Below are 144,179 nucleotides of genomic sequence, written 5' to 3' on the forward strand. Positions count from 1 at the left end.
TTTTAGAGTTTAGCTCTTTAGTTATGGGTGAGCTTGTCCAATGAGTCATTATGGTCTTATTTATGAGAAGCGTCAACTTCTCGTTAACCTCATTATAGAAACCTATCAGGGATTTCGATCCCTGTCTCAGGACACTCATCTCCTGTTCGATTATATGACTTGGCCTTTTGTCAGTAAAGGCAAAGTCCAGACGACTTAAAATTGCGTCGAAATTCAAAACTGTTCCCTGATTGGTCAGTATATCATTGGCCTCACGGGTAATTTTATTCCTTAAAATTGTTAACGCCGCGAGATATTTCCTACTTCCCCTTGTGTACAAGGACATGGAATTATTGGCTTCTTCGCGCCAACTTACATAATTATTTATCTTACCCCCAAACTCAGGCAAAGATTTGATAACGTCTAAAGGTTCGTCACAATTTATATTTGAATCTATTTGTTCGGGTACAAACTCGGTCACAGCATCACTGGTGTTGATGGCCTGTATCTGTCGCCTCATTTGCTCTACTTCCGTTCGTAATGATGCCGTACTGGCGGCAATCAATCTAGATATTACATCCATATCAGTGGTACTATTATTACTATTTAGTAACATTTTTGTCAAATCTTCTATCAAAGAATCCAGATCTATATATCCTTTTCAAATCTTCTTTCACAATCTTTAAGCACTTCATATAACTTTTATTTTTTAATTTTGCTTTATCTCTCCTTGTTTTGCTTTCACTTTTATAATCTTCTAATTTATATGTACATACATATAATTATTTATACATACTATGTATTAACATATACCTTAACTATTTTATTCATTAACTTATGCTTCTTCGCCTTCGGATTCTCGTCCTTCTATTAGATCCTTGTTCGCTTTGTGGATGAATGCTGCTGTGCATATGTTGGTGGTCCTTTCACTTTCTGGAGTTACGTACTTCGCGTTTTTAGGTTTCTTGTAAGCTGACAAATTTTTTGTTTGCTTTAATTTTAGAGTGTTTTTTTTTCCTTTTCTCTCTTTTTTAGAGATACTTGTTTTATTTTAATTTTCACAGTGTTTTTTTTTTCTTTTCTCTCCTTTTTAGAGATACTTGTTTTCTTTTATTTTTACAGTGTTTTTTTCCTTTTCTCTCCTTTTTAGAGATACTTGTTTTATTTTAATTTTTACAGTGTTTTTTTCACTCCGGAGGACACGCAACCTTTTTACAGGCTATCACTGCGTGGCTCCTGGCAGGATCGCCAATTAAAGTTTATGTTTTTAAAAAACTCTTGCATTTTATTTCAATGCTGCTCAAAAACTGACTAAGCTTTACATTTTACTCTTATTTATAACTTACAAATAGTTTACAATAGGAATATTGAATAGGATGTTTATCTTAATACGATACCTTAGTAATTTTACTCCTGGCATTGCATCAGCTGGCTAACGCAATGTCAGTATGTGGGAATGGAATGTTACAACAGATTCCGTAAATAAATCAAATAGCAATGTTTAAACAATTTGTTTATATTTTCCACCTGATTTGAGTGGAATCATGTTCCTTAACTTACACGCAGCGGGGAAATACACATAAACACATTAATCGTCGTTTACCCACATGCATCATACATCAACAGTCAAAGTATTACTCACATATATACACGCATATGCCTATGTGAGAGTCTATAAACTACAAATAGGTATACATATATGTAGCTCAATTACTAGGGTAAACAAGTAGAACATTCTACAAGGAGAAACATCTGGAATATCCCAACCATGCAGAAAAGAGTATAAAAGCGGCAAAACCGGAGTACTCTGACTTGAGTTTGATTTAAAACACGATAACAGTTGTGAAGTATAAGTGTTATTCAAAGTAGTCTAATAAGGCCGTTTTGCATAATTAAATATTTGATTTATTTATTCCACAATTTAGCGATACGAACGTAAGAAGCAAGTTGAAAATAATCGGCGTTACAGTAAAATCGTTACAATATATATCCCATACAACCGACTGTTCCGGTAAGAGGATTTTCATCATTTTTGTCGAAATCGATTTTCAGTCCGATTAAGACGATTTTTTCAGACAACCGTCTATGCCGAATACGTAAGCTTGTGGTAGATGTTAAAATTTGCTAGCTGTTAAAATGAGGCAGAAATAGCGCAGAAATGGCAAAAGCCCTCTTATTGAACAATCGGTTGTATGGGAGGTATATGCTATAGTGCTCCGATCCGGTCAATTCCGACAAATGTCAAATTCCCCATCAAAATATGCCTGCTTACCAAATTTCATCAATATATCTCAAAAATTGAGGGACTTGTTTGCGTTCAAACAAACAGACATACGGACAGACGGACATGGCTAAATCAACTCAGCTCGCTCCCTGATCATTTTGGTATACTTATTGGTGGGTCTAACGGAAACATATATATAAAAAATGATATGGAGCACTGAAAATGAAAAAAATCGATTTCGACCAAAACAAGTCCCAAAAACCCAAAAAAAAAAAAAAATATATATATTTTTTAAAACTGTTAATGCCAACGTTTTTATCGCATAATTTTAAGTGGGATAGGAACTATGAGACAAATTCGTTTTCATCAGCAACACTTTTGCACGTTTCTGAAGAAACTCTTAAAAAAAAAAAACAGGCAAAAAAAATAAATTTTTTCACCAAAACATTCCTCAAAACCAAAAAAAATATTTTTTTTTTTCAAAAATCTGTTATCGCCAAAGTTTTTAGCGGACAATTTTGAGTCGGACAGGGTATACATGAAAATTTTTTAGTAGGTCATGAAAAAAACCTTAAAAATCAAAGAAAAAAAGTCAAATAAATAATAGTTTAAAAAAGTAAAAAAACACGCTTTTATAGTAAACCGAACTAAACAATAGAAAATAGTTTTCAATTAAAAAGAGTTTATATAACAGTAGTAGAAGGTCAAACAATCGTTTATAGTTAATCACCTCAAAATAAAGTTATAATAAAATTTATGTTATTAACAGAATAATTTAATTCAGAGTAAAAAGCGTGGGGTGCATTTGACTACATTTCATATCTTTCCTCTCAGATAGTTGCCAATAGAATGATTGTAACATTCAATATCAAGCACCCCACGCTTTTTACTGTGAATTTAATTATTCTGTTATTAAATTAAATTTTATTATAATTTTATTTTGAGGTGGTTAACTATAAACGATTGTTTGACCTTTTACTACTGTTATATAAACTCTTTTTAATTGAAAACTATTTTCTATTTTTTAGTTCGGTTTACTATAAAAGCGTGTTTTTTTAGTTTTTTTAAACTATTATTTATTTTTAATTTTTTAGTTCAAGTAATTTTAAAAGTTTTAGTCGAGAGTGATGAAACCTCGAAACGCCAGCGGTCCATGGATAAATCCAACCCCACGGCACCGAAAAGGGCCAAGACGCAGGGAGGCTGGACGCGGTATTTCGCCGAAATTGCCAAGGGTCGGCAGATCATTGGCATTATAGACGAGAGCAGCGAAGATGGCAAGATCCCGAAACAACAGTGGAAGTGGATCGAGGCCGCGCTCGCTACGGTGGCCGTTAAGGTTAAGAAAGACAACCCTGGCCCACCGCCATCTTACACTGATGCAGGGTGGTTCCAAGGCAATGTCAAGCTAATTGCCTGTGACGACGCCAGGTCGGTAAACCTCTATAGGGCCGCCGTCACACTGATAGGGGTGGTATATCCGGGCGCGCGCCTGGGTTCCAGTGACGCCAGCGGATCCAGCTGACATCCTGGAGCTGCTCCAGGAGTACAACCCGCCACAGTTTTGGAAGTCAACCGGGATAAAACCGAGCTTGTTTTCTTCACGAAGAGGTACAAAGTACCAAATCTTACACCGCCAAGAATTGGGGGTACGTTCTTAGCGTTTAGCGATCAAGTCAAGTATTTGGGAGTCATTCTGGATAGGAAGCTATTATGGAGTGACCATATAGTGGAGCGATCCAAGAAGGCAGCAGCAGAGCTGTTCACCTGCAAAATGGCAATTGGCACGTCCTGGGTATTCTCCCCTAAGGCGATCTACTGGATTTACACAGCCATTGTGTGCCCGATTCTTCCTTATGGTGCCTTGGTCTAGTGGCCTGCACTAGCTAAAAGTACCTATCTTAAAATGCTTCAAAAGTTGCAACGGAGTTTAGAGCTCTGCATTACCGGGGCTCTCGGCTCCACTACAGAGTCCGTTACATACATACATGGATACATAGATACATAGATAGATACAGGCCAAGCTAATAAAAGCGTGTTAAAAAGGGCTCCAGTATGCTCTTTCGTAGATGTGCCATGCATCCACTTCTATCATTAATAAAGGAATGCGTTTTTCGCATTATGCACAAGGTTTCAAATCTATGGCCATTTGGGGTGGTCATAAGTTCAATTGACCTTATGTCCGTTAACCTTATGTGACCCCACCATCACATTATTGCATTGTCATCGAGCCTTGATACGTGTGCAAAGTTTCAATCAAACTTATGGCCATTCAAAGTGGTAATAAGGCCAATTGATCTTATGGCCGTTGACTTTATGTCACCACACCATCACATTAATGCATTGTCATCGAGCCTTGATACGTGTGCAAAGTTTCAATCAAATTCATGGCCATTCAAAGTGGTAATAAGGCCAATTGACCTTCTGGCCGTTGACCTTATGTCACCACACCATCACATTAATGCATTGTCATCGGTCCTTGTTACGTACGCAAAGTTTCAAATTAATCAGACTTCTATAAACCGGTGAAAATTAAGCTCAAAGATTCCGTTACATAGATACAGGCCAAGCTAATAAAAGCGTGTTAAAAACGCAAATTTTGCGACTCGAAAATTATTTGTTTGCATATATGTAATACTCCTATATTTATACAAAAGGCTAGGTACATTCCCAAACATCAGAGTGCCGATATATTGCTGTTTAAACGTTTTTGTTTTTGTATTCAATAATCGAATGTACCTAAATTTGAATTTTGTCTTGTCACACTTACGCTCCTACAATCACAAAAATTTTATAGGCTGTCTTGTTTTGATTTCGAATTCAAAACACATTGTGAGCATTTTCTATTAGCAACATAGGAGTATTACATATATGTTTTTTTGGGTATGCGTAGTAGAACTTTTTTTCCTGAGCTCAAAACCTATCGAAAAATCGATGGCGCGATATAGGTTAACAAATCGACCCAGCTTACTATATAACATTTCGGAAAACACAAAAACCTGATTATTTAGTAAATAATACACTTAAGCCCCCATTACTGATACTTAGTATAGACTTGACTTGACTTGGCGTAAACTTGGCAACTTAGCCAAGATTATTCTCCACTTGGCGCATAAAATCTGGCATCATAATCAGCGCTGAAATTTATTTTTAAATAAATGTCAATTTGTATGACAAAATGTCAAAATGAAATGGAATCAAACAAATGACATCTCAAAATGTAAACGTCACTTAGAACTTACATAGAAAATCAAAATTCAACAGACTTCTAAGTCAAGTTAAGTTTTGAGTAATCAGTAACATGCAATGTTCATTTAACAGAACTGTAAGTGACAGTTCGCAAGCCAAGTCAAGTCTATGCTAAGTATCAGTAATGGAGCCTTAAGAATGTTGAAATTTGACGTGTGGACTGATATTGAGACTCTTGATAAAAATTTGAAAAATTTTTTTAAAATATGATAGAATCAATTTTACAAATATTATTAATCATAAATCAAAAATCGTTAAACCTATCGTAACAAAATTCGGCAAAGAGGCTGGCGTTACTATAAGGAATGCTTTAAAGAAAAATTTACGAAATCGTTTAAGGACCACGCCCACTTTTATGTAAGAGATCGTGGACGAATAATATAAGCTATATCTTTGTAGAAAAGAGCTTTATATCAATGGTATTTCATTTCCGAAGAGGTTTTATAACAATAAATAGGAAAAACTTCAAATTTAAAGAATGGGCGTGGCACCGCGCCTTTTATGACTAAGCAATTTGCTATGTTTCGGGAGCCATAACTCGAAGAAAAATTAGTTTAGAATAGAACTATAGTATATGTATTATTTTGCAGCCTTGTAACACTATTAAGCACACAAAACAAACAACAACAGCATTTCAAGTGTACAGCTGGGTATGTAATGTTCGGTTTCACCCGAACTTAGACTTTCTTACTTGTTTAAACTGATTTTATTGAAGAATTTTATTTTGATTTGAAACACAAATTTTTAAAGTTTTAATCATGGCGATTCCATAAAAGGTGATGGCAAAGCGAATTCAAACAATCAGAACGTCAAAACAAAATTTTCATTGATTTCGATTAACTAACATATTGTTGCATGGCAAATAATCATGAAGAAGCAACCAGCTGTTGAGATAACAACATCTGGTACTGAATTCGCCTTGGTTTTAATTGATAGGTATTTCCAATGATTCACAACAATTTTTCAAATTTTAAATAAATAAAACAACTTTTTAGAATGAGATGAAATGAAATGTCAGACTGTTGCTTAAAAAGAGTCGCCGTGCGTAAATATGATAAGCATCTCTAAAAGAGAATTTGCCGATAATCAGCAAGTTATGTAATTATCGCTTTTGACGTTGTATGACAAGTCGTTTTTATTGATTTGACCAAAATTGTCCAAGCGAAAACCAAGCTATAGATTGTTATAACGTGGATTTAGTCATTTGCAAAGGATTTGATGTTGGGAATAGATGAGAATTTCTGCAGGTTAAATGCCACTTTATTTATTTTTCAAGAAATACTTCTTTGTTTACTTTTGAACAGGTGAAAAATATCTTAAAAACAATTTTTTTTTTTGTTCAAATAAATAGGTGATTAATTGTCAAACATCATAATTGAAACCTTAATTAATGTGCTTTGTTTGCTTTGTATAAACAAATGGCAAAAACTAGAAAAATAATAATAATTGTTTCCCAATGAACCCATAGCAAAAAATCGTTCTGCGGTCAGTGACTAAAGTTGAAAGGGTTTTGGAACATTCTTTAATTTGTTTGTATCCTTGCACTGATCCCTTTCATGTTTAAATGTAAGCCCTAGATACTAAGACATTGAGAGCCGGGAATTCCCATCCCTTCACAGTCTTCTTTAGATGTTACACAACTCAATGATAGATACCCAAATAGATCTTTAAACTTCACTTCACTCATAAGGAACTGCATTATATTTTTTTTTATTGCACCTTCGCTGACAACGCACATTCGTATGTGTAACCCGCAAACTTTCATTATTTCGTCGCTGATCCACAAATGGGATTTGCGTCTTGTCATTGCAATAGTGCCTATGCATTAGACTGGGTCGATTTATTAACCGATATCGCGCCATCGATTTTTCGATAGGACTTGGGCTAATGAAAAAAAGTTCCACCACGCCTGCGAAATTACATTTTTGGTTCGGAAAGGTTATACATATGAAATTTTTTTTAGTAGGTCATGAAAAAAACCTTAAAAATCAAAGTCGAAAAAAGTCAAAAAATGAAATTTCGCAGGGTATGTGTAGTGGAACTTTTTTTCCTGAACACAAATCCTATCGAAAGATCGATGGCGCGATATCGGTTAACTTTCGTCCATACAAATCGACCCAACCTAATTAAATAAAATAAGAAAAGTATTATTTTTTATCAAATAAAAATGTTTTCCGTGTTAAATTCGCTGAAAATTTCCTGAAAATTGAAATGAAAACAAAACAAAAACAATAAAAAGCATTGAAAAACAAATCAAAACAAACATATCTAATGCTTGTTTTTATTAGGTCAAAATGACTGACATCAAAACTGCAGCTTGACTGACCCTGACTGACCCTGTGGTCAGTTGGGGTCAAAGCCGTTTAATTCTGAACATTACTAACTCAAAGTCGATAAAGAACTTCATGGTCAAAATCCATGCTAAAATTTTGTGTTCATTTATTTCACAATCTATTTCGTTATTTTCCGTTGTTTTATACGCTGTGTCATTATATGATGATGGGACGCCAGTCGGCAAACGAAAATAAAATGCCAACATGTTAGCAAATGAAATTTTAATGGTAAATGGGCAATTGTTGTTTTCATTTATTGGTCAACTTAGTTGTCACTTTGTAGTGAAAATCGACGGCACACCATTTGACATTGTATATAAACCGTTTTTGTTGACATGGTCAAGCATTACAGTATTTGCCAAATTCAGTTGCATAGTGGAAAAGCGAACTGACTTAAACTTGACACTGCCTTCACTTCATTGATTTCGTCATGGCTTGACTTTCAGAAAATTCACTTTACATATGGGATAGCCCAAATACGTAGTTTCTTTTTCATTTTATTAGTTAGCGTGCACTTACTTTAACAGAACGTAGGGTTGTTGATTTACGAATCACACAATCATACTTCTAGTCACTAAGTGCTGTAGTGCGTTCGTTTGCAGCAATGTTGTACGTAGTGTAAAAAATTGTAAGGCTCATTTTTCTTTTATGTAGCTATTTCATAGAGCTACATTTAAGATTTTTTTAAAGCAAGTTACAATCCAATACGTTTAGTATTGTATCAGATTACATCTCTCCGACTTTAATTTATGATATATCTATATCCATATATAAATCTTTTAAAATAAAGTCGCTAATGTCATTGTAGGCCCATCACTTCACACAGAGTGCTCCGATTTTAAAACGGTTTTCTGCATTTCAAAGCTAAGCTACATGAGATTGACATTTTCGATATAATTTGAAGGTATATATTATAGTGGTGGGGAAATTTGCAAAATGTTCGGTTCCCGCAACATAAATGGTTAGAGGTTAAATATACTTATAAAGAAGGATGTATGTTTGCATACAACTTATGTACTCCGAAATCATTCCCCGATTTTGATCAAATTTGCAGGGTCGCTTCATCGCAAACTCAAGAGGATTCCTATCAAATCCCTTCCTGGAAAGGGGACCCGGGAACGATCCATTCCAACTAATTCTATTCACGGTTCGATTTGCCTGAAATTAGGTATTTAAGCAGCCCTTTGTCTGGATTAGTATTTACGAGACTTTTTCCGGGGAGCGGACCAGGGACTGACTGGGACTAAGACAGGGACTCCGGCGGGGATTTGGGCTTTGACTGGGGCTGGGACTGTAACTGGAACTGGGGCTGGGAATAAGGGATGGTGAAGAATAAGAACTATAGAGAGAAAAGAATGACGGAGAAAGAAACTGAGAAAGATATGGAGTTCGACGAAGATAGAGAAGAAAATACGGAGAAGGAGAAAGGGACGTATAGAAAGAGAAAAACAGAGGGACGAGTGAATAAAAGGACAAGGAAAATGGGGAGGAAGATTTTGAGATAAAAGCTTATGTAGATAGATCAAAGTTAAGACAGAACAACGTATGCCAGGTCTGCTTATATTTATAGATAAAAGAGATGAAAATTGATTTTTTTACTTTTTAGAACTTTTTATGTTCTGCTTGCTTGGCTCATTATCAATATATGCAAAAACGTGTACGAATGGGATAAATTAAACAACACGTGTCTCTTAAAGGTAAATAATTTTATTTTGTAGCTTATAATTGCGTTTTCAAAGCACTTTACGGAAACTAAAGTAGTATTGTGTGTTACTGAATTATAAAAATCAATAAGAACAAAAATGAATACCCAGCAGAAAAAACGAACGGTGCTGAACGGGTACAAATCGGATGGCAAGTTCAGTGTAGACACTTTTAAAGCATTCATAATTGGTTCAGTCTCCCGATATTCATCCGATTAGCACCAGTTCGGAGGTAGTCATTAAGGGCCTTTTTACCATCTCCAGCTAAGGTAGATCTTATCTGGAGGATAGCTACCTATCAGATAGATTCATTTGACACTTATGTTTTCACCAACACAGGGTGACCTACCAAGGGTTAAATCGATAAGTAGAACAAAACATCTTTTGTGAATACACGAAAATTGGCCAAACAGTTAACTTTTTTTACACTATGTTAGGAAATGCACATAACAGAGACGCGAGTATGTAGAAAATAGAAATTTGTATATGTAAACAAAATAAATGTAAGGCGCGATAACCTCCGAAGAGATCTAAGGCCGAGCTTCTCTTCTAATATGCGTCGTGCTCCTCTTGATTTTCTCTACAAATTGGCCGGACGGGACCTACTTGTTTTATGCCGACTCTGAACGGCATCTGCAGGCAGATGAGTTTTCACTGAGAGCTTTTCATGGCAGAAATATACTCGGAGCGCTTCCCAAACACTGCCGAGGGGCGACCCCGCTTAGAAAAATTGTCTTCTAATTGAAAAACCTAATTTCTAAAATTTTGATGTTGCTTTGCCAGGGATGGGAACCCAGGGCATAAGGTGTGGTAGGCGGAGCACGCTACCATCACGCCACGATGGCCGCCAATTTGTATATGTATCTTAGAAAAAAGGGACGGACCTAAATCTATTGCGAAACTGTCGCTTTGCGTGATTGTCTCTAATTTTTTCTGTAGGGTATATACAATGTTACCCGAACTTAGGCTACTTTCTGTTTTTGTTTTGTTATTTGGAATGGTATAATGTGTTTTGTGTGTGTGTGGAAATTTCGCTGAAAAAATCGGCATAGATTGCAAGTATAAAAGGTGTGAAAAATTTTAATATCACATTGTCAGTTTCAGTGTTGAAGACGTAAGTGATATTTTGTTGTAATTTCTTCAAGCTAATACTTTACGAAATGCTGAAACATCTGATTGCTAAGTAAGTAACTAAATTATATTATCCTTTCAGAAAAAAATAGTATCGTAAATTAAAAGATATTTTAAGAGTCAAATCGATATATTAGTACAGCACATACTGCTATATGTCCTTTGGTTTAAATTTAGTGGAATATATATGTACATCCTGTTTTTTGAATTTTTCCTTTATTTAAATCAGATATAGTACAGTTAGTGGCATAGGTCCTAGAAAGCTTTATCAAAAGGACGAACTTATTTTATAAGATAGGTCCTGCTTTTAAATATTATTTCTCAGTTTGGTCGTTAAACAAACACAATGGACGCATATAGTATATTTGGGGTCCTCACAGACCAGCTAGTTAACACAACCAGCTAACATAACTTTATTGAGCGCGCTGAATCTGATTTCTGATAGGCTATTGGCTACATTCAATGCGTTCACACGCAAACTAAATTTTAAAATACCGAGGGGATCGATTCGGCCACGTTATCAAATTGGTGATTTATTTCTGCAGTCGGTTGAAAAACATATCTATGTATGCCTTTGCAAAGTTTTCCTTCCAGATATTTTTAGATAATTTTATCGTCTATCACCAGAAAGTAACTAATTCGATACGTTTTGCAGTTACTACGGCGATATAAACTCATTTCATAAATAATTTGACAGAATTTTGGCCTCTAAGCAGATATTTAGGCGATCGTTAACTGTAGCGTTTTGAATTTTTCTTTGTTTCGATAATTTATATGGCGAATGGTCCAAACAGAGATTTTTTGCAAATAATTGCAAAACTTAAAATTTTTCTCTAGTCTATGCTTTCGCAGGAACACACTCTTGCACTTTCATTTGTATAAAAAACATAGAAAACATATAGTTTTTTTAATTATTGTGAAAAACTTTTTAAACACAACAGCAAAGTAAGTCGGTAAAACATTTTCTAGGATTTCTGAATTTCTGTACCCAAGTTCTTTATATTTGTGTTCGGGTGCAAGCGAACATTACATACTCAGATGAGAGCTATGGAGACAAAATAAGGGAAAATCACCATGTAGGAAAATGAACCTAGAGTAACCCTGGAATGTGTTTGTATGAAATGTGTATCAAATGGAAGGTATTAATGAGTATTTTAAAAGGGAGTGGGCCTTAGTTCTCTAGGTGGACGCCTTTTCGAGATATATCCATAAAGGTGGACCAGGCCTGACTCGAGAATTTGTTTGTACGATATGGGTATCAAATGAAATGTATTAATGTGTATTTTAAAAGGGCGTGGGCCTTAGTTCTATAGGTGGACGCCTTTTCAAGATATCGCCATAAAGGTGGACCTGGGGTGACTCTAGAATTTGTTTGTACGATATGGGTATCAAATGAAATGTGTTAATGTGTATTTTAAAAGGGCGTGGACCTTAGTTGTATAGGTGGACGCCTTTTCAAAATATCGCCTAACGGTGGATCAGGGGTGACTCTAGAATTTGTTTGTATGATATGGGTATCAAATGAAATGTGTTAATGTGTATTTTAAAAGGGCGTGGGCCTTAGTTGTATAGGTGGACGCCTTTTCAAAATATCGCCTAACGGTGGATCAGGGGTGACTCTAGAATTTGTTTGTATGATATGGGTAGTAGCAAATGAAAGGTGTTAATGAGTATTTTAAAAAGGAGTGGGCCTTTGTTCTATAGGTGGACGCCTTTTCAAGATATCGCCATAAAGGTGGACCAGGGCTGACTCTAGAATTTGTTTGTACGATATGGGTATCAAATGAAATGTGTTAATGTGTATTTTAAAAGGGCGTGGGCCTTAGTTCTATAGGTGGACGCCTTTTCAAAATATCGCCATAACGGTGGACCAGGGGTGACTCTAGAATTTGTTTGTATGATATGGGTAGTAGCAAATAAAAGGTGTTAATGAGTATTTTAAAAGGGAGTGGTGGTAGTTGTATATGTGAAGGTGTTTTCGAGATATTGACCAAAATGTGGACCAGGGTGACCCAGAACATTATCTGTCGGGTACCGCTAATTTATTTATATATGTAATACCACGAACAGTATTCCTGCCAAGATTCTAAGGGCTTTTGATTTCGCCCTGCAGAACTTTTTCATTTTCTTCTACATTAAGTAGATGTCACACCCATTTACAAAGCTTTTTTCTAAAGTTATATTTTGCGCCAATAAACCAATCCAATTACCATGTTTCATCCCTTTTTTCGTATTTGGTATAGAATTATGGAATTTTTTCATTTTTCGTAACTTTCGATATCGAAAAAGTGGGCGTGTCATAACCGGATTTCGGCCATATTTTACACCAATACAAAGTGAGTTCAGATAATTTTTTTTAAGTGGGCGTGGCCGTTCTTCGTTCTTCAACGACTGCCAAATTACAGCTTACAAAATATTAAAATTACCTTCTTTTAAAAGTGGGCGGTGCCACGCCTATTGTCCAAAATTTTATTAATTTTCTAATCTGCGTCATAAGTTCAACTCACCTACCAAGTTTCATCCCTTTTTTCGTATTTGGTATAGAATTATGGAATTTTTTCATTTTTCGTAACTTTCGATATCGAAAAAGTGGGCGTGTCATAACCGGATTTCGGCCATATTTTACACCAATACAAAGTGAGTTCAGATAATTTTTTTTAAGTGGGCGTGGCCGTTCTTCGTTCTTCAACGACTGCCAAATTACAGCTTACAAAATATTAAAATTACCTTCTTTTAAAAGTGGGCGGTGCCACGCCTATTGTCCAAAATTTTACTAATTTTCTAATCTGCGTCATAAGTTCAACTCACCTACCAAGTTTCATCGCTTTATCCGTCTTTGGTAATGAATTATCGCACTTTTTCGGGTTTTCGAAATTTTCGATATCGAAAAAGTGGGCGTGGTTATAGTTCGATATCGTTCATTTTAAATATCGATCTGAGATGAGTGCCCAGGAACCTACATATCAGATGAGATACCTCAAAACGGACAGACGGACGTATGGCTCAATCAAATTTTTTTCGATACTGATGATTTTGATATATGGAAGTCTATATCTATCTCGATTCCTTTATACCTGTAAAACCAACAGTTATCCAATCAAAGTTAATATACTCTGTGAGCTCTGCTCAACTGAGTATAAAAACAACAATGTTACACGTGTGGCACTTTATATTTTGTTAAGTTTCTCTAAACTTTTTGACTCTAATTTAAATATATTTTTCTTTCCGTATGTTTCCGCATTCTTGGAGGCTGCAAGTCTTCTATTATTTATATTTCCGTAGGAATATATGCAACTGTTTCATCTACTACAAAGTTTTATTTAACTATCAAATGCAACTCAGCTTAAAGTACTCTTACGTACCAAAAAAATGCAACTCTAGACCTGAGATTTACGAGCGAGGCTGTTTGTATTTTGACATTTATCCCTTAGTTGACACACTTTGTATTGTACACAATGATTGTGAAAGTACTATATTTTCTCTGTTTTAAATATGAGTCCACACATATCAAAAGTGCCTAACTCCACAAATGGCATTCTTACTAGTGTTTCGTGTATTATACATTAGACGATCAAATCAAAAGTTTTTAATAAAACAAGCAAGGTTAAGACAAAATAAGGGAAAATCAACATTTAGCAAAATGAACCTAGGGTAACCCTGGAATGTGTTTGTATGGCATGGGTATCAAATGAGAGGTGGTAATGATTATTTTAAAAGGGAGAGGGCCTTATTTCGCAATAAGGTGAACCAGGGGTGACTCAAGAATGTGTTTGTACGTTATGGGTATCAAATTAAAGGTATAAATGGGGGTTTTCAAGGGAAGTGGCCTTTAGTTTTATATGTTAAGGCGTTTTCAAGATATCGACCAAAATGTGGACCAGGGAGACCAAGAACATCATTTGTCGGGTACCGCTAATTTATTTATATATGTACGAACAGTATTCTTGTCATGACAACAGAGCATACAGACCTTGCTGCCAACGACCCAAGGCTCGTGGGCTAGAACGACGTCCTCATATGTTGTGCTGTGGCGTAATATTAGCGCAGCCGAAGCTGCCTTAGAGTGGTGCAGGTTTATTTGCAGTACCTGCGCGCTCGTTAACGGTCGGTTTCAGCATCGACGTCCATCCTCCGCTGATCCGCATCGTCGTATCCTCCTCCACGATAGTATCGTCGAATTCAGCATCCGACGGATCTAATTTCAACAGAAGTTGCTCGTCCATGCTAGTAAAGAACTGGCCCGCAATCTCAGATACCGAGAATGTATCGCTCTCGCTGAGTGCTAGTTTTATATCGGCCCCATGCCCACTCAAAGTGTTGCACGGGTCCTCGCGATTTGTTGTGGCGGTTGCGGGTTCGCTCGAGGCGGTGCCCCCAATCACCAGATTTTCAGTCGGCTAAGAAGTTCTTAAAAAACAATAAAGAACTATTAGTCCTGAACGCTGACAAGGGCAACGTAACAGTTCTGATGGAAAAATCTGATTACGATAAAAAATTACAGGAAATGGTAAACGATATTTCCTCATATCGGGGTTTGAAACGCGACCAACAAACAAGTTACAGGACAAGAATAATGAAATTGTAGAAAAACTTTTTAAAAAAATGTGATAAATATAAAAGAAAAATATAGTCTCCTCAGTACACTGCCAATACGCCTAGGTTGTATGGTTTGACGAAAATCCATAAAGAGGGAGTTCCACTTAGACCCATTTGCTCGTCCGTTAATTCTCCGTCGTATAATTTATGTAAATATTGTAACGAATTTAGTGAAACTCCGTTTGTTTTACACCTTCTGCTAAAGTTCGAACAGCTAAATTGTCGAAAAAATACCTCCAATATTTGGCAATGCAAAATGGTCTTTATTAGATTACTTTGGGAGTAGTACAATTATACTTCACAATTATACTTCACTTCGCAACTGATAGCGTGTTTAAATCAAACTGCTTACTGACTAATCAGCTTTCGCTGCTTTTATACTCTCTGTTGCTCGTTCACCCATTTCTACTGAGGCCTAGTAACTTCGAGAACTTCACGCCTGGTTATCAAACATATATGTAAATGTATATTTGTAGTTTATAGTCTCTCGCATAGCCACATGCATGTGTATATGTGAGTACTACTTCAGCTGATGGTGAGTATCCCTCTGCTGCCTTTTGTCCATGATGATTGATTTGTTTACGTACATACTGCTTATTATCGGCTTAGTGATGGTAGTATCGCTTACGAATACTAATATTCGTCACACTGCCCTCCACCTAAGTCTAATCGTCCCGATCAGATAAATCTCTCGATCTAACCGCTGCTAGCCTCTCCAAGTGAATCACCATTCTATTTCGTGGTTTCCCAATTGTTTGTATGCGGTAGACGACATCACTGATCCTCTTCACAACTCTGTACGGGCCTCCTAAATTGCACCAAAATTTGGACGGAACACCTTTCCGCCGGTGAGGGTTGTATAGCAGTACCAAATCTCCCTCCAGGAAACCTTCCGGATTATTGTTCTTGTCGTACCTGTGTTTCATCCTACTACTCATTATCCTGAACCGTTCCGTCACACTGTGTTGTTTGGCGAATGAACTACTTCGCAGAGCTTTATCTTGACGAAATGACTTTGCATCCTCAGTATAGTCTTGACAGTTCACAACAGTAGTGCATCCTGGCTTGAAATTACCCTTGTATTCTTTCTGGGAAATTCTTTCCTTCGTTTTAGTGCGTCCATTTGGTTTTGTCAATGCCAGTGTTTCTCTCGCAGATACCTTTGATTTTGCTTTATTTGGCCCATTCGTTCCACCAACTTTTACCTTTGACTTTTGTGGTCTTTGTCGAGTCTCCTCCACCAGCACTCGCTTACTGCTGCACCCTTTCTCCAAACTGAAGTTAAGTGGCACATCCTGGTTCGCATAGCGCATATTCCTTCTCTGCATATCGATCCTGATGTCATGGTCAACTAAGAAGTCCACTTCCACTCCTACTGAAACACGTATTTTCCTTATAGCAGAAAATATTCCTAGTAAAAAATGGACGGGATCGGTTAAATACCACGGCAAATTAGATATAAAACAAGTTTAAAAGGGTCGTAGACTAGAATAATAAGCTATAACTTAGCAAAAAATAGTTTTGAATCAATGATATTTTACTTATCAAGTTTTATTGTAAGAGGAAATGGGGAGCCATTTTTTTTTTAAACGTGCGGTGACACGTGTTATGTAGAAAAGTAATTTATCTGAAATGAAATATACAATTAAAGTTCACCCTGAGTATATAATGTTCGGTTACACCCGAACTTACACACCTTTACTTGTTATATTTTATATTTACCTTAAAAATCGCTTGGATATGTACATCTGTTCACTATATATTTCTTATCTTATAAAGCCAATTATTTGGAGATTACGAATGGGATAAGATTACTGTTCAACCCCATTCATGAAAGGTATGAAGTCTTCGGCACAGCCGAAGACAGTCCCGTACATACTTGTTTTTTTGCGATTTTGCGAAGTGGAATTCCGGTTACAGTTAAGATAATTATTGTGCTTTTGTAGGGTCCTCTCCTTCATTGCCAGGAAGGAGGCGTATCAGTTTGACGAGGGCTCTCGTCACTTGGCCTCGAGCGGTCATGATTGCGACCACTTGAATTCGGTCGTAGGAGCCAAGGTGGACTTTGGCCATCCTGCCCAGTCTCCATTCATTCGGGGGAGGTTGTCTTCCTTTATGCTCATCAAATCCCCGATTTTCATATATGTTTTCGGGTGCCTCCATTTGTTAAGTTTTTGGAGTTCGATTAGGTTGATGACCGATGGTGGGTTTTCGCTGGCATCGGGTTGGGGAGGAGCAAGTAGTGCCTTTCAATTAGGAAATGTCCAGGCGTTAGTGGTTCCATATCGACTTTATAATTTGAGGATGGGGTTAAGGGTCGAAAATTGAGACAATACTTCATTCTGCGCAATAACGTGGCAAAGTCCTCGAATGTTTATTTAGAGTTTTGAGATATTTTCGTGAAATGTGTTGTGAAACTTTTGATTCCTCCTTCCCACAGCCCCCCCCCCCCATGTGAGCAGCTTCAGCAGAGATAAAAAGCCAAGCTATTTCTTGGGTGGGAGTAAAGAGCTAGGATCTTGAGGCGGTCATCGGTTAATTTAAGGCAAATTCTGCTCTAAGCACCCGAGCTGGCCCGACGAAGTTAGTTCCGTTCCACATGGATGGCCTTCGTAGAGAAGCAGATCCAACCAAATACGGTCTCTTGAGCGATGAGAGTCCCTAGATTATCTTTTTTGATACCCCCTAACATGATTTGGACGTAAATGTCACCGTCTAAAATAAGGTCGACTGATTCGTTAATAAAGAACCGTTTGTCCGCTAATATGATATTAGGGAAAGCTTGTAATGCGGCTGGATTTGCCTGACAGGTTGGGAGGTTTCACTTTCGCGGATACCTGATTAGTGATACTAGTGACAGCCTAGTAGGCGGCAAGTTGATACGGCCTTTGAGCCTTTCTGTAATAAAGGTGCATTCGGGCCCAGAATCATTTAAGGCACGCGCCGAAAAATTTGTATTATTGCAAAATACGTTGACGTGTGCTGTACCTAGTAAGGCTTCCGTATTTTATATTGGAAGCTGAGAAACATGATGTGACATTATTGACATTGTTGTTGTGCTTATTTGCCGCATCACGCCTCTGCATTGCTTCGGCCGAAGTGCTTGGGATGTTGTCATTGGGGTATGATCCTTTTGGCCTACCCGCAGGTGTAGATGCAATTGCCTGAATATGTTGGAGCGTGTGATGTCGTAGGTGGCAAGTGCTGTAGTTATATTAGCTAGTACACTTAGACACAGTATGTCCCGACGAGAGGCACTTGATACAACTGTTGTTACTTTTAATAAAGTGTAATCTGTTATGGGCATTTTTTTACGGAACCTTGGACAGCTTATGAGTTTGGGCTCGTTGGACTTGCACATACTGCACGCGCGCTTGGCCACGCTTCTTTGAAAGGCGCCAAGCTTTCGGCGCGAAGAATCGGTAGACTGTCTACCATTCTGCTGTTTCGGGGGGCTTTACTAGTATCGCTACCGGTAATTCCTGAAACAGTTTCCTGTGCCTGGAATCTATGGGAAGAATTTGTCCATTTCTTTCCACTTGGAGACCTTTGTCTTATTGGCGACTGTCTGTTCCCAGAGAGCTAAGGTGCTTTCTGGCAGCTTGGTCGAGCATAGGTAAGTAATGATGGCATCCCAGTTTGAGATGTCGATCTGAGCGTTTTAAGGTACGCGATATAATTATTGATCTCGCGTTGCGTCGAGTTACCACACTCACTCAAAATTTGTTTAAACTAAATAAAATCTTTAGTTGGGTGTTGATCAGGATACTTTAGTTTGCGTACCTGTCAGTTAAATTCATCCATGCTGTGGTGAAAACGTCGTTTGTGAGTTGGTACTTTAGAACAATTTCCTTTGCTTCCCCCTCAGTCTTTTGAATGAGGTAATACAACCTCTCGGCATTAAGCGGACTCTTGTTGTTGATGTATATGGCCGTGAACATGTCCTGGAAAGTTGGTCAAGATAGGTAATCGCCCTTAAATACTTTGGTGTCGCAAGGAGGCAAGCGGATATTGCGTTCACGCTCGCTCTCTCCTTTGGGTCGAACCTCACTATCTTTTTATACCTTTCATGAAAATGAAATAGTATATTAATTTTGGCACGAATCCTAAAATTGTAAGTTCTTAAAAGAAAATAGATAGACCCACCTCTAGGTATACCGAAACAATTAAGATGAAGAGCTGAGTTGTTTTAGCCATGTCCGTCTGTTCGCCTGTCCCTCTGTCTGTTTGTGTGCAAACTAGTCCCTCAATTTTTGAGATATCTTAATAAAATTTGGTGAGCGGGTGTATTTAGGTGTCCGATTAGACATTTGTTGGAACCGACCTGATCGGACCACTATAGCATATATCCTCCATAAAACCAATTTTTAAGAAAAAGAGGATTTTTGTCATATGTTCCTCAATTTATCAGATTGAAGCTTCAAAATTCACCATATGCTTTCGTATATTGCACATATTGTTGTCTGAAAAAATGGATGAGATCGGTCGTATATATAGCACATATATCCCACAACCGATTGTTCAGATAGGAAACTTTTCGTAATTACTGCCCCATTTTAAGAGCTAGAGGCTTCAAATTTCAACAAATGCTGCTGTGTGAATAAATGATAGAGATCTGTTGTATATTTAGTATATATCTCATACAACCGATTTTTCAGATAAGAAACTTTTCGCAATTTCAGCCCCATTTTAAGCTTCAAATTTCACCAAATGCTCACATATATAGCATATATTGTTGTCTGAAAAAATCACGGAGATCGGTGGAATATATCTAATATCTAATCTAATCTAATATCTAATCTAATCTAGTCTAATCTAATACATATTATAAATATGAAAGTTTGGATATTTGTCCAGACGTTTGTCTTTGTGACTCAATAACGCTCGAACAGACAGAATTGGATAAAATTTCCACACATGTAGCCAATAGTCTAGAAGGATCTACTAGCTATATTTTTTTGAAAAGGGGGGGGGGGGGGAGGCGGGAACTTTACGGAATCCCGTCGGGGTCATTTCGTGATGGCTCAATCAAATTTTTTTTCGATACTGATGATTTTGATATATGGAAGTCTATATCTTTCTCGATGTGCAAAGCTCGCTGAGTATAAAAATAAGTAGGTACTTTGTGTGAAGATGCCCAAATGGCCCCGAAAAAGTCCCGTAATTACGCTGACGGGGTCCCGAAAACCATACACTAATGATCCCGAAAAAGTTCCGAAATTACCCTGACGGTTCCCCAAAACCATACAGTAATGATATCGGAATGGTCCCGAAAAGATCCCGAAAGTCCCGAAGAAGTTCCGAAATGACCCTGGCGGGATCCTGGACAGATCTCGAAAACCATCCATGCCAGAAGGGTCTTCAAATGATCCCGAAATAGTCTAAAAAATTCCCGAAATTACTCTAACGGGATCCCAGACGGAGCCCGAAAGCCATTAAGAAATGATACAGGAAGCATCCCTAAATGATCCCGGAATAGTGCTAAAAATTTTCCGAAATGACCTTTATGGTATCCCGGACAGATCCTGAAATGATCTCAGAAGGGTGCTTAAATGATCTTGATATAGTCCAGAAAAAGTCACGAAATTACCCCGTCGGAATCCCAGACGGATTCCGAAAACCATACAGAAATGATCCCGAAAGGATCCGCAAATTATCCCGAAATAATTTCGGACGGATCCCAGAAACCATCCAGATATGATCCTTAAAGAGTCCCTAATTGATCCCGAAATGACCTTGACGGGATCCCAGATTGATCCCGAAAGCCATGCAGAACTGATGCTGGCAAACTCTCCGTCCGTCCGTCCATCCGTTAGCACGATAACTTGAGTAAATATTGAGATATCTTCACCAAATTTGACGCACTAGTTTATCTGGACCCAGAATAGGTATTGAAAATGAGCGAAATCGAATGATAACCACGCCCACTTTTTATATACATATATAAAATTTTGGAAAACACAAAAAACCTGATAATTTAGTAAATAATACACCTAGAATGTTGAAATTTGAAATGGGACTGATATTGAGACTCTTGATAAAAATTTGGAAAAATTTTTTCAATTGGGCGTGGCAGCGTCCACTTGTGATAAAATAAATTTTACAAATATTATTAATCCTAAATCAAAAATCATTAAACCTGTCGTAACAAAATTCGGCAGGGAGGTTGCTTTACTATAAGGAATGCTTTGAAGAAAAATTAACGAAATCTTTTAAAGACCACGCCCACTTTCACATAAAATATTTTTAAAAGGGTCGTGGACGAATAAAATAAGTTATATCTTTGTGCAAAAGAACTTTATATAATGATATTTCTTTTCCCAAGTAGATTTATAACAATCAATAGGAAAAACTTCAAATTTAAAAAAATGGGCGTGGTAGCGCCCCTTTTATGACCAAGCCATTTTCTGTTTCGGGAGCCATAACTTGAAGAAAAATTAACATATCGTAACAAAATTGTGTACACGTATTTTCCTTATAGCAGAAAATATGTCTAGTAAAAATGGACGGGATCAGTTAAAGACTACGGCAGCTTAGATATAAAATAAGCTTAAAAGGGTCGTAGACTAGAATAATAAGCTATAACTTACCAAAAAATAGTTTTGAATCAATGATATTTCACTTATCAAGTTTTATTATACGAGGAAATGGAGAGATATTTTTTTTTTAACGGGCGGTGCCACGTGTTATGTAGAAAAGTAATTTATCTGAAATGAAATGTACAATTGAAGCTCACGCTGAGTATATAATGTTTGGTTACACCCGAACTTAGACACCTTTACTTGTTATACTCAAATGAGCAGAGCTCACAGATTATATTAATTTTGTTCGCATAACGGTACCCCGTACCGCCATAAACTAATCTAGATATAGACTTCTATATATCAAAATGATCTGGCCGAAAAAAGAAATCCATTTAGACATGTCCGTCCGCCCGTCCGTCCGTCCGTATGTCTCTCCGTGAACACGATAACTTGAGTAAATTTTGAGGTATCTTGATGAAATTTGGTATGTGGGTTCCTGGGCACTCATCTCAGATCGCTATTTAAAATGAATGAAATCGGACTATAACCACGCCCACTTTTTCGATATCAAAAATTTCGAAAAACCGAAAAACTGCGATAATTCGTTATCAAAGGCGGATAGAGCGATGAAACTTGGTGGGTGGATTGACCTTATGACAGCAGAATAGAAAATTAGTAAAATTTTGTACATTGGGCGTGGCACCGGCAACTTTTAAAAGAAGGTTATTTAAATATTTTGCAAGCTGTAATTTGGCAGTCGTTAAAGATATAATGATGAAATTTAGCAGGAACGCTACCCCTATTACTATATGTTTGCCAAATAAAAATTAACAAAATCGGATGACGAACACGCCCACTATAAAAAAAATGTTTAAAAGTCAAATTATAGTAAAAAATTTAATATCTTTAGTGTATATACGTAAATTATGTCAACATTCAACTCCAGTAATGATATGGTGCAACAAAATACAAAACTAAAAGAAAATTTCAAAACGGGCGTGGCTCCGCCCTTTTTCATTTAATTTGTCTAGAATACTTTTAATGCCATAAGTCGAACAAAAATTTACCAATCATTTTGAAATTTGGTATTGGCATGGATTCCATGACGATAACTGTTTTCTATGAAAATGGGCGAAATCGGTTGAAGACACGCCCTGTTTTTATACATAGTCGACCGTCCTTCCCTTCCGCTCGGCCGTTAACACGATAACTTGACCAAAAATCGATATATCTTTACTAAACTTAGTCCACGCACTTATCTGAACTCACTTTATCTTGGTATAGAAATGGCCGAAATACGACTATGACCACGCCCACTTTTTCGATATCGAAAATTACGAAAAATTCCATAATTCCATACCAAAATATGAATAAAGAGATGAAACATGGTAATTGGATTGGTTTATTATCGCAAAATATAACTTTAGAAAAAAACTTTGTAAAATGGGTGTGACACCTACAATATTAAGTAGAAGAAAATAAAAAAGTTCTGCAGGGCGAAATCAAAAGCCTTTGCAATCAGGGCAGGAATACTGTTCGTGGTATTACATATATAAATAAATTAGCGGCACCCGACAAATGATGTTCTGGGTTACCCTAGTCCACCTTTATGGCGATATCTCGAAAAGGCGTCCACCTATAGAACTAAGGCCCACTACGCTTTAAATAATCATGAACACCTTTCATTTGATACCCATGTCATACAAGCATTCCAGGGTTACCCTAGGTTCATTTTCCTACATGGTGATTTTACTTTATTTTGTCTCCAAAGCTCTCAGCTGAGTATGTAATATTCGGTTACACCCGAACTTAGCCTTCCTTACTTGTTTTTTAATTAATTTCATTTTTTTTTTTCAGTTCCCCTTTGTTAGTTTTAATTTTTTTGACATCATCATATTTGGTGGCCGGACAAGGTCGAAAGCCAGGTTCGTGTCGAACAGATATACAACAATTGCAAAGCGTCGACATAGATGATGTGAGTATGAAGTTTTATATACTTAAATAAATTAAGTGTCAGCTCTATGTATATAGCTAGGCCAATTTTATAGTACTATGCATAGACTATAAAGCCATTTTAAAAGCTTATCGTCGCTGCGTTAACGAAAACAGTTATGTGTTTTTCTTAAAATTTTTTTTATTGCATATTTTATTATCACTATATAGAGCCAACATTTCTGCATATGCAGTTTTTTTATATCTTTTTTGGTTTAGAAGTGAATGAAAACAACTATGTGCTCACAGTACTAGAAGTACTCTGAAAAACGGTTATGTACTTACTCACTAGCTTATAATTTTTTTGAATCGCTGGCGAAAGTGCTTTGATTTCAATGTAAAAAATAATTACAAACCATCTCGCTCCCCAAGGCAGCAGGTTCTATGAACCGGAGCGACTCCGGATTTTTCCCGACCAATTCAGTGTAACACCATTTAATTTGTTGCGTCCCTCCCTCAAATTGTCATCCTCCCAGCAGATCCTTGCAGCGTGACTGCGCAATATTCTCCTGCTCCGGGAGGGTATCGAACGCAATCCAGGACCTGTACCTGACCCCGGTGCAGAGAAATGGTTTTGCTGCGTTTGCCGGAAAATAATCTTTTTAGGACGGGCACACTCTTGTCAATGTGTCACGTGCAAGAGATGGTTGCATCGGACAGGATGTTCTGGGCTAGAGCCCAAAACCCGAAGCCCTCATAACTTTTATAAATTTGTCTCCTTGCTGATTACGCCCAAGGGAGTCCCGTAGTCTGCGTTCACTTCCTTCTAGCTGCCCCGCTTCTCAGCAAGCCATAACAAGTAACCACTGTTGCTCCGGCCCCACCAGCTCATACGATCGCTCCTCCCCCGATGGGTAAGGGGGTCAGAATATACCCGCGGTAGGTATGCCTGTCGTAAGAGGCGACTAAAATACCAGATTCAAGGGGTGTGTAGCGCAACCCTTCAGGTTCCCATCGCAATATATAGCTTCTCCAAACCCAATTGTTAACCTCACCTATCCGCGGCGAATCCTGTTTCACTAACAGGCGAGGCTCTGGCGACCCCAAGCTCCTCATGGAACTTGGGGGTGGGGAGGGAGGAGATGGTCTGAAGGTTTAATGTGGCGACATAAATCATTCCCGAGATGATCGGGCTAGCACCTTAATGGTGCTGTGGTACCGGAGCGTACCGGATCTGTATCCGGCAAAGGACCATCACATCGATAACTCTCCCCAAAGCCTTCGGGGAGCAACCCTATCGCTACAACAACAACAACATCGCTCCTCCTCATAACTACAATCTCCGTAATAGAGTCGGTAGCAATGCCGAGCATCAGCCCCCGCCCCCGTCTTCTTCTCCCCCTCTTTCCGGCACTAGTACTGGAGTAGGTCAGAGAAACAAATTCTTAGGTCCCTACCACCTTTTGCACCGTTTGCCAGCACAGAATATATATGGTTGCAACATTTGTCCAATGCAGCTCCTGCCTTGGACGATGCCACTTTCTTAGATGTTCTGGTCTCAGCGACGGCAATCCCCCGACGGGTTTTATCGCGCCATACTGCTAGGCCGCAAACCCAACTACATCGGGTACCCAAATGCTTACCCAGGGAAGTCTAGTCCCAAGGCCACAACAGCAATTGCGCCCTGGCCTCCCTCAACTCAGACGTACCCCCAGAGTGACGACGTTAACCCCGTTGCACTTCAAAATTCTGCAGTTAAACTGTTATGGGTTAACTGGGAAGATCACGGAGATATGTAGTTGATTTCATGAAGCGGCATAACATGCGCATTGCAGCGATCCAAGAGACCAAACATACAGCAAGATCTGCTGAGGACCTGCTCTGGACATAGCGTCCACAGAAGAGATCGCGAGAGCGAAAATGCAGGCGGTCTCGCGTTTATCACTCACCACACAGTGCAATATAATCTATTTAATCCCGACATCGGCATTACGCTACCGACTGTCTTACACCCTAAAATCTTGGGTGTGACGTTCGATCAGGATCTACATTTTGGATTGTACCGAAAATCCAGAGCCGTAATAAAATCGCCAAACCTCTTTCCGGCAGCACTTGGGGTAAAGACAAAGAAACACTCATTACTACTTACAAAGCAATTGGCCGGCCGGTTGCATGCTTCGCGCCCCGATATGGTCGCCAAGCCTAAAGGTTACTCACTGGAAGAAAATACAGGCCTGCCAAAATACTGCTCTCAGAACCGCTACGGCCTGTTTTCTTACGTCCCCAGAACACCACGTACACAATGAGGCGAGAGTACTCCCAAACAGTTCTGTTTCTGTTGAATACCCAGAAACCTGGGCAGCCCAACAGACATCTGATTGATGAAGCTACACCTCCCATGGGCTTAAGGGGTAATCTCCGTAATCATAATGAGGAATAACGGCAAAAATTGCATGTATTTCCCTACCGCCGAAAGCAAATTTGAATCATGTTTGAAAGCAGCTATGTGCTATAAAACGGCGCAAATATTTATCACGTCGTAATTGGTTAAAAATAATGATTTTTTCCTTCACACATCAATAACGTACTTTCCATAAAATATTTCAAAATACGACATTTGCAAAATTTTGCAAATGGACACCAGAAATAAGTGTTTTTGATCTCCTGAAAAGTTACTGAAAAACACATAGCTGTTTTTGGGAGCGCAGCGACGTTATGCTTTAATTATTTACAGTTCAAAGGTATCTGGTATATGCACCATGGAATGACCCTCGACGATCCTAGGGCTTTCCGCTGCCGAAGAATGAATTTCACGTATTTATATATAAACGCAGACGAAACGGGGTATAGAGCAGAAGCATTCAGAATACGTAATAGAGAGTAAGTATTTTTAATTGCAGGCAAAGCTTTTGGTTTTAGTTGAAAGTTATGTTGTCTTTTATGTTGTTGATTTTTCGATAGGGTGCAAAAGTGAAGACTTGTGTCAAAAGAAACTTTTCTCAAATACCAAGTGCATAGGTAAAATATTAGTTTCCCTTTTCGTTCTCAAAAAATAGCACTGAAGATGGCACAACACCGAACCCGGTTCGTTTTCAAATCAAATTTGACAAGGAATGATGGAAAATTGTTCCAATATACAGCAATTACTTGAATTGGAACCATTTCCCGCCATTCCGCGTCAAGTTTGGTACGGAGACAAACCGGTTTCGGCGTTGCGCCATCTTTAGTGCAATTTATCGAGAACGAAACAAGAAAAACAATTTGACTATAAAATTTGATTTTGAAAAAAATTTCTTTCAACCCAAATAACTACACTTTTCTTTATATTGGAACGAATTTCGGGGAAATTCCGCTTATTTCAAACTTTCTGCTAACGTTCGAATCGCTAAACTGTCGAAAAATTCACTGCAATTTTCAGTATTTCAAGCTGGTCTTTCTTTAGATTTTGGGAGTAGTACAATTATACTTCAATATCAAGTACTTAACAAAAGCGTGTTTAACTCAAACTGATTACTCGTTCGTCAGCTCGCGCTGCTTTTATTCTATCTATTGTCTCTTCCGCATATTTCTCCAAAGGTCTAGACGTTTCACCTTCTGCAACTGTTGTATCTCCTGCTTGGTTACCAGCTATATATGTACATGTATATTTGCAGTCAATGCTTTTCTACTGGTCATATGCGTGTGTATGTATGAGTAACTACTTCGGCGATGACTACATCTGTGTGTGTGGAATATCTCTTCGTCGCCTTTATGTACGCGTGTAAATGGATTAAATTGATGTGTTCGTGTACACAAGAGTGGCAGCTTGCTTTATTGTAGTTGTGCCTTTATTTACTAACAGTCTAGTTATGCTAACATTCGCCACACTGCCCTCCACCTAAGTCGGCTCGTCCCGATCTAAACACTGCCATCCTGTCCAAATGAACCACTTTCATTTTCTTTCGTGGTTAGTATGATGCAAACTACATCGTTGATTCGTTTTACAATTTTTATGGGCCTTCCTACTTACACTGTAATTTCGGAGACAAACCATTTTTTCGTTGTGGGTTGTATAACAGCACCAAATCTCCTTCCCGAAAGCCTTCTGAATTAATTGCTTTATCATATCTGGCTTTCATCTTGTCACTCATAATCTTGGTTCGTTGTCTTACAAGATCGTGTATTTCCTTCATCTCTTCCTCCAAGATGCCAGGGGATTTCTTGGTATTTCTCTCCGAATCGGCATTTATCCCAAACATCAAATCAGTTGACAGTCGAAGGTCATTGCCAGAAATTACCTTTGCGGGAGTTTGGCCCGTTGTTTCATGCACTGCCGATAGGTAAGCCATCAAGAATAATAATATGTATGTATCCCACTCTTTATGGAACTTGTCCACTACTTTCCTCAAGCGCTCCTCCAAGGTTCTATTGTATCGTTCCACCATACCGACGGGTTGAGGATGCAATACAACTGTATCCGTGTTTTTCGAATGCCCAATGTCTTACACATTTCTTGGAACACAGCTGCTTCAAAATTCCTGCCTTGGTCACAATATAAATCCATTGGTACACCTCCACCCCAATTATTTGCAAACACTTCTGATACTGTTTCAGCTTCTTGATTTGGGATTGAGTATACCTCTGGCCATTTGCTAAAGTAATCCATAACCACCAGTACATATTTGTTTCCGCTATTGCTAGTAGGAAATGGAACTGCGATATCCATAGCGATCCTTTCAAATGGTGCACCTGAGTTATATTGCTTCATCTGGCCACGACTTGGGGATTCGGGCCCCTTCGCTCTGCTGCAAACCTCGCAGTTGGCAATCCACTCCATGACCGACTGACGGCAAAGAACCCAATAGAATCTCTGCTTAATTTTCTCAAGCGTCTTCGTGATCCCCAGATGACCTCCACTTGGACCATTATGTAGCTCGTTGAGAACGTCAGGAATCCTTTTCCTGGGAACAACTACTAGTTTCCTCTTACATTGACCATCCTGTATCCAAACTGTTCCAATATGACTTCGCAATAGGACTCTCTGCTGACATCTCTTTATTTGGTTTTCGTTTCTTTCGAGCCCTCGCATAACATGTGACAGATCTGTATCTTCTTGCTGATACTTCCTTAGTTGTTCCATGGCCCATTCATCCGAACACATTATAGTCATAAGCCGGACATCTATGATGTTTTCCTTAGCCTCAGCTTTCGAACAGTGTTTGCATTCCAAATTACATGGTCTTCGTGACATTGCATCGCCATTCCCATGGGTACTACCTTTCCGATGCTCAATGTAAAAGTCATAGCTTTGTAGTCGCCCGATCCACCGTGCCAATTGACCTTGTGAATTACGGAACTGCAGGAGCCATTTCAACGCCATCTGTCCTGATTCGGAATCGCTTCCCGTAGAGGTACTTGTGAAAATGTTTAATGCACTCTACCAATGCCAGCAACTCTCTGCGTGTAACGCAATAGTTCTTCTCTGGTTTTCCAGTTCGTAGGCTGAAATCTCCTGTCCGTCGACTAGTTGTGATAAAACGCCTGCTATAGCATATTCACTGGCATCTGTATCTAGAATAAATGTTGCTCCTGCAATCGGATATGCCAACATTGGGGCAGTGCACAAACGCTCTTTCAATGTTTGGAGGGCCACATCTTGCTCCTTCTTCCATTCAGAAACTTTATTTTTATACTCAGTTGAGCAGAGCTCACAAAGTATATTAAGTTTGATTGGATAACGGTTGGTTGTACAGGTATAAAGGAATCGAGATAGATATAGACTTCCATATATCAAAATAATCAGGATCGAAAAAAAAATTTGATTGAGCCATGTCCGTCCGTCCGTCCGTTAACACGATAACTTGAGTAAATTTTGAGGTAAATTGATGAAATTTGGTATGTAGGTTCCTGAGCACTCATCTCAGATCGCTATTTAAAATGAACGAAATCGCACTATAACCACGCCCACTTTTTCGATATCAAAAATTTCGAAAAACCGAAAAAGTGCGATAATGCATTACCACAGAAAGCTAAAACGATGAAACTTATGACACAGAATAGAAAACTAGTAAAATTTTGGACAATGGGCGTGGCACCGCCCACTTTTAAAAGAAGGTAATTTAAAACTTTTGCAAGCTGTAATTTGGCAGTCGTTGAAGATATCATGATGAAATTTGGCAGGAACGTTACTCCTATTACTATATATACGCTTAATAAAAATTAGCAAAATCGGAGAAGGACCACGCCCACTTTTAAAAAAAAAATTTTTTTAAAGTAAAATTTTAACAAAAAATTTAATATCTTTACAGTATATAAGTAAATTATGTCAACATTCAACTCCAGTAATGATATGGTGCAACAAAATACAAAAATAAAAGAAAATTTCAAAATGGGCGTGGCTCCGCCCTTTTTCATTTAATTTGTCTATTTACCAATCCTTTTGAAATTTGGTAGGGGCATAGATAGTATGACGTTAACTGTTTTCTGTGAAAATCGGCGAAATCGGTTGAAGCCACGCCCAGTTTTTATACACAGTCGTCCGTATGTCCCTCCGCGTGGCCGTTAACATGATAACTTGATCACAAATCGACATATCTTTACTGAACTTAGTTCACGAACTTATCTGAACTCACTTTATCTTGGGAAAAAAAATGAACGAAATCCGACTATGACCACGGCCACTTTTTCGATATCGAAAATTACGAAAAATGAAAAAAATGCCATAATTCTATACCAAATACGAAAAGAGGGATGAAACATGGTAATTGGATTGGTTTATTGACGCGAAATATAACTTTAGAAAAAACTTTGTAAAATGGTTGTGACACCTACCATATTAAGTAGAAGAAAATGAAAAAGTTCTGCAGGGCGAAATAAAGAACCCTTGAAATCTTGGCAGGTATTACATATATAAATAAATTAGCGGTATCCAACAGATGATGTTCTGGGTCACCCTGGTCCACATTTTGGTCGATATCTGGAAAACGCCTTCACATATACAACTACCACCACTCCCTTTTAAAGCTCTCATTAATACCTTTCATTTGATACCCATATCGTTCAAACATATTCTAGAGTCACCCCTGGTCCACCTTTATGGCGATATTTCGAGACGGCGTCCACCTACAGAACTAAGGCCCACTCCCTTTTAAAATACTCATTAACACCTTTCGTTTGATACCCATATTGTACAAACAAATTCTAGGGTCACCCCTGGTCCACCTTTATGGAGATATCTCGAAACGGCGTCCACCTATGGAACTAAGGATTACTCCCTTTTAAAATACTCTTTAATGCTTTTCATTTGATACACATGTCATACAAACACATCCCAGGGTTTCCCTCGGTTCATTTTCCTACATGGTTATTTTCCCTTATGTTTTCACCATAGCTCTCAGCTGAGTATGTAATGTTCGGGTACACCCGAACTTAACCTTCCTTACTTGTTTCTTGTAAGCTCATGGAGGCTATGGGCTACGCTGGCAAATTTTGGTACAAATTGGCGGTAATATGTGCACAGCCAAAGGAAACTTCTCAATTCATGCAGGTTCTGTTGTCTTGGCCAATCCTTTACAGCCTCTATCTTTTCATTCGCAGTGTAGATGTATATGTCGTTACCACGTGACCCAAATAACTTACTTCCTTTTTAAACAGCGAACACTTTTTGGCACTTAGTTTCAGACCAGCGCCAGGTATTGTCTGGAAAACTTCCTCTAAGTTCTTAAGATGTTCTTTAAAGTTCTTTCCCAATTCGATATTGTCGTCTAAGTACACTAAACATGTTTTCTAATGGAGTCCTTTCAGTACCTGTGTAAAATATATTAAATTATTTATTTGAGTGGAGACACCATACATACCCCTAAATATTTAAACAAGATTATTTAAGGAGGTGGCACCCTTGAGTGCCGAATACCGAATCTTCTTTATTAATAAAAACTTCAGCGTATTTATACATAATTCTTATGCGCTACTTAGTTACTACATAAACATATACATATTTACTCTTAATTCTTACATTCTTACTAAGTCTAACAAAATAACAAAAGTCATGTAGCCAAGCGTATGCATACACATTCGTACACACATTCATAAGTTGCTTCAATGTACTTGCTGAAAGCGTGTGAAAATGTTGGAGTAGAGGAATACGCGGTGTCAGCAAATTCTTAGTTACAGACTAAACAACTTAGACACCGTGTGTGTTATGTGTGTAGATATGTATGCAGTCACTTTGGATACATTACACCTGATCCATAAATCTTTAAAAAGTAGCTGGTGCATTACATAGTCCAAAAGACTGTAAATTTCCAAAGACCAGCACCGACACTGAAGGCTGTTTTCTCCTTGTCTTCCTCCTTCACTTCCACTTGCCAGTAGCCGCTTTTAAAGTCCAGTGTGGAAAACCGTTTCGTACCAGAGAGCGACACCAGAGTGTCGTCAATTCTTGGCAATGGGTAGCTATACTTTTTCGTAACGTCATTCAACTTCCGGTAGTCCACGCAAAACCTCATTTTTCCATCCTTCTTCTTCACAAGTACCACCGGTGAGCTCAATCGACTAGCTGTCGCTTATTTCTTGTATGATTTGACTCACAACTTTCCCCTTCGCCAGTGAAAGACTACGAGGAGCTTGACGGCTCGGCCTCGCATCTCCAGTCCCAATTTGATGTTTCACAACATTGGTGCGGCCTGGATTGGAGCCATCTTGGTCAAATATATTTGCGTACTTTAGGAGCAGTTGATTTGCCTTATTCTGATAGTCTTCCTCTATACCCTCCGTCCATGCCGTGATGTCATTTGAAAGATCAATGTTGCTTGTTGAAACGTTTTGCTGGATCTATTCACAGTTAATAATTACATCAGCCTCTTGGCATCTTCCCAATATAGTATCAGTTTGAATGGTGACTTGAACTTATTGAGTACTCGTACCGGAATACGTCCATCTTGTTTAGTTGTACCCAGGGTTTTTCCTACAAGTATTTTCGTTGTTGATTTGTTTGCTGCCTCGACAGCCCACAATTTGTTTTTTCCACAATCTCCATCAATCTTTGCCCAAATGACCGCCTCCGATTTTGGTGGTATTTGCTGATTCTCCTCCACCAGCACTTGTTTACTGCTGTAGCCTTTTTCGTAGCTAAAATTAAGTGGCACATCCATGTTCTTATATCGCATCTTCTTGCTTTGCATGTCGATCTTGATGCCTTGGTCGATTAAGAATTCCACTCCAATTATGATTGCATCAACAATCTCTGCCACTAAAAAATTCTGTAGTACCGTGACGTTCCCAATTGCGACTTCACATGCTACTTCTCCTAGAACCTGGGTGTCTACTCCAGTGGCTGTAACCAATATTGCTCATTCAATGGTCTTATCTTCTCGTTGACTAAATCCGATCGAAAGATGGAATGAGATGCACTCGTTTCTACAGTCAGTAAACGTTCCTTTCCAACCACACGTCTCCCGATGGTGAGATTGCTGGACCTTCTTCCAATTTGCGAGATAGAGATTATGGGGCGTTCAATTGCCGCTGACTCGCTTTAGTTTAACGACTGAGTAAACTTGGAGATTTGCTCATCTCCTTCAGCTCTGCGTTTGCGGCCACCCACATTGTTGGAACTATTAGGACCGGTGCTGCGATGACGTAGAATGTGAGCTGGGTTGCCGCACTTGAAACATTTCATAACTCCGGCATTTTTTTGTTGTGATCTCTTCAGTGCTTCCAAAATTATGTCTATCCAATCTGGCTTTTCTACTTCCACGCGATGAGCTTTGTATGCGGGCTTACTCAAAAGTGACGCTGTTTCATGAGTCAGTGCATGGGATACAGTTTCAGCAAATGTTGGCTTTGGATTTGCGTATGTAGCTCGCTTCGTTTCCACGTCCCGTATGCCATTTATAAAGCTTTGGATTTTTACCCTCTCGATGTATTCCACGGTTGCGTCCACATTTGCTAAATGGGCCAGCCTTTCGACATCCGACGCAACTCCTGCAAAGTCTCATTCGTTTTTGGTAGCGGTTTTGCAACTCAATTTGGTATATCTGTTTCCTGTGCTAGCCTTCGTAACGTCTCACAATAGCGGCCATTAATGCTTCATAAGTCTGGTGTGAGATGTCAGCGTGCGACAACATCGCGAGCCTGCGATGGCTGGAAGAGGTGGTTCCAAACCTCCAAAGGCAAGGCACGATCGCGCGGTTTGAGGTGGTGGATAAAGCTCAAATCACAACGGTACCAAAAGTTAAGGTGTGGATACCATGCGTGGTGACGTCGGAGGATACACTTCGACTTCTGCAGAATCAGAATCCGAACATACCGACAAAGGATGGGGAGGTACTTACTGTATCTCGGCCTACGGGGGAAGATCAGTTCTACATCTTCCAAATAAACAAGCAGGCGGAGGATCACAAAATTTTATTTTAATTAAAAAATGCCTGCAGATATGGTTTTTGGATGCGCAGACGCAAGAAGACGTGCTATTGTGCGTGCGAATCGTAAAAATGCGATGGATCGGAGTTCAGAACAGGTCGACTTCATTTCGATCAGAATCGATTTGTTTGCCTAATAGATTTCTTGATAGAAGTTTTTAAAGAAAGATTTATTATGCCAATTTAACTCAAATTTAAACAAAACAAGTAAGGAAGGCTAAGTTCGGGTGTAACCGAACATTACATACTCAGTTGAGAGCTATGGAGACAAAATAAGGAAAATCACCATGTAGGAAAATGAACCTAGGGTAACCCTGGAATGTGGTTGTATGACATGTGTATCAAATGGAAGGTATTAAAGAGTATTTTAAGAGAGAGTAGGCCATAGTTCTATGGATGGACGCCATTTAAGGATATCGCCATAAAGGTGGACCAAGGCTGACTCTAGAATTTGTTTGTACGATATGGGTATCAAATGAAAGGTGTTACTGAGCATTTTAAGAGGGAGCAGGCCTTAGGTCTATCGGTGAACCCTTTTCGAGATATCGCCATTAAGGTGGGCCAGGGGTGACTCTAGAATGTGTTTGTACGATATGGGTATCAAATGAAAGGTGGTAATGAGTATTTTAAAAGGGAATGGGCTTTAGTTCTATAGGTGAACGCCTTTTCGAGAAATCGCCATAAAGGTGGACCAGGGGTGAGTCTAGAATATGTTTGTACGATATGGGTATCAAATGAAAGGTGTTAATAAGTATTTTCAAAGGGAGTAATCCTTAGTTCCATAGGTGGACGCCGTTTCGAGATATCGCCATAAAGGTGGACCAGGGGTGACTCCAGAATGTGTTTGTACGATATGGGAATCAAATGAAAGGTGTTACTGAGAATTTTAAGAGGGAGTGGGCATTAGGTCTATAAGTGGACGCCTTTTCGAGATGGCGCCATTAGGGTGGGCCAGGGGTGACTCTAGAATGTTTGTACGATATGGGTATCAAACGAAAGGTGTTACTGAGCATTTTAAGAGGGAGTGGGCATTAGGTCTATGGGTGGACGCCTTTTCGAGATATCGCCATTAGGGTGGGCCAGGGGTGACTCTAGAATGTGTTTGTACGATATGGGTATCAAACGAAAGGTGTTACTGAGCATTTTAAGAGGGAGTGGGCATTAGGTCTATAGGTGGACGCCTTTTCGAGATATCGCCATTAGGGTGGGCCAGGGGTGACTCTAGAATGTTTGTACGATATGGGTATCAAACGAAAGGTGTTACTGAGCATTTTAAAAGGGAGTGGGCATTAGGTCTATAGGTGGACGCCTTTTCGAGATATCGCCATTAGGGTGGGCCAGGGGTGACTCTAGAATGTGTTTGTACGATATGGGTATCAAACGAAAGGTGTTACTGAGCATTTTAAGAGGGAGTGGGCATTAGGTCTATAGGTGGACGCCTTTTCGAGATATCGCCATTAGGGTGGGCCAGGGGTGACTCTAGAATGTTTGTACGATATGGGTATCAAACGAAAGGTGTTACTGAGCATTTTAAAAGGGAGTGGGCATTAGGTCTATAGGTGGACGCCTTTTCGAAATATCGCCATTAGGGTGGGCCAGGGGTGACTCTAGAATGTGTTTTTACGATATGGGTGTCAAATGAAAGGTGGTAATGAGTATTTTAAAAGGGAGTAATCCTTAGTTCTATAGGTGGAAGCCTTTTCAAGATATCGCCATAAAGGTGGACCAGGGGTGACACTAGAATGTTTGTACGATATGGGTATCAAACGAAAGGTGTTACTGAGCATTTTAAGAGGGAGTGGGCATTAGGTCTATGGGTGGACGCCTTTTCGAGATATCGCCATTAGGGTGGGCCAGGGGTGACTCTAGAATGTGTTTGTACGATATGGGTATCAAACGAAAGGTGTTACTGAGCATTTTAAGAGGGAGTGGGCATTAGGTCTATAGGTGGACGCCTTTTCGAGATATCGCCATTAGGGTGGGCCAGGGGTGACTCTAGAATGTTTGTACGATATGGGTATCAAACGAAAGGTGTTACTGAGCATTTTAAAAGGGAGTGGGCATTAGGTCTATAGGTGGACGCCTTTTCGAGATATCGCCATTAGGGTGGGCCAGGGGTGACTCTAGAATGTTTGTACGATATGGGTATCAAACGAAAGGTGTTGCTGAGCATTTTAAGTGGGAGTAGGCATTAGGCCCATAGGTGGACACCTTTTCGAGATATCGCCATTAGGGTGGGCCAGGGGTGACTCTAGAATGTTTGTACGATATGGGTATCAAACGAAAGGTGTTACTGAGCATTTTAGGAGGGAGTGGGCATTAGGTCTATAGGTGGACGCCTTTTCGAGATATCGCAATTAGGGTGGACCAGGGGTGACTCTAGAATGTTTGTACGATATGGGTATCAAACGAAAGGTGTTACTGAGTATTTTAAGAGGGAGTGGGCATTAGGTCTATAGGTGGACGCCTTTTTGAGATATCGCCATTAGGGTGGGCCAAGGGTGACTCTAGAATGTTTGTACGATATGGGTAAATAACGAAAGGTGTTACTGAGCATTTTAAGAGGGAGTGGGCATTAGGTCAATAGGTTGACGCCTTTTCGAGATATCGCCATTAGCGTAGGCCAGTGGTGACTCTAGAATGTGTTTGTACGATATGGATATCAAATTAAAGGTATTAATGAGGGTTTTAAAAGCGAGTGGCCCTTAGATGTATATGTGAAGGAGTTTTCGCGATATCGACCAAAATGTGGACCAGGTGATCCAGAAAATCATCTGTCGGGTACTGCTAATTTATTTATATATGCAATACCACTAACAGTATTCCTGCCAAGATTACAAACGCTGTTGATTTCGCCTTGTAGAACTTTTTCATTTTCTTCTACTTAATATGGTAGGTGTCACACCCATTTTACAAAGTTTTTCGAAAGTTATATTTTGCGTCAATAAACCAATCCAATTACCATGTTTCATCCCATTTTTCGTATTTGGTATAGAATTATGGCATTTTTTTCATTTTTCGTAATTTTCGATATCGATAAAGTGGGCGTGGTTATGGTCGGATTTCGGCCATTTTTTATACCAAGATAAAGTGAGTTTAGATAAGTACGTGGACTAAGTTTAGTAAAGATATATCGGTTTTTGCTCAAGTTATTGTGTTAACGGCCGAGAGGAAGGCCAGACGGTGGACTATGTATAAAAACTGGGCGTGGCTTCCACCGATTTCGTCCATTTTCACAGAAAACAGTTACCGTTATAGAATCTATGCCCGCACAAAATTTAAGAAGGATTGGTAAATTTTTGTTCGACTTATGGCATTAAAAGTATTCTAGACAAACTAAATGAAAATGGGCGGAGCCACGCCCATCTTGAAATTTTCTTTTATTTTTGTATTTTGTTGCATCATATCATTACTGGAATTGAATTATGACTTAATTTACTTATATACAGTAAAGATATTAAATTTTTTGTTAAAATTTGAATTTAAAAAAAAATTTTTAAAAAAGTGGGCGTGTTCGTCATCCAATTTTGCTAATTTTTATTTAGCACATATACAGTAACAGTAGTAACGTTCCTGCCAAATTTCATCATGATATCTTCAACGACTGCCAAATTACAGCTTGCAAAACTTTTAAATTACCTTCTTGTAAAAGTGGGCGGTGCCACGCCCATTGTCCAAAATCTTACTAATTTTCTATTCTGCGTCATAACGTCAACCCATCTACCAAGTTTCATCACTTTATCTGCCTTTGGGAATGAATTATCGCATTTTTTCTGTTTTTCGAAATTTTCGATATCGAAAAAATGGGCGTGGTTATAGTCCGATATCGTTCCTTTTAAATAGCGATCTGATATGAGTGCCCAGGAATCTACATACCAAATTTCATCAAGATACCTCAAAATTTACTCAAGTTATCGTGTTAACGGACAGACGGACGGACGGACATGGCTCAATCAAATTTTTTTTCGATACTGATGATTTTGATATATGGAAGTCTATATCTATCTCGATTCCTTTATACCTGTACAACCAACCGTTATCCAATCAAAGTTAATATACTCTGTGAGCTCTGCTCAACTGAGTATAAAAATACACACAACTCTTCCAAATAAAATGAAGAATTAAAAAAAAATTATTTGAAAGACAAATCTCGCAACATTTGTGTATAATCTGTCAATTAATTTTCATTCCGACTGCTCAGAGGCAATACTTTTCAAACCGATAATTTTTGGTCGGAATCGAAATTGAGAACACCAATCCATTTCGATCCCGAAAAAATTGATCGGAATCGGAATTCAGAACGCCTGATAAACAAAAACTGCTGATTAAACTGGTTACCGAATCGGAATGAAAACGATTCGAAATCGACTTCGAATCGATTTTTTACAATCGGAATTGAGAACACCAAATAGAAACCGAGTCGAAATCAATGTCGTTTTACTATTCAGAACAGGCCTGAATGTAATAATAGCAATGTAAATAAATGTTATGTTTAAAGACACAGCCCCACCACCCCCCCTCCTCCGTAGATCCGCGCCAGCCAAGGGGACGCAGTTATTTTATAATATAGGTAATGGTTTTTGATATGGGTTTTCAGTTTGGTCGTTAAAACAAACGTCTGGTAACACTACGGACTCATTCAGTCTATGTTATTTTAGAGATGCCATATATGTCTTCTGTTCTTCCAATTGTGCTTCAATCTTCGATGTTATGGATGTCTCCTACGAGATGCCATTGTCGACGTTTGTGCAGATATTGCAGCCAATATCGTCGATCCAGTGCCAAATTCACGAATGTGGATATTTGATGTTTTGTGAAAAAAGCGTTTCAAACCTTGAAGACATTGTTAAAAATAGAGATTTAATTAATACAGATTTAATTTTGTATATTTCAACCACCTTTGGGAGGTTTACTTTTGTAAACTACTAAGCAATTCTAATTGAAAAATGTTTATATTTTATTTTTTCAAAAAATGCACATTCGTTTTGGCTTTGCAAAATTTAACATATATAATATTTCGTTTGAACAAAAATGGCACATTCGTGACTTTGGCATTGTAACGACGATATATGATGACGCACTTATTTTTAGCACTGCTTCGTGTTCGACATCAATTTCAACTTCGTCATCGAATTTGGCATCAACCAGAGAGGATAGATAGAATAAGTGACGTCATTTCATACTTTTTGCGAAATTTATTTGTAATGTCCCATTTGAGGGGTAATTTCATGAGGTATTTTTGATTGTTTTAAAGAATTGTATTAATTAAGCAATTCATCCTCTTTCCAACAATCACAATATATATTAATATACACTTCTTAAAAATGTGTAGAAGCCAATTTTCTAATACCCGCCAATCAGTTACATCTACTATATATTTGTGAAAGTATGTCTGTATGTATGTTTGGACTTGCAGCCTAAACCGCAGAATGGAATCGAACGAAATTTTGCCATGACATACCCTGAGTGCGTCAATCTATGGTAGGCTATATAAAAATAGTTTTCGACAAGGGGGCGTGACACCTCCCATACAACTGGAATTTTTCGTAGTCAATATATCTGAAAGTATTAAGACTAGACGACTGAAATTAGGTGAGTGGTTATATGAGACCAATCCCTACCCCTCCAGAAAAGCTGGGTATAACGAAAAATAAAAATGTGTAGAAGCCAATTTTCTAATACCCGCCAATCAGGTACATTACAAATAAAAATTGAAATGACGTCTCTTATTCTATCTATCCTCTCTGACGATATCTTTGTCATTGTTGAAACTTGGCTGACTCCAGTTTTTTTTGATGGCTAATTCTTCGATCCCAATTTGTTAGTCGTTTTCCGTAAAGACAGGGATGCAGGAAAAACTGGGCGTTCGCGAGGTGGAGGTGTACTTATTGCAGTTCAACGCAAGTATAATACTTCCCGAATTCAGCTGGATAATAACGATTCGCTACTTGACCAGCTCTGTGTTAATGTTAGTGGCTCTACGTACTGCGGCTCTCTATTCGTAATGGCATCTTATATTCCGCCGAATAGTTCTGAAGATCTTTATAAAGCTCATGCTGACAATATTTCGTCTGTAGTTCTTAATAAGCCTTTGAGGCTTATTTTTTAGATAACATGCTAAGCTTAAACTTACTGCAAATCAATAACTTCACTAAAAGGCTTGACAGAATATTAGATCTTATATTCCTCAGTGATAATATTAATTTTAACATATCCGAATGCCATGCACCATTTGCTCCGTCGGATATGCATCATACTACTATTGTTCTTAAACTTGAGTTTTATGAGTTTTGTGTACCCTCTATAAATGATGATATCGCTTTTAATTTTGCACGGTGCGATATGTCTATCATTAACCATGTTTTCTCGGAAATTAACTGGGCTGATCTTTTTTCCTCCTCAGATGTTAGCATTTCCTATGAAATATTTATATCATAGCTTTTTGACCTATGTTTAAGGCATGTTCCAGTCTTTAACAAAGGGTTTAAAAAAATTGAGGAATTTGCGAAACAAATACTACAAAAAGTTTAGTCAGACCAAGAGTCTGTCCTTTTACGAGAAGTATCAGCAGTATATAAAGGAGTTTAATTGTTTGGATAAGTTTCTTTACAAAAAATATATTCTTAGCTTTCAGATAAACATTAAGTCCAATCCTAAAACATTTTGGAATTTTATTAAATCTAAAAGGACCTGCTCCTCGGTTCCTGCTTTTGTCTTTTACCAAGATAATGTAGCTAAAAATCCTAGTGCGGTATTGAACCTGTTTGCGGACTTTTTTAGTGCTAATTTTGCATGCTATAATGATGCCCCTTCTTTCTGATTTAAATTCTTCTCTGGATTTCGGTTCAATGTCCATCTCATGTGACGATATCTCAAGTGTTATTACTAAATTAAAGCAATCGGTCAAGACAGATTCTGATGGTCTCTTAAGTGCCTTGATTAAAGGTTGTCCGGCCTTAGTTTTGCCTCTTGAGATCCTGTTGACTTTAGTGCGGGGAGTTTGTTGATGCTTGGAAACTTGCATCGAAAACTCCTATCTACAAATCTGGAAATAAGAGTGATGTCTGTAACTACAGACCTATATCAAAGCTCACTACTGTTTCGAAGTTATTTGAATGTGTTTTAAAAGACAAGTTATACTTTTCAGTGAAGAGCCTAATTTGTGCCAAGTAGCATGGTTTTGGTGCGGGACGTTCGACGGTCACCAATCTAGTGGAGTTTAGTGAGTATTGTATATCTGCTTTTGCATCTGGATACCAGGTAGATTGTGCTTATTCTGACTTCTCCAAAGCTTTAGATAAGGTATCACTTATTCATAAACTTTCCTGTCTTGGTTTTCACTCAATTTTTCTGTAGTGGCTATAATCATATTTAATTAACTGATGGTGTATTGACTGTACTGATGGTGTATCATTCGATCCTTACGTTGCGACTTCCGGCGTTCCGCAAGTCAGTATTCTTGGACCCTTGGTCTTTGTCCTGTTCGTCAAGGACATCAGCGCTTGCTTTTCGTATGCTAGGTTTCTCTTGTATGGTGATGATCTTAAAGTTTTCTCCTATATAAAGTCTTCGCGTGATATTTTCGAACTTCAGTATGAAATTAATAGTCTCCATTCCTGGTGCGTTAGATTGCACCTCTATTTAAATATTAGTAAATGCTTTCACGTAACCTACTCTAAATTGACCTTTAAGTTTAATAGTTCATATACCATTGATAACAATCCAGTGCAGACTGTTGATAAAATCAAGGACCATGGTGTGGTTTATAATACCAAACTTTCTTTCAACAGCCATGTAAACTTTATCATAGCCAAATCGTATGCAATGCTTGGTTTTATTCGGCGCAATAGTTCCGAGTTCTCTGACCCGTATACACTTAAATTGCTCTACAATTCATTTGTACGATCTCATCTCGAGTACGCCACTATCATTTGGCGACCGTTCCAACAGTTTGCAATTAACAGGATTGAGCGAGTTCAAAAAGTTTTTCTTAAATACTGTCTGCGGTCGCTTAGATATACTAGCCCGCTTCCCGCATATAATGCTCGTTTACTTCTTTTAAATTTTTCAAACCTTTAGAAGCGAGAAGGTCTATTCTTTCTTTGACCTTTTATATTGCATCATCCTTGGGGATACAGATTGTGCTGCTCTTCTTAAGAAAATTTATTTTAATGTTCCCAGAAGAGAACTTAGAAGCTTTTACCCTTTTTATGGCATTAATAGTAAACGAATTATGAGTGAAATGCCCCAATTAATTACCCGCGCTGTGAGTGAAATTAATAAGATCGCATATTTTATCGAGCTTGATTTCTCTTTGTCGAAGAATGTTTTTATTAATTTATTAAAGTGTGTTTTTTAGTTATCAATACTTTTATATTAGTCTGTAAGTGCTAGTTTTTCATTGACTTGTTAAATTTTTGTATTTCTTAATTGTAGTCTGTTTTTTAATTGTATGAAAATTGTTAGTAGCCAGTAAGAATTTTGCTAATAGTATGCTGTATAATTTTTGAATTGGTAGTCTGCAAGAACTTGTGTTCGTTAACTTAATAAACAAATAAATCAATTCCACTTCTGACACCAATTCTATCGAATTTCGGTGAAATTCCGCTTATTCCAAACCTTCTGCTAACGTTCGAATGAGTAAACTGTTTAATAGTTCACTCCAATTTTTAGTATTGCAAACTGGTCTTTATTTTGATTACTTTGGGTGTAGTATAATTGTACTTCAATATGACTTACTTCACAAAAGCGTGTTTAAATCAAACTGAGTAAACATTCCTCAGCTTGCGCTGCTTTTATACTCTCTGTTGGCTCGTCCGTATATTTCTCCAAAGGTCTTGACGTTTAACCTTCTAGAAATGTTGGATCTCCTGGATAGTTACCACATATATAGACGTATATTTGTAGTTAATGCCTTTCTACTGGCCATATGCGTGTGTATGTGCGAGTAACTACTTCGGCGATGACTACATCTGTGTGTGTGAGATATCTCTTCGTCGCCTTTTATGTACGTGTGTAAATGGATTAAATAGATGTGTTCGGGTACATAAGAGTGGCAGCTTGCATTACTGTTGTTGAGCCTTTATTTACTAACAGCTTAGTGATGCTAAAAATCGCCACAATATTATGATGTGATTATGATATAGATATGGCCCGATTTTCATTGCGTAGCGGAGAGGGATGAGAGCTGAGTTCAGTATGCTCTACACTGCAACTTTAAAAACAATTGCTGCCAAGTGTTTGCCTGCATAGATGATCTAGACATGCTGGTTAGGGGTAAATTGCGTGTAAAATAAAAAATTGAGCCAAAAATCAGCCAAACAAACATTGGACTGAAGAACTGGTCTACCAAAATGATTGCTCTCAACAAGGCTCAAGCAGCCCTGGTGATTAGGTTTCCGATAATATTCATTAGGGATCTGACGAACACTCAAAACCTCTTCGTGTTGAGGCTGCATTGAGGACGATGATATTAAATCATGCTGTCGATACATTCTTTAAGGGTTCGCCGCTAGGTTATGGTATTTTGTTCTAATTTAGTCAGATCTCCGGAGGATATATCGATGATCTAATTTAGGGGTATTTGAAAACACATCCTCGCCACGAATAAGTTCTACAAGTGGAAAGTGGGGGGCAGGCAAGGGGAGCATTTGCACCGGGCGCTACACACAGGGGCGCCAAATGGTTCGCAAAGCAGAACTTCCTGGATAATTTGTATTTTTATTATAACTGATTTCTGGAAAATACTGATTTCTGGAAAAAATTTTCTATACAAAAAAATGCATGCATATATCCGGAATACTTGCGACAGGTTCTGGAATAATTGAAAGCATATATGATTTTTCTCACGTTCAACGTTACGATGTCAAACGTGAATATGATACACGATGCAGCGCCAGAATACAAGCGCTTAGCGTTATCCTCGATGGGCTAGAGAATGTAGTAGAACACATAGAACAGTTTGCAGATTAGCACATAACAAGTGACACCAGATGCGAAGCTACAATCCTTTCCAAAATAAACTAAATTTTAGTTTCATAACATTAGTTTGTTTCTGGTATGAAATCTTAAGGAGGATTGATCGTGTGCAGCTCAGATTACAAGATCCGGGGATGAATTTTAGAGAAGGAAGCGTACATTATCTTAATCATTAGCGACTGAACTATCCGAAATTCGAGACACTTTCTGTGAAGAAGTAATAGAAAAAGCGAAGTCTCTTTTTGAAAAATGCGATATTGATATAGTAAAACGTGTAAGAAGGCGCCGCAAAATGCCTGGAGAATCGGCTAGAGATGTTGGTCTTTCCGCAGAATGTGAAATTTCTCGCATAATTAAAAGTGTTCTCGATCGTCTCCAAAAAGAAATACGTACAAGATTTACACGGCTTAGTTTGCTTAATTAATTGGCGCTTAACCGTTAAAACGTTTATGGCCGTCCAACAAGGTGCGCCAGTCGCTTTTCCTCTCTGCCAACCGTCGCCAATTGGTCAAACCAAGGAAGTATAATTGTTTTCCACCCGATCCTTAAAGCGGAATGGGGCCACCCTCTACCTCTGCTTCCATAGGCTGGTTCCGATAGAAACACTTTCTTGGCCGGAGCGTAATCTTTCATTCGCATAACGTGGCCTAACCAGCGCAGCCGCTGCCTTTTAATTCGCTGGACTATGTTGATGTCTGCGCAGAGCTCGTACAGCTCATCGTTAAATCTTCTTCGGTACTCGCCATCGCAAAGGCGTAGAGGTCCATAAATCTTTCGCAGAACTTTTCTCTCGAACACTCCCAGAGCCGCTTCATCTCCATATAGCAGGACGGGTACGATAAGTGACTTCTATAGTTTGATTTTCCTTTGCCGAGAGAGGACTTTACTTTTCAATTGCCTATCTAGTTAAAAGTAGCATTTATTGGCAAGAGTGATTCTTCGCCTGATTTCAGAGCTGATGTTGTTGCTAGTGTTGATTCTGGTTCCCAAATAAACGAAGTCTTTTACTCTTTCGAAATTATGACTGGCAACAGTAGCGTGGTTGCCAAGGTGCATATGCGCTGACTCTTTGCTCGATGACAGAAGGTACTTCGTTTTGTTCTCTTCACCATCAAACCCGTCTTTACCGCTTCTTTTTCAAGTTTGGAGTCAGCAGAACTAACGGCGCGGGTATTTAGGCCGATGATATCAATGTCATCAGCATATGCCAATAATTGCACGTTTTTATAGAATATAGCCTTTACCCGCGGCCCCCTCCGCAAGGAGAAAATGAAATATATGGGCTATTCACGTTAGCCTGCTTATCAAGTTATCGGTTTAAACAATTTTTTCTGTCTAATGCATTTTATTTTTGTAATGGAGTAAAAAAAAATATCTAAATGTGCTAATAACGTGATAGGATCCCCAAAGAATCCCGAAATTATCCAGAAAAAGCCACGAAATGACCCGACGATATCGCGGACGGATCCCGAAAGCCGTCCAGAAATGCCCCGGAAGGGTTCCAAAAGTTCCCGGAATATTCCCAAAAAACCCGAAATGACGACACGATTCTAGACTTATCCAGAGAACCACACAGAAATGATCCCTGAAGGGTACCAAAATTACCCCGAAATAGTCCCGGAAAAGTTCCGAAATGACCCTGACGGGCTCACGGACGGATCTCAAAAACCATTCAGAAAATATCCAGGAAGGGTTCCTAAATTATCCTGACATAGTCCAGAAAAAGTTCCGAAATGACCCCGAGGGGATCCACGACGGATCGCGAAAACCATCCAGAAATGATGCCGAAATGGTCCCCAAATGATCCGAAATAGTCCGGAAATGACCCCGACGGGATCCCGAAAACTATCCAGAAATGATCCCGGAAGGGTCGTAAAACTATCCCGAAAAAGTAACAAATATATCTCGAAATGACTCCTACCGCATCACGGTCGGATCCAGAAATGACCTCGGAAGGGTCCCCAAATGATCCCAAAATGGTCCCGAAATGACACTGATGGACCCGGCAAACCATCATGAAATGATGCCGGAGGGGCCCCCAAATGATCTCGAAATAATACAGAAAAGGTCATGAAATGACCCCTAAGGGGTTCCCAAATGATCCCGAAGAAGTTCCGAAATTACCCCGATGGGTTCCCGTACAGATCCCGAAAACTATCCAGAAATGATGCCGGACAGGTCCTCAAATAATCCCCCTAACAATCCCGAGATGACCCTGACGGGATCCCGGACGGATCCCGAAAACCATCCAGAAATGATGCCGGTAGGTACCACAAATGATCCTGAATAGTCCCGAAATGGCTCCGTCCGGATCCCAACTATCCAGAAATGATGCCGGAAAGGTCCGCAAATGATCCCCTAATAGTCCCGAAATGACCCTGATGGGATCCCGGACGGATCCCGAAAACCATCCAGAAATGATACCGAAAGGGTCCCCTAATGATCCCGTATTAGTCGCGAAAAAGTCCCGAAATGACCCCGACGAGATCCTGGTCGAATCCCGAAAACCATCCAGACATGATGGCGGAAGGGACCAAAAATGATCCCGAAAAGTTCCTCAAAAGACCCCGACGGGATCCCGGACGGATCCCGAAAACTATCCAGAAATGATGTCGGAAAGGTCCTTAAATGATCCCCTAATAATCCCGAATTCCCCGACGGATCCCGGAAACCATTCAGAAATGATGCCGGAAAGGTTCCCAAATGATCCCTAAATAGTCCCTTAATGACCCTGACGGAATCCCGAAAACCATCTAGAAATGATGCCCGAAATTACCCCAAATGATCCCGAAAAAGTCCTGAAATTATCCCGACGGTATCCCGGACGGATCCCGAAAACCATCCAGAAATGGTACCGAAAGGGTCCCCTAATGATCCCGTATTAGTCGAGAAAAAGTCCCGAAATGAACCCGACGGGATACCGCTCGAATCCCAAAAACGATCCAGAAATGATGCCGGAAGGGACCCCAAATGATCCCGAAATGACCCCGACGGGATCCCGGACGGATACCGTAAACCATCCAGAAATGATGCCGGTAGGTACCACAAATGATCCTGAATAGTCCCGAAATGGCTCCGTCCGGATCCCAACTATCCAGAAATGATGCCGGAAAGGTCCGCAAATGATCCCCTAATAGTCCCGAAATGACCCTGACGGGACCCCGGACGGATCCCGAAAACCATCCAGAAATGATGCCGGTAGGTATCCCAAATGTTCCCGAAATAGTCCCGAAATGACCCCGTCGGGATCCCGGTCGGATCCCGAAAACTATCCAGAAATGATGCCCGAAGGTACTCCAAATGATCCCGAAAAAGTCCTGAAATGACTCCGACTGGATCCCGGAAACCCTACAGAAATGATGCCGGAAGGGACCCTAAATGATTCCGAAAAAGTTCCGAAATGACCCCGACGGGATCCCGGACGGATCCCGAAAACCATCCAGAAATGATGCCGAAGAGGACCTCAAATGATCCCGAAAAAGTCCCGAAATGACCCCGACGGGATCCCGGACGGATACCGAAAACCATCCAGAAATGATGCCGGTAGGTACCCCAAATGATCCCGAAATAGTCCTGAAATTACCCCGACTGGATCCCGAAAACCCTACAGAAATGATGCCGGAAGGGACCCTAAATGATTCCGAATAAGTCCCGAAATGACCCCGAAAACCATCCAGAAATGATGCCGCAAGGGTACGCAAACGATCCCGAAAATACCCCGACGGGATGCCGGACGGATCCCGAAACCCATATAGAAATGATGCCGGAAGGGTCCCCTAATGATCGCAACATGATCCTGAGTCCCGAAAATAACCCCGACGGGATCCAGGACGGATCCCGAAAACTATACAGAAATTATCGCAGAAGGGTCCCGAAAACCATCCAGAAATGATCCCGGAAGGGTCTCGATATGACCCTAACGGGATTACAAATAAGGTGAAGCTAATTATAAAACCATGTTAAAAGGGCAGCAGGCGCGTTGGAGCGAATGAAAAGTTACAAAGGAACAAACAGGTAAAGCTAATAAAAGCGTGCTAATAAAAACAATTGATGGAGGGCGGATGGCGGAAGGAGACGGAGAGCACCACCGATCGTTTTTCCAAATTGTTTAGATCTCGATTTGTATGAGCCAGATACCAAAATTATACATTTAGGGGAACATTTATATTGAGTTATAACAATTTATAAATTTTACACCATAAGGGGGAGAAGGAGGGTGGGGGGGGGGGGGGGGGGGCGGAGGGTGTCACTGCTCATTTTCTAAGCCCTCGACTTATTTGACGTATTGAGTTTGTAATATTGGTGAAGGTCAGTAAAGGTAAAGTTATATGTAAAAATTATTAAAAAGTAATTTTTCGAAGGGGTCGGGGGACCCCCACCCCCCTTTCCATCTTCGAAAAAAATTTCGCTAGTAGACTATTGTCTGTGTCCCAAATTTCATCAAAATATAATAATTTAATTATAACTGTTCCTAGGGGGCGGAGACCTCCCCCATTTGAAAAAATATATAGCTTATAGATCCTTCTAGACTATTGGCTGTATGTGTGCAAAATTTCATCCAAATCCGTCCAGCCGTTCTTGCGTGATTGAGGCACAAAGACAAACATCTGGACATCCAAACATCAAAACTTTCCCATTTATAATATACTAGCCTTTACCCGCGGCCCCGTCCGCAAGGAGAAAATGAAATATATGGGCTATTCACGTTAGCCTGCTTATCAAGTTATCTGTTTAAACAAAATTTTCTGTCTAATGCATTTTATTTTTGTAATTGAGTAAAAAAAAAAGAACTAAATGAGCTGATATCCTTATAGGATCCCCAAATGATCCCGAAGTTATCCAGAAAAAGCCACGAAATGATCCCGACGCTATCGCGGACGGTTTCTGAAAACCATCCAGAAATACCCCGGAAGGGTCTCCAAAAGTTCCCGAAATGACAACAACACGATTCTAGATTTATCCAGCGAACCACACAGAAACTATCCCGAAAAAGTAACAAAAAAATTACGAAATGACTCCCACGGCATCCCGGACAGATCCAGAAATGATCTCAGAAGGGACCCCAAATGATCCCAAAATATTGCCGAAATGACCCTGACGGATCCGCCAAACCATCAAGAAATGATGCCGGAAGGGTCCCCAAATGATCCCGAAATAATACAGAAAACGTCACAAAATTACCCCTGAAGGGTCCCAAACTGATCGCGAAATGGTCCCGAAGAAGTCCCGAAATTACCCTGATGGGATCGCCGACGGGCCCCCAATTGATCCCGTATTAGTCGAGGTAAAGTTCCGAAATGACCCCGACGATCCATCTAGACCATCTAGAAATGATGCCGGAAGGTACCCCAAATGATCCCGAAAAAGCCCTGAAATGACCCCTACGGGATCCCGGATGAATCCCGGAAACCATCGAGAAATGATGCCGGAGGGGACCCCAAATGATCCCGAAAAGTTTCAAAATTACCCCGACGTGATCCCGAAGGGATACCGAAAACCATCGAGAAATGATGTCGAAAAGGTACTCAAATGATCACTTAATAGTACCGAAATGATCCGGAAGGGATCCCGGACGGATCCCGAAAACCTTCCAGAAATGATGGCGAAAGGGTCCCCAAATGATCCCGTATTAGCCGCGAAAAAGTCCCGAAATGACCCGACGGGATGCCGGACGGATCTCGAAAACCCTCTAGAAATGATGCCGGAAGGTACCCCAAATGATCCCGGAAAAGTACCGAAATTACCCCAACGGAATCCCGAACGGATACCGAAAACCATCCAGAAATAATGCCGGAAAGGTTTTCAAATGATCCCGTATTAGTCGCGAAAAAGTCCCGAAATGATACCGATGGGATGCCGGACGGATCCCGAAAACCCTCTAGAAATGAAGCCGGAAGGTACCCCAAATGATCCCGGAAAAGTCCCGGAATTACTCCGACGGGATCCCGAACGGATACCGAAAACCATCCAGAAATGATGCCGGTAAGGTTCTCAAATGGTCACCTAAAAGTCCCGAAATGATCCTGAGGGGATCCCGGACGGATACCGAAAACCATCTAGAAATGATGCCGGAAGGTACCCAAATGATCCCGAAATAGTCCCGAAATGACCCCGACGGGATCGCGGACGGATCCCGAAAACTATCCAGAAACGATGCCGGAAAGGTCCCCAAATGATCCCCTAATATTCCAGAAATTACCCTGTTGAGGCCGGAAGGTCCTCAAATGATCCCGTATTAGTCGAGAAAAGACCCGAAATGACCCCGAGGGGATCCCGGACAGATCCCGGAAACCATCCAGAAATGATGCCCAAAGATACTCCAAATTATCCCGAAATAGCCCCGATGGGATCCCGGACGGATCCCGAAACCCATATAGAAATGATGCCGGAAGGGTCCCCTAATGATCGCAACATGATCCTGAGTCCCGAAAATAACCCCGACGGGATCCAGGACGGATCCCGAAAACTATACAGAAATTATCGCAGAAGGGTCCCGAAAACCATCCAGAAATGATCCCGGAAGGGTCTCGATATGACCCTAACGGGATTACAAATAAGGTGAAGCTAATTATAAAACCATGTTAAAAGGGCAGCAGGCGCGTTGGAGCGAATGAAAAGTTACAAAGGAACAAACAGGTAAAGCTAATAAAAGCGTGCTAATAAAAACAATTGATGGAGGGCGGATGGCGGAAGGAGACGGAGAGCACCACCGATCGTTTTTCCAAATTGTTTAGATCTCGATTTGTATGAGCCAGATACCAAAATTATACATTTAGGGGAACATTTATATTGAGTTATAACAATTTATAAATTTTACACCATAAGGGGGAGAAGGAGGGTGGGGGGGGGGGGGGCGGAGGGTGTCACTGCTCATTTTCTAAGCCCTCGACTTATTTGACGTATTGAGTTTGTAATATTGGTGAAGGTCAGTAAAGGTAAAGTTATATGTAAAAATTATTAAAAAGTAATTTTTCGAAGGGGTCGGGGGACCCCCACCCCCCTTTCCATCTTCGAAAAAAATTTCGCTAGTAGACTATTGTCTGTGTCCCAAATTTCATCAAAATATAATAATTTAATTATAACTGTTCCTAGGGGGCGGAGACCTCCCCCATTTGAAAAAATATATAGCTTATAGATCCTTCTAGACTATTGGCTGTATGTGTGCAAAATTTCATCCAAATCCGTCCAGCCGTTCTTGCGTGATTGAGGCACAAAGACAAACATCTGGACATCCAAACATCAAAACTTTCCCATTTATAATATACTAGCCCTTACCCGCGGCCCCGTCCGCAAGGAGAAAATGAAATATATGGGCTATTCACGTTAGCCTGCTTATCAAGTTATCTGTTTAAACAAAATTTTCTGTCTACTGCATTTTATTTTTGTAATTGAGTAAAAAAAAAGAACTAAATGAGCTGATATCCTTATAGGATCCCCAAATGATCCCGAAGTTATCCAGAAAAAGCCACGAAATGATCCCGACGCTATCGCGGACGGTTTCCGAAAACCATCCAGAAATACCCCGGAAGGGTCTCCAAAAGTTCCCGAAATGACAACAACACGATTCTAGATTTATCCAGCGAACCACACAGAAACTATCCCGAAAAAGTAACAAAAAAATTACGAAATGACTCCCACGGCATCCCGGACAGATCCAGAAATGATCTCAGAAGGGACCCCAAATGATCCCAAAATATTGCCGAAATGACCCTGACGGATCCGCCAAACCATCAAGAAATGATGCCGGAAGGGTCCCCAAATGATCCCGAAATAATACAGAAAACGTCACAAAATTACCCCTGAAGGGTCCCAAACTGATCGCGAAATGGTCCCGAAGAAGTCCCGAAATTACCCTGATGGGATCGCCGACGGGCCCCCAATTGATCCCGTATTAGTCGAGGTAAAGTTCCGAAATGACCCCGACGATCCATCTAGACCATCTAGAAATGATGCCGGAAGGTACCCCAAATGATCCCGAAAAAGCCCTGAAATTACCCCTACGGGATCCCGGATGAATCCCGAAAACCATCTAGAAATGATGCCGGAAGGTACCCCAAATGATGCCGTAATAGTCCCGAAATGACATCGACGGGATCCCGGACGGATCCCGAAAACCATCCAGAAATGATGCCGGAAGAGACCCCAAATGATCCCGCAAAAGTCCCAAAATGACCCCGACAGGATCCCGGACGGATCCCGAAAACCATCCAGAAATGATGCCGGAATGGACCCCAAATGGTCCCGAAATGACACCGACGGGATCCCGCACGGATCTCGAAAACCATGCAGAAATGATGCCGGAAGATACCCCTAATGATCCCGCAAAAGTCCCAAAATGACCCCGACAGGATCCCGGACGGATCCCGAAAACCATCCAGAAATGATGCCGGAATGGACCCCAAATGGTCCCGAAATGACACCGACGGGATCCCGCACGGATCTCGAAAACGATGCAGAAATGATGCCGGAAGATACCCCTAATGACCCCAAAATAGCCCCGAAATGGTTCCGACGGGATCCCGGACGGATCCCTAAACCATCCAGGAATGATTACGGAAAGGACCCAAACTGACCCCGAAAAAGTCCCGTAATGATCCCGGAAACCATCAAGAATTTATCTCTCGAAGGTACGCAAATGATCCCGAAAGTACCCCGACGGGATCCCGGATGGATCCTGAAAACCATCCAGAAATGATGCCGGAAGGGTCCCCAAATGATCGCGAAAGAGTCCCGAAATGATTCCGGAATAGTCCCGAAAATGTCCCAAAATAACCCCGACGGGATCCCGGACGGATCCCGAAAACTATACAGAAATGATCCCGGAAGGGTCCCAAAATGATCCCGAAATAGTCCCGAAAAAGTCCCGAAATTACCCCGGCGTAATCCCGGACCGATCCCGAAAACCATCCAGAAATGATCCCGGAGGGTCTCGATATGACCCTTACGGGATTACAAATAAGGTGAAGCTAATTATAAAACCATGTTAATAAGGCAGCAAGCGCATTGGAGCGAATAAAAAGTTACATAGAAACATACAGGTAAAGCTAATAAAAGCGTGCTAATAAAAACAATTGATGGAGGGCGGATGGCGGGAGTAAAGGAGAGGACCACTGATCGTTCCTCCAAAATTGTCTAGATCTCGTTCTGTATGTACCAGATACCAAAAACTATTGATTTAGGAGAAAATTTATATTGAGTTATAACAATTTATAGATTTTACACCAGAGGGGGAGATAAAGGGGGGGGGCGGGCGGAAGGTATCACTGCTTACTTTGTAAGCCCTCGACTTATTTGACCCCTTGAGTCTGTGATAATGGTGAAGGCCAGTATACGTAAAGTTATAATGTGTAAAAATTATTGAAAAATAATTTCTCGAAGGGGTCGTGGGACCCCCACCCCTCTTTCCATGTTCGAAAAAAATTTCGCTAGCAGACTACTGTCTGTGTCCCAAATTTCATCAAAATCCGTGTAGCCATTCTGGCGTGATTCAGTCGCAAAGACGAAAAAATATAATAATTAAATTATAACTGTTCCTAGGGGGCGGGGACCACGCCCCTTTTCAAAAATATATAGTTAGTAGATCCTTCTAGACTATTGGCTATATGTGTGCAAAATTTCATCCAAATCGGTCCAGCCGTTCTTGCGTGATTGAGTCACAAAGACAAACGTCTGGACAAACATCCAAACATCCAAACATCTTCACATCCAAACTTTGCCATTTATAATATATATATTAGATTAGATATTAGATATTAGATATTAGATTAGATATTAGATTAGATAGATTAGAATTAGATTTTTCCAGAGCAATTAAATTCTGCAGCTAGTATAATTTTCTCCAGCAACGAATTAAAGAAATCGCACGATAGAGGGTCACCCTCTCTGAAACCTCGTTTAGTTTCGAACTACTCGAAGAGGGTTTTCCCAATTCTGACTGAGCTGATGGTGTTGCTCAACGTCAGTTTTGCGGGCAAACCAAAAAAATATTTTTCCCGGGCGCAAGAAAACCTCACTACGTCACTGATCGTCCGAGGTCTTGTTGTTTTTTAATCTGGTTATTGATATTCTGATTTCGTCATAGTCGGGTGGAGGAACATAAGTTCATCGATTGCGGGCTCAAAGTTGGGCGATAGGTACATCGCTGTCTACATTTGGAAGGTCAGAGAAGTGTTCCCTGCACAATCTAAGTGCTCTCTGAACATCGGTTAAAAGGTAACCGTTTTCATTCTGACAGTATTTTACCCCGGACTAAGAATTTTTCGTCTGTCGTCGAATTTGTTTGCTAAAATTTGCAGGCGTCATTCTGGTGACTAACAGCTCATGCTCCTCACACTCATGCCTTTCTGCCTATGCTTTTTTCCTCCTGCAAAGGCGTCTCACTTCCTCTTTAAACTCGCAGTAGCGTTCACATACTCTTCTTGTTGTTTACTTTGAAAATATACACAGCAGCTTAACACATTTTTTTCACAATTACTAGGGAGACCCCAATTGTTAGCGTCGGCTCACTTAAATTCCCTTCGAATTGTGGAGCACAATTTCGAATTACATATTGGCCAAGAGGTATGTTATTATAATCATATCTTTCTAAGAAATGTAAACTATAAATTTTATTTATATTTTGCAGCTAATCCCGGAACTGGAGAGATTGATTGGCTTAATCTTAGGTACAAAGTTCTATTTAATGATGCAGAGTTACTTATCATCTATGCCTGCCAGAATTTTGAATCGTCTTCCGAGCACGCTGGTTAGTAAGTTTTGATTTGACTAAGCATTTCGATTTTTGTGTGTGTCCGAACGCCGCCAGACCAGGTCCCTATTAAGCATGTTCGTCACCGAAAGCGAATGGTCTGCAAGATCATTTGAGCGATATAAATATAAATAGAAGCGGTTTTCTTATTGGTGGAAAATCAGTTGTACAATTCTTATTTTATACTTATATTTAAGAATTCATGAGCTTAACACCGGCTTATAATAATTGAATTTCAATTATTATGTTTTTTTCTAAGAGAAACTGAAAAGAAAGAAACATTTACTGGCATATTGCGATGGACCATTTCGAAAACCGCCAACGTAATCATCATCAGGCAATTTTGTAATGTTATCAAAGGTTTCACCGAGATTCGAACCGTGAATCACATGGTGAAACTGCAGTAGCCTTTCTCTTAGAAAAAAACATAATAATTGAAATTCAATTATTATAAGCCGGTGTTAAGCTCATGAATTCTTAAATATAAATATAAACTGAACACACCATTAAACAAACATACATAAATTCTTATTTTACTAAAAATTATTTCCGCCAACTTATTCTCATTCCCTATGCCATAAAGGCAGTAAAGAAGATATAGGAGCACACGCTAATACGACTCTCTCACATACAGGATATGTATTTTAAAATGTATTGCAATGTATAGTTGATCTGACCGATCCGTGAGGACGTCAAATAGGATGAATGAGCCCGCCGTTTTTTACTAATTATTTTTATTTTTATAAGTTTTTTTTCTAAATTTACATATTTCTTTCTTCTTTTAAATACATTTTTTTTACCAATATTCTTTACTAATTTTAATGAAATCATTAATGAAGTCATTAAAATTAATAATAATTTCTTTCTACTTTGTTACATTTTCACAAATTTTATGAATTTTTTGTTCTTGTTACTAAATACTTGTTTATATTTTTTATACTTATTTCAAAAAATTACTTAGTTTTTATACTCAGCTTGTACGCAGAGTATTATAACTTTGATTGGATAACGGCTGGTTGTACAGGTATAAAGGAACCGAGATAGATATAGACTTCCGTATACTCGTATCAAGATCATCAGTGTCGAAAAAAATGTGATTGAGCCATGTCCGTCCGTCCGTCCGTCGATGCGTTAACACGATAACTTTAGTAAATATTGAGATATCTTCACCAAATTTGGTACACGAGCATATCTGGACCCAGAATAGATTGGTATTGAAAATGTGCGAAATCGGATGATAACCATGCCCACTTTTTATATATATAACATTTTGGAAAACACAAAAATCCTGATTATTTCGTAAATAATACACCTAGAATGTTGGAACTTAACGTGTGAAAATTTTAAAAACTTTTTTAAAATGGGCGTGGTACCGCCCACTTGTGATAAAATCAATTTTACAAATATTATTAATCATAAATCAAAAATCGTGAAACCTATCGTAACAAAATTCGGCAGAGAGTTTGCCTTTACTATAAGGAATGCTTTGAAGAATAATTAACGAAATCGGTAAAGGACCACGCCCACTTTTATATAAAAGATTTTTAAAAGGGTCGTGAACGAATAAAATAAGCAATATCGTTGCAAAAAATAGCTTTATATGAATAGCATTTCATTTCCCAAATTTCGGGACCATAACTCGAAGAAGAATTAGTTCAGAATAGAACCATATGTACATATATATTATTGTGCAACCCTGTAACAATATTAAGAACACAAAACAAACAACAACAGCATTTCAAGTGTACAGCTTGGCATGTAATGTTTGGTTTCACCCGGACTTAGACTTCCTTACTTGTGTTTACTAATTATTTCCAAAAAAATTCTTTGTTTATTTATTTTACTACTTCTAAATAAAAAAGTTATTTTTCGAATTTTTTTTATCAAATATCTGTACTCGTTTTAATTAAATCAAGTTTTTATCAAAACCTTTTCTATTTTTCTTTTTATTAACAAGTATTATAAGTGCTTAAATTTTTTACTCCTTTATGGCTACTTATTTTTATCAAATACATTTTTAATAATTTATCAAAATACTTGTGCTTTTCATCATATTGTGGTGAACTAAATAAAGTAAACAGAAATCAGCTGTTTAGTGCAAGAATCGTGAAATGGAAAAAACGTAAGAAAAAAACATAAGTAAATATTGTTCATTATTTTTTGTAACAAATATTTTAAAATCATAGTTTTTTCAAGGAAATCAAAAGTGGAACGTGCTACGCACGAACAATTGGAGCGATATATCTCATTTTGTGCTGCTAACCCCGAAATGGGAATAGGAAAAAATAATCCGCTGGATTTTTGGTGGTCATTTCGGCATGACTTTGGGGACTCCCTCGGGTCATTTGGGGGTTATTTCTGTATCATTTTGGGGACTCCCTCGGGGTCATTTAGGGGTCGTTCCGGGATGTTTATGGGGACTCCCTCGGTATCTTTCCGGGGAGGTTTTGGCGACTCCGTCGGGTTCATTTGCAGGTCGTTCCGGGATCTTTTTGGGGACTCTCTCGGGGTCATTTGGGGCACATTCTGGGATGGTTTTGGGGACTTCTTCGATGGTAATTTGGGGTACCTTCCGGGATGGTTATGAAGACTCCCTTGGGGTGATTTGGGAGACATTCCGGGATGGTTTTGGGGACTCCCTCGGGGTCTTTTAGGGGTCGTTCCGGGATTTTTTGGGGACTTCCTCGGGGTCATTTGGGGGATATTCTGAGATGATTTTGGGGATTCCATCGGGGTCCCTTGGGGTAATTTGGAGGACCTTCCGGAATGGTTATGGGGACTCCCTCGGGTTAATTTGGTGGGCATTGGGGACTCCCCAAAACCATCCCGGAAGAACCCGAATTACCCCGAGAGAGTCTCCGAAAAGATCCCGGAACGACCCCCAAATGACCCAGGGAGGACCCCGAGGGAGTTTCAAAAACCACCCAGAAATTACCCCAAAAATCCAATCAAGGAGGGTCCTCGCACAATAATAGCAAAAGTAATAAATTTTCTTCCATTTTCTCTCGATCGCACAATAACAGAATTCTAGTTTAAATTTATCCCTATAAATTAAATTAACAAGAGCGTTTGACTTATTGACAATTTGTCAGCGAAAAAACTTTTTATTTTTTACATAAAGTAGCAATTATCTACTTGATAAATTGTCAAACTTGACAAATAACAAATAAGCAAGATGGTGAATTTGTCCACGTGCACAGAATAGCGCTTTTAATTTATTTTGTGGAAGCCTTCGGCAGCATAGCAGAGAAGAGAAAAGTAGCGCCAATACTATTACAATAAGTTTCAATTGGCAATTTTTCCGAGAAAGGAACAGAACAAAAATTCTCAAAAGTTGTAGAAAAATTTGGATCCCAATTTGATTCTCTGCATTGTTCATTCATCATGTTTGTGATGGGTTTGGGAATTCTAATTAAAAATCCCAAATTAACGTTAGCCTTGTTCTCAAATCTGACACGCTAGCTCTAAAAAGAAACTCAAACAACAATTGGTAGGCAAGTTTTTAATATGAGATTTTCACCAACTCTCAAATTAACATTAAGCAAAAGATAGCTGTATTGTTGGGCTTCGTGTATTATGTATTTGCAATATGTTTTAGCTATTTTTTCTACAAAATATTGGAATGCAGAAAAAACAATGACACTGAACATCGTAATAATTTCGTTAACAAACCAAATTCCAAAAGGGATGTGGGTAAATCATTCCCACACTTATCTTCAAAATAGTCTTTGAACCAAAAGTCTACATAATGGATTAGAGTTCAACAATCCATTTCTACCTTTAATAAAATTTGAAGAATGCTGCACAAATGGACGAACGTAGTCATAATTTTACATGCCATTCAAAAATCACATATAAACATATTTATAACATTATTTTCTCTTCCAAAATTTAGAACTCGTTTGGGTTTATACACGATCTGAAAATCCAGAGGGTTGGCTTGAAAGCTTGTACATGTTTAAATTAAGGGAGAGAGGGATTGACGAAAATCAACTCTACCGTATCTATCACAGGCAATGCCGAAATTATGGAACCCCACCACGGCCTGCAGCATCTTTTCCTTTTGTAGGCTTCTAGTTTTCATTTGTAATTGTCAGAAACTTTATTATAAAACTGAAAATTTTTGAAACTGATTACAAAATAGAGAATTATGAAATATTTTACATTTGTAATTTGTTTGTTCGGTATTTCTATTGACACTGTACGATATTGCTAGACACCGCATTGCATAGGGTGGTAATAAGCATAGAGAAATCCCTGGAATATAAAGAGTGTGCTCTAGGAGTCTTCTTGTACATTGCCGGGGCTTTCAATAATGTTGCAAAATTGGCGATTATGGATGGTCTTAATTACATTAAAGTACATCCTGCCTTAATCAGATGGATCGGCTGCATGTTAAATTGCAGAAAGATTACATCACAATGGGGATTGTACGAGGCCACGAAATCAGCGGACAGGGGCACGCCGCAGGGAGGGGTGCTATCACCTCTGCTGTGGACGCTGGTCATCAACCAACTGCTCAGACGATTCGATGAGGGGCCCGTAGTACTTACGGCTTACACAGATGACGTTGCAATTGTCATAAGTGGAAAGTGCCTTCCAACGATTAGTTCTTTGATTGATCTGGCGCTTCGGGATATTCATACCTGGGCATGTAATGTCGGGTTGAAAGTCAATGCGTAGAAGACGGATATTTGACCAGGCCTAAGTTGGGAGGGGTGACCTTACAGGGGAAACCTTGCACAAAATATCTAGGAATCATCCTAGACAATAAGCTGTCATGTCAACGTGGAGGAGAGGGTCAAGAAGACTTCAACGCCACTCTGTGCATGTAAAATAATGCTGGGGTGTACGAGGGGCCTATCGCCCTCTCTTTCTCATTGTGTTTTTGGAGCGATTGTAAGCCCTATTCTATACTATGGAGTTATTGTTTGGTGGAAAGCCACACAAAAAACAACATACCTCAAAAAATTAGAGGGGTATGCAGACTACCAATGCTTAGCATTACGGGAGCCCTGAAAACAACCCCCACAGCTGCACTGTATGCCATTCTGTACATTCCACCTATAGACCTGGTAGCACAGAACAATGCATTAACGACCGCAACCAGGCTCGGTGCTTCGGGACAGCTAAAGCGCCGACCATATGGCCATAGTAGTATAGCGTCATCAATCTCAAGACGAACAGACTACCTGATTCCCTATCTGCGCTTCGAGGGAGATCTTAAGGCCACAATAGAGGTGGACGGTTGGCGCAAGGGTGCGCAAATGGCGGACGAGGCGATACATGTGTACACCGATGGTTCCAAAGTAGAGGAAGGAGTAGGGTCTGCGGTATACTGTGCTGATCCGGAAATAAAAAGATCCTACAGGCTGCCGGATTACTGTAGCGTTTTCCAAGCGGAAATATTAGCCGTAAACAAAGCAGTAGAAACCCTGGAAGAGAATAGCTTAAGCTGCAACCGTGTTAACTTTTATATTGACAGTCAAGCAGCAATTAAGGCAATAATCTCGCATAGCACAGCATCTAAGTGCATGTTAGAGTGTAAGTAGTCTCTAGAGAGAAGGGGGACAGAGAGAAGCATACATCTAAATTGGGTCCCAGGGCATATGGGAATAGATGGGAATGAAAAAGCAGAAGAGCTAGCTAAAAATGTCCCATTCCTTGAAGCTTGCTCCGTAGACGTCCCAATTGGACTGGGCGAGATTAAGCAAAAGCCAGAGGTGCACATGATCGACCAAGCGGGAAAGGCGTGGGTTCATGCGCGGGGCTGTAGGTCTTACAACCTTAGACTAAGGAAGTTGCTTCTATCAGGTATTCTGACTGGACACTACCTTCTGGCGTCACATGCCTTTAAATTAGGCTTGGTCAGTGATAGCAGAATTAGGAAGTGCGGGTTGGAGGAGGAAACCATCGAGCTTGTTCTGTGGTCGTGCCCTGCACTTGCCAGGCTAAGACTCCAGCTGTTAGGAGTGACAGAGCTGTCAGATCTAGAAGCAGCAAGTGGCTTAAATCCTAGGAAGCTTCTAGTATTTGCCAAGAGGACGGAGTTATTTTATAACATAGGTCCTCGTTTTTGATAGGGTTTTTCAGTTTGTTTGTTAAAACAAACTTCTGGTAACACTACGGACTCAATCAGTCTACGTGAGGTCCTCATGGACCGGCCAGTTAAATCTAACCCAACCTTACGATATGGCTGATCTAAGTTTGGCGATTACGACATTATATCGCGATAAACACGAGCTGTGAAAATATAGAATTCAGCTTATTATGAAGATGGAAAAGGTTTGGGAATTCATTGAAAGTCCTGTTCGTGAATCTCGAGATGCCTCATGGAAGCAAAGAGACACGAATGCTTCAATTATTATTGGATTGACGGTTGAAGATACGGAAACCTTTCGGATAAGGTTAGGTTAGGTTGAACTGGCCGGTCCATGAGGAAATAAAAAAAAGATTCAATGAGTCCGTAGTTTTACCAGAAGTTTGTTTTAACGAACAGCTGACAAACCCTATCAAAAACCAGGACGTATGTTATAAAATGACTCCCTCCTCTTGGCGTATACTAGAAGCTTCCTAGGACTTAAGCTACTTTCTGCTTCTAGATCTGACTGCTGTATCACTCCTGGAGTCTCAGCCTGGCAAGCGCAGGGCAAGAGCACAGAACGTGCTCGATCGTTTCCTCCTCCAGTCCGTACTTCCTACATCTGCTATCACTGACCAAGCCTAATTTAAAAGCATGTGACGCCAGAGGGCAGTGTCCAGTGAGAATACCCGTCATGAGTCTACAGTCCTCTCTTTTTAATGATAGAAGCAACTTTATTTAAGGTGGTAAGACCTACAAATAATCTTCGACACTTTACAGCCCCGCGCGTGAAACTACGCCTTTCCTCTCGCCCGGTCTAATTGGGAGCTTCAAGGGATGCGCCCTCTTTAGCTTCTTCATCCGCTTTTTCATTCCCATCTATTCCCTTATGCCCTGGGACCCAATATAAATGTATGCTTGTCCCTGTCCCAATTCTCTCCAGAGACTGCTTACACTCTAACATGCATTTAGATGCTGTGCTATGCGAGATTATTGTCTTAATTGCTGTTCCACTGTCAATATAAAAGTTAACACATACAGTTGTCTGTTTAAAAATTTGTTCCTAACTAATGCATTTTATTTTTGTGATTGAGTAAAAACAAGAAACTAAATCAGCTGATAATCTGATAGGAAAGGTCTCCAAAATCTCCCGGAATAGTCCCAAAAAAACCGGAAATGACAACGACACGATTATCCAGATAACCACACAGAAATGATACCTGAAGGGTACCAAAATGATCCCGAAATAGTCCCGAAAAAGTTCCGAAATGACCCTCACGGGCTCCCGGTCGGATCTCAAACAACATCCAGAAAATATACAGGAAGGGTCCCTAAATTATTCTGACATATGTAGTTCAGAATAAGTTCCGAAATGACCCCGAGGCGATCCACGACAGATCGCGAAAACTATGTAGAAATGATCCTGGAAGGTTCCGAAAATGATCCCGAAATAGTCCAGAAAGGACCTCGATGGGATCCCGCATGGATCCAGAAATGATCCCGGAAGGGTCCCAAAACTATCCTAAAAAATTAACAAAAAAATCCTGAAAGGACTCCCAAAAAAGGACTCCCCAGAAAGGGTCCCCAAATGATCCCATAATGGTCCCAAAATGACCCTGACGGATCCGGCAAACCATCAAGAAATGATGCCGGAAGGGTCTCCAAATGATCCCGAAATAATACAGAAAAAGTGACGAAATGATCCCTAAAGGGTCCCCAACATATCCCGAAAGTGTCCCGAAATGACCTTGACGGATCCCGAAAACCATCGAGAAATGATCCTGAAATAGTCCCGAATAAGTCCCGAAATGACACAGACGGGATCTCGAACGGATCCCTAAATGACCCTGACTTGATCCCGGACAGATGCGGAAATCCGAATGATCTTGGAAGGGTCCCAAAATAGTCTCGGAAAAGTCCAGAAATTACACTGACGGGATCCCGGACGAATCATGAAAACCATCCTTAAATGATCCCGAAATGATCCTGACGAGATTCCGTACGAATACCGAAAACCTTCCAGAAATGCTGCCGAAAGACTACCCACATTATCCCGTATAAGTCCCGAAAAAGTCCCGAAATGACCCCGACGGGATTCCTGACGGATCCAGAAAACCATACAGAAATTATGCCGGAAGGGACCCCAAATGATCACGAAATAGTCCCGAAGAAGTCCAGAAATGACCCCGACGGTATCCCGAAAACAATCCAGAAATGATGGCGGAAAGGTCTTCTAATGATCCCACAATAGTACCGAAATGACCCTGACGGGATCCCGGACGGATCCCGAAAACTATCCAAAAATGATGCCGGAAAGGACCCCAAATGATCCCGCATTAGTCGCGAAAAAGTCCCGAAATGACCCCGACGGGATCCCGGACGGATTCCGAAACCCAATATAAATGATGCCGGAAGGGACCCGAGAACCATCCAGAAATTATGCCGGAAAGGTCCTCAAATGATCCCCTAATAGTCGCGAAATGACCCTGAGAGGATCCCGGACGGATACCGAAAACCATGATGCCGGAAGATCACCAAATGATCCCGAAATAGCCCCGAAATGACCCGACGGGATCCCGGACTGATCCCGAAAACCATCCAGAAATGATGCCGAAAGGGGTCCCAAATGATCCCGTATTACTCGCGAAAAAGTCCTGAAATTACCCCAACGGCATCCCGAAAACCATACAGAAATGATGCCGGAAAATACCCCATAATGCCAAAATGCAGATTAGCAGCTAAAACAAGTCTAAATGCCGCCCCCGTGGTTGGTATGAACGATAATTTGGAGCTTGATGTGGTTGCGAAGAAAAGATGGATTCACCTCTCTTATTTTAAAAATACCGTCAAAGGAGAGTATATTATCTCTTACGTTACAAAGCACACTGGGATTACTCGTGACCATCTATCGTGTTTTCCACTTGTGAAGAAAGATGCAAATATCAATGAATTAAGGCGCATAAGCTTCAAACTCGGTGTATCTCCATGTCACTATGATGCTATATTTGATGCAAAGCTATGGACTGCTAATGTTAAAATCCGTCCATTTCAGTCTTTTCAAGAGGGAGCGGAGAATGTCAACGGGCTAACTGGCTCAATATCACTTGAATCATTTTCAATATACTATCAAAATGCAAGTGGTATACGAACAAAATCAAATGAATTTAGGATTGCGTCATCATTACCTGAATATGATATTGTTGCCAGCACCGAAACCTGGCTTTGTGCACAAATTTCCAGCTCCGAGTTTTTTGACAACCATTACACCATATTGCTAGTGGCTGCGCTCGAGGTGGAGGAGTGTTATTAGCAGCTAAAACAAGCCTAAATAGCAGTTTGTTAGTTTTGCCCTTTGCTGATATGTTAGTCGAACAAGTCTGCATAGATGTATCAATTTCAAATGACAAACATATTTACATCTTGATATCATATATACCGCCTAACTCTAGTTTTAATGTTTATGAACAACATATTAATAACATAAAATTTGTCAGTAAATCTGTTGCACTAAATGGGCAGATAATAGTAATGGGTGATTTTAACTTACCTGACATTATTTGGTCATTTGACAATGGCTGGCTACTACCTTTTAATATTAAATCCGACATTGAATCTTCTGTCACTAGTTTTTTCTTATCTAACAATTTTCAGCAATTAAATTAGTTTGCAAATTCTAATGATAAAATATTGGATTTAGTATTCGCAACAGAAGATCTCAAATTAGCATGTGAATTGAATTTGTCACCTATATCACGTAACACAATTCATCATAAAGCTTTAACTATTAAATTCGAATTTCTAAGTTTTCAGCGACTTATGTGAACCACGAACCTTTATTATCTTTTAGAAAAGCCAACTTCGATGCATTGAATAACTCTCTTTATTGCACGAACTGGGATTTCTTAGATTGCATAGAAGATTCAGACTTAATATATACAAATATTTGTGACATTCTTTCTGATGCCGTCACCAAGTTTGTTCCTTCGAAATCCTCTAAGCCCAAAAATAAAACGCCTTGGTTCAACGCGGAATTAAGCCATCTAAAGAACATTAAAAATAAGGCTCTAAAAAAATACAGAATCTTAAAGTCTCCCGTGGACCTTCATAATTTCAACAATTATAAAAGCGAATTTGACAGACTTCATAAATATCTCTTTAATCAATATATAACCAAAATTGAAGACAGCCTGAAACTCAATCGGTCTTCGTTCTGGAATTACGTGAACTCTAGGCGTAAATCATGCGGCATACCTGATAGAATGGAATACATAGGCTGTGTATCCAATACTACGCTAGAGACCTGCAATCTGTACAATCTACAATTTCAAGACCAACTGATTTTAATTTTATTGACGCATTTATTATCACTGAGGGTGATGTTGCAGATGCAATCTTAGACCTTAAACCAAGCTTCAACTGCACTAATGGTCTTCCCCTAATATTTTTCATTCGGTGCGTGGATTCTCTAGTAAAACCAATCACCAAACTCTTTAAGACATGTTTACGCCAAGTAAGATTCTTAGATTGTTGGAAGTCATGCTCAATTGAACCCATCTTCAAATCTGGAAACAAAAGCCTCATCTCCAACTATCGAGCTATAGTAAAGCAGGGGGTCTTTCCAAAAATTTTCGATCACATACTTAACAAAAAACTTCTGGAACATGTTCAGCATGCCCTAACTAGCTGCCAACATGGGTTTTTGCCAGGTAAATCAATAGTCACTAATCTATCTCTTATTTCAAACAACATTATCACTGCAATGGAACAATATTCGTAACTCGATGTCATATATACAGACTTCACAAAAGCTTTTGATAAAGTAGACCATAACATTATTTTAATGAAGATCAATAAATTTGGTGTTTCCGGCACTTTATTGAGCTTTTTCAGAAGTTTTCTTTTTGGTAGGAAATTGTCGGTGATAATAAACTAAATACGCTCGAACATTGAAGTCTATGCCACATCGGGTATTCCTCAAGGAACTCGCATTGGCCCTCTGTTATTCTTACTCTTCATAAACGACTTACCGTCCTATATCATATCGTCAAAGTGCTTAATGTTCGCAGATGATGTCAAAATATTCCTCAATATTAACAGCCTTCTCGATTGCCAAAAACTCCAGCAAGACTTAAACATCTTCTTAAATTGGTGTACCATCAATAACCTAAGCCTAAACATTAGCAAGTGCTGCGTTGTCTCTTATTGCCGCTGCGCATATATTTGACCAGGATGGTTCCAAACCAGGCCGCACCAACGTTGTGAAACATCATATTGACACTGGAGATGCGAGGCCGATCCGTCAAGCTCCACGTAGTGTTCCACTGGCGAAGCGGGAATTTGCGAGTCAACTCATATAAGAAATGGCGACAGCGGCGTCACCGACCATCAGCTAGTCCATGGAGCTCACCGGTAGTACTTGTAAAGAAGAAGGATGGGAAAATGAGGTTTTGCGTGGACTACCGGAAGTTGAATGAAGTTACGAAAAAGGATAGCTACCCATTGCCAAGAATTGACAACACTCTGGACTCGCTATCTGGTACGAAATGATTTTCCACACTCGACGTGAAAAGCGGCTACTGGCAAGTTGAGGTGAAGGAGGAAGATAAAGAGAAAACAGCTTTCAGTGTCGGTGATGGGCTTTGGCAAATTACAGTGATGCCTTTTGGACTTTGTAATGCACCAGTTACTTTTGAGAGACTTTAGGATCAGGTACTGAAAGGACTACATTGGAAAACATGCTTGGTGTACCTGGGCGACATCACCGTATTGGGCAAGAACTTTGATGAACATCTTAAGAACTTGGAGGAAGTTTTCCAGAGAATAGCTGGCGCTGGTCTGAAGTTAAGTCCCAAAAAGTGTGCGCTGTTTAAAAAGGAAGTAAATTATTTGGGTCACAAGGTAACGACAGAGGGCATCTGCACTGCGAACGAAAAGATAGAGGCTGTAAAGGATTTGCCAAGACCACAGGACCTACATGAATTGAGAAGTTTCCTTGGGCTGTGCACATATTTCCGCCCATTTGTACCAAATTTTTCCAGCGTAGCCCATAGCCTCCATGAGCTTACAAGAAAAAATAAAGCTTTTGAATGGAAGAAGGAGCAAGAAGTGGCTTTCCAAACACTGAAGGAGCGTTTGTGCACTGCCCCAATGTTAGCATATCCGATTCCAGGAGCAACATTTATTCTAGATACAAATGCGAGTGGATATGCTATAGGAGCCGTTTTGTCACAACTGGTCGATGGACAGCATATTGCAGCCGTTCGATTGGAAAACCAGAGAGGAACTACTGCGTTACGGGGAGAGAGCTGTTGGCATTGGTAGAGTGCATTAAACATTTTCACAAATACCTCTACGGCCAGCGATTCCGTGTCAGGACAGATCACGCAGCGTTGAAATGGATTCTGCAGTTCCGTAACCCGGAAGGACAATTGGCACGGTGGAGCGACTACAAAGCTATGACTTTTCCATTGAGCATCGAAAAGTAGTACCCATGGAAATACTGATGCAATGTCACGAAGACCATGTAGTTTGGAATGCAAGCACTGTTCAAAGGCCGAGGCTAAAGAAGACATTATATATGTCCGGCTAATGACTATAACGTGTACGGATGATTGAGACAAGGAACAACTAAGAAAGCGTCAGCTAGAAGATACAGATCTATCACATGTTATGCAATGGCTCGAACGAAACGAAAGACCAAACAGAGAAGAGATGTCAGCAGAGAGTCCCATTGCGAAGTCATATTGGGCACAGTGGAACAGTTTAGAATTGATATCCGGTTGCCTTCATCGAGTATGGGAGAGTGAGGATGGTCAATGCAAAAAGAAACTGATAGTTGTTCCCAGAAAGAGGAATCCTGACGTGCTCAGCGAGCTGCATAATGGTCCAAGTGGAGGCCATCTTGGAATCACGAAGACGCTCAAGAAAATTAAGCAGAGATTCTATTGGGTTGGTTGCCGTCAGTCGATCACCGAGTGGATTGCCAACTGCAAAGTTTGCAACAGAGCGAAAGGGCCCAAAACACGAAGTCATGGCCAGATGAAGCAGTATATTTCAGGTGCACCATTAGAAAGGATCGCCATGAATGTCGCAGGTCCATTTCCTACTAGCAACCGCGGAAACAAATACGTACTGGAGGTAATGGATTATTTAAGCAAATGGCCAGAGGTATACACAATCCCAAATCAAGAAGCGGAAACAGTAGCAGAAGTGGTTACAAACGATTGGGTTGCAAGGTATGGTGTACCAATGGAGTTACATTCTGACCAAGGCAGGAATATTGAATCAGCTGTGTTCCAAGAAATGTGCAAGAAGTTGGGCATTCGAAAAACACGGACAACTGCATTGCATCCTCAGTCCGATGGTATGGTGGAACTTTTCAATAGAACATTGGAGGAGCATTTAAGGAAAGTAGTAGACAAGTACCATAAGGGCATGAGACATTGGGCCAGACTCCCGCAAAGGTAATTTTTGGCAATGACCTTCGACTGCCAGCTGATTTGAAGTATGAGATAGATGCCGATGCGGAGAGATGCCAAGAAATCTCCTGGTGTCTTGGAAGAAGAGCTGAGAGAGATACACGATCTGGTAAGGCAACGAGCAAAGATTATTAGTGACAAGATGAAAGCGAGGTACGATAAAGCGATTAATTCGGAAGGGTTTCAGAAAGGAGATTTGGTGCTGTTATACAACCCACAACGAACAAAAGGTTTGTCCCCGAAATTGCAGTGTAATTGGGAAGGCCCATACAAAGTTATAAAACGGATCAACGATGTAGTGTACCGCATACAAACCATTGGCAAACCACGAACCAAAATGAAAGTGGTTCATTTGGAGAGGCTAGCAGCGTTTAGATCGAGAGATTTGTCTTATCGGAACGATCAGACTTAGGTGGAGGGCAGTGTAACGAATATTAGCAGCACTAAGGGATACTATCATCTCTAAGCCGATGCTAAGCAGTGACTTGATGCACATCAATAATTCAATTATTATGTCTACACATATGTACGTACACGCAGCGGAGAAGAAACGCACAAACACATCCAGATATCTTATCTGAGATGATCCCAAAAGAATGCAATTATAATTGTGGAAGTGTCGCTCACAAATACACGCGCATATAAGAAGCTATACACGTGCATTTGTAGTTATAATTTTATAGCGGTAACTAAGTAAACTCTGGAAGCGCCTAGAAGATGCCACGAGGAAATCAAAGAGTATAAAAGGCAGCAACAGTAGAGGCGCTACAATCAGTTTTGAATTAAGTACGCTATCTGTCGAGCAATAGTAGTACTTTAATAAAGGCCATTTTGCATTATTGAGAAGTGGAGTTATTTATTCAACAGTTTAGTGATTCGAACCTTAGTAGAAGATTTGAAATAAGCGGAATTGCAGTAAATTCGTTACAGTATATTACTTACTTACTTAATTGGCGCTTAACCGCTTAAACGGTTATGGCCGTCCAACAAGGCGCGCCAGTCGCTCCTTCGCTCCGCCAACCCGCGCCAATTGGTGACACCAAAGGAGTTTAAATCGTTTTCCACCTGGTCCTTCCAACGGAGTAGGTGCCGCCCTCTACCTTTTCTTCCATAGGCGGGTTCCGATAGAAACACTTTCTTGTCCGGAGCATCATCATTCATTCGCATACCATGGCCTTGCCAGCGTAGCCGCTGCGTTTTAATTCGCTGGACTATGTTGATGTCTGCGTATAGCTCGTACATCTCATCATTAAATCTTCTTCGGTACTCGCCATCGCCAACGCGTAGAGGTCCATAAATCTTTCGAAGAACTTTTCTCTCGAACACTCCCAAAGCCGCTTCATCTGCTGTTGTCATGATCCATGCTTCTGCCCCATATAGCAGGACGGGTACGATAAGTGACTTGTAGAGAATGTTTTTCGTTCGCCGAGAGAGGACTTTACTTTTCAATTGCGTACCTAGTCCAAAGTAGCATTTATTGGCAAGATTGATTCTTCGCTGGATTTCAGCGCTTGATGTTGTTGCTAGTGTTGATGATAGTTCCCAAATAAACGAAGTCTTTTACTATTTCGAAATTATGGCTGCCAACAGTAGCGTGGTTGCCAAGGCGCGTATGCGCTGACTCTTTACTGGATGACAGCAGGTACTTCGTTTTGTCCTCATGCACCATCAAACCCATCTTTACCGCTTCTTTTTCCAGTTTGGAGTAAGCCGAACTAACAGCGTGGGTGTTTAGGCCGATGATATCAATGTCATCAGCATATGCCAGTAATTGCACGCTTTTATAGTATATTGTTCCAGTGCGGTTAAGTTCTGCAGCTAGTATAATTTTCTCCAGCATCAAATTAAAGAAATCGCACGATAGGGGGTCACCCTGTCTGAAACCTTGTTTAGTTTCGAACGGCTCGGAGAGGTCCTTCCCAATTCTGACTGAGCTGATGGTGTTGCTCAACGTCATTTTGCACAGCCGTATAAGTTTTGCGGGGAAACCAAATTCAGACATAGCGGCATATAGGCAGCTCCTTTTCGTGCTGTCGATGGCAGCTTTAAAGTCGACGAAGAGGTGATGTGTGTCGATTCTCTTTTCACGGGTTTTTTCCAAGATTTGACGTATTGTGAAAATCTGGTCGATGGTAGATTTACCAGGTCTGAAGCCGGTTCACGGTGGGCTTCAATCTTTCGCACAATACACTTGAAAGGACCTTATATGCGATATTAAGAAGGCTGATTCCACGATAGTTGGTGCATTTTGCAGTATCGCCATTCTTGTGGACTGGGCAAAGAACGCTTAGATTCCAACCGTCGGGCATGCACTCGTCCGCCCATATTTTGCTAAGAAGCTGCCGCATGCGCCTTACCAACTCCACGCCTCCGTACTTGAATAGCTCCGCAGGCAATCCATCAGCGCCCACGGCCTTGTTGTTTTTCAATCTGGTTATTGTTATTCTAACTTCGTCATAATCGGGCGGGGGGACATATGTTCCATCATCATCGATTGCGGGATCGAGTTCTTCATCTCTGCGCGTTGAATTGCTGCCTCCATTTAGGAGAGCAGAGAAGTATTCCCTCCATAATCTAAGCACTCTCTGGACATCAGTTACAAGGTCGCCGTTTTCATTCCTACAGGAGTTTGCCCCGGTCTTAAAACCTTCCTTCTGTCGCCGTATTTTATGGTAGAATTTTCGGGCGTTATTCCTGGTGGCTAGCAGCTCAAGCTCCTCGCACTCACGCCTTTCTGCTTCTGCTTTTTTCTTCCTGAAAAGGCGTCTCGCATCCCTTTTCAACTCACGATAGCGTTCACATACTCCTCTTGTCGCGCTCGCTTTTAACGTAGCCCTGTAGGCAGCGTCTTTTCTTTCGGTTGCAACGCGGCATTCTTCATCGTACCAGTTGTTGTTTCGTGGCCGCCGGTAACCAATTTTTTCCTCGGCGGCAGTACGAAGTGCTTTGGAGATATGCGCCTACTGCTCCTGTATTCCTTCAGGATGAGTTGCGCTCTCAGAGAGCAGGTGTGAGAGTCGAGTTGAGAAATCATTGGCAGTCTGTTGTGATTGAAGCTTTTCGACGTCTAGCTTTCCTTGTGTTTTTTGTTCCTTGGTTTTAGCCGCGTTGAGGCGGGTGCGTATTTTGGCTGCAACGAGATAATGGTCCGAGTCGATGTTAGGTCCTCGGATCGTGCGCACATTTAAAACACTGGAGGCATGCCGTCCGTCTATCACAACGTGATCGATCTGATTTCGAGTATTTCGATCAGGAGACAGCCATGTAGCTTGATGTATCTTTTTATGCATGAACCTCGTGCTGGATATGACCATGTTTCGAGCACCGGCAAAGTCAATCAGCCTCAGTCCGTTAGGAGAAGTTTCATTGTGTAGGCTGAACTTTCCGACTGTAGGGCCAAAAACACCTTCTTAACCCACCCTGTCGTTAAAGTCGCCAAGCGCGACTTTTATATCATGACGGGGGCAGCGATCGCATGTGCGTTCTAATTGTTCATAAAAAGTGTCCTTCACCTCATCGTCTTTCTCCTCTGTCGGCGCATGGGCGCAGATGAATGATATATTAAAAAATTTTGCTTTTATTCGGATAGCGGCGAGACGCTCGTCCACAGACGTGAACGCCAGCACTTGGCGACAAAGTCCCTCTCCCAACACGAATCCGACGCCGAAACTGCGCTAATTCGTATGGCCACTCCAATAGATGTCACAATTTTTGATCTTCTTTCTTCCTTGCTTCGTCCAACGCATTTCTTGGATGGCGGTGATGTCAGATTTTGCTTTGACGAGGACATCAACCAGCCGGGCATCTGCACCAATCCCATTCAGGGAGCGGATGTTCCAGGTGCATGCCCTCAATTCATTGTGCTTCAAGCATGTGCCATGGTCGTCATCAATAGAGAGTGTATTTATCCGAGGCTTGTTGTTATATTTCATTGGAGTATGGTTTTACGTGGCGGGTCCCAAGCCCAGCGCACAACCCGCTCAGCGGGGGTGAAAATACTACTTGCACGTTTATATAGCGAGCCGCTTGCTCCAAGACAGACGCCCGCTTGCAGCCGCACCTAGAGGTGTACAGACGCTGCCGATGAGATCTCCCCCGGCTACCCCTTAAACCGATTATGTCAGAGTGACCTAGCCAGGTTGTCGCCCTGTCACATTAGCTCACCGCTAAACGGATGTTTAGCGGCTACCCAGGGGATACTTGGCCGCAAGCGACCGGCAGTAGTGAGCTGCTTTAACCACATGCAAAAGAATCGCTCTGGCCATTCCCAGGTGAATGGCGGTCAGAAGCTTTCCCCACTTTCGTGGACTTCTACACACGGCTCCACCCTCCCAATGGAAAATATCCAACCATGTCGAAAAAATAATGTATGATTGGCAAACAAATGTGTTTGGAATTTCCATTGTTAGTAATACAAATATCGCTCATTATGCAAAACATAAAATTTTATAGGAAATATCCACGTAATCATAAGGAAATAAAAAAAAGTTTCAATCTAATGTACATGGACATATGTTAATAAATTTATTTGGGATATAACAACCTTTGGTTAGACAACTGATCATGATGATGAATGACAACTTAGAGGATCGTTCCAGTTGGAAGTGAAGCTATCAACCTAAGTAGTATTACTCACATATTGTTTGAGCATATTGTTTAGTCGTAAAACAATACGCACTCCCCCGCAGGGTATTCGTCGCATACATCTATAGACACGATAATTTGTAGGTGGGTATGTATGTACCCATATGCCTAGATAAGCGCTCACGATATACCGTAACATCCAGCAATGTACTTGTATGTACAAAACAATCAGTGCATATCCATAACGTTATCCAAAATAGTGGATATATTTATTTTGGATATAACAAAATTGGCTAGACTTAAGGATGAAACCATAAAGAATCGTTGCTAAATGAAAGCTTTTGGATGCCAACCTACGAATCCAACATTTTTTTACATATTGTCTGGGCAATTAGAAAAACCGCCGTTTTCGATCATACATCTTATCTTCTCTATATATATAAAAAGAAGTGTACATTTTGATTGTCACTCCATAACTCGAGAACGGATAGAAAGATTGCCGTGAAATTTTTAGGAAAGATACAGGAAGGAGAGATGATGGTTAGTTGATTTTGAAATCCCAAATCGGCTTAGCCATTCTTGAGTTATGATTTTTTTTATCTAATATATAAAATTCTTCTGTCACGGTGTTAGAGGCTTAACTCCTCCGAAACGGCTGAACCGATTCTAATGAAATTTTGTGATCATATTGGGTAGGTCTGAAAATCGCCCAACGTCTACCTTTTTTTTCGCTACGTGCCTAGGGTCTTGAGATCAAAACGTGGACCCGGGTACCCTTAGAATGTGTTTATACAATATAGATATCAAATGAAAGCTGTTGATGAGTGCTATAGTACAGGATAGTTTTCATACAACTGGGAGGCTAGGGTCTCGAGATAGAGCCCAAAACGTGGACCCGGGTACCCCTAGAATGTGTTTATACAATATGGATATCAAATGAAAGCTGTTGATGAGTGCTATAGTACAGGATAATTTTCATACAACTGGGAGGCTAGGGTCTCGATATATAGCCCAAAACGTGGACCCGGGTACCCCTAGAATGTGTTTATACAATATGGATATAAATAAAAACTGTTGATGAGTGCTATAGTACAGGATAATTTTCATTCAACTGGGAGGCTAGGGTTTCGAGATATAGCCCAAAACGTGGACCCGGGTAACCTTAGAATGTGTTTATACAATATGGATATCAAATGAAAGCTGTTGATGAGTGCTATAGTACAGGATAGTTTTCATACAACTGTGAGGCTAGGGTCTCGAGATAGAGCCCAAAACGTGGACCCGGGTACCCCTAGAATGTGTTTATACAATATGGATATCAAATGAAAGCTGTTGATGAGTGCTATAGTACAGGATAATTTTCATACAACTGGGACGCTAGGGTCTCGAGATATAGCCCAAAACATGGACCCGGATACACCTAGAATGTGTTTTTATATTATGGGTATCAAATTGAAGTTGTTGATGTGTGCTATAATACAGAGTAAATTTTACACCGCTGAGAGACTAGGGTCTCGAGATATAGGCCAAAACATGGACCCGGATACCCCTAGAATGTGTGTGTATTATGTATATCAAATGAAAGCTGTTGCTAAGAGCTCTAAAGTTCATAGTGATATGCGATTTAGTCGCATCAACCTGGCAAAACTGATAAATATGCATGCGAAGCGGAAATAAAGACAAGAATTAATAATACCCACATACCTATTTACATACGTCCTATTCGATTTGCCTGAAATTTGGTATATAAATTTGCCTATATTAGTATTTACGATGCTTTTTCCGGGAAGTATACCAGAGACGGACTGGGACTGGTATTAGGACTAGGACTGGGACTGAGACTGAGACTCCGAGTGGGACTGGGACTGAGACTCTGAATGGGACTGGAACAAAATACATACCACCCTCCGGGGCTGGCAATAAGAGATGAAGAAGAAGGAGAAAAACTTGAGAGAAGAGAAAAGAGGGAAGGAGACTGAGAAAGAGATGGAATGAGGCGAAGATGGAGATGAAGCAAAAAAGACGGAAGGAGGAGTGAATAAAAAGATTGGGAAAAAGTGTAGAGGGGTATGGCAGAGTTAGACGGAAAAAGCTGATTAAAATGTATGCAGGTAGGCAAGAACAACGACTGCCGGATCTGCTAGTTATTTTATATAATGAGTGTAGTAAAATATGCACATGCGTGTATACTTACCGGAGAATATGTTTAGATCAACGCTTATATACCATTCGCCCTATATGATGTATGTATATATTCGCCTCGATAAGCCCTTACGATTTACTATTGCATTTTAAATTATCCCGTGCATGCAACAAAGGAGAATTTTTCTTTCAACAAAGCGGAAAAATAATCAAAAATAATCAAAAAAAAAATGTAAAACAATCAAAAATAATTTAAAAAAACCAAAGGTAATCGAAAAAATCAAAAGTAATCAAAAGTAATCACTTTGGTGACTTTTGAGTATTTTTGATTTTTTTGATTTTTTTCAATAATCGGAAAAAAGATGATTTATTTTTTATTTCTTTCTAATGGTAATTAATTAGTAATTGTTTTTTCGGAAAACAATTGAAATAATCATTGGCCATTACAAAAGGCATCTAATTAATTGATTACTAATGATAATTATAATTTAACAGGTCTGTTTGGAACACATAATACATACAAGAATAGAAATCGACCTATAAAAAAAATCTCCGCTAGGTGGCGCAAGGATTGAGATATTCACAAAAATCGTATTTGTGGTCCGATTTGGATCATATTTGGAACACATAATACATACAAGAATAGAAAGCGACCTATGACAAAAAATCGCCGCTAGGTGGCGCAAAGATCGAGATATTAAAAAAAACGTATTTGTGGTCCGATTTGGTCCATATTTGGAACACCATAATACATACATGAATAGAAAGCGACCTATGATGTCCGATTTGTCTCATATTTGGAACAAATATTACATACAGTCCGGTAGAAGTGACATCAAAATATATTGGAGTTGGAGGAGGGACAAGCATACGTGGCGCAGAGTAGAGTAAAGTCTTTGGAAGGATTATGTATTCAGGACTTAGATTGTAACAAATTGTCAGGAAAAAGTCCTTGTAATATTGAGTCACTAAATGAACTAAATAGAAGGAGGAATAATAGGCAATTAAATAAAGACTAAAAACTTGAAAAAAAATTTTAAGTTAAACGGTTTTATTGAAAACAATACCTACATGAAGTAATAATAATACTAAAAGCCTCACACTTTTAGAAATTTCACGTGCTCAACGCTTTTATTTAATTGTCTGCTCAACGCCCTATATTGATGAGGAGTGTGATGACTAGTACCTAGAACCTACCTAATTATTGTATAGCTTTTAGTATTATTATTACTTCATGTAAGTATTGTTTTCAATAAAACCGTTGAACTTAAAAATTGTTTTTAAATTTTTTTATTATTATTATACCTTCATATTAAGTCCCTTTCATGTTTGTCACCTCATTTCCATACGAATTTTTGACCCACGGAAAAGTCTTTTCGGTAACTTCCCGTTGAGCTAGACACTTGATACTTAGAACATAGTTCAGATCTGGGAGACATTACAATGCAAGTGAAAAAAATCCGCTAGGAGGCGCACGGATCGAGATATACAGAAAATTAATTTTAAAATGGCAATTTTGCCATCGACTTTTAACTAACTTCTCGGTGATCCAGGGACTTGAAACTTAACACATAGTTTGCGAGTCGATGGCACTACAATTCGTGGAAAACAAGATACCGCCAAGTGACAGACGAATCGAGATAAACGAAAATCCCTGAAAATCTCTGAAATAACGCAGGGAACTGAACTGGAGATATGAAAGTTGAGCCGTTAGTCAGAACCCGATGACAATGCAATATTTTATCAAAAAAATTTCGCTAGGTGGCGCATGGATCGAGATATGAAGAAAATTAGTTTTGATTTGGGAATCTTTCAATCCATTTTTAACTAACTTCCCGGTTACCTAGAGACTTGAAACTTGGCACACAGTTCGAGGCTTGGTGACAATACAGTTTACAAAAAAAAAAAAAAATTCCGCTAGGTGGCGCGCTAAATGAGATAACTACAAATCCTTTAAAACCGAGGGGAATCTTGCAATCGATTCTTCCCGGTGATCTGGAGATATGAAACTTGAGCCGTAAGTCGGAGCCCGGTGACAAGGAAAAATTTGTCAAAAAAATTCGCTAGGTGGCGCATGGATCGAGATATTAAGAAAATTAATTTTGATTTGGGAATCTTTCAATCCATTTTTAACTACTTCCCTGTGTCCTAGAGACCTGAAACTTGGCGCACAGTTCGAGTCTTGGTGACAATACAGTTTAGAAAAAAACAAAATTCCGCTAGGTGGCGCGCTAAGTGAGATAACTACAAATCCCTGAGAAACGAGGGGAATCTTGCGATCGATTTTCGAGTAACTTCCCGATTAGCTAGAGACATGAAACTTGGGCAGTAAGTCAGAACCCGGTAACAATGCAATATTTTATCAAAAAAAATCCGCTAGGTGGCGCATGGATCGAAATATTGAGAAAACTAATTTTAAATTGGGAATCTTGCAATCGATTTTTAACCAACTTCCTGGATATCTAGAGACTTGAAACCTGAAATACAGTTTAAAACTCAGTGAAAGTGCAATGTTTGATCAAAAAATTTGAGCTACGTAACGCACAAGTTGAACTATTTAGAAGATTAGGCCATACCTTCATGGCTAGCCTCCTGAGTGTTGCAGGCATTGTAGAATCCCACCTCGTTGAAGGCCCAACTCAATGCAGGTCCGTGCATAGTTTTAGGCATACGCGACTTTCACCACGATTCTTTTAGACTTTTAGGCGTATGTGAATATCACCACGATATTCAGCTGTGCAAATTAAGTAGCTGACAAACGTGGTGGAATTCTCTTCACCACACCATCAATTGTGTTGAACTGACTCCCTCAACAATTGTGATCATATTCACCAACATCGATTGCGTTGCACTATCCGGCTTCGCCAATTATGAGAATAATCGCCAACAAGAATCATTCACCACATTCATCCTCTTTGTCCTACTCACCCTCTCCACCAATATCCAGAACATCGAACAGCTATAATAATTCACCGATTTATATGTAGCACATATACATCTTTCTACAGTCACCTAAGCCGAATATAGATGTAGACGTAGCACGGCCGAGCAACGCCAAAGAACGGGTAGCTATTTGAACAAATAAATAAAGATAAGAATTTTCACTTAGGAATTACTTAAATTACTAATCAATGATGCAATTGCCTTTTTGTAGGCAGTACTAAAAAATTTAAAATAAAAAGATGATAAAAAAATGTTAAGGACTACCTTTATATGAATGGACCAAAAAATAGAAGGCAATTTTTCCTTTAATACAGACATAGTCTTCTTGAATTTTGACAAAAAATTATAACAAAAGCTCTTGTAAAAGAATTTTGGGATTTAAACCTATAAAGGCGACAATTTTTTTAAATGGGTTTGTCAATTAACTCATTTTTATTAAATCTGAAAAGATATACGAAGTAAAAAATGTTTTATCAATATAAAGTTTTTTTATTTTTTATTTTGACAATGAACAATTTCCTTTTCCAAGCAAGGAAAAAATTCAGTGATGTTGTTTTTTAAATAGAAATATATTTTTTTTGTTTGCTTAGTCAATTAACTTATTTTTATTCTTTTTTGTTTGGAAAAATCTAAGAATTCACAAAATGCTTACAATAAAAAAAATATTTGTTTTCATTTTGACAATGAACAATTTTTTTCCTCAAATCTGAGAAAACTTCAGAATTCATAATATAAATATATATTTTTCTTTCTTTTTTTTTGTCAATGAACAAACAAACAAAATATCAAAAACTCAAAAGATGTAACAAATATGTTTTTTTATATTTTGTCGATATATAATTATAATTTTTTGTAAAATAGAAAAAAATTAACAAGTAAAACACTAATTTTAAATAAAAATGTCTTTTTTGTTAAGGAACAAATTTTTTTCGAAATGCGGAAAAAACTTGAGAGTTCAAAAAATCATTTAAAAATTAACAAATTAAAAAAAACTATACTTATAACACACGATATATGTATTGTTTAGAATATTAGCAACACTAAGGGGTACTGCCATCGCTAAGCCGATGCTAAGCAGTGATTGTATGCACATCCATAAATCAATCATTATGTATCTACATAAACGAATCAATCATTATGTCTACACATATGTACGTACACGCAGCGGAGAAGCAACGCACAAACATATGCAGATATCTTATCTGAGATATGCAATTATAATTGTGGAAGTGTCGCTCACAAACACACGCGCATATGATAGATATATACGTACATCTGTAGTTATAATTACAGCAGATAACCAACTAGTAGATTATAGAACAGAAGCGCCTAGAAGATGCAACGAGGAAATCAAAGAGTATATAAGGCAGCAACCGTAGAGGCGAGAGTTTCGATTAAGCACGCTATCTGTCGAGCAATAGTAGAGTTATTTATTGTGAAGTACTTGAATAAAGGCCATTTTGCATTATTAAATATTGGAGTTATTTATTCAACAGTTTAGTGATTCGAACTTAGCAGAAGGTTGCAAATAAGAGGATTTGCAGTAAATTCGTTACAATTGGTGTCAGAGTGGGATTGTTGAATAAATTCCGAAGATATGGAATACAACTTGGACATGGCAAAGTTGAGTGAATTGACGATCCAGTAACTGAAGGAGGAGTTGGAAGTCCGCGGATTGGCTACTTATGGTATTTGAAGGAATCATCAATGTTGAGGAGTATGGGTGGAAAATCACCATGTAGGAAAATGAACCTAGGGTAACCCTGGAATGTGGTTGTATGACATGTGTATCAAATGGAAGGTATTAAAGAGTATTTTAAGAGAGAGTAGGCCATAGTTCTATGGATGGACGCCATTTAGGGATATCGCCATAAAGGTGGACCAGGGCTGACTCTAGAATGTGTTTGTACGATATGCGAATCAAATGAAAGGTGTTACTGAGCATTTTAAGAGGGAGCGGGCATTAGGTCTATAGGTGGACGCCTTTTAGAACGATATGGGAATCAAATGAAAGGTGTTACTGAGCATTTTAAGAGGGAGCGGGCCTTAGGTCTATCGGTGGACGCCTTTTTGAGATATCGCCATTAAGGTGGGCCAGGGGTGACTCTACAATGTGTTTGTACGATATGGGTATCAAATGAAAGGTGTTAATGAGTATTTTAAAAGGGAATGGGCTTTAGTTCTATAGGTGAACGCCTTTTCGAGAAATCGCAATAAAGGTGGACCAGGGGTGACTCTAGAATATGTTTGTACGATATGGTTATCAAATGAAAGGCGTTAATGAGTATTTTAAAAGGGAGTGATCCTTAGTTCCATAGGTGGACGCCTTTTCGAGATATCGCCATTAGGGTGGGCCAGGGGTGACTCTAGAATGTTTGTACGATATGGGTATCAAACGAAAGGTGTTGCTGAGCATTTGAGGGAGCGGGTATTAGGTCTATAGGTGGACGCCTTTTTGAGATATCGCCATTAAGGTGGGCCAGGTGTGACTCTAGAATGTGTTTGTACGATATGGGTATCAAATGAAAGGTGGTAATGAGTATTTTAAAAGGGAATGGGCTTTAGTTCTATAGGTGAACGCCTTTTCGAGAAATCGCCATAAAGGTGGACCAGGGGTGACTCTAGAATATGTTTGTACGATATGGTTATCAAATGAAAGGCGTTAATGAGTATTTTAAAAGGGAGTGATCCTTAGTTCCATAGGTGGACGCCTTTTCGAGATATCGCCATTAAGGTGGGCCAGGGTTGACTCTAGAATGTTTGTACGATATGGGTATCAAACGAAAGGTGTTACTGGGCATTTGAGGGAGCGGGCATTAGGTCTATAGGTGGACGCCTTTTAGAAATAACGCCATTAGGGTGGGCCAGGGGTGACTCTAGAATGTGTTTGTACGATATCGGTATCAAATGAAAGGTGGTAATGAGTATTTTAAAAGGGAGTAATACTTAGTTCTATAGGTGGACGCCTCTTCGAGATGTCGCCATAAAGGTGGACTAAGGGTGACTCTAGAATGTTTGTACGATATGGGTATCAAATGAAAGGTGTTACTGAGCATTTTAAGAGGGAGTGGGCATTGGTCTATAGGTGGACGCCTTTTCGAGATATCGCCATTAGGGTGGGCCAGGGGTGACTCCAGAATGTGTTTGTACGATATGGGTATCAAACGAAAGGTGTTACTGAGAATTTTAAGATAGAGTGGGCATTAGGTCTATAGGTGGACGCCTTTTCGAGATATCGCCATTAGGGTGGGCCAGGGGTGACTCTAGAATGTTTGTACGATATGGGTATCAAACGAAAGGTGTTACTGAGCATTTTAAGAGGGAGTGGGCACTAGGTCTATAGGTGGACGCCTTTTCGAGATATCGCCATTAGGGTGGGCCAGGGGTGACTCTAGAATGTGTTTGTACGATATGGGTATCAAATGAAAGGTGGTAATGAGTATTTTAAAAGGGAGTAATCCTTAGTTCTATAGGTGGGCGCCTTTTCTAGATATCTCCATAAAGGTGGACCAAGGGTGACCCTAGAATGTTTGTACGATATGGATATCAAACGAAAGGTGTTACTGAGCATTTTAAGAGGGAGTGGGCATTAGGTCTATAGGTGGACGCCTTTTCGAGATATCGCCATTAGGGTGGGCCAGGGGTGACTCTTGTTGTTGTTGTAGCAATGCTGGCCCCACCTAATAGCCGCGACCGATCACAAATTGTCATCAATATCCTCTAACGGGAGTCCAAGGAAACTTGCCGTTTCAACAGGGGTGGACCATAAGGAAAGGGGTGTTAGAGGCGTTGGTTCCACATTACAATTAAATAGATGGTTGGTGTCATGTGGGGACACATTGCTAGCGGGGCATACATTTTGTATGTCGGGGTTGATTCTGGATAGGTAAGAGTTTAACCTGTTACAGTATCCGGAACGAAGTTGAGCAAGAGTGACACGCGTTTCCCTGGGGAGTATGCGTTCCTCTTCCGCGATTTCTGGATATTTTTCTTCAAGTACTGGATTCACCGGGCAATTCCCGACATAAAGGTCCGACGCCTGTCTATGGAGTTCACCAAGGACCTGCTTGTGTTTTTTCGCATCATACGGCTGGGTTCTCAGGTGCCGTATTTCCTCAAAACGCTTACGGAGATGACTCCTTAGGCCCCTAGGCGGTGCTGGTTCGTCAATCAGATGTCTGTTGGAATGCCCAGGTTTCTGGGTATTCAACAGAAACTGTTTGGTCAGCATCTCATTTCTCTCCCTGATGGGGAGTATTCTCGCCTCATTATGCAGGTGGTGTTCTCGGGACATAAGAAAACAGCCCGTGGCAATTCTGAGAGCAGTATTTTGGCAGGCCTGTAGTTTCTTCCAGTGGGTAGTTTTTAGTCTTGGCGACCATATGGGTGACGCGTAGCACGTAATCGGCTGGCTAATTGCTTTGTATGTGGTCATGAGCGTTTCTTTATCTTTTCCCCAGGTACTGCCAGCAAGGGATTTGAGGATTTTATTACGGCTCTGAATTCTCGGAACAATTGCGGTTGCGTGCGCACCAAAATGTAGATCCTGATCAAACGTCACACCCAAGATTTTGGGGTGTAGGACAGTCGGTAGCGTAGTGCCATCGACGTGGATGTTCAATATGGTCGACATTTGGGGCGTCCATGTTGTAAATAAGATCGCGGAAGATTTAGTCGGTGACAATGCCAGGTTTCGCGAGGTGAAAAAACTGGAGAGATCAGGGAGATAGCCGTTTATTTTATTGCATAGCTCATCGATCTCTGGGCTTGGGCCTGTGGCGATTATTGTGCAGTCATCGGCGTAGGAAACGATTGTGACTCCTTCCGGTGGTGAAGGTAGCTTAGATAGGTAGAAATTAAACAAAAGTGGGGATAGGACACCACCATCGGCTGCCAGTTGACGCAGTTTACGAGTTCTGCGCTCACGATTGAGATATCTGGCGAGCTATGACAGCTTCCTACCATACGTGTGGGGGCGTCTCCGTTTATTGTGCAGAACGTCGTTTCTTCTATTTGATCCGCCAACATCCCACCCCTACTGTCTGCCCGCAAGCTTGAATGCCATAGGTCGTGATGGGCATTGAGATCGCCTAAGATAATGCGATTGTTGCCAGTGAGTAAGGCCTCGATATTAGGGCGGTATCCACTGGGGCAACAGGTGACAGGAGGGATGTAGATGTTGATGATTTCTAGATTTGCATCGCCTGACCGGACAGATAGGCCTTGACGTTCTAAGACATTGTCCCTGCGGTCGATGCCAGGATCAAATATATAATATTGCGCAGAGTGGTGTATAATAATAGCGAGGCCGCCTCCATTTCCGCTCTCGCGGTCTTTCCTGTGGACCTTATACCCAGAGCAGGTCTGCAATGCAGATCTTGCTGTGAGTTTAGTCTCTTGAATCGCAGCAATGCGGATGTTGTGCCGCTTCATGAAATCGACCATCTCCGTAATCCCCAGTTAGTCCATTACAGTTTAACTACAGAATTCTGAAGTGCATGAGGGGTGACGCCGCCACTCTAGGGGTAAGTGACGGGTGACTACGCCTAGGTTGTGGAAGGCCAGGACGCAATTGCTGTTGTGGCCTTGGGACTGGGCGCCCTTGGGCAAGCATTGGGGTACCCGGATGATTTGGGTTTGCGACCTGGCAACATGGCACGATGAAACCCGTCGAGGGGTTGCCGTCGCGGAGACCAGAACATCTAGGAAAGTGGCACCACCCAAGGCAGGAGCTGCATTGAGCGGATGTCACAAACCTATATATTCTGTGTTGGCAGACAGTGCAAACGGAGGTAGGGACTAAGAGTCTGTTTCCCTGACCTGCACGATTGCTGCCAGAAAAGAGGGGGGAGAAGAAGACGGGGGCAGGGGCTGATGCTCAGCATTGCTACCAGCTCTACTACGAAGGTAGTAGTTATGAGTGGTATCAGCTGTTTGAGTTGTTGGCGCCGTGGGGCGCGAGCAGCAGCGGGTACTTGTTGTGGCTTGCTGGGAGGATGACAATTTGTGGGAGGGACGAAACAAATTAAATGGGGTCACACTGAAATGACAGTCCTAGGTCCGGAAAAATCCCGAGTCGCTCCGGTATATAGAACCGACTGCCTTGGGAAGCGAGGGGTGACTCTAGAATGTGTTTGTACGATATGGATATCAAATTAAAGGTATTAATGAGAGTTTTAAAAGGGAGTGGTGGTAGTTGTATATGTGAAGGCGTTTTCGCGATATCGACCAAAATGTGGACCAGGGTGATCCAGAAAATCATCTGTCGGGTACTGCTAATTTATTTATATATGCAATACCACGTACAGTATTCCTGCCAAGATTCCAAGGGCTGTTGATTTCGCCTTGTAGCACTTTTTCATTTTCTTCTACTTAATATGGTAGGTGTCACAACCATTTTGCAAAGTTTTTTGCTAAAGTTATATTTTGCGGCAATAAACCAATCCAATTACCATGTTTCATCCCTTTTTTCGTATTTGGTATAGAATTATGGCATTTTTTTCATTTTTCGTAATTTTCGATATCGATAAAGTGGGCGTGGTTATAGTCGGATTTCGGCCATTTTTTATACCAAGATAAAGTGAGTTCAGGTAAGTACGTGGACTAAGTTTAATAAAGATATATCGGTTTTTGCTCAAGTTATCGTGTTAACGTCCGAGCGGAAGGACAGACGGTGGACTGTGTATAAAAACTGGGCGTGGCTTCCACCGATTTCGCCCATTTTCACTGAAAACAGTTATCGTCATAGAATCTATGCCCCTACCAAATTTAAGAAGGATTGGGAAATTTTTGTTCGACTCATGGCATTAAAAGTATTCTAGACAAACAAAATGAAAATGGGCGGAGCCACGCCCATTTTGAAATTTTCTTTTATTTTTGTATTTTGTTGCATCATATCATTACTGGAATTGAATTTTGACTTAATTTACTTATATACAGTAAAGATATTAAATTTTTTGTTAAAATTTGACTTTTAAAAAATTTTTTTTTAAAAAGTGCGCCTGTTCTTCATCCGATTTTGCTAATTTTTATTTAGCACATATATAGTAATAGTAGTAACGTTCCTGCCAAATTTCATCATGATATCCTCAACGACTGCCAAATTTCAGCTTACAAAACTTTTAAATTACCTTCTTGTAAAAGTGGGCGGTGCCACGCCCATTGTCCAAAATCTTACTAATTTTCTATTCTGCGTCATAACGTCAACCCATCTACCAAGTTTCATCGCTTTATCCGCCTTTGGCAATGAATTATCGCATTTTTTCGGTTTTTCGAAATTTTCGATATCGAAAAAGTGGGCGTGGTTATAGTCCCATATCGTTCATTTTAAATAGCGATCTGAGATGAGTGCCCGGGAATCTACATACCAAATTTCATAAAGATACCTCAAAATTTACTCAAGTTATCGTGTTAACGGCAGACGGACGGACGGACATGGCTCAATCAAATTTTTTTTCGATCCTGATTATTTTGATATATGGAAGTCTATATCTATCTCGATTCCTTTATATATGTACAACCAACCGTTATCCAATCAAAGTTAATATACTCTGTGAGCTCTGCTCAACTGAGTATAAAAACGAAACACCACAGACAGTGACGAGCACAATATCTGTACAAACATCGACAATGACATCACAGCTGGAGTCACAGGAGGCACGCATTTCAGAAATGGCGTCGCAAATATCATCTCAATTGGAAGAACAGAAGACATATATGTCACCTCAACTGGAAGCGCAAGAGGCACGTATATCTGAAATTTCGACAAAAATTTCGGAACAGGTATCATCGCAGCTCTTTGCGAAACTGGAAGAGCAGGATGCAAAAATTTTACAACTCGAGAACAAAATTGATGCCGAGGTAGAAGCGTTGAAAGGTCTTATCCAACAGTTACAACTAAATCGCCCAGCTGTTCCAGCGAGCAATCCGAAGGTAAAAACTCCATCTTTTGACGGCTCCGTTCCTTTCGAGGTATTCAAGTTTCAATTTGAGAAGACGCCAGCAGTGCACAACTGGAATGCTGAAGATAAAGTTGCTGCTCTATTCGTAGCATTGAAGGGGCCAGCAGCCGAAATCCTACAGACGATTCCCGAAGGAGAGCGGAACAACTATGAAACATTGATGGCCGCTGTCGAGAAACGTTATGGAAGCGAGCATAGAAAACAGATATACCAAATTGAGTTGCAAAACCGTTACCAAAAAGCAAATGAGACATTACAGGAGTTTGCTTCGGATGTTGAAAGATTGGCTCATCTTGCAAATGCGGACGCACCCGTGGAATACACTGAAAAGGTAAGGATTCAGAGCTTTATTAACGGCATACGGGGCGTCGAAACGAAGCGAGCCACATACGGGGACCCAAAGCCAACATTTGCTGAAACGGTATCCCACGCACTGACTAAGGAAACAGCGTCACTTTTGAGTAAGCCCGCATACAAGGCTCATCGCGTGGAAGTGGAAAGGCCAGATTGGGTAGACACAATTTTGGAAGCACTGAAGAGATTACATCAAAACAATGCCAGAGTTATGAAGTGTTTCAAGTGCGGTAACCCAAGTCACATTGCACGTCATTGCAGCACCGGTCATGGTAGTTCCAACTTGGCTGGTCGTAAACGCAAAGCTGGAGGAGATAAACAAGAGCGAGTCAAATGTAAAGATCGAGAACTTGTCCCAGTTATTGAATGTCGTGTGATACCTATCTCGTAAACTGGAAGGAAATCGAGCAGTCTTACCGTCAAAGGAAATGTGGATGGCAAGGGGCGTGTACTGACTGTAGATACGGGCGCATCTCATTCCTTGATCCGATTTGATTTGTTCAACAGGGAAGAAAAGCCATTACCTGGAGCAAGATTGCGTACGATTACTGGCGAGTATAACCAAGTCCAGGGAGAAGTGGTATGTGAAGTCTTAATAGGGGAGGTCATGGTTCTACACAATTTTGTTGTGGCAGAGATCGTTGATGAAGTCATATTGGGAGTGGATTTCTTAATTGACTAGGACATCAGGATCGATATGCATAGAAGGATTTTAGAGTATAAAAACCAGGACGTGCCACTTAACTTCAGTTTGGAAAAAGGGTTCAACAGCAAGCGAGTGCTGGTGGAGGAGATTCGACAGAGATCACGAAAGTCAAGGAAAGTAGATCGAGCAAAGTTGATGGAACAAATGAGCCAAACAAATCAAAACCTAAGGTACCTGTGAGAGAAAAACTGGTAATGAAAAGCCCTAACGGACGTACTAAAGCAAAGGAAAGGATTTCGCAGAAAGAATGCAAGGGTGGTTTAAGCCAGGGCACACTACTGTTGTGAAGCGACGGAACGATATTGATTATGCAAAGCAAATCCGTCAAGCGCAAGCTCTACGAAGTAGTTCATTGGCCAAACAACAGAGTGTGAGGGAACGAACCAGGGTAATGAGTAGTACGATAAAACACAGGTACGATGAGAACAATAATTCGGAAGGTGTCTTGGCGGGAGATTTGGTACTGTTATACAACCCTCACCGGCGGAAAGGTGTTCCATCCAAATTTCGGTGCAGTTGGGAAGGCCCGTACAAAATTGTGAAGAAGATCAGTAATTCCATCTACCGCAATCAAACCATTGGGAAACCACGAAATAGAAGGGTGGTTCATTTAGAGATGTTAGCACCATTTAGGTCGAGAGATTTGTCTGATCGGGACGATCAGACTTAGGTGGAGGGCAGTGTTACGAATATTAGCAACACTGAGGGGTACTGCCATCCCTAAGCAGATGCTAAGCAGTGATTGTATGCACATCCATAAATCAATCATTATGTATCTACATAAACGAATCAATCATTAGTACACATATGTACGTACACGCAGCGGAGAAGCAACGCACAAACACATGCAGATATCTTATCTGAGATATGCAATTATAATTGTGGAAGTGTCGCTCACAAACACACGCGCATATGATAGCTATATCCGTACATCTGTAGTTATAATTACAGCAGATAACCAACTAGTAGATTCTAGAACAGAAGCGCCTAGAAGATGCAATGAGGAAATCAAAGAGTATATAAGGCAGCAACCGTAGAGGCGCTACAATCAGTTTCGATTAAGCACGCTATCTGTCGAGCAATAGTAGAGTTATTTATTGTGAAGTACTTGAATAAAGGGCATTTTGCGTTATTAAATATTGGAGTTATTTATTCAACAGAGGAAGGATTTGCTGTAAATTCGTTACAGTATAATGTACATAAGCTGCTGAATTATATTTTTTTATTTTGTATCCGAAACATCAATAAAGAACACATGACAAATCACGATGGATAGCAGACTTTGTGAATTGCCTAAAAATTATTACAAATACATTTTTTCCATTATCTTTTCAGTTTTTGACAAAGTTTACTACTAAAATTGGGCATTATCATCGATAGGAAATGAAAAATTCTCGCTTGATTACACCTAAAATTTTTACTTTTAACCGCTAGTGAAGGCCATATGGGCCAGTGTGCCACTGCTTGACTAACAGGAAATTTTCATCTTTGACTTATTAAATCGGAATTCCCTTGCCTCTTTGACGTTCTATTTGTATTGTCAATGATAAGTGATCATTTTGACCAAAACATTGACTCTGAAATATAAAAGTTCATACGCATTTTGTGTGCAGTTCAGTTTTAAATTTTTGGTGAATAAGCTTTGTTGCCGGATTCGTGTTTTATGATGAGAAGCTTCGTAAGTTGACGGCCAAATATTGTACGTGAATAAATGTTGGGTTTTATCTGCTTTGGACATTTAATACTAAAAATATAATTCTTTCATTTACCGGTGGCAAATCGGAAGTAGTTATCGAAATGAAAAGACGTTTGAGAAAATTATCGAAATATTTAGAATAATTGTAGTCCAAAAACTGCAGAATCAGCCTCACAAGAACACTATGATGAAAAAATTCAAAACAGTTTTTTTTTAATACACGTTGTCATACATTTCAGGTGAAGAAGCTTTGAGCTTATAATCTCATTTAGCGATTACATTTAACGGTTAACCAGAAAAGGCAATTCGGGTGATTGCGGATAACAACTTTTATACAAGAAGAATAAAAGGCGTTCTCAGTGTGATATGTTTTGTTTTTAATTGTTTCGGGCTTTGTCAGTGATTAATTTTTATTTTCAAACGTTTTCTCAGTATCACTGAGATCGTTTATAGTGATTTATTGCGTAAGGGGCCCATTACTGATACTTAGCATAGACTTGACTTGGCTTGAGAACTGTCACTTACAGTTCTGTTAAATGAACATTGCATATTACTGATTACTCAAAACTTAGCCACTTAACTTGATTTAGAAGTCTGTTGGATTTTTATTTTATTTGTAAGTTCTAAGTGACGTTTACATTTTAAATGCTACTTGTTTCTTTCCACTTCATTTTGACATTTTGTCAAACAAATTGACATTTATTGATTATGATGCCAGATTGTATGCGCTAAGTGGAGTATAATCGTGGCTAAGTTGCCAAGTTTACGCGAAGTCAAGTCAAGTCTATGCTAAGTATCAGTAATTGGCCCTTTAGGCTTTTTACAACTGTTAAGTTGCGACCTTAATAGGTTTCGGTAATGGTGAATCTCTCTTCTGTTATGTTAAAATTAACATTAGGTCATTATAAGGGTATGCAAAAAATTGTTATTTTTCAAGATGAACACCATATCGTCTTTGTCCGGATCGCGGCCACTATTTCTTAACAATTTCTGAATTGTTCGGGATAATTTTGAGATCATTGCGAGACTTTTTGTAGTAATGCTTTCAGGAAGTCGTTCGGGAACATTTCGGGGTCTATTTTTGGACTATTTTAAGATCGCTTCGGGATATTTTTGGGATCATTCAATAGTGACTAATAATAATAAATTTAGCATAATTTTGAAAAAAATCATTTACAAATACGAAAAGTCTTACTATTATCGGATAGTCTAGATTTGTTATCAAAAGTATATCATATCGAAGCATATCGATTACCGGTTTGCCATCGGAAAAATTTTCATTTTTCTTCGAGGATTTAGCTGTAAAATATCGAATTGTTATCGCAACTTTTCGACAACAAATGAATATATTTTCGATAAAAAACTAATATTTTTCCGATGATAAATCAATATTTATTCTTGTTATCGATTGGTTCCAAAAAAAAGTATACTTGCTGTGTGCAAAATATTCAAAATATCGAATTGTTATAGCAAAAATATCGACTTGTTTTCGAAACCGATGTTTTGTCGGTAACTTTTCGATAGAAAATGGATATATTTTCGATAATAAATCGATATATTTTGACAAAAAATGGAAATTTTTCCGAAATAAAATCGAAATCTTTCGATATTTTTACGATATCAATTCGATATATTTTCGATAAAGGTTCAATACCTTTCCGACAACAAATCGACACTTTTCTATAAAGGAACCATATGTTTTCATTAACAAATCGATTAACGTTTAAATCTACTCAATAAACACACTTTACAAGGTTGAAAGGTTGGAATGGAGGGAAAATAAGACGCTAAATTAGATGCATTTACTAAAAAAGAAATAACTTAAATTGTTGTGAAATATTATTTATTAAACTAGATGCATTTACTAAAAAAGAAATAACTTAAATTGTTGTGAAATATTATTTAATAAACTTTAGCACGACGGCAAAAACGAATTGACAATTTGATTTGGTACATTTTGCGTTTGTCATCTCCTTTTGACAATCCCTATGCCAGTGAAATGAAAAAAAAATAAAATCAGCTGATGAAATGAGCCAACCATATCGAGCCCTACCCGCGAAAAAAAGGTAAGCGACACTATTATCGATTTTTACTTTTTTACACATACCCTTCAAAGAACGCGAGTACTCCATAAATAGTGTAAGGAATACTCCTTTAGGAGTATAGGAGTGTTCCAAATCTAATCTGTATTCATACAAAAAATGTGCTCCAATTAACATTGTGATGTCCTAGGAGAGGAGTAGGTGATCCCACTCTCGCTTTGTTTGTGAGTATTCCATAGAGTACATACGTGAGAGTACTTTCCAAAGTACTTTCACTGTAGTACCCCATTGAGCACCCACAGAGGATCATATGCCAAAGAACTAAAGAAGAATTCCCTGCAAAAATCGCGAGTACTCCATGCATGCATATGTGGAGTACTCGCTATGGACCAACCGAGTGCTCCAAAATTAACCAAAGTTCATACAAAAAATATGGTCCAATTAACATTGCGATGTCCTAGGACTGGACCATATACTCCAGCTCCGCATTACATCAGAGTAATCCATGGAGTACCCACAGTCCAATAAACATCGTGTAGTGATTACAATCGTTAAAAACGAGCAACGATCGGCTTACAGTATGTTCGTGTAGAAACATGAGTTGGTCCATTGCTGCATTACAGTGGAGTATAATGGTAAGTACTCCAGTGGACCACATGATCCAATGATTTTTGCAGAGGGGTTTCGGAAAGAATTATCGGAGTGAATTTAATTTAAAATGAAAGTAAATGAAGAGGGGCAATACAACTTTTATATTTTATAATACAAATATTCTTATGTTATTTAGCATTTGCGTGAATAAAGAAACTAATATTTCTCTATACTATAGTATGTATATATAAAACCAGTGCGCGGTTGCATTTTATCAGAGTTGCCATAGTAAAATTTTATTATCTGTTATATGTATGCAAAATTTTACTTTTGACAACTCTGTTCGATCGTCATCGTGTCGTGATCACGGTCGTTAAAACACGAGCAATGATCGGCTGATGGTGGTCCGCAAACGCATTGCAAAGGAGTATTGTTAGAGTACTCCAACGTGAAGAAAATGGAACACTTAATCCAACAATTTTTGCAGGGTATAGATAGTTTACAATCATATGCATATTCTGGGAAATTTTTGTAGTTCTGGGAATTCTCGTTAATTAGTTGCAGCGGAAATAATTTCAATGTAACCGCCAAACTCATTTTGTGTACATTGTGCTTGACCGCGGTTTGTCGCTTACCCTTTTATTTTCTGCCTGCGCTTAGTTTTTTATTCTATGCCGGCGCTTAGGCAATTATCGCGGTTTAGAACTAATTAGTATACATTATGAGCCATTTGGAACTAGACGTAAGTGTATTTATACATCTAATCTAATATATATTATAAATGGGAAAGTTTGGATGTTAAGATGTTTGGATGTTTGGATGTTTGGATGTTTAGATGTTTGGATGTTTGGATGTTTGGATGTTTGGATGTTTGGATGTTTGGATGTTTGGATGTTTGTCCAGACGTTTGTCTTTGTGACTCAATAACGCAAGAACGGCTGGATCGATTTGGATGAAATTTTGCACACATATAGCCAATAGTCTAGAAGGATCTACTAGCTATATATTTTTCAAAAGGGGCGTGGTCCCCGCCCCCTAGGAACAGTTGTAATGTAATTATTATATTTTTTCGTCTTTGCGACTGAATCACGCCAGAATGGCTACACGGATTTTGATGAAATTTGGGACACAGACAGTAGTCTACTAGCGAAATTTTTTTCGAATATGGAAAGAGGGGTGGGGGTCCCACGACCCTTCGAGAAATTATTTTTCATAATTTTTACACATTATAACTTTACGTATACTGGCCTTCACCAATATCACAGACTCAAGGGGTCAAATAAGTCGAGGGCTTACAAAGTAAGCAGTGACACCCTCCGCCCACCCCCTTTATCTCCCCCTCTGGTGTAAAATCCATAAATTGTTATAACTCAATCTAAATTTTCTCCTAAATCAATAGGTTTTGGTATCTGGTACATACAGAACGAGATCTAGACAATTTTGGAGGAACGATCAGTGGTCCTCTCCTCTACTCCCGCCATCCGCCCTCCATCAATTGTTTTTATTAGCACGCTTTTATTAGCTTTACCTGTATGTTTCTATCTAACTTTTTATTCGCTCCAATGCGCCTGCTGCCTTATTAACATGGTTTTATAATTAGCTTCACATTATTTGTAATCCCGTAAGGGTCATATCGAGACCCTTCCGGGATCATTTCTGGATGGTTTTCGGGATCGGTCCGGGATTACGCCGGGGTAATTTCGGGACTTTTTCGGGACTATTTCGGGATCATTTTGGGACCTTTCCGGGATCATTTCTGTATAGTTTACGGGATCCGTCCGGGATCCCGTCGGGGTTATTTTGGAACATTTTCGGGACTATTCCGGAATCATTTCGGGACTATTTCGCGATCATTTGGGGACCCTTCCGGCATCATTTCTGGATGGTTTTCGGGATCCGTGCGGGATCTCGTCGGGGTCATATGGGGACTTTTTCGGGATCATTTGGGGGCTCTTCCGGCATCATTTCTGGATGGTTTTCGGGATCCGTCCGGGATATCGTCGGGGTCATTTGGGGACTTTTTCGGGATCATTTGGGGGCTCTTCCGGCATCATTTCTTGATGGTTTTCGGGATCCGTCCGGGATCTCGTCGGGGTCATTTGGGGACTTTTTCGGGATCATTTTGGGGCTCATCCGGCATCATTTCTGGATGGTTTTCGGGATCCGTCCGGGATCCCGTCGGGGTCATTTCGGTACTTTTTCGCGACTAATACGGGATCATTTGGGAACCCTTTCGGCATCATTTCTGGATGGTTTTCGGGATCCGTCCGGGATCCCGTCGGGGTCATTTCGGAACTTTTTCGGGACTAATACGTGATCATTTGGGAACCCTTTCGGCATCATTTCTGGATGGTTTTCGGGATCCGTCCGGGATCCCATTAGGGTAGTTTCGGGACTATTAGGGGATCATTTGGGAACCTTTCCGGCTTCATTTCTGGATAATTTTCGGGATCCGTCCGGGATGCCGACGAGGTCATTTCGGGACTATTTCGGGATCATTTGGGATACCTACCGGCATCATTTCTGGATGGTTTTTGGGATTCGTCCGGGATCCCGTCGTGGTCCTTTCGGGACTTTTTTTCGACTAATACGGGATCATTTGCGGACCCTTTCGGCATCATTTCTGGATAGTTGTCGGGATGCCGTCACGGTCATTTCGGGACTATTAGGGGATCATTTGAGGACCTTTCCGGCATCATTTCTGTATTGTTTTCGGAATCCTTTCGGGATCCCGTCAGGGTCATTTTGGGACTTTTTTGGGGCTAATACGGGATCATTTGGGGATCCTCTAGGGGTCGTTTCGTGACTTTTTCTGTTTTATTTCGGGTTTCATTTGGGGACCCTTCCGGCATAATTTCTTGATGGTTTGCCGGATCCATCAGGGTCATTTCGGGACCATTTTGGGATCATTTGGGGACCCTTCCGAGATCATTTCTGGATCCGTCCGGGATGCCGTAGGAGCCATTTCGGGATTTTTTGTTACTTTTCCGGGATAGTTTTTGGACCCTTCCGAGATCATTTCTGGATCTGTGCGGGATCCCATATGGGTCATTTTCGGACTATTTCGGGATCATTTTGGGATCCTTCCGGAATCATTTCTGTATGGTTTTCGCGATCCGTCGTTGATTCCCTCGGAGCCATTTCGGAACCTTTTCTGGAGTATGTCGGGGTCATTTGGGGACTTTTTCGGGATCATTTGGGGCTCTTCCAGCATCATTTCTGGATGGTTTTCGGGATCCGTGCGGGATCTCGTCGGGGTCATTTCGGGACTTTTTCGGGATCATTTGGGGGCTCTTCCGGCATCATTTCTGGATGGTTTTCGGGATCCGTCCGGGATATCGTCGGGGTCATTTGGGGATTTTCCGGGATCATTTGGGGGCTCTTCCGGCATCATTTCTGGATGGTTTTCGGGATCCGTCCGGGATCCCATCAGGGTAATTTCGGGACTATTAGGGGATCATTTGTGGACCTTTCCGGCATCATTTCTGGATAATTTTCGGTATCCGTCCGGGATGCCGACGAGGTCATTTCGGCATTATTTCGGGATCATTTGGGATACCTACCGGCATCATTTCTGGATGGTTTTTGGGATTCGTCCGGGATCCCGTCGGGGTCATTTCGGTACTTTTTCTCGACTAATACGGGATCATTTGCGGACCCTTTCGGCATAATTTCTGGATAGTTGTCGGGATCCGTTCGGGATCCCGTCACGGTCATTTCGGAACTATTAGGGGATCATTTGAGGACCTTTCCGGCATCATTTCTGGATAGTTTTTGGAATCCTTTCGGGATCCCGTCAGGGTCATTTCGGGGCTTTTTCGGGATCATTTAAGGATGGCTTTCAGGATTCGTCCGGGAACCCGTCAGGGTAATTTCTGGACTTTTCCGAGACTATTTCGGGATCATTTTGGGACCTTCCCAAGATCATTTCTGGATGGATTTCGGGATTTGTCCGGGATGCCCTCAGGGTCATTTTGGGACTATTAGGTGAGCATTTGAGGACCGTTCCGGCATCACTTCTGGATGGTTTTCGGTATCCGTTCAGATTCCCGTCGGAATAATTGCTGGACTTTTTCGGGATCATTGGGGTCCCTTCCAAAATCATTTCTGGATGGTTTTTGGGATTCGTCCGGCATCCCGTCGGGGTCATTTCGGGACTTTTTCTCGACTAATACGGGATCATTTGCGGGCCCTTTCGGTATCATTTCTGGATAGTTGTCGGGATCCGTTCGGGATCCCGTCAGGGTCTTTTCGGAACTATTGGGAGATCATTTGAGGACCTTTCCGGCATCATTTCTGGTTAGTTTTCGGGATCCTTTCCGGGTCCCATCAGGGTCATTTCGGGACTTTTTCGGCATCATTTAAGATTGGTTTCCAGGATTCGTCCGGTATCCGTCAGGGTAATTTCTGGACTTTTCCCAGACTATTTCGGGATAATTTTGGGACCCTCCCAAGATCATTTCTGGATGGATTTCGGGATCTGTCCGGGATGCCGTCAGGGTAATTTTGGGACTATTAGGTGATCATTTGAGGACCTTTTCGGCATCACTTCTGGATGGTTTTCGGTATCCGCTCAGGATCCCGTCGGAATTATTGCGGGACTTTTTCGGGATCATTTGGTGTCTCTTCCGGCAACATTTCTGGCTGGTTTTTGGGATTCGTCCGGCATCCCGTCGGGTTCATTTCGGGACTTTTTCTCGACTAATACGGGATCATTTTCGGGCCCTTTCGGCATCATTTCTAGATAGTTGTCGGGATCCGTTCGGGATCCCGTCAGGGTCTTTTCGGAACTATTGGGAGATCATTTGAGGACCTTTCCGGCATCATTTCTGGTTAGTTTTCGGGATCCTTTCCGGGTCCCATCAGGGTCATTTCGGGACTTTTTCGGCATCATTTAAGATTGGTTTCCAGGATTCGTCCGGTATCCGTCAGGGTAATTTCTGGACTTTTCCCAGACTATTTCGGGATAATTTTGGGACCCTCCCAAGATCATTTCTGGATGGATTTCGGGATCTGTCCGGGATGCCGTCAGGGTAATTTTGGGACTATTAGGTGATCATTTGAGGACCTTTTCGGCATCACTTCTGGATGGTTTTCGGTATCCGCTCAGGATCCCGTCGGAATTATTGCGGGACTTTTTCGGGATCATTTGGTGTCCCTTCCGGCATCATTTCTAGCTGGTTTTTGGGATTCGTCCGGCATCCCGTCGGGTTCATTTCGGGACTTTTTCTCGACTAATAAGGGATCATTTGAGGACATTTCCGGCATCATTTCTGGATAGTTTTCGGAATCCTTTCGGGGTCCAGTCAGGGTCATTTCGGGACTTTTTCGGGATCATTTAGAGATGGCTTTCAGGATTCGTCCGGGAACCCGTCAGGGTAATTTCTGAACTTTTCCGAGACTATTTCGGGATAATTTTGAGACCTTCCCAAGATCATTTCTGGATGGATTTTGGGATCAGTCCGGGATGCCGTCAGGGTCATTTTGGTATTAGGTGATCATTTGAGGAACTTTCCGGCATCACTTCTGGATGGTTATCGGTATCCGATCAGGATCCTCTCGGAATCATTGCGGGACTTTTTCGGGATCATTTGGGGTCCCTCCCAAGATCATTTCTGGATGGATTTCGGGATCTGTCCGGGATCCCGTCAGGGTCATTTAGGGGTACGTTCGAGATCCCGTCAGGGTCATTTCGGGACTTCTTCGGGAATATATCGGGATCATTTCTGGATGGTTTATGGGATCCGCCCATGACCCCTTAAGGGTCATTTCGGGACTATTAGGTGATCATTTGAGGACCTTTCCGGCGTCACTTCTGGATGATTGTCGGTATCCGTTCGGGAGCCCGTCGGAATCAATGCGGGACTTTTACGGAATCATTTGGGATTCCTTCCGGCATCATTTCTGGATGGTTTTCGGGATTTGTCCGGGATCCCCTCGGGGTTATTTCGGGACCTTTTCGGGGCTAATACGGGATCATTTGGGGATCCTCTAGGGGTCGTTTCGTGACTTTTTCTGTATTATTTCGGGATCATTTTGGGACCCTTTCGGCATAATTTCTTGATGGTTTGCCGGATCCATCAGGGTCATTTCGGGACCATTTTGGGATCATTTGGGGACCCTTCCAAGATCATTTCTGGATCCGTCCGGGATGCCGTAGGAGCCATTTCGGGATTTTTTGTTACTTTTCCGGGATAGTTTTTGCACCCTTCCGGGATCATTTCTGGATCTGTGCGGGATCCCATCTGGGTCAATTCCGGACTATTTCGGGATCATTTTGGAATCCTTCCGGAATCATTTCTGTATGGTTTTCGCGATCCATCGTGGATCCCCTCGGAGCCATTTCGGAACTTTTTCTGGATTTAGTCGGGATAATTTAGGGACCCTTCCTGGATATTTTCTGGATGGTTTCTGAGATCCGTCCGGGAGCCCGTCAGGGTAATTTCGGAACTTTTTCGGGACTATTTCGGGATCAATTTGGTACCCTTCAGGCATCATTTCTGTGTGGTTATCTGGATAAGTCTAGAATCGTGGCGTTGTCATTTCGGGTTTTTTTGGGACTACTTCGGGAACTTTTGGAAACACTTCCGGGGCGTTTCTGGATGGTTTTCGGGATCTGTCCGCGATAGCGTTGGGGTCATTTCGTAGCTTTTTCTGTATAATTTCGGGATCATTTGGGATCCTATCAGGTTATCAGCTCATTTAGTTCTTTTTTTTTACTCAATTACAAAAATAAAATGCATTAGACAGAAAACAAAATTCTAAACAGATAATAAGCAGGCTAACGCGAATAGCCCATATATTTAAAATTTTCCTTGCGGACGGGGCCGCGGGTAAAGGCTAGTATATTTATATATATATGTATTTTGCAAATTATTTAATTTTAGCTAGGAAGGCGCTCTTGTACCGTACTCGGATACTGATACGGAGCAAACGGACGATTGCGAAGCAGAAATTTGTGTTGGGAAAAGAGGCTATGAAAAGAAAAAACCAATACTTAAGCGACTCCTAACTAGAAAAAAGCGGTCTACTGGAGTTCGAAAAAACCTCTGTGCTACCGAAAAATGTGGAAATTATTGCATGAAAAATTTCACTGAGAGCGACAGAATTACCATAAATAAACACTTTTGGGGTATCGGAAATAAATTAAGGCAAAAAGACTGGCTACTTTCATGTATAAGACGAAAGAATATCCAGAGGGTGAGATCAACAAGTCCCAAGAAAAAGTTTAGCTACGATTACTCCATAAATTTTAACGACAAAACCATAAAAGTGTGCCAAACATTTTTGTTAAGTACTTTGAGTATATCGCAAATATTGTTAATAGCAGTGAGGGATAATGCTAAGTATTTCAATGTTGTTGAAAATAAGGTACGAAAGGAACTCCATAACAAATCAGACATAGCTAAAGTATATATATTAAAAGCATTCATTGAAAAGCAGAGCTGTAAAAAGATTGAATCAATTGAGTGTGCATTCTGTTTTTGTTGTTATTGTAGCGATAAGGTTGTTCTCCGAATGCTTTGGGGAGTGTTATCGATGTTATGGTCCTTTGCCAGATACATATCCGGTACGCTCCGGTAACACAGCACCATTAAGGTGCTAGCCCGACAATCTCGAGAACGATTTATATGGTCACATTAAACCTACAGGCCATCATCCCTCCCTCCCCATCCCCAAGTTCCATGAGGAGCTTGGGTCGCCAGAGACTCGTCTATTAGTGAAACAGGATTCACCGCGGATAGGTGAGGTTGACAATTTGGTTTGGAGAAGCTGTATATGGCGCTGGCAACCTGAAGGGTTGCGCTACACAGCCCCTTGAATCTGGTATTTTAGTCGCCGCTTACGACAAGTATACCTACCGCGGGTATATTCTGACCCCCTGACCCCCTGGGGTGAGTGTGCATTCTATCAGCATTCTTTTAAAAAAAATTATGATTTTAAGGTTGCATATTATAAATCTCCATTCCTGAATGGCTCAAAATACTTTAACTCAAAGCTAAAGTGTGTATGTTATTGAATGGTAAAATATAATTCAATATAGAGTGGGAATGTAAGAACCATTCCCAATCTTTAATGAATGTAAACTTGAAATAAATGCACACTTTTTTCCATTCAATACTAAATACCTTTTCCCCAAGGTTATTTTTTAGTAACTTTCATTGCCATCAGATATGTTAAATCAATTTAGGAGTTGGGTGCAAAAAAGTCGTAAAATTTATCAATAGGAAAAATAGTCCCTTCTAATTATTGAAGTAGTTTAATATTTAAGAATTCATGAACTTAACATCGGCTTATAATTATTTAATATCAATTATTTTGATTGTTTAAGAGAAACTGAAAAGAAAGAAACATTTACTGTTATATTGCGATGGTACCATTTCGAAAACAAACAAGTAGTTAATTATAAACCAGGAAAGTCTTAAATCATCTTCATTTTGTCCGAACATATAAGACATATGAGAAATAGTACTTCATAGCAGATTTTTTATACTTCGTAATTGGGTTGATTTTTCTTTAATTAATAGTGTGAGATCAAAAAATTTTAGGCTCTTATGAGTTGATTGGTTTCCTTTTTAGGTAAATCTCGCGGAAAACCCGCTTACATAAAACCATAGGGCTCTTGATTATATAAAGTATTCCAAAGACATGAAGATATAGTCGAATTTGTCTGAAACTTCGCAAAGACAATCTATTGCTATCTTGCTATATGTCAAAATGTTACTATATGGCCTGCTTATTTTGCTATTGTTGTAAAATGGATTTTGTAAATGAACACATTGTACATTGGCCAAATAGAGTAAATTGTGAATATTTTTTGTCGATAATATAACAAACACAGATACTTGAGTTTAAGTCATTTAAATACACCAAAGTGCATAGGTCTATCGGCGATTTCGTTGGAGCTTCCTAGTTCCGAGCATTTCGATAAACATATATCTATTTCCATGGCATCGTCCTACGGCGATTCAGGTTTTTTCTATACACCTGATTCATCTTCCCCGTTTTCCTTCATCTGTTCCACAAAAAAAAAAAATGTTCCATTGGGAGAAACTCTTCAGAGGTTATTAATTTCCCTCCCCACAAAGAGATTGACTGGCTCCATCGGACTACAATTTTTTACAGCCTGGCAAAAATTGAAATTGTTTTGGTTGAACTCTATTTTACTTAAGCAGATTTGTATTCAAAGTTAATTTTCTTCCTATCTAGAAGGCTACAACTACCTATAGAGCCTACCTTAAATGACTGTAATTACAAACAATTGTGTTTAGAAGAATATTTTTCTTAGAAAATACTATATTGCTATTGCAATTAACAAACTCATAAACCAGTATAGGTACAATATTTGACCATATACCGTTAGGAAGCATATATGGAGGAACTTAGGAGCTTTTATAATGTATTTCCTTTTCTTCAATTATTTAATCACGTGTAGGCTAGTATTTTTTAAAGCAGGGCTTTTATATGACACATTGGCAACACTTTTTTAGAAGATGACAATTTTCGGAACAGAGATGTTGAAATATTTGTCATTTGCTTTTTTGTTATTAAATTTTTAGGAAAATTTCAATAAGGATACTTTTCCAGTTAACTTCTTCGTACTTTATTATCATTTAAATATGGAAAAAAACTGCTCATCACGGACAATAATTAATTTTTTGTGTTGATATTTTGAAGGGGCTTTAATTAAATGCAACCATGTGAGATTTTTGAGCGTGTTTTGTACATGTACGACATTTTTCATAATTTATTGGTACCAGAAAAGTGTGTGCCCACTCAGCAAAGGCTGCATTCATTTGAATGCTTATTCTGTGTTGAAAAATGTTTGTGTTTCATTCAATTACTTCATTCTTTCTTCGAATGAGTTCAGGAGTGCATTCTTTTTCTCCACTACTGAATGACGAATGGGTTAACTTTTAAGCCACATTGCTTAACAAGGAATGAATAAATGAAGAGCAAGAATCAATGATTTAAAATTTCAAATGATTGCACAGTTTTACAGCTCTGTTGAAAAGTTGCCTGCAGTGGCTTCTCATTATTGCCGTAATAAGAGCAATAAACTGTATATTTCACATGGGTTTCGTAATGTAGCAGGGCTATATAAATGTTATGTTAAACATTTAAAGAGCATCAACCAAGAATCAGACAAGTTATCTTTGCGAGTTTTCCGAAATATTTTCAACAATGAATTTCATATCGGATTTCATTTGCACAAAAAAGATAAGTGCGTGACTTGCGAGCGTTATAAAAATTTGGACAATGAAGCAAAAATTGATTCCCGTCATACTGAAGAGTACAGAAATCACATTCAAGCCAAGGAAAAATCCAAAGAATTATTTCTGGACGACCAAAAAAAAAAAGGGAAATCAAATCCCGGGTTTTTATGTGCTAGTTTTGATCTTCAAAAGGTGCTTAACACTCCTCAGGGGAAAAGCGTTAACTTCTTCTATTCCCGAAACTATGCGTACTACAACGAAAGTGTGTATGAAAACGGCACCAAAATGGATATTGCTTTCTTTGGGGAGAATCTGATGGAAAAAGGGGTTGCAATGAAATTAGCATAATTATTTTTCACTATTTAACATTAGTAGATGAAAGAAAAACTCACGAATCAATAAGTTTTTACTGTGATAGCTTTGCAGGTCAAAGCCGGAACAGAGCCATGCTCGCTGCCTTGGCGTTTTTCCTGGAGAAGTCAGTGTTTGTTAAAAATATCAAAATAACATATTTGCTACCTGGACATACCATGATGCCAGTAGACTCGATTCATAGCACTATTGAGTCTTTTATTCGTGAAAGAACTGTTTGGGATCCAACAAAATGGTATACCATGATTGGTAGTGCTAGGACCAATCCAACAAGTTATATGTGTATCGCCATGCATCGCTCTCATTTTAAGGTTTGGAAAAGTTTTGCAAGTGAAATGTTTCCACTCATATTTAGAATTAATTTCCAAAAATTACGTTCCGCTTCATTCGAGAAAAACGGCTCTTTTATTAAATTTAAATATGGATACTTTGAATGCTCTGAAACCAAAGAATATGATGTGAAATCAATTCCACAATTCAGACGTAACTCTTCATTATTAACCAATGGCCCTCTTCCACTATAGGGAGCTTAGTATTTCATTAGCTTAATAAAAAACTTGAAGACCTCTGTGATAAAAACATAATCCCACACAAATTTTAAAAGAATATTTGAATCTGAAATCCGATGAAGATATTAGAGATATTCTACCAGAAACAGATGAGGAGGATAATGTAAAATAATTTATTTTGAAGTTCCAAATAGTTCTTTTGACAACTAAAATTTAGATATGAAGTTCCTATTTTTTTACTATACATAAGTGCAATTAATTCAAATTGAACTGGAACTACCTATACAAATGTATTTATATGAAATAATTTAAGTTTTTTTATATGTTTTTTGTTTTACTTTGTAAACTGGTTGAAAATGAAAAAATAAAAAGAACGTGTGGCACTCGGGGACTGCCGCGGTAAAGCTATTGCATATTATCAACTTATGCAATTATAATATTTATGCAACATTTTGTTTTCTTTGTTATTAATTCAAGTTTTGTCTTTGATATTAATTCAAGTTAACCTTTTTAAGCGTGGTGACCGATAAGAAAACAAATTTTTTACTTTTATTGAATAAATGAGAAGTTAATACTTAACTTTCACTTTAACTTTAACTTTATTTTTAACTTTAACTTTAAATTTAACTTTAACTTTAACCTTAACTTTAACTTTAACTTTGATTTTAACTTTAACTTTCATTTTAACTTTAACTTTATTTTTAACTTTAACTTTACCTTTCGCTTTAACTTTAACATTCACTTTAACTTTAACTTTAACTTTGACTTTAACTTTAACTTTAACCTTAACTTCAACTTTAACTTTATTTTTAACTTTAACTTTAACTTTCGCTTTAACTTTAACATTCACTTTAACTTTTACTTTAACTTTAACTTTAACTTTGACTTTAACTTTAACTTTAACTTTAACTTTGACTTTAACTTTAACTTTAACCTTAACTTTAACTTTAACTTTAACTTCAACTTTAACTTTATTTTTAACTTTAACTCTCACTTTAACTTTAACATTCACTTTAACTTTAACTTTAACTTTAACTTTAACCTTAACTTTAACCTTAACTTTAATTTTGACTTTAACTTTAACCTTAACTTTAACTTTGATATTAACTTTAACTTTCATTTTAACTTTAACTTTATTTTTAATTTTAACTTTAACTTTCGCTTTAACTTTAACATTCACTTTTACTTTAACTTTGACTTTAACTTTAACTTTATCTTTAACTTTAACTTTAACTTCAACTTTAACTTTATTTTTAACTTTAACTTTAACTTTCGCTTTAACTTTAACATTCACTTTAACTTTAACTTTTACTTTTACTTTAACTTTAACTTTAATTTTAACTTTAACTTTAACTTTAACTTTAACTTTAACTTTGACTTTAACTTTAACTTTGACTTTAACTTTAACTTTGACCTTAACTTTAACTATAACTTTAACTTTAACTTCAACTTTAACTTTAACCTTAACTTTAACTTTCACTTTAACTTTAACTTTATTTTTAACTTTAACTTTCGCTTTAACTTTAACATTCACTTTAACTTTAACTTTAACTTTAAACTTTCACTTTAGCTTTAACTTTAACTCTATTTTTAACTTTAACTTTCGCTTTAACTTTAACATTCACTTTAACTTTAATTTCAACTTTAACTTTAACCTTAACTTTAACTTTCACTTTAACTTTAACTTTATTTTTAACTTTAACTTTCGCTTTAACTTTAATATTCACTTTAACTTTAACCTTAACTTTAACCTTAACTTTAACTTTAACTTTAACCTTAACTTTAACTTTGATATTAACTTTAACTTTCATTTTAACTTTAACTTTAACTTTGTTTTTAATTTTAACTTTAACTTTCGCTTTAACTTTAACATTCACTTTAACTTTGACTTTGACTTTAACTTTAACTTTATCTTTAACTTTAACTTTAACTTTATTTTTAACTTTAACTTTAACTTTCGCTTTAACTTTAACATTCACTTTAACTTTAACTTTTACTTTAACTTTAACTTTAACTTTAACTTTAACTTTGACTTTAACTTTAACTTTGACTTTAACTTTAACTTTGACCTTAACTTTAACTATAACTTTAACTTTAACTTCAACTTTAACTTTAACCTTAACTTTAACTTTCACTTTAACTTTAACTTTATTTTTAACTTTCGCTTTAACTTTAACATTTACTTTAACTTTAACTTTATGATCCGGGGTGGGCGTGAGCTTAGCACCTGCTAACAAGCGAAACTAATATAAACGCACGCAAGTCATTTTCTGTCAAAAGTGTCTCATGCACATACAACTTGTATGAGAGCAACTCAACGCGTGAAAACCTAACTCGATTTCCAATTTTTGTTCATGTTTGCACACATGCTTTACATTGTTGAAACGCATGCTTATTTGGGTTAGGGCAAAAAACGCCGGTTGTTTGCGTGCGCTAAAAAAACGCAGTGCGGTTTTATTAGGTTGGCTTGTAAGCGACCATATGTGTACGCGATAAGCGATAGCACAATGGCTACTTCGTGAAAATCAACGACAGCTCTTTTAGTTTGATTTCGATGGTCGTACGGTGAGGAAGTGTCGCACGCGCGCTTGAAACAGAGTACCAAAGAGTGCGTGTGACACGTGTTTAACGTTCAAGCATTGAAATCAAACTAAATAAATAATTGATTTTGCTTTCGTGCTCGCTACGCGTTCGTGTTTACTAACACATTTTCAATTTGGTAACCGTGTAAATGTAGTGGTGCCCACCGCTGTTTATGATAGAGATCCAATTTTATGTATTTGGCCTGTTGTTAACACCTAACCTTTACGAACCTTTTCGAACCTTTTTTGATAAATATCCGTTACGGTTTTTTGGTTTAGTCGCCAAGCCCGCGATAAAATCAATGCAATAGCTTAAAAATAACTGCCAAATACTAACAATAGTGTTCTTAATGTCTATATTTTAAGGTAACCGCCATATCTTTGAGAAAGAGCAATTTATGCTGACAGCGAAAAAAAATGTAAGCGACAAAAAATTGTGATCTCTCACTGATAAAAAAATTTTACGCATTGCATGGCTTTTGTAATGCAATAAAAAGGAATGGTACCGAGTTTCAGACAATTGTCAGCTTTGAGTGCCGAAATAAGTAAAAAAATGTCTCCTGAAAAATTAACATTTTTTTTCGCGGGTAGGGCTCGATATAATTGAGCCATGCAGAAACCGAAACCAGAAGTACAGACATTTAACAGACATTTAAAGAGTTCTCGTTAAATAACGGTTTGTGGAGCTGTTATTTGCGATCTCTGATCCTGATCATTTCTTGTTTCGTTTTTTTATCAATAAATGATGTTAATGTATGATTTTTTTCACCCTCAGAAAATCACCAGTTTTGCTGCAATACTACTCGTCGGAATATTCGCTTGACCTATAAGAGCGCATTTCAAAATATTCGGTGGTCGCGGTTTTGGAGGTGGTTATACAGGTGCCTTTGCCACAAGCAGTAAACAGTTATCAATTGGCACCAGTGCAGGTACCGGTACCCATAAAAGTGCCTCATCCAGTTCCAGTGCATGTGATGAAATTTTTGCTTGTACCAATTCATATTTCGGCGCCTAAAGTATGAACTAGCACTGGTTGGGCTGGTGGTTTTGGTGGGGCAAGCGCTTCGGCGTCGGCATCTAGTTTCGGTGGCGGATTTGGTGGTTTCGGCGGTCAAGGGTTAGGAGAATTCGACGGACCAAGCTTAGGAGGTTTTGGTGGCTTTAGACGTCGGTAAAAATTTTTATTTAGTTTGCTATAATTTTTCTTGTTATTAATATTTGTTTATATACTATTCTATTAAATTACTAAAATAGAGTTATGACAAAAGGTGAAGCGTATTTTATTTCAAATATCTTGCTATGTTTGCGATAATAATTTTTAATTGACACCAAGGCATTTTTTCAATGAATTCTCTTTTGGCTCCGAAATATTACACTGTTTCCGAAAACAACCCCTAGAAGATAGTCCCGCCATGATGCCAATATGGTTTGGAAATAGTCTTGATATAATCCCAAATCACTCCTGAAAATAATCCCGAAGTTATCCGGAGATAATTTTAAAACAGGGTGGAGGCGATGCAGATATTATTTATAAATCAAACTGAAATAGTTCGGATGATCCAGAGTAAGTCCCTGGCACTCCCCACGATTTGACCTCGTCTTTTTCGAGAAAAAATATAGCCAGGAGATCTTTTCCAGAATTTCATGGAAATCTGTTAAGCCGTTCTGTTGTGATTGAGTCACAAACAAAACATCTCAGTTCATAAAGATGGTAACATTTTTTAAATACGGCTTCGGAGTACCGTTAAAAAAAAAACAAAAGCTACAAACAAACATAAATTAAAAAATAGGAAAAATATTACAAACAGCAATAGGAACGAACACTTAAAACAAAAACACAACAAGAAATACGACAACATCAAAAACATTTACAGAAATAGCAATCAACAACCACAAACAATAAAAAAACAAGCCCCATCAATTTAAAAATAGCATTAAAAACAACAACAAGGCAAGTGTAAAACAGAAATCCCAAAAACCATAACAATAAAACACAAAAAAAACCAAAAAAGAAAGATACAAAAAACAAAATTTCACAATAAAGGACACTGAAAGAAAAAGACTGGTAAAATCAACCGAAATACGGGTCAATTCAACCGAAATTTCTGTCAATTTTTATCCAACGCAACAAGATGTTGAATCAACTGCGTACAATTCGTTGATTCGTATTTGACCGTTCTAGTAGTCAAATGAACAAAAAAAAATTGTTGCGACAGCTTTGTACGAACGTACTTATGTTGCGGCATTTGCAAGGCAGATGAGTTTTCACTTAGATCTTTTCATGGCAGAAATATACTCGGAATGCTTGACGAACAATGCTGAGGGGCGACCCAGCTTAGAAAAATTTCTTCTAATTGAAAAACTTTAGTTCTAAAATTTTTATGTTGCTTTGCCCGGGGTGTGAACCCAGGGTCCTCGTTATGGTAGGCGGAGCACGCTACCATCACACCACGGCGGCCGCCATATATATACGTAAATATGTGCATACATATAGTACACAGCATACATAAGTACAAATTAGAGAGCGCAGTGAACGTAAAATTCACTTTGAAATTTGCTCATGTATTGACAGTTGATCGCCGTTGAAATGACCTGTAAGATCATCTGTGTTAACAGAAAAATCAGTTAGATTGATTAGCAATCTTTCAAATTTACAGAAATTTGTTAACTTAAGAGCGCCAATTTCTCTTCTGTTGAAATGACTGAACTAATTTATTCGTTTGACAAAGAATTCGGTTGAATTTACCATAATTCGATCAATTTCACCGAATCTCCGTTAAGTCAAGAAAAACAATCGATTTGTTGATTTTACTAGCACCATTTCTTTCAGTGGAGAAACCAGAACACTACGGATTTTGTTCTGTCACAACTGTTGTCTGTGTTGCTTTAACATTTTTAAAAACCCTCATTTCCTCACTTCGTTCCCTAAAACTATCTTATGCTGCTCTTAAGTTCCATATTCATCTTTTGACAGCTTTGCTTCTGCCACTATCCTACCTTCTATAATTCCCAACCTACCCTCACCAAACACTGAACGTATATCAAAATGGCGCCTCCAGCGCTACTCAGGTCCGGTATCTCCCAATGCTGCCCGACCAACCAACCCACCCTCAACCCATTTTCTTTATACCTAGGTTTGCCAAATATTGTATACGTATATGAAGGATGTCTAATCGAAACATTGCATATCTATTACACCCATATTAGGGTATATAGAACACTGGGAATCCTTCAACTCCTTTCAAAAATATTATACATATTGCTATATAGCACTTATAAAGCATTTTTTTATAAAGACCAAATGAAGCTACCCTAAAAAATTCATTAAGATCGATTATGAATTTTCGATAGTTATCAGAGGCGTCTACACAATTACCCGTAGGTCATGGCACTGGACACGTTGCAAAGCCATATACAAATTGACATACATATACAAAAAAGATACCTAAATATAAATAATTTACTTCAAAGAGATTCGAAGTTATGACGAATTAAAACTTGGTCGTGCATGGGAGCGTGGCTCTTGTCCTAAATTCTTGTTGTTGTTGTTGTAAAAAGAAATAGTGCTGAAAGCAATACAGAAATGACCCGAGATAATCCGGAAATAGTCCAGAATGTTTCCAAACACAATTTCGAAGTGTCCTGGGAATAGTATGCCAAAAATGGTTCCGAATTAATAATATAAAAGGAATATAAACAAGTAATGGTGTCTAAGTTCGAGTGTAACCGAACATTATATACTCAGCGTGAGCTTCAATTGCACATTTCATTTCAGATAAATTACTTCTCTACATAACACGTGGCACCGCCTGTTTAAAAAAAATGTCTCCCCATTTGCTCTTACAATAAAACTTGATAAGTGAAATATCATTGATTCAAAACTATTTTTTGCTAAGTTATAGCTTATTATTTTCGTCTACGACCCTTTTAAAAATCTTTTATATAAAAGTTGCCGTGGTCTTTAAACGATCCCCTCCATTTTGCTACTATAGGGAAAATCTGTGTACCCAATTTTATTACGATCCGTTAATTTTTCTTCGAGTTATGGCTCCCGATACATAGAAAATTGCTTAGTCAACCATTTTTTTAAATTTGCAGTTTTTCCTATTTATTGTTTTAAAGTGGGCGTGGTCCTTAACCGATTTCGTTAATTTCAAGCATTCAATTCCAAGCATTCCTTATAGTAAATGCAACCTCTCTGCCGAATTTTGTTACGATAGGTTTAACGATTTTTGATTTATGATTAAAAATATTTGTAAAATAGATTTTATCACTAGTGGGCGGTGCCACGCCCATTAAAAAATTTTTTTTTTTTTTTTGTATCAAGAGCCTCAATATCAGTCCACATGTCAAATTTCAGCATTTTAGGTGTATTATTTACTAAATAATCAGGTTTTTGTGTTTTACAAAATGTTATATATATAAAAAGTGGACGTGGTTATCATCTGATTTCGCTCACTTTCAATACCAATCTATTCTTGGTTCAGATAAGCTCGTGTACCAAATTTGGTGAAGATATCTCAATATTTACTCAAGTTATCGTGTTAAAGGACAGACGGACGGACGGACATGGCTCAATCAAATTTTTTTTCGACACTGATGATTTTGATATATGGAAGTCTATATCTATCTCGATTCCTTTATACCTGTACAACCAACCGTTATCCAATCAAAGTTATGTGTGCAAAGCACTTTGAGTATAAAAATTCTTCCAACTTTTAAAATAATCCGGTATAGTGTCGAAGTTACCCCCAAATATTTCCCTAATCAATCTCGAAAAAGGCCTGATGATACCGGAAAGAATTATGGATAGTCACTGCATTAGCAATATTTATGTACCTCATGCGATTTTGAAGCGATTAAAGTGGACGTGGATCTCCTAACCCTTTAAAGTATTTCGTGAATCTAGCGAGAAATTTAATTCTCGATTGAATTCGAAAAGTCGTAAGCTCTACTTAGAACCCTCGGTATGTTAGGACAATACTCAAACTATTATTTTATGAATTTATATATGGGCTCATTTAACCGACAGTAAAACACCAACCTCTTTTCAGCCAATTTAAATTTCATTGAGATCCCATGGTAAATAGATCGTAAACTAATTATGTATGTATATGAAACAAACATCTATACTAAGCACCGGCGTCATGCTTAAACTTTCTTGAGCAAACGCAAAACTTCCATTGAATGACTTCTTTCAAATCACTGTAGCAGATGGCACCACCAATCATCTTCAACCAATCATCTGTTTACAATAAAGTTATCATGGAGTATGTGTACAAACATCACTATCATCCATTAACATCTGTCAACAATAGCGGCAGGAATACTTCAAACTTCTTTATGGCTTTTATCTTAAAGTAGAAATTCTTGAAAAACTTCAAATTGAAACAAAGCAAGACACGTTGCGATTCCATACATGCACATAAATAGCCATTGTCCATCTCAGCTACATCAACGTAACTATGGCCTATTTACAGGGGGAGTTGGGTGACCACACTTATAGAGGAGTAAATTCACAGCTAAATGAAATAACCTTTCACCAACCAACCTAACCAACAACCATCAGCTACCGAGTGGTCGGCGTATAACAGTTAGCAGAGTCCTAAATAAACATTTCTGAACAGACAAAACATAAGAAAACAATTCATTTTTAATTGGAAAAAAGCACCAGTAAAGTACAAAAACTTTTCAGATGTTAGTCTAACTTACATTGATTGTTAGGTGGATACTGTTGGAAAGTCTTAGGTGGTATATACGATGATACATCAATTGTTTTAACGTTGCATGGGATTGGGTATGTTCATTGCCGCTAGACAAGCGCTCATTTGGACATGAACTTTTTTTGGCAATTGGTTTGAAAATTTTACTACGATGATGGAAGACTGCGACTCGTCTTCACCTTTATCTAACGGTTGTGATCGATTCGTGTATGTGGTGTAAGAAACACTTTGTAGTAGCTACGCGAAACACTTGTGGCGCATATGCTTCTTCTTTCCTTGCCTAAAATACGAAACTAGTAAGGAAAAATACCAGTTCACAACTAGTCCGAAAAATACCAAACTGATAACAATTACAAACCTAGTTATTGGAAATACCGAAGTATTTACGGTTCCAAAAGCACTGTGCAACTTTTTGTTTTAGGCTTGCAGCTTATAAAAACCGATCATCGATTCCATGTTAGGGTCAATACAATGGACATCGCTGCTTGGTATCCGTTACGATCTTAAAAGCACCTTGACATGTAATGTCATGGCTGAGCATACATTCGGTGGATATTGAGAGGAAGGCGTCTGCGGACCGGTCGTTGATCATGGTTCGTGAAATGGGCTTTCGAATTTGGAGCCTTTCCAGTATTCTTACCACCTTCTACTTTATCCCAGATAGAAGAGAATTTTTTTTCCCAAAAACTTCCCCCTGAGCAAGCGTAAAGTCAAGCATATCCTCGAGAAGCGACAGAGAAGTGGGACTGATATGATGTGGCAATAGGCTAGTTATCTGGCTCAAGGAGTGGTCGTATGAAAGGAAAGGTTGCCGCGAAGCGGTTTGATGTAAGCCGCAAATATAAGCTGCTCAATAGTTGCAGCGTCTGCTAAGCAGAACTTGCCTTGTTTTAAGATTCGGTGGAAGCTATGCTATGCAGTTCGAGTACGGTTAGATAATTTCACAACTCCATTCTTAAGTTTTAATTGGTCTATCGAGGATAGTTTGGGGTTGCCGACCCTTGCTTGGGGTTTTTCGAACTTTTTTCTTATCTGAGCCCCGGACTATTATGTGGCACTTTTAGGCCACGTAGCTACTACAACTGTACCAGACTTAATAGGATGAAAAAAAAAACCGGAGTTCTTCTGGTTGTCTGTTGCAATCGCTTGTACAGATGCATCACGAGTCAACTTAGCAAACGACGGCTGTATTGTAGCTTTTAGGGGATTTTGGTTTCTGTCTTTGCCCCGCTTATAGCTTCTTATAAAGCAATCGGCCAGCCACTTGTGTGCTACTCATCTCCAATATGGTCGGCGAGCTTAAAAGAAATTAACTGCCGAAAACACAGCGCTCGAAATTGCCACAGGACAGACACCAATAGCGGGGCAATAGTCTTCATAAAGGAGAGAAGCGTAATGATAGTGAAACAATTTCTGTTAAATTCCCAGAAATCTAGGAATTACCAAGAGCTAGCTGGTTGATGCTTCCCGATTTCTCAGCATTACAATAATATAAGAAAGCATTCAGACCAAAAAATCATGAAAAGGCTCTCATTATTGTAAAGACTCTAGTATAGAGCCATATATCAGTACCCGTTGCAACATCGCCTTGTACATGCGCGGCATAATCTGTGACCTGAAACTATAGCCCCTGGATGCCCCCCTCTAACGCATGTTGTCATGAGTACCCCATTAGTTGTCTACGATTCGGACTACTTGCGAGACAGTTTACGACTCATTGTTTTCACTGTAGAGTTTGTGTTTGGATAGAAGTATGAGCAATTATTGCATGAGGATGCATGTTTTGATTTCATCATAACCGAAAATGATATAAAAGTGTTTTTGTTTGAAGAGGGTGACCCAGGATGAATGCAACATATATCGCAGGTATAGTAAATATCAGCAGCTTATATGTATTGTGATGGTAACAACAACATTTATAGCTTTAGCAATACATTCGTAACTATTCCAAAGGCGGTTCCAGAACTTATTCACGAAGGCGGTGTGCGTTAAATCACAGTAAATCGCAGCGACAGCTTCAACCAAATCGTGGTTGCTTAATGTATGTGTCTCAATCGCTATAACCCTTACTAATAAAGGAAATCACACACACAGTTAACCCCTAAGCATAGCCACCTATATAGAAGCTTATTCCCACAGATATCCGCACAAATCAGTAATCAATGATTTATAATGTCGCCGCTTAAATGAAGAGCGCTGTGTATGGATGTGTGATTTGCGAGTATTGGTAGGAGTAGTGATAGAACGGTACGAGTAATGAGTAAGTAGTATCGATAGTTTTCCAAAAAGTACTCGAGTATTTCGTACTCGATACATTTGTCCAAGTAGTGAGTAAAGTATCGATACTTTTCCCCGACACTTTACCAAGTGCCGATGATCTACATGTTTAAGATCAACAAAGTTCAGTTCATTAACACCACAACTTCATCATCAAATGAGATTGTCGACGAGGCGGTAAAAGCTCCGCACTCAATTTAAACCGACTTTTTGATAATGGTGGTAAAAAGAAAGGACGTGTTTATTGTCCAGAATCCCTAGCCCCAAAAAAATAATGAAAAGCTGCTAACTCCATAAAATCTCAATATATTTAAACTTGTCATGCAATAGAGCGAAATAGAGGAAAATCGTTATAATCCCCTTCTATTTAGTTAATTTCTCCAAAAATCGTTTAGTGCCATGAAAAAAATACTTGACGCGATTTACTTCTGAGGAGATCTAGACCGAGCTTCTCTTCCAATTTGCATCGTGCTATTTTTTATTTTCCTTACAAATTGATAGGACAACACCTGCATATTTCATGCCCATCAATTACGTATATAGTGTTGGGTCTGGTCCAAACTTTAACTTCCTTACTTGTTTTCTACTAAACTCAAAAAATAAGATCTCATTTAAAAAAAGTTGTTTCACTTTTGATAAAACTTCCGAAGTACTCACTTGGATCGAGTATACTCGATACTTTTTACTGATTATGAGTACTAGCATCGATACTTTGATCCGAGTATTTTATATGAGTACCGGTATCGATAATTTTTTAAAAGTTCTATCACCAGCTAGGAGTGATGGTGAGTAGTGACTTATATCATATCTCATCTATCATTGTTCAGTTACAGCCATGGATAAAAAGAGCTGCGCCTTAGAAGACACAGTCACAGACTATGAGCACCGGTCTAAGCCTTGAACTATCATGCATAACGGGAATACGTGGACTATCACTTTAGTAATTTCCGAGGAGTGGTATCTACCACGTCGATGTTCTTAGGTTCGATGGCTTTGCTAGCTTCTCAAGAAAAGGGTATATCTGCCTTTCACTTTTAAAGACTAATTCGAATCACTCGTTCATCGATACCCTAATTACATATTTCCGAATCAGCTAGTCAATCCCCATTTGCTTCTCATCTAGCAGGTGCTTACCCCTTTGGCACCCCCTTCAGTTCGCCAAAAGAGAATGCACGTACTGAACAAATAAACTTGAAATTCTAACCGTAAAAATAACACAAGTAAGGCGAAGAAGACTAAAAAAGCCCCTAAGGATAATGTATGGTCATCCTGATGGTTTATGTGTATTTAGTTGGAAACTTTGTATCGTTCATGTGTGAAGTGACCATACAGAGTTTTTGCGTCTGGGGAGGTGTTGATATTTTTTTTCGCCCAACAAATATTTATCTATAATGATAATAATAATAATACAATTTTGGACAGGAAATAAATGTAGTGTGTTGACTTGTGAACAAGTGATGGGTTAAAGCAGACTGTTATGTAAATAAATATTCAATACCAACTGAATAATATGACTACGCTGCGGCTAGAAATATGGTAATCTTCAGTACCAGCTTCCAGAATAAAAATATATAAAATATTGTAACGAATTTACTTGCAAATCCTCTTATTTGCAACCCTCTGCTAAGTTCGAATCACTAAACTGTTGAATAAATAACTCCAATATTTAATAATGCAAAATGGCTTTTATTAAAGTACTTCACAATAAAACTCAAACTTTGCAACGAATAGCTTGCTTAATAACCAAACTGATTGATAGCTCAAATGAAACTCTACTATCAAAATAATACTGCTATTGCTCGCTAGATAGCGTCTGAATCGAAACTTGCCATAGCGCCTCTACCGCTGATGCTTTTATACTCTGTGATTTCTTCGTGGCATCTTCTAGACGCTTCCAGAATTTTACTTAGTTATAAATTTCTCAGCTACAACTACAAATGTATAATTTCTCATTTGAGTAATACTTGCACAAATTATTGCCCTCTCTTGTGACAGATAAGATATATGCATGTGTTTGTGCATTGACTCTCCGCTGCTCGTATACATACACGGTACATATGTGTAGACGGAATTATTGTTTCGTTTATGTAGATACATAATGATTGAATTATTGATGTGAATTCACGTCACTGCTTAGCATCGGCTTAGAGATAGCAGCACCCCTTAGTTTTACTAACATTCGTAACAATATTATTTGACAGTCTCCTGGTAGATGAAAATACAACAAAATGTAGTTATTAACGTCCAAATAGCGATTCTTGCCCTCACCTTGCGGCAGCCAATATCCAAGGAAATTTCGCCGTTCAAAAGCTACTGATGGAACGGTCACCTTCTGATTATTCCATTCGGCTCTCACAGCTGTTTGTTTAGAGCGATGTTCGATTTGACCAAGGTGAATCCATACCAGGTGGTGGCAAAGCGAATTCAACCAATTCGTCGTGCAGAAGAATGTCAAGTCAAAAGAAAATTTTCATTGGTTTCGATTAACTGACATATTGTTGTACAAGGCGTTGTATGGAAAATAATCAAGAAGAAGCAATCAGCTGTTGGGATAACAACACCTAGTACTGAATTCGCCTTGCTGCTTATTATATTGTCACTGGCTGATTTCAAGTTCACAGAACATACATACATATTAATTTATTCACATTGTAAATATCGACGTGCCATACGAAAAGTAACACTTTAAAATTTTTTTTACAAAGAAATCCTATAAAAACTTGTTTGAAAGTGTTACTTTTCGTATGGCACGTCGATATGTACTTATTACTTTGTAAGAGCTGGGTTAAAGAAGCAGTCGGGATTTGTTTGTTTTTTCCTTTTGTGTAATAGCTTTTGACAATTTTCGCCCGCATATTAATAAGATCTGATATCTGATTTGCATCATTTTTGCTCTCATAACACTTTATCGAGGTATTTGTGCATTCAACTGCTTCCGAAAAACTCACTTTCTCTTGTTGCATATCTTGCTCGATATCTGATTCTTCGTTATCACTATCGGACACTTCTCAATCTTCGCCATCTTTCGTAATTTGATCATCGTTCCAATTTTCAATGTCCTAAAATTTTTTCCGGGGTGCATTCTGGATATTGGATTTTAGCTCTTGAACCACTCACTGCACAATTACGTTGTCTTTGGTTCAAGAACCATTTATACACCCTTTCCTCAAGAACGGGATGTTCCGATTTATGTAGAGTTTTCTTGGTTGTTACTTCGAGTGTGTTTGCCACTGCCTCCAAAATTCCCTGACTTCGAGCGTGTTTGCCCCTACCTCCAAAATTCCCTGACGTTTTTTTTCTTTATTTTTGAAATCGCCGCTTTAGAAACATTGTAATCCAACGTCAATCGATTTTTCTTAAAATGTCGGCTTTTCGATGCAAAATTTAATCTGAACCGCGATGATTCTTTCTGTTTTTTCCCTTTTTTAACACAAGCTTTACACAACTCACAAGTCCCCCAGCGGGTTAGGGGGTTAGAATATACCCGCGGTAGGTATGTCTGTCGTAAGAGGCGAATAAAATACCAAATAGATTCAAGGGGTTGTGTAGCGTAACCCTTTCAGGTTGCCAGCGCAATATATAGTTTCTTCAAACCCAAATCTCAACCTCACCTATCCGTGGCGGTGAGAGGGCGTGATGGCCTAGAAGGTCCCATATGGTCATAACAAATCATTCCCGAGATGGTCGGGCTTGGCACCGGAACATAGCGGTTCTGCATCCGGCAAAGGACCATCAACATCAATAACACTCCCCAAGGCTTTCGGGGAGTACCCTTATTGCTACAACAACAGGAACAACAACAACTCACAAGTTTAAATGATCATGACTAACTACATTTGCGCCTCGCGACGCTGACAATAATTTTCACACAGAAATTCGGGGAATACTCAGAAATAGGGGAATACCAGCATTTGTTTTTATTGCTAAACACACGGTTGGATTTGAAAAAATTGCTGAGCTAAGAAAAGTTAAACTTTTTAGAGCGGGACGTGGACGTGCTAAAGTCGATCTCCAAGTACTACTAATAATAAGAGCTCAATTTGTCAGTCAGTTCTTTAAGGTATTTCAAAAGAAAACAGCCACCAAATGCTTACTGGCATTAGAGCACCTTTGCGACACCATAATGTCGACAGAGATTTCTTTAAGTTAAAAGTTCAAACTTATTCACTTAATGGCACTTTATATACATATTTACCGCCATTTGTAATTTATTTAAACTCTCAACACTTTTAATGCCAACAAAAAGACGCACGTACTAGCAATATTTCATTATTAAAATTTTAACTTTTTTAAGGCCAATTCATAGACATGGCCATACAGATTTCTGTATACAACTTTTTTATTTACGTACGCACACATATAATGATTTTGTGATTTAAACTACACACACACATACAAACGTACAAAGATCACACGCTTTTTACTCAGCCACTTCCGCTCTTTTTATTGGGACACGTAGACTTTTTTTACCAGGACTGCATAGCCGCTTAATTTTATTTGGCACATTACACTCCACAACTGACACGAACTATCGCGGCTGAGCGCCAAAGTGGCGATATCAGAAGCCAAAAAAAAACAACAGGAGAGAAAAAAGGGAGGGAGAGAAAGTAGCAACCAACACCCAAAAAACGTTTTTGTCAATTCTCAGTTTAAGATACATTTGAGAATCAGTCCATTTCTCACATTTCAAATGTTAGTTTTCAAATGCATTTCAAATAACCGTTGATAGAATTCTCAAGCTAAAAGGCACATTTTGAATATGGAATTTTTCTTTATTTTCAAATGGAGAATTTTTGGATTCTCAACTTTTTCTCAAAGGAGAATAAAGCGGAACGAAATGGAATCCACTGTTGTTCCACTTTGGGTAAGCAAATTTATTATTTGCCTCACTTCGCTTTTAATTAACTCGTTTAGATTTATGCATACTTCCTAATTTTTTCACTTTATGTCCAACTTCACTTAATAAAATCGCTTGTTTACATTTCCAGCTAAAGTATGCAAATTAGAGATCGACGAATTATCAACGGCACTATCGCTAGCACTGATGTAAAATAAGCATGTTGTGCTATGTTTTATTTTATTTTTGCGTTTCATGAACACATAATACATAATTAAAATTGTCGTAAAAAGAATTCACATTATTAACGAAAATATTCCATGATATCGATGGTTTTCATCCAGAATGGAACGAAACGCAAGTATATCTCAAACCATTCTCAAGTTGAGAAACAACGTTTGAGAAAAAGTTGAGAGAATATTTAGTTTCAAATGATTAATAATGCTGAATATCAAACTGAGAATTAATGTTTTCTCAAAGATTTGAGAGAAAAAAATTTTCAAGTATATCTCAAATTATTCTCAAGTTGAAGATCGACGGTTGAGAAAAAGTCGAGAAAATATTTTGTTTCAAAAGATAAATACACTGAAAAAAATGGTGATAGTAAAATCAACAAATCGGTTCTGTTGTTCTTGACTTAACGGGGATTCGGTGAAATTGATCGAATTATGATTAATTCGACCGAGTTCTTTGTCAAGCGAAAAAATTAGTTTAGTCATTTCAGCAGAAGAGAAATTGTTGCTCTTAAGTTAACAAAATTCTGTAAAATTGACAGATTCCTAATCAATCTAACTGATTTTTTTGTTAACACTACTGATCTCACTGGTCATTTCAACAGCGATCAACAGTCAACACATGAGCAAATTTCAAAGAGAATTTTACGCTCACCGCGCTCTCTAATTTGTACTTATGTATGCTGTGTACTATATATATGCACATATTTACGTATGTATATGGCGGCCGCCGTGGTGTGATGGTAGCGTGCTCCACCTACCACATCGAAGACCCTGGGTTCACACCCCGGGCAAAGCAACATAAAAATTTTAGAAATAAGGTTTTTCAATTAGGAGAAAATTTTTCTAAGCGGGCTCGCCACTCGGCACTGTTCGGCAAGCACTCCGAGTGTATTTCGGCCATGAAAAGGTCTCAGTGAAAACTCATCTGCCTTGCAAATGCCGCAATATAGGTACTTTCGTACAAAGCTGTCGCAACACCTTTTTTTGTTCATTTGACTACTAAAACGGTATAATACGAATCAACCATTTGTGCGCAGTTGATTCAACATTTTGTTGCGATGGATAAACATTGACAGAAATTTCGGTTGAATTGACCCGTAAATCGGTTGATTTTACCAGTCTTTTTCTTTCAGTGTAATGTTGAATATCAAACTGAGAATCAATGTTTTTTTCAAACATTTGAGATTTTTCTTTCAGTGTTTGTTGGGCAAATTCTTCTCGGTGTTAAGTGTCTGCTGTTTTGTTTTTGTTTCACATTTCTTCTGGCAGCCGCCCGCATTTTTCGCATGAATTATGAGTTTTTGCTTTACTATCCCGCATTTCAAAAAAGTGACAAAATTCACGTGAGCGGCGCACGCAAAAAAACAAAAAAACAAACAAAAAATCGAAAAACAAAAACAAATGTGCAGGTAGCGTAAAAAAGATAGAAAAATATTGCAAATATGTCGCCACATACAGAAGTAGTACGATTGTGTGTGTGCGTTTTTCTCCCACATACCCACCTTACAAGTCTTTAAATTTAAAACCCTCATTTACCATGTGGCATTTTGAGCAGCACTAATGGTGTGTATTATACTTCATATGTATGAATGAGTGAGTGGGTGCGTGGTGGGTGTTTGTGTGGCGTAAGTAGCTCGACGCCTACGTGCCAATAAATTTTCGCACGTATTGCCATTGTAATTTCAGAAACGTACGAAAAATGTCAAGATGATAATAATGAGGTAGGTGCGTTGCGTCCTTGTGATTGCCTATGTTTGTGTGTGTATGTGTGTGTATGTGTGTGTTTGTGCATGCAAGTATGCGTAAAGTAGGGTCACATCCTTCATTCAACACTTAAATTTAAACAAAAAGCAGACGACACCTTTACACCGATAAGGCAATGCACCTCTCAGTCAATACTACACAACGACAATCGTTGGTTGGTTTGGGTTAAGAAAACTTGAAAAATTGTTTCAAGATTAGATGTATTCAACATAAATTTTGAGATTGTTTTCTTTGTGCACGTGTTTTGCATAAATTTTCCACTATAAATATTTTCTTTTGCCTTATAAAAATATTTGGTTATATATGTTCCAGCGAAACTTTGTAAATATACAATGAAAATGAAGTTTATATACCCAGTTGTAGTGAAGCACTATGTTCCCTTAGGGACGATTTGTAACGGTTAAAATGCATAAATCCAAGGCTTCGCTGGTTAGATGCTGTTATGCGAATGGCCAAAGACAAAGTATTTGCATCAATACTTGTATTTGGAAGTAGAGGAAAGGGAGGCCTACAATGAGTTGGAAAACGCAGATGGAGGAAGACCTGATCTTTGGTGCTCGCAATTGTCGTCAGTTATCGCAAAACAGGTATAGATTAAATAATGAAATCCAGCGAAGAATCAATGTTGCCAATAAATGCTACTTTGGATTAAGTTGGCAATAGGAAATCATGCTCTGTAAGTCACTTATCGTACCTGTCCTGCTATATGCAGCAGGATGAACCATAAAATTAGATGGGGCGCAACTGAGAGTGTTGAAGAGAAATTTTTTTTGAAAGATTTACGGACCTCAACGCGTTGGCGAGGGCAAGTATCGAAAACTATTTAGTTTATGAGCTGTACGAGCTTTACGCAGACAACAACATAGTCCAGCGAATTAAAACACAGCGGGTAGGCCATGTTATGCGAATGAAAGTTGATGTTCCGGCTAAGAAAGTAACCGCCTATGGAAGCAGAGAAAGGGCGGCACCTACTCCACTGGAAGGTGGAAAACTATTTAAATTCCCTTAGTCTAACCAAGTGGCGCCAGTTAACACAAGGAGGAAGTGACTCGCACGTCTTTTGGATGGCCTCAACCGTTTAAACGGTAAGTAAGTAAGTAAGGCTGGTCAATAAAGACTTTACATATACTGAATGCGTCCATATTGTTACCAGAATTTTTTTGACGACCAAACGAAAAAACCCCAATTAAGTAACAAGATTTCTGTTTTAAAATAACTCCGCCCTTGGCATAAAGTTAACGGTTTTATAGGACCTAGCAGAATTGCTGCTTCGAAATCTGCCAGCTTTCCCACCCTTAGTAGTTGCAGCGTTGACGTCGCGAGTGCAGACACGAAATAGAATGTACTCAACCGTTTACTCCTGCTTGCATTTCTAGCATCTGCTGTTTCTGACGTGGTCCAATTTATAAACACGTGCTGAAAGAAGGCTATGTTCAATGAGTGTGAGTATAGACACGAGCCATAAGTCTTCTCTCTTTAAAGGTAAGACTAAATGATATTGGAAATATTGCAGCTCCTCTCTCTCTCTCTCTCCTCAAGAGTCAGGAGAAACTCGTTCAAAGCTCAAAAGCCATTGTACTGCATTGGAGGTTTATCTGCAACATAATCGGAATGCTTGTCCTCCTAAAGTATTTTTGCTGTCTTATTTCCTACATCATTCCCCTTTCTCGGTAATTTTAATTTTTCGAGGTATATTTCAATCTTACTCGCCTCTTGTCTTATATTGCTCCTGCCCCAGAACATTTTCCGATGAAGTACCTTTCAGTTACTTTCAAAACCAACCGTCACGTAAAAACGTGCGTTGCCTTGGGAAGTTATTAAATACGTTCTTCAGTTCTAGAGTTTCATGATTCTTACTCCGAACTTACTTTGACTATGTTGTTAACTCCTCTTTTGCTCCTCCAAGTAAGCATTCATTGTTACCTCATACTAGCTTCCCTAAAATTCTCTTTGATATTTTGTGCGTCAAGCGGTGCATGAACTGCGCTCACAACTTGCCTCACTCCGGCTGTGGACTGAGTCTTCTCCCATCTCCTTTCTGACTATTGAAATCAGGCTATCAACCTACGCTGATAGCTGCGTCTTTTTTCCACATGTGGCCTTTTCCTCATCGCTACCAAGCTGCCCGACCATCTCGAGAAAGATTTATTACGACCACGTTGAACCTTCTGGATCATACCGCTCCATGCAACTTGGACTCGCCAGAGCCTCACCTGCTTACCATGTATATAATAAATTTGTCCCGGTGTAGCAGAACTCACCCCAGGTAAGTTAGGTTAACAATTGGTTTAGGGAAGCTGTGAAGCTACAAAACTTTGCAATCTGCTTAACCACCCCTTGGTTCCCATATTAGGATCACTGCATATTGCCTTTTCTTCCTTAACGGCCTGCAACGCCTTTTTCTCTCCTCAATCTTATGTTATTGTTGTTGTTGTAGCGATAAGGACACTCCCCGAAGGCCTTCGGGAGTGTTATCGATGTTGATGGTCCTTTACCGGATGCAGATCTGGTACGTTCCGGTAACAAGCACCATAAAGGTACTAGCCCGACCATCTCGGGAAAATTGGGTATGACCACATGCAACCTTCTAGGCCATTCCGCCCTTCCACCCCCTAGATCCATCAGGAGTTCGGACCGTCAGAGCCTCTTCTGTTAATGAAACAGGATTCGCCACGGTTAGGAGAGGTTGACAATTAGGTTGGAGAAGCTATATATTGCGCTACACAACACCTTGAATCAATTTGGTATTTTAGTCGCCTCCTACGACAGGCAATACCTAGCGCGAGTATATTCCAACCCCCCTAATCCGCTGCGGTTAAAAGCTTACAAATTAATCGTATCGATTGTACGGCATGTTCTACAAGATCGACTCCTATTATATATGGGGGAAAATAACCGTCCCCCGCAGCAGCGCTTCTTGATGTGTTGCGGTGACCTCCCGAGGCAGCTCGGTACCGGAAAAGAATATAGCCCTGACTGCAAATTATCCAATGCAGTGGTGGTAAAGCTTTAACAGGTGAGAACACATTTGGTGATGACTTCGGCGGGAAACAAATTTGGCGATTATGAACCATATGGTCGAATAAACTTATTCAACTCACCACTGGGTATATAAATTTGGGTATCACCCGAACTTGGTCCATCTTACTTATTTTTATTTTTTTTTTTCATTTACATACGCAAAGCAGCCAAAATAAATACAATAAAGAAAATAAACATACGGATGAACTCTGGTCCCCATTTCTTAGCCTGAAATTTTATTTATTGTAACCGCAGCGTGTTAACTTTTCGTACTTAATTAAAAAAATATGCAAAATCAACAGAAAATAAAACTGAAATCAAATCAAATATCAAATAAAATGTTCTAGCCATAACACAATTACCACAAGCCATGGATTTGGTGTTCCTCCAACACTCCACCACGCCGCAGTAAAAAGAACTTAAGTGAAGCATCAACAGTACATCGTCGCCGCTGCTAATCCTATACGTCCTCCGTTACCGTAAAAACAATAAAAACCACAAAGCATTAAAAAGCACCAACTTGACCGAAAAACTTTTATCAAAATAAGCAAAAATTCAAATATACAAAAAGGAAATTGGAAATTGGAAAAACAGCAGCCAACAATAAATGGACAAATATCATTCCGTGGGTATTCGCATTCCAAGTATTAGGGTGGTGGGAGAGTGACTAGTGGAAGTAAGCGCAAGAAATGGGTGGTGGCATAACTCCCACCTATCTCGGCCTAGCTAGTGGCGAATAGTTGCATGTGTGATTCGCAATTAAGGCCCTGCAGGAATTCGAAGTTTCATGATATTTACGTAAGCTGAAGTGATGGTTTTTACAAGGTCGTGTTGTGTTTAGATGGCAAATAGCGACGACATTAACCAGCAGCTTGTTATTAAGGCCTCCTCAGGCTTTTTAATTCATATCACGAACGGCGTAAGAGTGGCGCCATATTGATGGGAAAGTCTCTGCATTGCATTAGCACAGAAATTGAACCGGCTTTTCATCGATTATTTTACAAAAGGGATATGTTTGTGTAACAGATAGATTTAACTAGCTGAAATGGTATCGTTAGCACAGCGCCGCATAAAGTGCGCAGTGTGAGTTTGTAGTCTGTCCCTACAAGTATTTGCTGTAGGCAATCAATTCAGTATTACCTGGACTGTTGATTTTTCCGTTTATTCATGGTTTCCTTAGGTAAGTTTTGGTTGACCGACTATCCTGGTTTTTTCATTGCCATCATATCTCTCATGCCCGATAAACCATCCTTACAATATATTGTGCTTGGCTCTAGAATCATTAAGGACACCAATGCATGTCTATTTGACATTAAGAGCTCTAGTTTTGCATTCATCAAATTTGTATCCGTCTGTGTGCCAGAACTCGCGGTCAGAGTCAGTATATGAATTTCCTATTTCCGAGAGCACTCTGCCTCCAATAGCGCATCTTAAAGTTCCGTGATATCCCCAGCTTATGGGCCATTAGGGCTGCCGTTTTGAAAACACCCTAATTCAGAAAACTTTTGCTTAATGTCGTATTTCAGAATTTATTTCAAAAATGTCCCGTCTCAGAATTCGGTTGAAGAATGACCTATTTCAGAATTTGTTTCAAAAAGCATTGTCTAAAACCATGTTTAATTTTGCGGATAAATCAAATTCAGGAATAAGGACATATAGGTAGCTCCTTTTCGGACTGTCGAAGGCGGCCCTAAAATGTGTTTCCCTGTCTTCCAAAAGATTTGGCGCATAGTGAAAATCTGGTCGATGGTAGATTTACGAGGTCTGAAGCCGCACTTATAAGGTGCAATGGCTTTCAAGCTTTATAACAGTACTTCAAGCTTTATAACAGTACGCTTAACAGGAATTTATATGCGAGACGAAGACGGCTGATTCCCTAATAGTTGGCGTAGTTTGCATTATCCCCCTACTCGTGTATTGGGCAAAGAACACTTAGACTCCAATTCGTCCGACCATATTTTACATAAAAGTTAATACATATACCCTACCACCTCCGCTCTGCCGTATTTGAATAGCTTCATAAGCAATCTATCAACGCGCGCGGCCTTCTTGTTTTCAAATCTGGTTATCGCCATTCTGATTTCGTCATTGTTGGGTGGGGGAGCGTTACCCCTATCGTTACCGATTGCGGGCTCGGGATCATCATCTTCTCTTAGCGTTTCATCGTTACCAGGTCGCCATTTCCATCGGTTTGGCTTGTGCTCTCACAAATCAGGTGCGAGATACGAGTTGCGAAATCATTGCCAGTCTGTTGCGACTGCTGCTTTCAACGTCCAACTTTTCCAGTGTGTTTTGTTCCTATCTTTAAGCAGCGCAGAGGAGGAGGCGTATTTTGGCTGCGTCGAGATAGCGATCCGAGTCGATGTTAGGTCCTCGAATCATTCGTACATGGTAAACCCTGGAGACATTCCGTGCGTCTATTACGACGTGGTCGATTTGGTTACATGTATTTCGATGGGGCGAAGCTTGATGTACATATATTTTTCTGCTCAAGCATGACTTTTATATCATGACGATGCTTTGCGCCGAAGTCTCTCTCCCACCACGAATTCAACACCGAAAATATACTTATTTGCAAGGCCACTCCAATAAATGACACAATTTCTTCTTCTAAAAGGCGTATAATATACACTACCCAAAACCTTCGCGGAGTGTGATGACGATACCCCCTCCGGGTGAATCTTGGGACTGCTGAATTTGAGTGTTTGTGAAAAAAAATGATAGTCTGATTAGCACACGCATGCGTATATTTTTTATACTCAGTATCTTTAATCTTTTACTCGTTTCGTTGTGTTCACTGTTCTACAAAGCAATATATTTTTCTTACAGGGCAACATATTCATGTAAGTGGGTGTACTTGGGAGTCTGAGTTTCTAGTTTTTGGTCTTGCAATCACATAAATTATGTTAATACTCCCGGCATTCAGCACGCCCACTGGATGTACGTGGCGAGTTGATGACTGGACCAAAGGACATGTGTGATAGTGTACATGCATATACGAATATCTACCGATGACACTATTAGTTGAGCTACATGCATACATATCCTTTATTTACAATTGGCATTTAGTCTTTTTTGTTTTGGATGTCTGTAAAAATAAGATTTCAAAATGGTACAAATAATAAAAAAGGATGAGTCTTATTTGAAAAGAAATCTAGCGTAAAATATACTTTTGACGCTTGAAAGAACTTTTAGGATAAGCTGAATAAAGGATAATAAAAGGTGTTCGAATAGATAATGCTTATTTTTTCAATTTAAGGAACTTAAAACCTAGCCCAGACCATAAGACAAATTATTTTCAAAAACAAATGTGGAAGAACTCTTTTTGGTCCAAGATGATTATGCTGTATTATCGCCAGGGCTGTGGTTGCCCTTCCCCAAATTATGCCAAAGTGGGTGTTATTCTAACAGCGCTGCCTGACCACTTACAAAGGGACATCAAAAGTCTTTTGATGGAAGACACAGGAAGCTGGCAGTTTCCAGAAGGTTGAATAGTAGGGATGTTAGGTATGTCGGAGTTGACTCTGAATAACAACTTAACTTGCTATAGTTTCCAGAGCATTGTCCAGAATTATCTGTTTGTCCCTGCTACAAGTGTTGGCTAAGGTAGATTAATAACGTGGTTCATCGTTCCCAGATACCTGAAAGGAGCATCATCATCGTTCGTACTCATCAAAATCTGAGGGAGTGTCTTTATCGCTATTAGAGGAAGAGGAAGAAAAATAAGAATGTGGTTCACCGAGCGCAATATGTCAAAGGTGTTTACCGAACAAACGGAGAATAACTCTTGCCAAAAAGTGTTTCTTTGGACTGAGTAGGCAAATGCAAAGTAAAGTCCTCTCTCGCCGAAAAAAAACCACACTCTACAAGTCGCTTGTCATACCTTATGTATGGACGTTATCCAGAGAAAACGAGATGGCTCTTGGAGTGTTCGAGAGAAAAGTTCTCGGGAAGAGTTTTGGTCCTGCCCGTGATTTCGATGGCGAGTATCGAAGGAGGTAAAATGCTAAGCTCTATTATCTTTACGCACATAGGACGATGGTAGATATAGCGAATAAAAACCCAAAAGCTTCGCTGGCTAGGTACGTTAGGCGAATGGACGAAGACGCTCCGACGAAGAAATTATTTCAGTCGGCACCGCAGTTTGGAAGCAGAGGAAGGGGGAGACCTCCACTGAGTTGGTAGAGAAAGATGGAGAAAGGCTTGAACACGCGAAGCAGGGATAGCTGGCGAGACATGTTACGAAATGACCAAAATCGCTTACGGAAATATATGAACAAAACTTATGATCTCTTTATGCTTTTCTAGATTAAATGTCTCTGTTGGTAAGCGCCGAACCTCAGGCCTCGTGGAAGTATTTGTCTTATCCAATGCGCTTCATCTGTCAAAAACCGTATAAAACGGTTTTGGAAGTATACGACCATTGTCGAGAGGACAGCGTTGTCTTCCGAGAGTACCCTACAGCGAGTTAGAAGGACTCTGCGCATCTAATCACCGTGTCTAGATAACCCTGCATAATATAACGGTGAGAAATTTTTCCTCCGCCCAGAATTGCTGAATCCTCTGTATAGGGAACGACTGATTTACTATTACGGTTTTGGCAGTATACGACCATTGTCGAGAGGACAGCGTTGTCTTCCGAGAGTACCCTACAGCGAGTCAGAAGAACTCTGCGCATCTATTCACCGTGTCCAGATAACCCTGCAAAATATAACGACGATAAGTTTTTCCTCCGCCCATAATTGCTGAGTCGTCTGTATAGGGAACGACTCAATTTACTATTACAATATATCGCCTTCCCAACGGGTTAACGACATTTCAGTATTTTCATGGCAAGGCAGGCCTAACGTAAGAGGCGACGAAAATCCACAAATCCAAAGGTTCAAGGGTTCAAAAAGAACGATCCGAGGCAGTCGGTTGGTGTAGTGTTCTGGTGTTCGTAGTTTTTACTGTTATGTGATTTGATATTTATTTTTTTTTTTTGTTTTTGTTGGTTACAGCATAAGCATACCTCAGGCAACAGTGGGAAGGCACTTGCGAACTGAACGTAGCTGCCAACAGAGACTTCGAAATTTTGTTGCCCACATGCTCACTGCTTCTGGACATGAGGGCCTCGAGTCAGGTAAGAAAGTGCTGAGCTCACACCACCTCGTTCAAGGTGTCTAGACCTTAGTGGCTAGCTGTTCACTTCAAGCTTCGCATAATTGATAGCGTTCCAAAAATTGTACATGATTCCCCTCTCGGATGCGCAATGGGAGCACAATTATACAGTAGAATGTGAACTCCTGCTATCACCTGCAATAATTCAGCCACTTAATGCTCAGTTATGCAGCCTTTCCAAGCACGAGGCGTAAATATCTCTGCGGAGGAAATACTTAAATTCGATGTGTGCCGTATCTGTAACTATATTCTTGTCACGAAGCGAATAATTGGAGGCTAATGGAGCTGCCCCTTAACTGGGCAAAGGCAACCCATCCAACCTTACCCCCCATTCAAAAGTGAAACTGACTCCTGGGTTGCACCTTATAGCCCATTGAAGCCATTTTTTGATGACAATAGCTGAATGTGTCAAGTAAAATGTTATAAAAAAGGTCTCATACTGGCCATATTCCTACCAAGCCAACTATCATCAACCAAGCTTATAATCTTCAATACCCACTTCAAAACAGCTAAACTATTGTAACTAACAATGCCAGTTGTCAACACAATTGTATCCTCCGATAATATATGAACGTTGTTAGTTGACAACACGACAGGACATTGGAAATTAAATCCATAAAACCGTTTTGCCTAGAAAGTTGTTAGCTGCTGCTGTTGTGTCTACTACATAACCTAGGAGATGGTACCAAAGATTCATTTAAGCCATCATATGCCATATTTCAGTTGGATGAGGCGCACTACTAACTGGTCAACATAAACTGTCATGGACATTGTTGTTGGTAATTTTTATTGTCCATTTGATTGTTGTCTATTCGGAGAATGTAGTAATTTTGTCTTTTCTGCTTGAATGTGGTTTATTTATTTATGTACATTTATGAATGCGATGTAATAAGGCTATTGTGCTGATTATGCTTATCCTGTTACAGTTGGACACTCTTTGAAAAACATATAGAACCAGTGTTGCACACAGGAGCGACGCGTAACTGCTCGCACTTTTGCCATGAAAACAAGGAGTCACATTTCAAGGCGCAAAAAACGTATACTAACATTCCTTGAAAAATTATTGTTTTCTTATTCTACTCACATAAATTTTTTCTGAGCCCAACAACCTTCCTTGTCTTTGAAGCTCTGTCAACGTTGTGCATCACTGGTGCGTATTAATTATTTTTACTATAATGCGCTCTTTGCGTTGTCCGTTTGAGCGGAATAACTAAAGATAATTTTAACAGAAATTATTGAAATCAAACATTTCATCGAATATGAAGCTCATGAATAAATAATTCATTAAATATTCCTGTAGGATATGGCTTCTTGGTTGATTTGTGTGGCAAGCGGTGTAGCGATTGGCGCTGGCTGGAATAAGCGGGTGCAATACATATAATGAAACTAAACGCAAAGCTCAGTGTTAGCCGAAAATTTACCTTTAACAAAAAAGGATTAAATTGCCATGCTGAAGAACAAGAGAGCTGTACTTGCGAGCTGAAAGGTGCTGCTAGTAGAAGCTTTGGAATTCATGGGCCACTTACTTTTTGCTTCTAGAATGGTGGACCTCGACACAGCCAAGCAAGCTACAGGCACTATAGTTGGCCGAGATTACGAGGTGGGCTAATGCAATTAAGTGACCCCCAAAAGGCGGCTAAGAGACCCAAATGATTGAAGAGGTTGTGTAGGGCAATCCACTCAAGGGGTTTCCAGTGCAATTTTAAGCTTCTCCAACCCATTTTTCATCCTCACCTACCCGTGGCGAATCCTCGTTCACAAGATGGATCTTTATCCGGCAAAAGGCCATCAACATCGATAACACTCCTCAAAACCTACAGGAAGTGTCTTTATCGCTACAAAAATAATGGTAATCAAGAAGTACGATAAAGAAACGGGAAGGAGATAGAAAAGAAAACTGGAGAAGGAGTGGAAATGAAGGGCGAATGGAGAAGAAAAGGAAGACTACGAGGACAACAGCAGGGTGGGTGACTCGGTATGAGAAGTAGTGAGTTGCGGAAAACCAAAGGGAAGGAGGGCAATATGAAGATCAAGGTGAAGAGGAAAACGATGGGCATTAAAGCGGAAAAGGATCAAGGGTAGGAGTGGAAGAAGAATTGTAAAGGAATTTAACATGGTAAGGTGAGGGAGGGGAAAATATGAAAGAAAAGAACGCGGGGATGAAGCCTGAAAACTATATTGAGGGGACAAATGCAAATAGAGTGGAATAAAAGAAATAAAGCAAAAAGGGTGAAGGTGCAGCAAAGGGTTGCGGAATTACGGGGGTGGTTAAAGAGGCACCAAGAGAACGGACAAAGAGGTCAGGGAAAGAAGAGAACGCTTGGAAAGATGGCTAGGGAACAAAACGGAAAAGGAAAAACAAGTAAGGAAGGCTAAGTTCGGGTGTAACCGAACATTACATACTCAGTTGAGAGCTGTGGAGACAAAGTAAGGGAAAATCACCATGTTGTAAAAAGAATATAGGGTAACCCTGGAATGTGTTTGTATGAGATGTGTATCAAATGAAATGTGTTAATGATAATTTTAAAAGGGAGTGAGCCTAAATTCTATAGGTGGACGCCTTTTCGGAATATCGTTATAAAAGTGGACCAGGGTTGACTCTAGGATGCGTTTGCACAATATGGGTATCAAACGAAAGGTGTTAATGAGTATTTTAAAAGGGCGTGGGCCTTATTTCTATAGGTGGACGCCTTTTCGATATATCGCCATAACGGTGGACCAGGGGTGACTCTAGAATTTTTTTGTACGATATGGGTATCAAATGAAAGGCGTTAATGAGTATTTTAAAAAGGCGTGGGCCTTAGTTCTATATGTGGACACCTTTTCGAGATATCGCCATAAACGTGGACCAGGGGTGACTCTAGAATGTGTTTGTACGATATGGGTATCAAATTAAAGGTATTAATGAGGGTTTTAAAAGGGAGTGACCCTTAGTTGTATATGTGAATGCGTTTTCGAGATATCGACCAAAATGTGGACCAGGGTGATCCAGAACATCATCTGTCGGGTACCGCTAATTTATTTATATATGTAATACCACGAACAGTATTCCTTCCAAGATTCCAAGGGCTTTTGATTTCGCCCTGCAAAACTTTTTATTTTCTTCTACTTAATATGGTAGGTGTCACACCTATTTTACCAAGTTTTTTTCTAAAGTTATATTTCGCGTCAATAAAGCAATCCAATTACCTTACCATATTTCATCCCTTTTTTGTATTTGGTATATAATTATGGCATTTTTTTCATTTTTCGTAATTTTCGATATCGAAAAAGTGGACGTGGTCATAGTCGGATTTCGACCATTTTTTACACCAATAAAAAGTGAGTTCAGATAAGTACGTGAACTGAGTTTAGTACAGATACATCGATTTTTGCTCAAGTTATCGTGTTAACGGCCGAGCGGAAGGACAGACAGTCGACTGTGTATAAAAACTGGGCGTGGCTTCAACAGATTTCGCCCTTTTTCACAGAAAACAGTTATCGTCCTAGAATCTAAGCCTCTACCAAATTTCACAAGGATTGGTAAATTTTTGTTCGACTTATGGCATTAAAAGCATCCTAGACAAATTAAATGAAAAAGGGCGGAGCCACGCCCATTTTGAAATTTTCTTTTATTTTTGTATTTTGTTGCAACATATCATTACTGGAGTTGAATGTTGACATAATTTACTTATATACTGTAAAGATATTAACTTTTCTTTTAAAATTTGAATTTAAAAAAAAATTTTTTAAAAGTGGGCGTGGTCGTTCTACGATTTTGCTAATTTTTATTAAGCAGACATATAGTAATAAGAGTAACGTTCCTGCCAAATTTCATCATGATATCTTCAACGACTGCCAAATTACAGCTTGCAAAACTTCTAAATTACATTCTTTTAAAAGTGGGCGGTGCCACGCCCATTGTCCAAAATTTTACTAATTTTCTATTCTGCGTCATAAGTTCAACTCACCTACCAAGTTTCATCGCTTAATCCGTATTTGGTAATGAATTATCGCACTTTTTCGATTTTTCGAAATTTTCGATATTGAAAAAGTGGGCGTGGTTATTGTCCGATATTGTTCATTTTAAATAGCGATCTGAGATGAGTGCCCGGGAACCTACATGCCAAATTTCATCAAGATACCTCAAAATTTACTCATTTTATCGTGTTAACGGACAGACGGACGGACGGACGGACGGACATGGCTCAATCGAATTTTTTTTCGATACTGATGACTTTGATATATGGAAGTCTATATCTATCTCGATTCCTTTATACCTGTACAACCAACCGTTATCCAATCAAAGTTAATATACTCTGTGAGCTCTGCTCAACTGAGTATAATAAGAGTAACAGTGAGAGTAAAAACAAGGGTAAAGCAACAAAGAAATGAAAGAGCCAGATAGAGAGATATTGGCAAAGAGAAATATTATATAACGGTCTAGTGTACTTTGGAACTATTTTTATATTATATTTGATCACAGCATAGCCGGAGAGGGTTTTCCAGTTTTCATTTAAAAGTTGTGGCGCATGTTTTCAAGTATCACACATCACTACAGAAATTCTGCCACGAGAAGGAAATAGCTGCGTAACACGAGGCAACACAGCCACCAACGAACCTACGCACTCATACTGCCACTTCCACTGCCACTGCCGCCGCCACTCCCACTGTCACTCCCTCTCCCACTCCCGTTCCCATTCCCACACCCACTATCACTCCCACTTCAACTCACACTCCATGAGTATGTATAAATTTTTATACTCAACGTGCTTTGCAAACAGTGTTAAGCTCATGAATTCTTAAATAATTAGTATAAATTGAACACATCATTAAACCTTACTTACTTACTTAATTGGCGCTTAACCGTCAAAATGGTTATGGCCGTCCAACAAGGCACGCCAGTCGCTCCTTCGTTCCGCCAACCGGCGCCAATTGGTCACACCAAGGGAGTTTAAATCGCTTTCCACCTTGATTCTTCGCTGGTTTTCAGTGCTGACGTTGTTGCTAGTGTTGATGCTGGTTCCCAAATAAACGAAGTCTTTTACTATTTCGAAATTATGGCTGCCAACAGTAGCGTGGTTGCCAAGGCGCGTATGCGCTGACTCTCTGCTCGATGATAGCAGGTACTTCGTTTTGTCCTCATTCACCATCAAACCCATCTTCACCGCTTCTTTTTCCAGTTTCGAGTAAGCAGAACTAACAGCGCGGGTGTTTAGGCCGATGGTATCAATGTCATCAGCATATGCCAGTAATTGCACGCTTTTATAGTATATTGTTCCAGTGCGGTTAAGTTCTGCAGCTAGTATAATTTTCTCCAGCATCAAATTATAGAAATCACAATAGGGGTCAGCCCGTCTGAAACCTCGTTTAGTTTCGAACTGCTCGGAGAGGTCCTTCCCAATTCTGACTGAGCTGATGGTGTTGCTCGACGTCGTTTTGCACAGCCGTATAAGTTTTGCAGGGAAACCAAACTCAGACATAGCGGCATATAGGCAGCTCCTTTTCGTGCTGTCGAAGGCGGCTTTAAAGTCGACGAAGAGGTGATGTGTGTCGATTCTCTTTTCACGGGTTTTTCCCAAGATTTGACGCATTGTCTGAAGCCGCACCGATAACGTCCAATCAGCCGGTTCACGGTGGGCTTCAATCTTTCGCACAATACACTTGAAAGGGCCTTATATGCGACAATAAGAAGGCTGATTCCACGATAGTTGGTGCATTTTGCACTATCCCCCTTCTTGTGGACTAGGCAAATAACACATAGATTCAAACCGTCGGGCATGTACTCGTCCGCCCATATTTTGCTAAGAAGCTGCTGCATGCGCCTTACCAACTCCTTGCCGCCGTACTTGAATAGCTCCGCAGGCAATCCATCAGCGCCCACGGCCTTGTTGTTTTTCAATCTGGTTATTGCTATTCTAACTTCGTCATAATCGGGAGGGGGACATATATTCCATCATCATCGATTGCGGGATCGGGTTCTTCATCTCTTCGAGGTGAATTGCTGCCTCCATTTAGGAGAGCAGAGAAGTATTCCTTCATAATCTAAGCACTCTCTAGACATCAGTTACAAGGTCGCCGTTTTCGTTCCTACAGGAGTTTGCCCCGGTCTAAAAACCTTCCGTCTGTCGCCGTATTTTTTGGTAAAATTTCGGGCGTTATTCCTGGTGGCTAGCAGCTCAAGCTCCTCGCACTCACGCCTTTCTGCTTCTGCTTTTTCTTCTTGAAAAAAAAACCATTAAACCAAGAAACATAAATATGTAAAACTGAGCCCGAGTTTACAAAGCTTCTCATTCTCAACGAAAAATAAACTTTACAAAAACAAATCTACACAAGACACAAATTAATATAGGGGCAGAATGTCTAGATTGTGTTTTTATTAGAGCTTACGATTTCTCGAACATGTTCCAGAAGAGATTTCTCGCGAGTCTCGCCTTCTCGCGAGATTCTCGAATCTCGTATTACTCGTAAGGCTCGCGAGCTTTTCGACATTCAACTTAATCGATTCCTTGGCTGTTTTATATAGAGCTTACGATTTCTTCTGGAGCACAAGCCAAAATGTCCGCAAAACCCCGAAATGTATATAATATTGCCAAAGCAGCGACTGAATTGAAAGTCGAGAAGATCGCGGGTATTGCAAGTAATTCGAGATTCGAGAGTCTCTAGAGCCTTACGAGTAATTCGAGATTCGATAATCTCGCGAGAAGCCGTGGTCTTGATGTCTCGTTGAAAAATAAAATATTGCGAACAAAATTATATGTATAATACATATGTATGTTTTGAGTTAAATGCATTTGAAGCAATATAATCAACAAAAAAGTCACAAGTAAAAAAACAAGTCTATAAATACTGCCTACACAGCGCTTAAATAAGAATGTGGAGAAGCTCGTGAGATTTACGACTACTTCGAGACACAAGAATCTCGTGAAAAGTCGAGTTCTCGAAAATCTCGCTTGTGTTCGAGAAGAAATCGTAGGATCTAGTTGTTAATGTAGAAATGAGATAAACTGAATTAAGTAAGGAAACAAATACAAGCAGGATAGCGTGGTTGGTAAGGCAACTGTAGTTGCAACGTGTGATTCGCAGTTCGAATCTCGGTGAAACCTTTGATAACATTACGAAATTGTCTCATGGTGATAACGTGGCGGTTTTCGAAATGGTACCATCGCAATATGCCAGTAAATGTTTTTCTCTTTCTTTTCAGTTTCTTTTAGAAAACATAATAATTGAATATTCAATTATTTTAAGCTCATGAATTTTTAAATATAAGTATAAATTGAACACACCATTAAAGAAGCAAACAAAAATTTGATTGAGCCATGTCCGTCCGTCCGTTCGTCTGCCCGTTAACACGATAAATTGAGTAAATATTGAGATATCTTCAACAAATTTGGTACACGAGCTTATCTGGACCCAGAATAAAATGGTATTGAAAATGAGCGAAATCGGATGATAACCACGCCCACTTATTATATATATAACATGTTGGAAAACACAAAAAACCTGATTATTTAGTAAATAATATACCTAGAATGCCGAAATTTGACGTGTGGACTGATGTTGAAACTCTTGGTACAAATTTGAAAAAAAAAAAAATTTAAAATGGGCGTGGCAACGAAGTCGGTTAAGGACCACGCCCACTTTTATATAACAGATTTTTAAAAGGGTCATAGACGAATAAAATAAGCTATAACTAAGCAAAAAATTGTTTTGAATCAATGATATTTCACTTATCAAGTTTTATTGATAAGTCGAAATGGGTAGACATTTTTTTTTAAACGGGCGGTGCCACGTGTTATGTAGAAAAGTAATTTATATGAAATGAAATAAATTTTTTCCTACTCCACGTCCCATTCGCATTCTAGCTCTCACTCCAAAACTTGTTTTTATAGGCACTCGGTCCAATTATGTACATTAATCAGAGATGTCAATATTTAATGAAGTCAATATTAATCAATAAACTTCAGCTTTGAATAGCAGCATCCACTTCATTTATAAATTTACTTGGTAAATCTGTAGCGCATACAAACATATTTGTATTTTTAAAAACGTTTCCCAACCTACTACCCATCCCATATAACCAAGCGAAATTTGTATGGCATATGCAAACTGCAAACGCAACATCTTGTTGAACATTTCCGTTGACATGAAAAAATGCCCACAATAAAAGAACACTGCAACGAATCAACCATCGGTTAAATCAACTCCACCACCGACAATATTCATAACGTCCATCAGACGGCATTGCAGCCAAGACAACAGGTGGCCGTGGGCTTTTGTTAGCATAGGTACCCATCCTCCAGTTCGAGATGTCCACGCGCCAATACTTTGGGTTGACAGCCTATCGATGCCATAAAATGTCCACAATGAAGAGAAATGCATACAAAGCGTGAATGAAAGGAGGACGATAAAAAAATATGGAACTGACAAAAAATCAAATACAAACAATGTTTTTTTTAAGTTTGCATAACACAGTACAACACAATTTCTGCTATACATCTAGTATGTATGTGTATTTAGATCATTAAATCTGCAATCCAACACTGGTGTCAGATATTGAGGAAGGATACTAAGAAGGGTAGTAAGCGGCAAACTCACCGCAGAACAATTCCTTCAAATACGGCAGTAGTTTTTATGGCATGAATCATAAAACTAAAAATGAGTTTGATATTGATGACGAGTCAACACACATACACAGATGACTTGCAATTCAGACGCAAACTGTAAAGACCAGAGATAGGAATTTCCTTGCCTGAGCAGCGAAGTAAATTCGAGCTTCATACGACAAAAAATGTATACCGATTCCTAGCATCCAGAACCAGATGAGTACACAATTTGATATGATCTATACCAGTGATCTTCAAGAAACCGATTGTGGGCGTGTAAAGACCGTACATAGTTCATAGCCCAGGTAAGTAAATGGCCATGTACTTAGTATAAAGAAGTCCCTGATAGTTTGGAGTTTATATCTGGCTGTCAAGGTGCGAATACCCCGATGAATTCTTTATTGACAGCAATTAGAGGGAGCCGAGGTATTGTTGGACATCGCACAGAATTTTGGGTTGTACAGCTTTTTTTTTCAAGAACTATAGAAAAGCTATTCAAATTTTTGAAAAAATTTGAAATTTGGCGTAGATTTGTAGAACATTCTTTGCACTTTGAGCTTTAAACAAAGGAACATGCTGCGCGGGATAGCCGTGTTTTTTTTTTTAGATTTAAAAATTTTTCGACCTTATGGAAATACATACATGTATAAAACTAGCAGACCCCGCACATGTTGTTCTGCCCTAACTTTGACCTATCTCATAGTTTTTAAGAAGTTTTTACCTCTTACTCTCCCTCCTCCTGTCTCCCACTTTTCGTTATCCTTTTATTCACACTCTGCCTTTCTCAAACTCTGCGTCCCTTTCTCCCTCTCTGTGTGTATTACTTTTGTTATGATTTTGAAATATTTTTGGAAATTTTGAAAAAAATGTTAAGCTTAAGATTTCTCCAACTCGTTCGAGAAGAGATTTCTCGCGAGTCTCGCCTTCTCGCGAGATTCGAATCTCGAATGACACGTAAGGCTCGTAATGCTCGCGAGCTTCTCGACATTCAATTTAATCGATTCATCGACTGTTTTATATAGAGCTTATGATTTCTTCTGGAGCACAAGTGAAAATTTCCACAAAACCACAACTAAAAACACCGAAATGTATAGAATACTGCCAATGCAGCGACTGAATTGAAAGTCAAGAAGCTCGCGAGTATTACGAGTACGTCGAGATTCGAAAATCTCGCGAGAAGCCTTGTTCTCGATGTCTCGTTAAAAATATAAAATATTGTGAACAAAATTATTTGTATAATAAATATGTTTTGATTTAAATATCATTGGAAAGCAATTTAATCAACAAGAAATTCACAATTAAAAAAACCAAGTGTATAAATACTGCCCATACAGCAATTAAGTTTATGTCGAGAAGCTCGCGAGATTCTCGTATCTCGAAGTACTCGTAAATCTCGCGAGTTCTCGGTGTCTCTGGTCTCGAAAATCTCGCTTGTGCTCGAGAAGAAGTCGTAAGCTCTAAAAAAATATTCGTATTTTCGTAATCATTTTTTCTACCTTTATAAGTTTTTTTAAAAACATATGTTTTGATAAAATTTTTTTTTTTTTGAATTTTCTGCCTTTTTTTTTCGAAAGCCAAAAGCATTCCGCTCATAACAATTAAATTGTTGCACAGTATATGTAGTCGTATGTGTGTGTATGTATGTATACGGAAGAGAGGATGTCAGTTACTTTCTCTAAAATAGTTGTTGATTTTTGGAAATGTTTCATCTAAACACCTAAATGACAGCATATGTTTGCAGGTTACATTTGTTTCCAAATGCAATTTTTGACATATAGTTCCAATACGAGTATTCCTAGTCCAAACATTTGTATTAACTAAATATCTGATTGGTATGTCAACAACTGAAAACAGACATCAATGCTATCGCAGAAAACATTTCTAAACTTTCTATTTTGGATTTTTTGGTCTATTTGTCCACGAAACAGGAAAAATCGTATTTGGAATTACTTATTTTGTTTTTTTGTTTTCAAATTTGTACAAGAATATTTAAATTTGTATTAAACACGGAAAATGCTCACTTTTAGTATGGCTTTTTTGTTTTTAATATAATATTAGCAATAAAAAAAAATAATTAATTATTTATTTGAATAAATTTGTTTTATTTTTTTAACTTTGGGATTTTTTTTTCGTTTAACTTTTTGAAGACTGACTTATTTATGTTCTAAAAAAAAACGCCCTTTTTTACATATTATTATTTAAAATACATACTTCGAAACTTTCGGACAAGCTCCGGCATAGGGGGTGGATGATATTCTTAAAAATGAACGAAAAGAATAAGTGAAGAAACAAAAGTTTATTTATGACATCGGTACATACTTATGTATTTAGAATATGATGAAACTAGAAAGTGAAAAAAATTAAATATAAAAAACAAATATTAAATATTTAAAAATAGACTATAGTCTGTTAGGAAAAACTCAGGCTGTGTATTTTAATGTAGGTACATATGTATGCATAACCAGTTGTGATGAGAAAGTAAGGTGAGTTTCTAAACTTTGGTCGCATAGTTGTTTTGGAGGAATTAAGGCAGCAATCCCGCGACTTCGACAGCAATCCCGCGACAGTGACAATTCCGGGACCCCGGGACTTTTTAGGATCCTCCAGAGACTGCTACTTTTGAATTAAGGTTTAATATGTCTATTTCCTTTGAAATCAGCAAGTGGTTGAAATCCTAGAAAGCTTCTAGTATTTGCGAAGAGGACGGAGTTATTTTATAACTTAGGTCCTGGTTCTTGATAGGGTTTTTCAGTTTGGACATTAAAATAAAATTCTGGTAACACTACGGACTCATTCACCGGCCAGTTCAACCTAACCTAACCTTTGTCCGAGAAAATCGTAAAGAATACGTCATATATTGTTTAGATATGTAAGTGATGCATGGTTATAGCTATCTCATGCAGACCACAAGACTGGTCTTAAATTACCTTTATGATGACTCAATTTCCTACACGGCATGTATAAAGCAAAATGTACGTTAGGGTGTTTAATTTATAGGAATGTTTATTTACCTTATCCTACCTAAAACGGTGATCAGTTGGAGATACAAATTTGACTTAAATCCAATTAAAGAGAAATTGAAAATTTCATAAAATTTCGTCTGTAAACAACTTTAGTGCCTAAAATTTTTCTCTCCTATAAATTTATTAAACTATTTTATGAGCTCATAAAATAGTTTAATAAATTTTAAGGATTAAAGGCCAATAATAATTTTTGAAAAAATCTCTCCTATAAATATAATTTGATTTTCTGCAATAACCGTTATATTTACCCTCTTGTCATATTTTATTGTCGAAACAGTTTCGTAATCCATACATTAAAAGGCAGTCTATAAAGCGGTCCTTATAGGCTTTTCATCTCATTTACGCAAAAAATGATTGATCGGACGGCATTTTCTCAGATGAAACTATTTATATTAAAGCAAAATTTTTGGTTTTTCCCATCTACACGAAAGCAAAATAACAAAAAACAGATTAGCAGCAAACAAACCATTAAGTCAGAATTACCGCCGATCGTTTGTTTACCTGAAAATGAAACACCTTTATGTACATATGCATGGTTCAACTATATACAGGTTGGCTCATCTGTAAAGCAACAAAATATGTATGTTCAAATTGTCAAAATCTGTGTATTGGTGTTGGTGCGAATGGTATGGAATGGAAACATAAAACTTAGCAGTTTTTGTATGTGTAAGTAAAATGTTGCCAATGTGTTGGTTTCATTTTGAGTTTGCCATCTCCTTTTGACAATCCCTTCGACCATGCAATGACATAAATAAAATCAGCTGATGAGATGAGCCAACCTGTACATAATTGAACCATGGTACATATGTATATTTATATACATACAAGGTACGTATATACGTACGCGTTTGTAAGAAGTAGAAGGTGGACAAGCTGCTATAAAATAAAAATCTTTCCATAGCACAAAACTGGAAAAAATCTGAAACAATAGCCATCATCCGGTGGCAAAGAGCCTGAGCCAGATAAATAATTTTGCATTTAAATGCAACAACAACGATTTCCGCCAGATAAATCCAGATAGAAGCCTTTAATAAAACTACTTTTTCAAAAATTGATGTCGCTGCTTAGCCTTTCGCCGTATGAGTTAAATGAAAAACAGCGGCGACATCTGCCTGATATTTCACGTGTGCGAAAATATCACGACATCCGCTTCTCAAGTCTCTCAATGATCCAGAGCATTCCCGTGAGAATTGAGCGTGAGCCGCAGCTGTAAAAATCACTGGATGACGGCAAGTAACATGTCAATTTATTATTTAGATGATTGATAATATTTTTTTTAAATGCATGTGTTGGCATTATATTTAAAACTATGGACATAAGAATAGTGATGTACGCATCGAAGTGTTGAAACAATTTGGAAATAAAAAGAGGAATGCCAAAATTGGAGCCTATGTGTGTCGCTATGCATTGGGAGATCCAGTAAGCTTTAGTGCATTCATAGCAGCTGATCGGTAAGTTGTGTTATTTGAGTTATTAGCTGTGTTTTTTTTTTTTAAATCTATAGACGTTCAAACTTTAAATACACCTCTGAAATTGCTGCACATAAAATTAGTACTACTAAATTTCATTACGCATTATACTCAAATGTAACTGAAATATGTGTCTATGTTTCACCTCTACACTAATTCTATGAATCACCTCTTAAAATGGTGAATGTCCACTATTCATCGCAACTGATTCAGCTATATGTTATGGCCACCAGAGGTTTGTGTGTCCGATTTTAGGTACACCCTGTTCTGTAGCTAGTTAATTAACCACTGCCGCTAGATGGGTCTCGTAAGCATTATCTAAGTGAGGATAAGCGTTTTGTTACGGGCATACGTAAACGTACCTATACGCTTGCAAAAAAAACAGGGCTATTATCAGTCAATTGTTTTTTTTTTTTTTTAATTCTCGATCCGCATTTTTCTTCTAATTTGCAGTCAAAACTAAGGTCTTATGATAGAACACACGCTTACGCCAGGGGTGAGGAGCACTATCATGCTCATTGGCCATGGAAACGTATTTAGAAAGAATGTGCATAGCATCTGTGCGAATATAATGTTTTCGAACACCCTAATAAATATTGGACTGGATTTTATGCACTGCTCAGTGGGCGCTAATTACAGTCATGCTCTGGGTTATACGCTTGCTTTGCGTATCTCTTGCATACGGAAATTCGATACAGCCACCCTTAATGCGACAATCAAAGCACCCATCTGGTCTTCACAGGAACGAAATTCTACGAGTACATTTTATTTGATTGCCAAAGCATCACGTCATGTGTATGGTCCACTAGTTGACAACTTTAAGCTAGGTGCGGGTTTGGGTTTTACGTATAGTTTTTAGGTGGGTTAAGTATTTAAACAAGTTAGTGTATATATCATATTTCGGTCTTATTTAAATACAAAACTGGATTATTTTATTGAAACTTTTAGACTTTTACTGAACGACAGTAGATGCATGGGTATAGAGGCAGAGGTGGATGTAGATGTAGTTGTAGTTATAGAGGGAATGTAATTGTAATTGTAGAGGTAGATATAGAGGAATGGCTGACGAACATACTCCATAATCTTATACGCTGCACCAGTGTGACATGCATTTAAAATGACCTAGCAAAAAGTAGCCGCATTACTGGCGAATAGCATGTTTGGACGGTGTATAAAGGCCCGATTCTTGCTTAATTTTGGAAAATCTCAGTTGATCTACTTTCAAGGGAAAAGGCTGATCTGTATGACATTGGAATCGGGCGATCATCGGAAGATGCCAAGAAAAGCGCAAGGTCATGAACGATAGCTAGGTGGCAAAAACGGTGGGAATAATCGAAGAAAGGGCGCGGAACCTTCACTTTAGTTCAGAATACAGATGAATAGTATGAGCGAAAGCAAGGTGAAGTAAACTACAAACTCACGTAGATATGTAGTGGGCATAATTACCTATTATGTCTCTAGCTCCCCAGATTTGATTTAAAGTCTATTTTATTTAAACGAATTTTGATGTGCCAGTTTTATGTTTAGGAGGGTGGGGCCGTGTGTAGAAGTCCACGAAAGTGGGGAAAGCTTCTGACCGCCATTCACCTGGGAATGGCCAGAGCGATTCTTTTGCATGCGGTTCAAGCAGCTCACTACTGCCGGTCGCTTGCGGCCAAGTATCCTCTGGGTAGCCGCTAAACACCCGTTTAGCGGTGATCTAATGTGAGAAGGCAACAACCTGGCTAGGCCACTCTGACATAATCGGTTTAAGGGCTAGCCGGGGGGAGATTTCATCGGCAGCGTCTGTACACCTCTAGGTGCGGCTACAAGCGGGCGTCTGTCTTGGAGCAAGCGGCTCGCTATATAAACGTGCCAAGTAATATTTTCACCCCCGCTGAGCGGGTTGTGCGCTGGGCTTGGGACCCGCCACGTAAAACCATACTCCAATGAAATATAACAACAAGCCTTCTCCGTTGGAAGGACCAGGTGGAAAACGATTTAAACTCCCTTGGTGTGACCAATTGGCGCCGGTTGGCGGAGCGAAGGAGCGACTGGCGCGCCTTGTTGGACGGCCATAACCGTTTAGACGGTTAAGCGCCAATTAAGTAAGTAAGTAAGTTTTATGTTTATTGTTAGATATCCTAAAATAAAGTTTAATGTATTTAATTTTATATACTTAACATTAAACAGATCCCCAAAGAAGAAGACGTAAGGTAACGTCGAAACGCGTCGGGAATAACAAATATACCCTGTTTTAATTTATGGCCACAAATGCTCATTTTAGCAAACCGAATTTTTTCCTATTTTCCTAGTTTAAAGTCTCTATGTCAGAGGCAGTAGCTTAGAAATCGATTGCAAAATTAGCCCTAGCGCAGAGTTTATTGGTTTAGAATCAGGAATCTTACGATCGATTTTAAAAAATATCTAATAGGTGGAACGGGAATCTATGATAAGACTATTTTCTAAATATGTACATTGATTCGGGAGCCATCTAACGAAACTCTTTTCGCCTTTGTAATGGCCGAGTCACAATCAATTTTTTCATATATTATAATCGCCTCAATCACGCAATATGTTGCGTTTGTAAATATGTATGAAGGAACTTCATACTTAGCAATTAAAACTTTCTTCGCCCTCCCCATTAAAATACCAAACTTCGCGAAGCACTGTTATAAATATTTCCAATATACAATAAAATATTTGCTAACATATTTTGTAGGAAAAGAGGAACTTCTGTTAAAATGCAGTTTTTTATACTGAAAAACGTTGGAATTGTATCAAAAAGTGGGAAAAATAATTTCACTTGCAAAGTGTGATAGCACTCACATAGAGCGTTGCAATGAGTTCTCCAGCTCTGGATCACTATCCTGTCTCATTGGAACGATCGCAATCAGTATTATGAGAGTTGGCAGCACTCAACTAATGTGTAAACATAACCGGTTCCCTTTGTTTTTACACCTTTTTCCCGAATCGCTCCATCAAGGTTAGGTTAGGTTGAACTGGCCGGTTCATGAGGACCTCACATAGACTGGTTGAGTCCGTAGTGTTAC

At 39.3% G+C, this 144,179-nt stretch overlaps 1 protein-coding gene and 1 long non-coding RNA gene across 2 annotated transcripts; both read left to right on the plus strand.

Annotated features, from left to right (window-relative positions):
- The first annotated feature begins 10,567 nt into the window (after positions 1 to 10,567).
- Positions 10,568 to 58,965, plus strand: LOC137235741 (uncharacterized). The gene is made up of 6 exons (XM_067758603.1): positions 10,568 to 10,671; positions 23,597 to 23,714; positions 26,406 to 26,551; positions 54,524 to 54,606; positions 54,671 to 54,790; positions 58,689 to 58,965. Exons 1-6 carry the CDS (start codon positions 10,649 to 10,651, stop codon positions 58,868 to 58,870), a joined length of 672 nt encoding a protein of 223 aa, XP_067614704.1. The 5' UTR covers positions 10,568 to 10,648; the 3' UTR covers positions 58,871 to 58,965.
- Positions 58,966 to 90,627: 31,662 nt separating this feature from the next.
- On the plus strand, positions 90,628 to 106,320 carry LOC137235742 (uncharacterized). Its single transcript, XR_010948034.1, has 2 exons — positions 90,628 to 90,805; positions 105,828 to 106,320. It is a non-coding gene; the product is annotated as an uncharacterized lncRNA (long non-coding RNA).
- Positions 106,321 to 144,179: the final 37,859 nt, after the last annotated feature.

The sequence above is a fragment of the Eurosta solidaginis genome, unplaced genomic scaffold (genome assembly GCF_040869045.1).
Source record: "Eurosta solidaginis isolate ZX-2024a unplaced genomic scaffold, ASM4086904v1 ctg00001059.1, whole genome shotgun sequence".
Classification (NCBI taxonomy): domain Eukaryota; kingdom Metazoa; phylum Arthropoda; class Insecta; order Diptera; family Tephritidae; genus Eurosta; species Eurosta solidaginis.

Bases quoted from the DNA above. Each gene is read 5' to 3' on its own strand.
- LOC137235741 (XM_067758603.1), top strand. From the start codon at position 10,649: ATGCTGAAACATCTGATTGCTAA. The intron at 10,672-23,596 runs GTAAGTAACTAA...TTTTTTTTTCAG, and splicing joins CTGAAACATCTGATTGCTAA to TTCCCCTTTGTTAGTTTTAA. The intron at 54,791-58,688 runs GTTAGTAAGTTT...TCCAAAATTTAG, and splicing joins ATCGTCTTCCGAGCACGCTG to AACTCGTTTGGGTTTATACA.